This window comes from Rana temporaria, chromosome 6 (assembly GCF_905171775.1).
Source record: "Rana temporaria chromosome 6, aRanTem1.1, whole genome shotgun sequence".
NCBI classification, from domain to species: Eukaryota; Metazoa; Chordata; class Amphibia; order Anura; family Ranidae; genus Rana; species Rana temporaria.
Genome location: NC_053494.1, coordinates 151,962,044 through 152,106,222, shown reverse-complemented (window position 1 = coordinate 152,106,222; position 144,179 = coordinate 151,962,044). Strand labels below are relative to the sequence as shown.

The 144,179-nt window shown below is 41.8% G+C and overlaps 1 protein-coding gene and 1 pseudogene across 1 annotated transcript; both read left to right on the top strand.

Moving 5' to 3' along the window:
• The first annotated feature begins 39,003 nt into the window (after positions 1 to 39,003).
• On the top strand, positions 39,004 to 108,755 carry COL6A1 (collagen type VI alpha 1 chain). Its single transcript, XM_040357614.1, has 35 exons — positions 39,004 to 39,282; positions 48,913 to 49,042; positions 57,799 to 57,999; positions 58,138 to 58,297; positions 58,383 to 58,505; positions 60,303 to 60,323; positions 60,422 to 60,442; positions 60,529 to 60,573; positions 60,656 to 60,709; positions 62,390 to 62,434; positions 62,530 to 62,556; positions 62,760 to 62,786; positions 65,032 to 65,076; positions 65,588 to 65,641; positions 67,682 to 67,744; positions 68,461 to 68,523; positions 70,622 to 70,675; positions 70,763 to 70,798; positions 73,852 to 73,914; positions 74,247 to 74,309; positions 83,950 to 84,012; positions 85,801 to 85,863; positions 88,423 to 88,473; positions 88,814 to 88,849; positions 88,943 to 89,005; positions 92,795 to 92,860; positions 93,988 to 94,023; positions 94,387 to 94,423; positions 96,194 to 96,202; positions 97,743 to 97,876; positions 98,155 to 98,264; positions 100,802 to 100,985; positions 101,065 to 101,239; positions 101,373 to 101,402; positions 105,883 to 108,755. Exons 1-35 carry the CDS (start codon positions 39,108 to 39,110, stop codon positions 106,491 to 106,493), a joined length of 3,138 nt encoding a protein of 1,045 aa, XP_040213548.1. The 5' UTR covers positions 39,004 to 39,107; the 3' UTR covers positions 106,494 to 108,755.
• Positions 52,999 to 54,085, top strand: LOC120943935 (annotated as a pseudogene).
• Positions 108,756 to 144,179: the final 35,424 nt, after the last annotated feature.

Sequence of the window (144,179 nt, the reverse complement as noted above, 5' to 3'; positions counted from 1 at the left end):
AGATGCTCAATAGGGTTTATGTCTGGAGACATGCTTGGCCAGTCCATCACCTTTACACTCAGCTTCTTTAGCAAGGCAATGGTCGTCTTGGAGATGTGTTTCTGGTCGTTATCATGTTGGAATACTGCCCTGCGGCGCAGTCATTGAAGGGAGGGGATCATGCTCTGCTTCAGTATGCCACAGTATGTCGCAGCACTCATGCAGCCCCAAACCATGACATTCCCACCACCATGCTTGACTGTAGGCAAGACACAATTGTCTTTGTACTCCTTAACTGGTTGCCGCCACACACGCTGGACACCATTTGAAGCAAATAAGTTTATCTTGCTCTCATCCGACCACAGGATATGGATCCATGTCCTTAGTTTACTTGTCTTCAGCAAACTGTTTGCGGGCTTTCTCGTGCATCATCTTTAGAAGAGGCTTCCTTATGGGACAACAGCCATGTAGATGGGGGCAGTCCGCTACCCATTACATATACTTAAAAATGTTCAAAAAATGAATATAGTAAAAACACCTTTAAAGCCCAAATGAACTTTCAAATCATCTTTAGCCCTTTTACTGCCATGGACATAAGAGTCACATCAGAATGGAATGGCTTGTAGCAGGCCCACTCTGTAACCCTTACGTCCACTGCAGTTTTTAGAGGCTATATGTTTATAGCCACTTCAGTGACCAAAAATAGCCATCTGGTGCCCAGGGCTACCTACAACAATGAACAGATGTAATCAGTGCCTAACAAGGTACTGATCACATCCATTTATAAAATTTCACCGCTCCCTACGCTGATGCAGATGCTCACCATGAATGCAAAAGCAAACTTCAGCTGCCATGAGAAGCTACAACAGCATTGGGAAACATAGAAAACGCATCCATTCAGCTCTCTGTCTTCTTACAGTTAAGATCACTAGCTTTTTTGTTCAGGATGGAAAGCGGAGAGATTGTTAAACATTGCCCTAATTTTTAAAGGGGTTGTAAACATTTTTTCCCTAAATAGCTTCCTTTACCTTAGTACAGTCCTCCTTCACTTACCTCATCCTTCCATTTTGCTTTTAAATGTCCTTATTTCTTCTGAGAAATCCTGACTTCCTGTTCTTCTGTCTGTAACTACACACAGTAATGCAAGCCTTTCTCCCTGGTTTGGAGAAAGTCTCTTGAGGGGGCGAGCAGGAGTGTCAGGACGCCCACTAACACACAGCTCCTTTCTCTAACTGCAAAGTAGAGAGTGTCCTGACTTGCCTGCTCGCCCCCTCCCCCCTCAAGAGGCTTTCTCCACACCAGGGAGAAAGCCTTGCATTACTGTGTGGAGTTGATTACCCCCTGGTAATATGGATATATATTGTATTTATCAGCGCTGCCTCGGAGGGGACAGGGAGAGGGGGAACGAGTGCTGTCAAATTACATACAGGAGAATCTCCTGTTTACTCAGCAACATCTGTAATAGGAAGTCCCGTCTCCTGGGCTGCCATTGGACGACTCCTCTGTCTATCATAGGAGGCGGGAGAAATTGTATTAAAGAGACTGCTGTGTAAACAGGAGATTCTCCTGTATGTAATCTGTTGGTGCTCATCACGCCCCCCCCCCCCTCTTCCCTCCGAGGCTGCAGATGAACATCGATCAGGCTGCATTCATGGTAAGGGAGAGGCTGCATTCATGGCAATGGAGAGGCTGCATTCATGGCAATGGTGAGGCTGCAGATGGGCACTGATTAGGCTGCATTGTTGGGCAATGACCCTTGTTTTGCTTTACAGTTTTTTATTTAAATTTTTTTACCCTGAAACTTCCCTCCTAAAGTGAAGGTGTGCGTTATACGCCGATAAATACGGTATATCCAAATAACACGCCCACGCTCATCTCTTCACCACACACAGTCACAAAGGCAAGGGAATTTGTGTTGGGCAGTATATTAGTGCTTGAACTAACACACTTAGACCAAATTTTAATGGTTCAAAGAATGTCAGGCAAAATGGTCAGCCCTTATGCATGTTCACTTGATCAAATCTGGCCCTCTTTGAAAAAAGTTTGGACACCCCTGCTATATACTGTGCATCCAGAAAGTATTCACATTGCTTCACTTTTTCGACATTTTGTTACAGCCGTATTCCAAAATGGATTAAATAAAAAATGTTTCTCAAAACTCTATAAACAATACCCCATAATGACAATGTGAAAGGAATTTATTTGAAATCTTTGCAAATGTTTAAAAATAAAAAATGAAAAAAACACAAGTACTTAAGTATTCACAGCCTTTGCCATGATACTCAAAACTGAGCTCAGGTGGATCCTGTTTTCACTGATCATTCTTGAGATATTTCTACAACTTGATTGGAGTCCACCTGTAGTAAATTAAGTTGATTGGACATTATCTGGAAAGGCACACACCTGTCTATATAGGGTCCCACAGTTCATGTCAGAGCACAAACCAAACCATGAATTGTCTGCACTGGACAAGGATTGTATCAAGGCACAGATCTGGGAATGGGTACAGAAAAATATCTGCAGCATCGAAGGTCCCAATGAGCACAATGGTCTCCATCATCTGTAAATGGAAGAAGTTTGGAACGACCAGGACTCTTCCTGGCCAAACTGAGTGATCCGGGGAGAAGGGCCTTAGTTAGGGAGGTGACCAAGAACTGGGTGGTCACTCTGACAGAACTCCAGCGTTTCTCTGTGGAAAGAGCAGAACCTTTAAGAAGAAAAATCATCTCTGCAGGCCTGTATGGTATAGTGGACAGACAGAAGCCACTCCTCAGTAAAAGGCACATGGCAGCCTGCCCGGAGTTTGCCAAAAGGCACCTGAAGGACTCTCACACCATGAGAGACAAAATTCTTTGGTCTGACGAAACAAAGATTGAACTCATTGGCCTGAATGGCAAGCGTCATGTCTGTAGGAAACCATGCAACGCTCAACACCTGGACAATACCATCCCTACAGTTAAGCATGGTGGTGGCAGCATCATGATGTGGGGATGTTTTTTTAGCAGCAGGAACTGGAAGACTAGTCAGGATCGAGGGAAACATGAATGCAGCCATGTACAGAGACATCTTTGATGAAAACCTGCTTCAGAGTGCTCTGGACCTCAGACTGAGGCGAAGGTTCATTTTCCAACAGGACAATGACCCTAAGCACACAGCCAAGATAACAAAGGAGTAGCTATGGGACAGCTTTGTGAATGTCTTTGAGTGGCCCAGCTAGAGCCCAGAGTTGAACCCAATTGAACATCTCAGGGAAGATCAGAAAATGGGTGTGCACCAATGCTCCTCATTCAACCTGATGGAGCTTGAGAGGTCCTGCAAAGAAGAATGGGAGAAACTGCCTTAAAATAGGTGTGCCAAGCTTGAAGCATCATTCTCATTAAATACTTGAGGCTGTAATTGGTGCTAAAGGTGCTTCAACAAAGTATTGAGCAAAGGCTGTGAATACTTATGTACTTGTCATTTTTTATTTTTTTATTCTTAACATATTTGCAAAGATTTAAAAAAAACTTCCTGCCACATTGCCATTATGGGGATTGTTTGTAGAATTATGAGGAAAATATTTAATTTAATCCATTTTGGAATAAGGCTGTAACATAACAAAATGTGGAAAAAGTGAAGCGATGTGAATACTTTCCGGATGCACTGTATATACACTGTGACAGGAAGTCAGGTAAATCTGTGGGTGTTGTCACAAACGGGACATACATTTCTGCCTTGCTTAGACAATACACTAATCATTATTGGGCGTCGGCTACAAATGTGGCCAGGAAGGCTAAGGGCCGTTGGAAGACTCCAGCTGTTCAGAGTGAGGCAATTAAAGGCCTCTATAAGAAGTCCAGAGGATTACCACTAATTGGCTGCATCACTTCTAAGGCTGTGTGAGTAGGAGAGCAGTGCCAGAAGGTCTTCCGTGGAGGTGAGAAGACCATTGATTTTTCTGTGTGATAAAAATCAAAAGACTATTGTTTTGTGCTGTATGACCAGCACTGTCTACCCAGAAGTAGGCTGTGTTAGACTTCATAGATAGGTTCCTGTGTGGAAGGTAGACGCCCAAAGTGGCTAGGAGTTATTTTATGTTTGATTTTGTTTATTCTTTTTGGATGCTTGCAATTGTTTTCCAGCAAGATGGAAAAATAAACCAAAAACTTTGTTTTCAACCGTCTTCGACTGCCAGTCTGTAGAAATTCAGTGTGTGGTGAACCCATCCAAGGGGTCACACACCCCGCTACCAAGCTAACCCCTCACAAAACGTTATATTAGATCCAGTGGTGTCCTCAGTAGGTCCCTGTGCTTATCTATCGCACAATGTTAGATGCTCACAATAAGCAATGAATTTAGAGTAAGCAATTTCAGTACAGATAAGGAGCCTCTACAATGGTGCAAAACTGAAGGTAAGGCTGGAATTCAGATTTAAAATTAGCGATAAATGCCAATTGTCAAGGGATCTAAATATTAATAATGATCAGATGTTTGCAAAGAAGACAAACATTTTTACTCTCCCAGAATAATACACACTAGTTACTAGATTTTCCTCTTAACCTCCCTGGCGGTAAACCCGAGCGTGACTCGGGGTTGGTTTTCAATGCTAAAATCGGTATCCCCGAGTCACGCTCGGGGTGGACGTGCAGCGGCACGGCTTACCTTTCGCTGGATCCACAGGCAAATTACTCACCTTGTCCCTGGATCCAGCGATGCCACCCCGCTGTGTGAGCGAGCGGGACCTCCTCGCTCGATTCACAGTCCCCGTGTGCCGCCGATCTCCGTTCCCTGCGACGTTACGACGCACGGGGGCGGAGAACGGCGCCAAATTAAAAAAAGTAAACAAACACTTTACATACAGTATACTGTAATCTTATAGATTACAGTACTGTATGTAAAAAATACACACCCCCCTTGTCCCTAGTGGTCTGCCCAGTGCCCTACATGTACTTTTATAAAAATAAAAAATGTCATTTCTGCCTAAAAACTGTAGATTGTCCAAAAGTGTCCCTTTATGTCAAAAATGGTTTTAGATCAGCTAGAAAACAGCGATAATAAATTATAATCACTTGCAGAAATGTGCGATAGCGATTTGTGGGGAAATTCGTCATAAAAATAAATAAATAATGACAGCGACAATTCTGCAACTGAGCAAATTTCAGTGATTTTGAGTTGATTACATTATTGAATAATTTTTATTATAATTATATTATTATTTGTTATAATTATTTATAATTATTTATTATATTATAATTTATAATTTTGTTTTAAAAAAAAAATCATACCCGGGATGCCTACAAGACTCTTGCTTGGTCAGATTTAAGTGAGTTATTTCTAAAAATTACAGGCCTACAGTATAAAACGCCAAATTTCCTTGCAAAATAATTGTACCGCTTTTGGTACGTAATTCCAGACAGAATCATACCGCCAGGGAGGTTAAAACAGAAAGCAGAAAAATAAATTGAATTTCTTTTAAAAAGTTTGTACCAAAACATTGACTTTTGCAGAGATTCCAGATAAGAGTGAGCTTATTTAGCATGCCACATTTTAAAAACTCTAAAACAAAAACATAACCTGAAGGAAACGCAGTTTAAAACTGAAACAAATTTAATTATTGGGCAGTTTCTCTGGCACAAATGCCATGGCATAGAGCAGTCTGGGTAAAGGCTCTAGTTAATTAGGCATCTCTCTTGCACTGAAGACGGGTTCTGCTACTCAGCACTTTGCTCCATTCAGATCAGTCCCAGTGTCAGTGGTGTCACATCAGTTTCACAATCTTTCAAGTGTGCCTTTTTCTAAAGTTTGGCATTAAAATTCTAAAATTCCTGATAAGTGTCTATTGGCAAATTAAACAAAATAAATGTAATAAGAAGCAGACTTCTTTTCAAGGAAGACAACAATATAGTTATGCCCCAGTTCATATGTGTTTACTTACATGTTTCAAAAAACAAATTGTGTGACCTGTTCCAGATATTTATGAGAAGTTTTAACACAAGATTCCAAAATGTTGACTAAAACATAAACTGAAACCTTGGCCATCAGAAATAGCAATTTTAACTTGAATTTCATTTAATAGCAGGACAGATGATGAGGAACGTCTCTCCCCCTTTTCCCCACTTACCTTAATCAAAGGGTTGTCCTCAAAAACATTCTCATATGACCAGTGAGTCTAATGTTGTGTGGTATACCCTGGTGCTCTGTTGATAAATGCTGGGTCCTGCACCACCATCTTCTCTTCTGGTTCATTTAGAGGACTTTTTGATTCCTTTACTCCGTCCTGACTATTCCCTATATGATTATCAGTTACTTATTCTCATTGCGTTTAATGTGTGCTGGGCACACGGGTACTAAGAGGGAAAGGGCCTGTGACAGACACGGTGTGAGACCCCGGCCACCTTCACCAACAAATGGCTGGTTAAACTCAAACTGCATTGTCACTGATACGCATTAATGACATTCTCAGTCTCACCCTGTACAAAGATTTTCCAGCTCATGGGACCACAATGTAAGTGTCAGCAGACTAAGAGCAATTGTTGCTGGGTTTAGTTAACTACACAGACTTGAAGTGTCACCAGATAGCTTATCGGCTTATCATCCATTCACAATAACAATTAATCGATTTTAATGAATGTTTTGTAATACACACACAAGACTTGGGGGGCGCACCCTAACTGTGCATCACATTAAAGATGGCGCTGCCAAAAGACCATACAGACATAACAAAAGATTATAGCGCACACAAACAAAAATGCAATTTAAATCCTAGAAGGCTATATATAGGACCTGAAAAAAAGCAAATAAGAAAATATGGGGATTTGGTCGCACCATATGGCCATATGGTGCTTAAGCCCACTACTGCATCAAAGTACCCCATTTTCAGTGGGTCCTACAATATTCATAAAATGAAAGATCACACTTCTTAACCATGGGAGAAATACAATCCTCTTTATGGGAGAACTAAAAGGACTCCTCGTATAACTCAGGTGGACACTGATTAGAAGTACTGGTGGGGGATAATGGGGTGCGACCAAATCCCCATATTTGCTTATTATGTTCAGGTGCTTTACATAGCCTTGTAGGATCATGGCTGAGGACCAGGAAATAGCTTGAGTATAAGGTGAGTAAAAGTAAGGAGGCACTACTACTGCACTAAGGATCCTTGCATACGCTCAGTCCATAGGTGCCCCTCCTTCCTCACAGCTCACAGATCCACCCCCTAAGGGCTCAATGCTATTTACCGTATTTGCCAGGGTATAAGACGACTGGGCGTATAAGACGACCCCCTAATTTTCCAGCTAAAATGTTGGTTTTGGGATATACTCGCCGTATAAGACTACCCCCTTCCTACTAGTCTGTCTGGAAGCTGAGGGGTAGCCAGAACAACCGCTCACAGGAACAACCGCTAACAGAAACAGGCTTTTTTCAGCTTTTTTCAAATCTCACTTTGCCATTACATTACATGCCTTCACTGTGCCATTATATTACATTACATGCCTCACTGTGCCATTGCCTACCTCATTGTGCCATTATACATGCCTCACTGTGCCATTATACATGCCTCACTGTGCCATTATACATGCCTCACTGTGCCATTGCCGACCTCACTGTACCATTGCTGACCTCACTGTGCCATTGCCTGCCTCGACGATCTGCCTACCTTTTCCTGTTTGCTGAGTATGTCAGGCTGCGGGCGTCCATTATTCAAAAGCTGCGCCTCCTCCTCAGGCTGTTCCGATAGGCGGAACACTAATTTTCCAGCAGAGCCTCTGTTCAGTGTTCCGCCTATCACAGATGTCCTCTCGTCCGAGGCCAAGGATGGGAAGGCATCCATGATAGGCGGAACACTGAACAGAGGCTCTGCTGGGAAAATTAGTGTTCCGTCTATCATGGAACAGCCTGAGGAGGAGGTGCAGCTTTTGAATAATGGATGCCCGCCGTCTGACAGACAGGTACCGGTGTATAAGACGACCCCCGAGTTTTGAGGCATTTTTTTACATGCAAAAGGTCATCTTATACGCCAGAAAATACGGTAACAGTGTCCCAGCCACCATCTGGGCACACCTTCCCAGGGATTGGCTAGGCCTTGCTCAATATTCAGGCCAGTCATTTGAATTTTCCCTCTCTAAGTTCCAGAAACTTCTTCTAGAGCTCTGATTACAGAAGGAGCCAAAACTAAATTTTCATAGCAGCCTAAGGGGTGCTACATATAGATTGTAGCACGATATACAGCAATTTATAAGTACAGTCAGATTGTAACATGTGTGGTCAGCTTTAGGGAAAAGTAAGCTTGTCACATATTTCAACTAGAAGAGTTAACATTGCCTTTAATTGCCCACATATGTTTTAAAACGGTAACATAACTCAGTCTAGCAGACTAAGCTGTTTCGGATAGCAAGATCATGCCCATGGCTACCATTGTGTTTTTGCTTAATGCAAGATGCTCATTATACTACATTCTATTTTTAAACCAATCTCAACTGTCTTGTGCCGCTGCTAAGGAGTTTTTAAGGATGGAAAGTTTTGGAAACACAAAAAGTAACGGCAGAGAAGACTCCTGACTGCTAGTAATGCTAGGCCAAAATATACAATCCCACATTTACTTTCCGTTTACACCTCCCACCCAAACTGCAAGAATCATTAAAAATGGACTTCTGTGCTGAGTTATTTTTGCTTTGTGATCTAACAAGCCCAGCCTGTGACAGCGACACTGTTCTTAAATTGAGAAAACCTGGCCAACAGATGTGTAGAGGAAAGAAATGAAGTCATTTAATGTTTGGCAAAGAAAAAAAAAAAACGGCCATATTGTTAACATAAATTCTCTTGATGAGACTTTGATGTGTGACGTATTGGAGTATAGCACTTATCTATGGCTCGTATGGTTTTAATATATTATTATCACAGAGACAACAGTTAAAACTGTCTGCGTGAGCATCTTGTACTGATCATATGTATGTAAAAGTTTGTATACTTTGAAAACGGTGTACTTACATATGATGTTTGTAGACCCCCCTTAGGCAGTGATAGGCTTTTTCTTGTTAGGGAGAGCTTTAAAATCATACCCCTGCCCAAGAAAATTGCTTCTAGGAAGTTGCGAGAAGTCATTATTTATTTTAACAGCTGTGTGTTTTTTTAACCCATAGGCAGGCACCAGTAAAAACGATCATGTGTTTGATTCTCTTGGTAATAGTAAAGCAAAATCTGACATGGCAGATTACAGGTGGTAACACTCTTGTCCATGGTAGATGGTTATATATTTCAGAGATATTATAGTTTCAGTTGGTCACAGTAAGACCTTAAGCGGGACAGTGCATAAAGAAACAGCAATATACAAAGTGCACTGCTTATAACAGAGAATCAGAAATCATTGGGCCAGATTCACAAAGAGATACGACAGCGTATATCCTGATACGCCGTTGTATCTCTGAGATCCGACGGTCGGATCTATGCGACTGATTCATAAGAATCAGTTCCGCATAGATCTCCCTTAGATCCGACTGGTGTAAGTGACTTACACCGTCGGATCTTAGGCTGCAATCTCCCGCCGGCCGCTAGGTGTCGCCTAGTTTTTTTACGCGTCGGATATGCAAATGAGGAGAACCGCCGATTCAGTAACGAACGCCCGCCCGTCGCTTTTTTTTTCACGTCGTTTGCGTTCGGCTATTTCCGGCGGATAGATACCCCTGCTATAGCAAGGGTAACTGCGGCGTATCCTATGTTTAGTATGGCCGTCGTTCCCGCGCCGAGTTTTAAATTTTAACGTCGTTTGCGTACACCGATTCAGAATTCTTCCCGACGCAATTTACGCTCACGCCAAAACCACTGACGTCCTAGCGACGTCAGTGTGAGCAATGCACGCCAGGAAATTTAGCCGCCGGGGGAGTTACGATCCGCCGGTGCAAGTTTCGAGGTAAGTGCTTTGTGAATACAGCACTAGCCTAGCAAAAGTGCGCCGGCGGATCGTAAATCACATAGATTACGCGGATCTAAAGATCCGCTAATCTATGTGAATCTGGCCCATTGTTTGTCATCGGAAAAAATAATACTGTATTTATTGGCATATAACACGCACCTTCATTTTAAGAGGGAAGTTTCAGGGAAAAACTTGAATTTTAAATAAAGAACTTTGAAGAAAAATTAGGATTAGTGCCCATCAATGCAGCCTGATCAATTCCCATCTGCATCCTCACAATTGCCCAGCAATGCATCTTAAAGGGGTTGTAAAGGTTTGTTTTTTATTTTCTAAATAGGTTCCTTTAAGCTAGTGCATTGTTGGTTCACTTACCTTTTCCTTCGATTTCCCTTCTAAATGTTTTTTTTCTTTGTTTTCTTTGTCTAAATTTCTCACTTCCTGTTCCTCCTCAGTAAGCTGTTCTGGCTGACTAACAACCGCTCGGATGATGGTGGAAAGCTTACTGAGGAGAAACAGGAAGTGAGAAATTCAGACGAAGAAAAACAAAATTTAGAAGGGAAATCGAAGGAAAAGGTTAGTGAACCAACAATGCACTAGCTTAACCACTTGCTTACTGGGCACATATACCCCCTTCCTGACCAGAGGACTTTTTGCGATTCGGCACTGCGTCGCTTTAACTGACAATTGCGTGGTCGTGCGACGTGGCTACCAAACAAAATTGACGTCCTTTTTTCCCCACAAATATAGCTTTCTTTTGGTGGTATTTGATCACCTCTGCGTTTTTTATATTTTGCGCTATAAACAAAAATAGAGTGACAATATTGAAAAAAAAAATTTTTTACTTGTTGCTATAATAAATAGCTACATTTTTTTTAAATTTTTTTTTCTCAGTCTAGGCCGATACATATTCTACATATTTTTGGTAAAAAAAAAGAATCGCAATAAGCGACTGGTTTGCGCAAAAGTTTTAGCGCCTACGAAATAGGAGACAGAATTATTATTATTATTTTTTTTTTTTACTAGTAATGGCGGCGATCTGTAATTTTTATCGGTACTGCGACATTATGGCGGACACATCGGACACTTTTTACACATTTTTGGCACCATTCACATTTATACTGCGATCAGTGCTATAAATATGCACTAATTACTGTATAAATGTGACTAGCATTGAAGGGGTTAACACTAGGGGGTGAGGGAGGGGTTAAATGTGTACCTTAGTGAGTGTTACGAACTGTGGGGGAAGGGGACTGACTGGGGGAGGTGACCGATCTGTGTCCCTATGTACAAGAGACACAGATCGGTCTCCTCTCTCCCTGGAAGGGCGTGGATCTGTGTGTTTATACACACAGATCCACGTCCTTGTCTCTGTAACCGCCTATCGCGGGAGCCTGGCGGACATCGCGGACGCCAGGCACGCGCATCGGCATCCCAGTGATGCGGCAGGTACGCTTGTGCGCCGCCCGCGCGTTTGCAAGCCCCCTAGTGGCCGGGAGGAGCGGAGGCCGTAAAAACTGTGAGTGGAACTTGTGTAAATATAAAATGCCTAATAAAATGTGATTAAACAAAAAAAAAGTCCTTAGAATTGGCTATGTTTCCTTTAAATGATGGTTATGTTTCCTTTAAATGATGGTGATCTCAGTCATTTTGTGTGTGCATGACTGATTATTGTGCAATTATTCTGTGTAACTGCATAGAGATAAGGGGGAAAAGCATCCATGTATAACCTATTCAAGGGAATGGGTGCTTCACTAACTCAAAAACAAGCATACCAGAGAATTTTGGGGCACCTGTTCCAGGTTATACGCATAATGAAGGAAGGATAAGGACAACAGCATAAATCTTACACTCAAAAAAAAGTGTCTTCACCGGTAGGTTCTATATTTATGACCCTAATTCCTTTTAAAGGTTGAGTGTTCCTATATAGCAGCTGGGTCACATAAAGGCATCCCAGGTGTCACATACTATATGAACACTAGGTGGCACTGCATTTGTCAAAGTGTTATATTATGTTCCAGATGGGGCTTAAAGCGGTTAAAACTGTTTCTAAGCACCAGAACCTGAAAATGGAAAATTTATTATCAGTACTTACCGTAATTTTCCTTTCCTGATGGATTCCATGGCAGCCTACGTGTGGGTTAACCCGCCTCCTCTCCAATGCTTTAGGACCCCCTACCCTATAAGTTTGAGCTTACCGGCAGAGACTATGTTCCGTAACTAGCCTACTCTTGAACGATGGGGGGGAACTCCGACTGCCATGGAGTCCATAAGGAAAGGAAAATTACGGTAAGTACTGATAATAAATTTTCAGTTTTCCTGACAGACTCCATGGCAGCCTACGTGTGGCAAATAACTAGCCAAGCCACACATGTGGGTATGGCAAACAGAAATACATTTGATTTGACCTGTCAACCGACAAGATTTACAAACAAAAGATCATAGAAGATAGCGAAGCAGGCTCACTACAGAAAGTAACATAAGGTATTAATGGAGGCTCAAGAGGCTGTTTTACAGAAAACATCTGGAGCCATATGCTGGACTGCTGCCCATTAAACCGCTATACTCCTAGTGGAATGTGCCCTCGCCGACTCCGGAGGAGCCGGACCCTCAGCTTTATAAGCTTGTTGGACAGACTGGACAATCCAGGCTGCAATCATTCCGCTTGAGGCTCAACTGCCAGTGTGCAGGACAGACAATTAGACAGAGTGTCTGGGATGGAGGAAGTAGCTCACAAGCATACCCCCAAGATTTCATCTATGTCCAGAGGATGAATTCTAGTGGACTCATGGGTCCAAAAATGGAGGTAGGACGATTCCCTGGCTCTTATGGAACATTGAGGCAATCATAGATTTGAGCCGATCATAGGAAAAAGGGTTACCGGGTCCGGGAAGAAGGGCAGAAAAGGTTCTTCTTAACTTAGGGACTCGATTTCCGAGACCCTCTTAGCCGAGGAAAGTTATTTTAGCCAAAGGTCTCTAGTAAAAAGCGGGGAGGACCCCGTGATACCAAGTTCAGTGAGTTGAGAACAATGGGAAGATCCTAAATGGGGACTCCTGGCCTCCTTTGTGGGTTGACTTTTAACACCCCACGGAAGAACTGCTGAAAAAAGGGTGAATGGCCCGCAAAATTCCGGAGAAGGCTGACAAGGCTGAGACTTTGACTTTAAATGGGCTGATAGATAGAGATGTTTCTAGGCCGAAAAAAGGGAAGCAGAAGATATCCTGAACTTTGGAATTGTACATGATCTGCCCGCAGAGGATGAGAACTCGACATATATGGCCCATATTCCCCTATAGACTTATTTCGTGCTCATCTCTGTAAGGTTCATGAGAGCGGAAATACCCTTGAAGTGCAACTGAGCCGAGCAGGGGCGCAGGAGCTGGCTCAGAGAGGGAAATCAAGGCTTGGACGGCCAGTAAGGAGCTACTACAACAACTTTGACCGGCTCCGCATGAGGTCCCTCTAAGTGCCCCCAGACTCTTCATATAGGAGATCACAGTGGTGTCGACCACTCTTAATGATACTGACTCTCCCTTCCGGGGACTGGAGAAGGACTGAAGGACACACCAAGCTGCCTGAAGCTCCAAGATGTTCTAGCCTGGGTTGAGAAGACATATACCTAACTTGTCTAGGGCAAGATCCGATCTGCAGAGGGCTCCCCAACCAGAACCGCTGGCATGAGTTGTGATGACCCATGAGATGGGGGCAATTGAGCAGGTTTTGCGCTGAAGCCACCAGAAGAAGCTGCCCCTCATCTTTGATGATATGTGAATTTGGTTGACCGTTGCCCCTTGGCTTCTGTAGCTGCAGAAAACCTAATTGGAAAAAAGGGCGTAACATCTGCAGGGACCACTTGATCATAGGGGTCATGGAGATCATTGAGCTGAAAATCTATGGCACTGTGAGGCCCTCGGCTATAAAGAGATTAGAGATAACAAAATTCTCTTCTGGGAAACCAGGATCTTCCCCACTGGGAGTGGGATGGTGCTTTCCACCATAGAAAAAAACGAAGCTGGGCTCCAGAGTACACTAGGCGTTGGATTGGTCCTAGGTGGCCTTTTTCCCTGATCTATGAACCATTCAAAGCTGGCCAAGGTGGAGACTACCTTCTCCCTGTGAACCAGCAGCTACCCTTTGTCCTGTGTCAGCAACAGGAGGTCGAAGTAGTGACACAATGTACCCCTCTCGTTCTGATGAGGGCCACTATGGCCAGAGGAATTCTTGAGAAGACTTGGGTGATTGTCGGCCCAACAGGAAGGAAGACGAACTGTAGATGTTCTTGTCCAACTTGGAACTGGAGGTATTTGAGAAACTCCTTCACCACTGGAACATGGAGATAAGCATTTTAAGTCGATTGAGAATAGCCAGTGGTCTGGTTGTAAAGATGGTCGACAGAGTCTTCCTTTGACTCTTTCAAATTTTTTACTACACTTGTTTAGGTAAGTTAGGACTGTCACTGGTCGCCACTCGCCACAAACCTTTTTCTTCTGTGCCACGAGAGGGGGGGGGGAATATACCCCCTGGGAATCTCCGTCCCTTCAGACATGTACCACTGCTCCCTGCGACTTTAGTGCGACCATGGGGGGGAATGTTCCCAGAAACTTCACTTCTTCTGTCTTGAAGGGGTATACTCTGAAGATTTCGTTTGATGAAGAAGTTTTCCTGTCCACCATACTCCGCTCCGATGATATCCTTTAATTCCGTAAGGAGCAAAAAGAGAGAAAGAGAGAGTTCTTCCCCCGGACGCTTAAAGAACCTCTTTGCTTAGCCGGGGGGTGGAATGGTCTACCCACCCAAGGGCCTCCTTAACTGTCTTGACTAGTGGGGGAGCCAGAAATACATCAAAGCCTCTGAAACTTTCATCATCTTCCAACTCTCTGATGTAGGTCCATGAGGAGGACAAAAAAGGAACACAGTCTCTGCAGGTGAGCTCAAATTTATAGGGTAGGGGGTCCTATAGCATTGGAGAGGAGGCGGAGTTAACCCATGGAGCCATGGAGTCTGTCAGGAAAATGCTATTGTATTCTCTACTCTGTGCAGGTCAGTCAAGTTCCTCCACCCCAAACTCGTTCACCCATTTCTTTATGGACCTTGCTTTGTGCACTGGTGCACAGTCATGTTGGAACAGGAAGGGGCCATCCCCAAACGTTGGGAGCATGAAATTGTCCAAAATCTTCCTTAAGAGTTCCCTTGACTGGAACCAATGGGCCAACCCTAACCCCTGAACAACAACCCCACACCATAATCCCCCTCCACAATAAAAGGGGTGGGCCAATACTTTTTACAATATAGTGTGGATGAGCGGGTTTGGGGTGAAGGAACTTGACTAGCCTACACAGAGTCCTGACCTCAACCCGATAGAACACCTTTGGGATAAAGTCGAACGGAGACTACGAGACATGCCTTCTTGACCACATCAGTGCCTGACCTCACAAATGCGCTTCTGGAACAATGGTCAAACATTCCCGTAGACACACTCCTAAACCTTGTGGACAGCCTTCCCAAAAGAGTTGAAGCTGTTATAGATGCAAAGGGTGGGCCAACTCAATATTGAACCCTACGTACTAAGACTGGGAAGCCATTAAAGTTCATGTGCGCGTAAAGGCAGGCGATCCCAATTATTTTGCCAATATAGTGTATATGATATAATTTCGGCCTAGGCCAGAAACCAGGAAGCAACTGAGAAAAGTAAAAAAGGGGTCTAAAACAAATAAATATAATTTACCTTCCTATCTGTTTTGAGTACAGTTACACTTTTAAGACATCTTATGCCTGTTAGATATTGAATATACATTTTGGCTCAAGATCACATCTCCTGACTGCCTTCAGATGCAGAGCACAGAAAATGTTACAATACACCACAACAAACATTCTCTATTGAGAATGAGTCCTATGTCTTCTCTGCAACCTATGTGGAGTTGACCCCACTGTCTTACCCAGCGAATACCTTGATTACAAGCTAAAAAGTTTCTGACCTCTTCTATAGGTACTGTAAGTATCTCAGGATATGTGAACTGTTCCCTATAACTACTGGAGTAACTTCCTTTACCTCCTTTTCCTGAGAAATAAGATAAGTTTGGGATCAGTCCAAAGTTCTGCTTTGTTAATGGTAAGTGTCCCGGACATTGTTTAGAGCTTGTGATTAAAACGGAAAAACAGAAAAACCCACACATGCTTCCAGCAACATTTATGCAAGAAGAGGCTTAATGAGGCTTATCTATATAGGCAGTTTAATTTATGGTTTTATTCTAGGGGAATGCTCCAAAGATTATGTGCTTTCATGAAATTCAACCCATAAAGCAAGTATGCAGAATGGAAAATGTCAGTACATTATCGCAGATACATTCTGGAATACTTATGCTCAGTGCACAGAAAAATAGAGTGGAGTACCCTAGCACAATTAACTCAAGTTCATCTTTTACCAATTTGAAGTAATAAATACCTAAAGATTTAAAGTAAGAAGCTACAAATAGTGTAGCTACTGACTTTGTAAGATACACACCAGCCAATGGAGGTCACCACTAGCTTATTCACAGCTAATTCTTCTCACTGCTGCAGAATAAATCCACTGCACCGCCATCTTGGATTTGGGAGCTGGCTGTGACTTCTTGATAAATCACAACCAGCCCTCTACTGCATATGTGCAAGGTAAGGCAGCACAGTTAGATAGTCATACCTCCTATGACATTATCCTATGTGGCTTTGGGTGGGGGCTTGTGGGGGTGGCTGACGTGATGTCATCTTTGAGACAAGGAATGAGAAAGCTGAAGTGGAAACCAACAAATATATACCCCCCCCCCCCCCAAAAAAAGAGGGAAGATGAGGATGATAGAAACATTTCTTTTGGAGTGACAGCAAGGCATGATTACTGATTGGTTGCTGAAGTGTACTAGCCTTGTAACATTGCTTTTTTTTTAAACAGCCTTACTTTGAAGGACTAGAGATGCATAACTGAATGGTAGTGTTTCTAATAAGTATATGACAGATTTCAGATCACGTAGTGGTGTGTTCACGCACATCCACCCCATGTAAAGCCAGTGTTATAGAGCAAATTTGTGAAGAAAGAGGAAAAAATGTGCTAGAACCCAAATCAAGAATTTAATAAATTACAGAAAAGCAGCTAACACTCAAACAAACAAAGTCTATTGTGAATATTAAAAATATAGTGTAGCGCTACTAGTAAGAAATGTAAGAGATTGCTAAAAAGCACTCAAAGTAAACAATGATGAATAAACAACAAGTGAGTATATGCTAATAAATAAAACACAACATTTGCAATGGAAGTCCAATCAAGCTTGTAAGCTTAAATCTTCAAACATAGGTATATAAGGTACTCTTACCAGATGGGATGGACACACATGTCGTACAACAGTGAGTCATGCAAGCTTATGATCCTGGGTGGTCTGGACCAATACCGGATGAATCCTTGTGAACGTAGATGGTCTGGATTTGTGCTGTAAGGGAAGGATGGTCTGGTGGGTCGAGATGTAGGGTCTCCACTTCTCTACTATCGGACACCGCAAAGGCGGCTAGATCAGAGTGCTTGTACACTTGGGTGACTCCTCATAGACACTTCTGGTGTGCTTGTCACCTCATAGACTCTTCTGGTGTGCACAAGCACACCAGAAGAGTCTATAAGGAGTCACCCAAGTGTACAATCACTCCTACTGGGATGGCAGGAAGAAATATATATATTCATAATTAGGTCTTGTTAGGAAATCATATGCTATTGCCACTAGTAAAACCTAGTGGCAGCAGTGAAAAATTACAACCACACTAAGCTTAGGGAAAGACCCTGTGAAAAACTATACAATCAAACTAGGCTAACTACCACCCAGGCAAAAACGAAATTGAATTAGTAGCCCTTGTTTAGGACACGGTGGCTACACTGGGGTCACTGTTTTGTTTGTAGAGGGGCTGTCTACAATCTGTCATCCATTGGTGAGTAGAGCTAAGCTTTAAGTTCATACCATCCCTAACCCATATGTGGCCAGTTTGCCTGTGGGAATCTAAACTATTGTAAACAAACCAACCAAGAATACAGGGTGGTACCATTACCCAAATATGGCCATGACCATGTTTGGTCAGTTATGTCACCCAGCATCCCTGGGCTGGTTTGCTGGGGATTGAATGTGGGGATGAGACCCTTATCCCTTCAACATTGGGACAAGATGCTTGTAAGGGCAAGGAAGAATTTTGTGTACTTTTAATGTTGCCCTTTAAGCCAAATAAAAAGACCCACTCCCTCCTTTATAGATTTTTTTTTTATAATTCTATATTTACATAAAGGGTGGTAGAGAATACCAAATTACATCACATTTCAACTCTTACGAATCCATTCTTTTTTGTACTTCATTACATTTTATGTTGACTTAAAATTTCTCCGTCTTTACGTAGGAATTAACCATTTATACTTTACCTGAAATCCAAATACCTCATGGTTTATTCCCAGGTTCTCACTCCTTATCTAAATCTCTAATCCTCCCTTTAATTCTTTTTTACTAAATACCCCAGGCCCTACCTAACCCCCCAAAAAAAACTCCCTCCCTCTCCCTCCTTTCACCTATTCGCAGCAAGATGTAGGGGTTCCATGTATTCTCTATGCAGGTGTGCTTCCCTCCCCCGTTCTATCATCCATCTTTCTCTTCCCTTCCTCTGAATATACAAATTGGTCCCACACTGACCATGCTTGGACTTATTGTTCCTTAATAGAATTTAAAAGAAAAAGTTCTGCTGCATTTGTACATGCTCCCCATGGCATTACCCAGCTCGCCATTCTTTTTTTAAGAAGAATTCCGGGTATGGATTTTTTTATAGCTCTATTGCTTTAACTTGGACCACTGTAACTATGCAAATACCATTCCAGCAGACACCCTCAGACGCTGAAAATCACTGAATTACACACTGCTACTCCAGTGAGCTCCACTTGTTTCCAGGTCCCGTGCTGAACTTTTGCCCTGCTGCTTTCTGAACACAGCAGGTTGGTTGTATGTCATGGGCGCCATTCAGAGAATGTATTTTCTGAATAAATGCAAAGTGTTCTCTAATTGGACATGATGGGGAGGCAGGGAGGTGACATCACGTTTTCTACCTCGTTCAATCAGAGAACACTTCTGGCTGATCTCCTTTGTTCAGAATGCAGCAGGGCAACCACTGGGCGTGGGACAAGAAAGCAAGAGGAGATCATTGGAGTAGCAGTGTCTACTTCAGTGGTTTTCAGCTTCCAGGGGAATCAGCCAGGTATTGTATATGCATAGTTACATTGGTCCAAGCTGGACCATTGGTCCAATCCATAGTTACATTGGTCAAATCCATACCTGGATTTCCTCTTTAACCACTTCATTACTGAGCCTGTTTTTCAGATTCAGTGTTTACGAGACTAAAACTGTTTTTTTTTTGCTAGAATATTACTTAAAACCCCCAAACATTATATATATATATATATATATATATATATATTTTTTTCTAACACCCTAGAGAATAAAATGGCAGTCATTGCAATACTTTTTGTCACACCGTATTTGCGCAGCGGTCTTACAAGCGCACTTTTTTTGGAAAAAATTCACTTTTTTAAATTAAAAAATAACACAACAATAAATTTGGCCCAATTTTTTTATATATTGTGAAAGATAATGTTACGCCGAGTAAAATGATACCCAACATGTCACGCTTAAAAATTGCGCCCGCTCGTGGCATGGCGTCAAACTTTTACCCTTAAAAATCTTGATAGGCGACGTTTAAAAAATTCTACAGGTTGCATTTTTTGAGTTACAGAGTAGGCCTAAGGCTAAAATTATTGCTCTCGCTCTAACGATTGCGGCGATACCTCACTTGTGTGGTTTGAATACCGTTTTCATATGTCGGCGCTACTCACGTATACGTTCGCTTCTACGCGCGAGATCGTCGGGACGGGGCGCTTTAAAACATTTTTTTTTTGCTTTTCGCATTTATTTTTAGTTATTTTACAATTTTTAACACTGAAATAAAAAAAATAAAAAAATTATCACTTTTATTCCTATTACAAGGAATGTAAACATCCCTTGTAATAGAAAAAAGCATGACAGGTCCTCTTAAATATGAGATCTGGGGTCAAAAAGACCTCAGATCTCATATTTGGGCTTAAATGCAAAAAAAAAAAAAAAAATTGGGAAATGTCATTTTTTCAAATGACAAAAAAAAAAAAATGTCTCTTTAAGAGGCTGGGCGGGACTGACGTTTTGACGTCACTTCCGCCCAGCAAAGCTATGGGGGACGGGCGAAGGAGATTTTTCCTTCAGTCTCGTCCCCGCTCAGCTGCCGGATGGTCGCGATCCCCTCCGCCGCTACCGACGGCTCCGGTAAGCGGCGGAGGGCGCGGGACAGCGGCGGGAGGGGGGGGGCCCTCTCCTGCCACCGATAACGGCGATCTCGCAGTGAATCCGCCGCGGAGACCGCCGTTATCGTGTACAGGACCGTCGGCACTAAAGATGGATACCTCAGTTGTGGCAGCAGCTGCTGCCGTTACTGAGATATCCATCTTTAAAAACAGGACGTATTTTGACAATGGACTGGAAAGCAAGTGGTTAACAAGACAAAAGCTACAACAGCTTGGAAAATAGTCTTGAAAAAAGCCCAACGATTTGCCTACCATAGACTTCAATAGGATTCGCCGCAATGTTCTTGAATAGTGGACATCCTGCTTTGTTCACCGAACCTTAGGCAAACTAAAATTTGCTTGGTTCGCTCTTCCATACTTCTAGAACTTCTGATTGTGCTGCTTAATTGTTCTTCAAGGAGAATGCTGGAATTCAATTGATTAAAAACATAATCTAACATGCTCCTTCCTGAAAAGATGCATTAAGAATCTGTAATTCGGTACAGTCCTGTACAATGGATTTCCCATAACAACTTCCATTTCCAATTTCATCACTTTATACACCATGGTAACAATTGATTATGATTTTCACCATTTCCACAGGTGTGAAATCCTTTTGCATCATGAACATTCCAATAAATACTTTAATATTACAATATTATTTGATTTACATTTTCTAGCATCACTTTCCAATTCTAGCAACAATATCTGAGTGCACACATGTTATGCTAATCTATTTGGTTTTCAGGATAGTCATGTATTGCATTAGAGGAGACTTGAGTGAAGATGTGTCCTGGCTTATGACAAATATGGAAATCTGGCCCAGGTCAGCACAGAATGAAATTCCACTTTGCTTATGTCTTGCATAATGAAGAGCTGAAATGTGAAATGTTTGTTGAATTTGGTAAAAACTCAGAGACATCTGCAGCCATTTAAAAAAGGGGACATTTGCCCTGAGCGGTTAAAGACAATGGCTCCACCAGTAAATATTTAGAGATCTGATTTGGTTGTTAGTGGCAATCAACTAAAAATAATATCTGGTACAAATGTACAAAACATTGAATAGTATTAGTCTATTTCCTGTAGCTCAATGATTGGTTTCACTTGTTGCCTAGAACTGTCATTACACAATTCATTAGTCTATTTAAATTAATGACAATGACCGACAGACAGCCAAATATAAGTTCACACATTGAATAGGGAAACAATAGTATCCATTTACAATGCATCCCTGACACTTAAAGAGAAGAAAACTAAAGCTCTTTAGCCATACTTCTCTTCTGGGTCAGAGGAGTTCGCATATTTCTGCACTCCTCTGACCCAAATTCAGCTGCCCACAATGGGCTGAAGCCTGCTGTCTGCTGATGTCACAAAGCCATTCCAGGCTCCAGGGATGGACTGGCCATTGGGACCACAGGGAGTTTCCCGGTGGGCCGATGGCTCAGTGGGCCGGCTTCAGTGACAGCGGACTGCTGCCCCCCTCCACTCCTCTGTCTCTCCCTCCCCGCAGCACTCACCTGGGGGGAACAAAGAAGCAGGGGGGACGACAGAGGAGCATGGGGGAGGGGACAGACAGCTAACTCAACAGCTATGGCCTGGGAGTTTCTCACTTCTGCCTAATCTTGTCCCATAAGGGGGGCACCAAACTGATTCTTTGCCCCGGGTGAAATAATGTCTAGCTTCCCCACTGGTACTGCCTATAAGAGTACCAGTACCAGCCGTTTTACTCTAATAAAGTAGAACGGCTAGTGGCTAGTGAAGGGGACTTGGGTGGCCGGGGGGTGCGGGAGTTGTCCTAACGCCATGGCAGAGACCTGTCAAAGTGGGCCAGTCTGGATTAAGTCCAGGGCCAAATTTCTGTCCCAGTCCATCCCTGCCAGGCTCTGACGGGAGTCCAACTTTGACATCAGGATCCACCCAAATGCCTGTCCGGAAGCTGGCTCATCTTCTCAGCATGCCACTGAGAGCCTGAGCCAGCCACTTCCACCCCCTCCACAGTCTAGCGAGCACTGGAGGGGCAGAGTGGTGCTCTCTGCTCTGAGCAGACTGAGGACTGAGCAATCTGTGGCCATGTGATCTCTCAAATCTCAGTCTAAGAGTCAGTGAGGGACATTAGACCAAGGCTGCAGCCATATGGGTGAGTATGTATGCTGTTTGTTTTTTGTTTTTCCACACTTCTCCTTTAAATTGAGCTATATGGATCTTAAGACCTCATAATTACCATAAAAACGGAATGTCTTACCTATCATTGTAAAACATTCTCAGTAGCTACTCCTGATGACCCCTATGTCACAACATGAAACTGTAATGATGTCGATGATGACAGTAAGAACCAATCAGCGAAGAGAGGGACCAGAGTTCAACACTCCCAAAAATGTTGATTCCTGAAGAAACTTCACCTGGGGATTCCTCTTCAATGGAGCAGCATTTGATGGTACAGATGGCAGAAGAGGTAAGTACAGGCATACCCCACAGGTATTTGCACCCACTTCCGGCCACACAGTCTTGGGTAAACTGCGGGCATGACGTCACCTCCCGTCCACCCCGGTCCCCGTTGTGTTCTGGGAACACTCGCCTCCTAGAACACAGTGGGAGCCAATCGGCAGGCGTAGCGCGACTTGCGCATGCGCCGTAGGGACCGGGCAGTGAAGCCGGAGCGCTTCACTTCCTGGTGCCCTCACTGAGGATGGCGGGGGGAGCAGCAGAGTGACGAGCAATCGCTTGTCCTCTGCTGCGGACGACGCTGGACTCCAGGACAGGTAAGTGTCCTCATATTAAAAGTCAGCAGCTGCAGTATTTGTAGCTGCTGGCTTTTAAAAGTGGGGTATGCCTGTATATGCTTCATAGGCAATTTAATTCTCATGACAAGGTCACCTTAATGTTATTTTCAGCCTACAACTATTTTAGCCCTTAGGAAAGGGTTTTATTGGGCCTAAAGCTAACTTAATGGAGAAGAATTGCACATATGTTAAGATGAAACACCAACTCAATGACCAATATTACTTTTCACTGGACTCAAGAAGGGAAGCACAAGAGGAAAATCCGACCGTCTGTATGCTCCATCATACAATTGTTGTCGGTTTCAATGGACAAATGTTCGTTGTGAATGCTCTCAAACTTTCTGACAACAAATGTCCGATGAATCATCATCCGATCGTGTGTGCACAAGTCCATAAGGCCTCGTACACACGACCGAGTTTCTCGGCAAAAACCAGCAAGAAACTTGCTGTTTTTTTTTTTTGCCGAACGGTCGTGTGTACACTTTTCGACACGGAAACTGTTGAGGATCTCGTCGAGCCAAAAAGAGAACATGTTCTCTTTTTCCTCGACGGGAATGGAGAAATTTGGCTCGCCGAGATCTTCGACAGCCTCACAAGGAACTCGACGAGCAAAACGATGTGTTTCGCCCGTCGAGTTTCTCGGCCGTGTGTACGAGGCTTCAGACTAATGTCTAAAATACAAACACGCATGCTCCGAATCAATGCTAAAGATCAGACAACAATAGCAGAAGTTGTCCAAAGGGTGGTGGTAAAGAGGTGAAAAAACACGTGATTTGGTGAATGTTGGCTGAAAAAGTTCTGCCGTGTGTATGCATACCAAGTTCACGGCCAACACCCCTTAGGACAAAAATCCACAGAAAAGTCTGATGGAAGTTCTATCGTGTGAATGAGGCGTAAGATAATAAGATGGTACACCATATGGTGGAAGCGGAACTAAAACCTTAAAAGAGACCTGTCATGGTCACAAGATCAACCTATGAAAAGCAGAGGTAGATGACCTTAGTTTCAAACCTAAAAGCCAGTTGCCTTAATGATACATGATGCATGCTAAATCTGGCTCTAGTGACAGCTTGGAAATTCTGACATTGCGCCAATGCTAGTTAAATGAAAAAAAGAACACACTGATCATCTTTTGTCTGTGAGCTGACTAGAGGAGAATGTGTGTACCTAAGGTTCTGTCTTAGACACGCCAACACAATGCAGCTAAAGCCAAAATGAAAAAAGTTCATCCTGCCAGCTGGAATTAAATGCGATAACCAGATGTTGATATAATACAGATCATTATTCCAAAATCATTAACTGCGTATCTGGAATCATGTGCTTAGCGGTCTTTGGTAATGTCAGTGACTGAGTAGACTGTGATTAATTAATGTAAAAACATTGTACTTTCTGGAACAGCCAAAGAAAGTTTCCTAGTCCCTCGTCCTCGGGATATAATTATGTCGAATCAAACACAAACATAATGCATTGCATCTCCATTATAATTAAACGTAAGCGGACTTCATTGCTTAGCCATCTATGCTCATTCATGCTTTGTTTGCAGGCTAGCCAATCATTTTTGTTCCAGACCACCAGTGTCATAGATCTCATGTTTTTTTTTTTTTTTTTTTATCCAGACAGATGTGAAATGGTCCAGTCTGCTGGGAAACAGATGCTAAACCCCAACATCCCCTCCCGACCATGACTTCACAAGCAAATCCTTTGCCTGCGATTTCAGTACTTGCTCCCTTCCTCTTGTTCATCCTCCTCTCCCATCCTACTCCCCATATGTATTCATAAGCCCATATTTGCCCCCTTTTTTGTGAACGCTGGCCAAGTGTGTCCCAAGGCCTCAGTTATTAAAGAAATATTGTAAGCAGATGTGTACAGTTGCAGCAAGAATGGAACATACACCCTTTCAGCACCGCCATCAAACTACTGAGGGTTTGTGCGTATTAAGTACTGTCACTGTACAGTACGCACCCAGCAATAAAATCCCTAAAGATGAATGTTTAAATGTGAATTATGTATATGATATATCATAATCTAACATATGTGTGCCCTATATGTGTTTACAAATTTGGGGCCAGATCCACGTACCCTGGCGTAGCGTATCTCTGATACACTACGCCACCGTAACTTACTTTTTTTTTGTATCCTCAAAGAATGCACGCCGTAAGTTACGGCGGCGTAGTGTATCTTTGGCAGGGTAAGGGCGCGCAATTCAAATGGATGTGACGGTGGCGTGTTTTATGTAAATACGTCTCGACCCGACGTAAATGACGTTTTTTTTCAACTGCGCATGCGCCGTCCGTGGGGGTATCCCAGTGCGCATGTTCGAAATTAAACCGGAACAAGCCAATGTTTACGACGGTGACGTCATTCTATGCAAAGCCCTATTAGCGAACGACTTACGCAAACGACGTAACATTTTCAAAATTCGACGCGGGAACGACGGCCATACTTAACATAGGATACGCCTCATATAGCAGGGGTAACTATACGCCGGAAAAAGCCGAACGCAAACGACGTAAAAAAATGCACCGGACGTACGTTTCGTGGATCGCCGTATCTAGCTAATTTGCATACTCGACGCGGAATTTGACAGAAACGCCACCTAGCGGCCAGCGTAAATATGCACCTACGATCCGACGGCGTACTAAGACGTACGCCTGTCGGATCGATCCCTCATTCAGTCGTATCTTGTTTTGTGGATACAAAACAAAGATACGACGCGGGAACTTTGAAATTACGCGGCGTATCAATAGATACGCCGGCATAATTCGTTTGTGGATCTGGCCCTAGTAATTTACTGTTTTTAACAGATGCTTCACTTTAACGGTGAATGGGGGCAGCTGTAGGACTATACGTGGGGAATGGGTGTGTAGGGGATGCAGAGCCAAAACAGCAGAGAAGTGGGGGATGGGGACTTACAGCTAGGGAGGGAAGCACATTGTACAGTGTGGGGGGAGGAAGTAAATTCTGAGTTTATATATTTTCTTTTTTTTTTTTTCCTATAGAAATGTGTGCAATTCTTTGACTTCATCTTTCTGGCTGCAGTACTAAAAGAGTACTCCAGGTGGCAGTGTGGTTCTTCTATCCCAGTTGCCTGTTAGTTGAATGTGCTAAGATTTGGCACAGATGTGCTTGGCTGTTTAAAGCATGTGTCTCTGATCATTCCCAGATGTGGCAGAAAAGCCATATATGGAGAGGGATTGACTGCAGACACTACCAGTGTCAGATGCTCTTTCCTGGAGTTATTGCAGCAGTTGATTCTTCAAAGTAAAAATGTGAGGTGCAGAAGATTGCTGTTCATGTGTTCCATCTGTACCAAGGACAGGTCTCCCCTGGGACAATATGTCATGTGATGAATGTATGCTATATATCTGCATGTGTGTACAAACTCCTGATCAAAGGCACAAGCAAAAGAACAACACATCTTGGGTAGAGAGTGTGGCACTCTTAGTTTTATGACCATCTGCAGAAGGCGTAGAAGGGCATGGCCACGTATCATAAAGGTGTGAGCAATGGTTATGTCATTAGAATTCTGAGGCCAAATGTAGGAGTATTCCCTGCAATGAATATATACAGTTTGTACTTAGTTTAATGACTTTTACAAACCATGGCAGAGATTAAAAAAAAAAAAAAAAAATAGCAGTGATGTGCAGTAACTCAATGATTACCAGTTAGATGTCAGCCTAAACGCAGTTAGAACAATAAAAGATCAGTTCTGATTTGTTCTTATAGATTAGTTAACTTTTATGGTTGTCCCTAGCCAGATAAAAAATGCATTGTAATTCACATTTAGGAAATTTAAAGGTTAACTCCTCCACAGTTAGATTACATGTTAGATTACATGTTCTTCCATTTTCTTTTACTTCTTGGGCACACCAGTGGCAAGATTTGACTACGGTAGTTTATGTATTGTTCTGACAGATGCCCTGATAGTTGAATTGTGATGGTAGGTCCAATTTTTTGCCATTTTTAGAAACTTAAAATGGTTTTGTTGATTAGGCTAATGTTCAAGTGATCAACCTATGAATAGCCAGGGCTATAACTATGTGCTGTGGACAGGGCCGCTGAAAGGGGGGTTACCACCGGTGCTCCTGTAGGGGGCCCAGGCACTAGGGTGACCACATTTCCAGACTACAATTCAGGGACACCCTCCCTTCCCAAAAATCAGCTTGTGCTGTAACGAATCACAGCACAGTGATTGGACACAAGAGGCGGGATTTATGATTTCTCCAATCACAGGTAGGGTGCTCCTCCAAGCATTCCTGGCCAGGACAAGTACTATTAGTGAGTAAAGCGGTGATGTGGCGGCCTTTTTTGGGGGGCATCAGATTGGCCCAGGGGGTGGCTTTGTCAGTTTCATTCCGGGACACTGTATTGTCCTGGAATGAATGTGCCCGGGACAGATAGGCAAAATGCAGGGGGATCAGTGCAGTTGGACGAGAGGATGATTATAGAATGGTGCACTTTGTCTTTCCCTCCAGCAGCTGAAAGCCCATGGGAGGGAGAGGGGGAGACACTGGCTTTCAGCTGCTGGAGGGAGAGACACAGACACAGTGCATCATTTTGTAATTGTCCTCCCACCCCGCCACAGTGATCCCCATCCCGGTGCTACCCACATAAGATTACCACCTGTGAGCCAGGGCCCCCTCGTTCTGTCAAGTAGGCTGTACGAGGCCCTGTGATTTCTAATGGCAGCCCTGGCTATGGAGCCCATAGCAAAACATTGAAGCCCCCCAAAACCTTGATAGCTATATTCCTTGGATTGGTAATATTGGCTTTTTGCATAGGGCCTACCAGCACCTTAGTGAATTCTTACTCCATGGTTTATAGTTTGCAGAGATGCATGGATATTTTTCACTTTAACACCAGTGGCTTGGGCAATGCACAGGTAAATAAATCATATACTGTACAGTATGTATAGCTGTGAAGCTACAATACTAATATAATGAGAGAAAACATTTTAACACCACTGTACTTTCCAGGACAAATTGATCTGTTCTTCTACAAATAATCACTGGAAATGAGAGTGTAAGAACAACATTTCTGGGGATAAAAGGATAGATCATGATAGGCTTTCTAAACATACCAACATAAGCCATTCATTTATTACATTTATGGAAAGTGTTTCGCAGTAGAAGATGTAAAAACAGTATTAGATTAAAATGCTGAACTATGATCATACAATAGCAAAGAGTAGATAAAGGAAATAGAAGCTGAAGCCTCTTGCCGAGTAAACCGAGCGTGTGTACTAGGCTTTCAGGTTTCTCGAAAACTGCCCAGAATCTCGACGAGAAAAATAGAGAACATGTTCTCTATTTTTCTCGTTGTGAGATTCTCTGCAGTTTTCCTGCCGAGAAACCCGAGAGTGTGTATACTTACCTGTCGCCGTGGAAACCCGCGCATTCTCTAAATGACTTTGACGCATGCGCGGTAGCTTCCTAGGCATAGGTAGGGTGCAGCAAGATGGCGGCGACGGCATTGAATGTGACGAGCGAATGCTCGTCGTACGCGATGATGTCACTGCGTTCTTGCTTTTCAAGAGAACCTGCGGTTCTTTTGAAAGAAGAGTCTGTACACTCGGGCGGCAAGAGATTCTTGCCAAGAATCTCATCAAGGACAACTATTTTTTTTTCCTGACGAGATTCTGGCGCGTGTGTACAGGGCTTAAGTGTGATTGCCAAGGCAGGCAATGTGGTTGATTTACTAAAAGCAAAAAGTCTGTTCTCTTTGCAAGGGAATTTTCCCTTAGATTAATGAATGAGATGAAGCTCTGCTGACTTTCATCGTCAAATTATATGCAAGCAAAAATACCTTTTTTTCCTCTTCTTGCACCTAATTGGGTATTGTGTACAAAGTGAATTTTTGCCACATTCACCAAGCTAAGGGAACATTTTCTTTCAAAGTAAACTGCTTATTTGCCTTCAATAAATCAATTCTTTGCATGAAGAACACTTTTCTAGCCACTATGCTACCATCTGAGATGTTGTACCAGTTTTCAGCATCTTTGGGCATTTATGTGTTGTGTGTTATTGAATATTTACAGATAACGAATTAGAAAGCTCTACATCAAGTGACTCCCAGAATCCATAAATTTATTGTTACATTACATGCAATAAATATCTCAATGAAACATAATCTCCCATATAAAAGGCAGGGAACTGCTCAACCACACATATCAGCGCCCCTAGAAACCACACCATAAAAGTTACCTTGGAACATATATAACCAAAATAGAATAGGATAGATTCATTATTTATATACATACAAAGTTATATAGATGTATTGGGGGTTATTTACTAAAGGTAAATCCACTTTGCACTACAAGTGCAAACTACGGCCCGGATTCACAAAGCACTTACGCCAACGTATCTCGAGATACACCGCGTAAGTGTAACTATGCGCTGTCGCATCTGTGCGCCGTGCCCACAATCCGAGATATGCCTAAAAATAGGCTTCCTATGACCTACGTAACTTGCCTACGCCGTTGTATCTTAGGCGCATATTTACGCTGGGTGCATTTGCCGCTCCCATAGATTTTCTATGCACATTCACGAACGTACTTGCGCCCGGCGCATAATATACGCGGTTTGCGTAAGTCGTACGTCCGGCGTAAAGTTATTCCCCATATAGGAGGCGCAACTCATGCTAAGGTATGGACCAGGGAACACAGCTGTCGTATTTTACGTCGTTTAGGTAGTACGTGAATAGGGCTGGGCGTAGGTTACATTCACGTCGTAGGCAGTGATCCATCGTATCTTAGGGAGTATTTCCGACGTGATTCTGAGCATGCGCACTGGGATGCATCCACGGGACGGCGCATGCGCCGTACGTTATTCGTATCTTTATGACGCTCAGTCCATCGTTTACATGGGGTCACGCCTCATTAGCATGGCTCACGCCCACTTCCACCTACGCTGGCTTACACCGAGGAAACCCAGCGTAGGTTTGGGGGCGAGTGCTTTGTGAATCCAGTGCTTGCCTCTGTGCGCTGCGCCGGCGTAGCGTAAAAGATATACGCTACGCCGGCATAAATATGTGCCGATGTATGTGATTCCGGGCCTATAAGTGCAAAGTGCACTTTAAATTGCACTGAAAGTGTACTTGGAAGTGCAGTCGCCGTAGATCCGAGGGGGACATGCAAAGAAGATAAAAAACAGCATTTTAGCTTGCACATGATTGGATGATAACTCAGCAGAGCTTCCTCTCATTTTAGTTCTTCCCCTCAGATCTACAGCGACTGTACTTCCAAGTGCACTTATAGTGCAATTTCAAGTGCACTTTGCACTTGTAATTTGCACTTGTAGTGCAAAGTGGATTTGCCTTTTGTAATGACCCCCATTGTGATGGCCATCCAAATACATCCAAATACACGTGTCCAGTGCAGAAAGCAGTAGTTATGCAATATTATAAAAAAAAGGATGCGAATATACAGAATAGGTATGCATGCTTTAAAAAAATCTTTTATCATTATAGTCTTCCTTGAGCTTTAGTCACTTGGTTTCTGTAGCCCAGGATGATATCATTAGTCTTCGTTACCCCAGTGATTATATTGCAACATTGTAACTCTATAGCAAGTCCCAAGGAGGGGGCTGTAGTTAGGGCTGATCTGTGTCAGATGTTTGTGATCACAGTCAAGAACTGCATAAGCACCAGAATTAGTCTAGATTTAGGCCTCGTACACACGACCGAGGAACTCGACGGGCGAAACACATCGTTTTGCCCGTCGAGTTTCTTGTTAGGCTGTCGAGGAACTCGACCTTACAATTTTCTCCATTCCCGTCGAGGAAAAAGAGAACATGCTCTCTTTTTGGCTCGACGAGTTCCTCGACAGTTTCCTCGTCGAAAAATGTACACACGACCGGTTTCCTCGGCAAAAAAAAACAGCAAGTTTCTTGCTGGTTTTTGCCGAGAAACTTGGTTGTGTGTACGAGGCCTCACACTTGTGCAGATCCTGTGTGCCGCTTTTGTACAGGCACAGCAGTCAATTCATTTACAAATCGACTGCTGTACCCGTGGGAAACACAGGAAAAAGTCGCTGAACCCTTTTTTAAAAAAAGTGGCCACATGGAACCACATGGTGCTGTGACACCGTTCGTTTTTGCACACCTGAAAATGAGCCGCTTTCTCCGATGCATTCCAATAATTGTACATCTGCTAAACATTGTACATAGCACATTTTGCCTGTGAGTTTGAAGCATGCACAATTATGCACAGGTTCCTAACCCACACAGATGTGAACCTAACATAAAAGTGGAATTGAACTCAAAAATGTAAAAACCCCTGTGCTGTAGAAGTATTTTAATGCAGGAAGTAGATGCTGACCTAATAATACCTGAATAAATATAACAAAAATCTGTGTGCAGCGGCCCCCCAGCCCCCCCCCCCCATAATACTCACCTGAGCTCCTTCTCGATCCAGTAATGTGCACGAGAGCTGAGTTTCTCCTGAGTCTCTCATTCCTCAGTGGCTGATATGACAGCAGGAGCCATTGGGCTGCAGTTATTGTCAATCACAGCCAGTGAGCCAATAAGGAGACAGCAGGGGGTGGGGCTGAGCCGCAGCTCTGTATGTCTTATGGACGCATAGAGTGGGGCTCGGGAGTAAGCATGCACCAGTGCCCCCACAGCAAGCGGCCTGCTATTGGGGGCACTGGCTGAAGAGGAGAAGCCATTGCACAGAACAGGTAAGTATGACATGTTTGTTATATTTTTCGATTTACTTTAACATCAAAACACATATCTGATGCTACTGTAGATTCCCTTCAATTTTCATAGGATGGCAGAGCATGAAGTGTATTACCCTGGAAGAAAATAGTTGGGTTGTTAGTTGATACATTTTAATTGAGCCAGTATGAAGACGAGCATTGCTAAAATAATGTGTCAAACCCTATGGCCTCGTACACACGACCGTTTTCCTCGATAGAATCCATCAAGAAACTTGGTGGCAGAGCTTTTTTGCCGAGGAAACCAGTCGTGTGTATGTTTTTTATCGAGGAAACTGTCGAGAAACTCGACGAGGAAAAAAGAGAACAAGTTCTCTTTTTCCTCGACGGGAGTCTCAATTTCCTTGCCGTGTTCCTCGTCGGGCTGGTTTTCGACGAGAAACACGTTCGTGTGTATGCTAAGAAACCCGCGCATGGTCAGAATAAAGTATGAGACGGGAGCGCACCTTCGGTAAAAGTAGCGTTTGTAATGGAGATAACACATTTTTCACGCTGTAAGGCCTCGTACACACGACCGAGGAACTCGACGGGGGAAACACATCGTTTTGCTCGTCGAGTTCCTTGTTAGGGTGTCGAGGAACTCGACAAGCCAATTTTCTCCATTCCCGTTAAGGAAATAGAGAACATGCGCTGATTTTTGGGAAGGGTAGGTGTCCCTGAATGGTAATTTGGAAATGTGGTCACCCTAGTCTTATGATCTCTATCAGTGTCTGGTTAAAGCTTGTAGGAGGATTGTTCATTCTACTCTGACTGTCCTATGAGGCCTCAGGACCCCTGACCCTCTGTCTGAATAGTGCTGATTGGCTCTGTGCCGGTTACATGCACCCACCAAGGAAATCAAAAACCTCTCTAGCAATACACATCGAACTGAGCATGTGCAGAGTGACTCCAGATGCTCTGTCTTATCAGGAGATGGATTCTGGAACAGTGGAAGAAGAGGAGGATCAGAGAAGACAGGATCAAACAGCCTTTTTACACAATGCAGTTAGGATTAACCCCTTAGGTTCTACAGTGAGTATAACAAGCATTCTTTACTGCATATACAGACTGATTTGACTGTTGTGGAATTAGTAACACTTTAACAGAGTGCAGCACCTTTTTTGAACTTTATCGATGTCAGATCAGCAAACATGCATCCCTGTACAGGCAGCCCCATTCATGCCGATGTGATGCACTGGCTACATGGACACAGAGGCAGCTTTACAATCTGGCCCTGAATGCACATGGGTTGATCTACTAAAGGCAAATAGGCTGTGCACTTTGCACTCTGGGAGTGAAAATGCTCCAGAGCTTAGTAAATGAGGTAAAACTATGCAAAGAATACCCAATCACGTGAAAGGGGAAAAAAAACTGTATTTGTGCTTGCACGTGATTGGATAATGGAAGTCAGCAGAACTTCTGCTCATTTACTAAGCTCTGGAGCAATTGCTCTTGCAAAGTGCAACTGCCTCATGCAAAGTGCACAGTCTATTTGTCTTTAGTAAATCAAACCCATTGCCTGCTTTTAGGGTGGGGCACCCGCATGGGAGAAGCGTCTGTGTCCATGCAGCTGCTTTATCCCAACTGACATGAATGGGCATGCCTGCACGAGGATGCGTGAAATACCTGAACACGGGTATACGCTTTAACCACTTAAGGACCGCCTCCTGCACATATACGTCGGCAGAATGGCACGGCTGGGCACAAGCACCTACAGGTACGTCCTCTTTAAGTGCCCAGCCGTGGGTCGCAGGCGCACGTCCGCGACCCGGTCCGAAGCTCCGTGACCCGATCGCCGCTGGAGTCCTGCGATCGGTCCCCGGAGCTGAAGAACGGGGAGAGCTGTGTGTAAACACAGCTTCCCCGTTCTTCACTGTGGCGCAGTCATTGATCGTGTGTTCCCTTTTATAGAGAAACACAATCAATGACGTCACACCTACAGCCACACCCCCCTACAGTTAAAAACACAAATGAGGTCACACTTAACCCCTTCAGCACCCCCTTGTGGTTAACTCCCAAACTGCAATTGTCATTTTCACAGTAAACAATGCATTTTTAAAGCATTTTTTGCTGTGAAAATGACAATGGTCCCAAAAATGTGTCAAAATTGTCCGAAGTGTCCGCCATAACGTCGCAGTCACGAAAAAAATCGCTGATCACCGCCATTAGTAGTAAAACATTTTTTTTTTTATAAAAATGCAATAAAACTATCCCCTGTTTTGTAAACGCTATAAATTTTGCGCAAACCAACCGATAAATGCTTATTGTGATTTTTTTTACCAAAAATAGGTAGAAGAATACGTATCGGCCTAAACTGAGGAAAAAAATAATTTTATATATTTTTGGGGGACATTTATTATAGCAAAAAGTAAAAAATATTGAATTTTTTTCATATTTGTCGCTCTATTTTTGTTTATAGCGCAAAAAATAAAAACCGCAGAGGTGATCAAATACCACCAAAAGAAAGCTCTATTTGTGGGAAAAAAAGAACGCCAATTTTGTTTGGGAGCCATATCGCACGACCGCGCAATTGTCATTTAAAGCGACGCAATGCCGAATCGCAAAAACTGGCCAGGTCCTTTAGCTGCCTAAAGGTCCGGGTCTTAAGTGGTTAATACACTCCATGTGAACAAGGCCTTATCGTAAACATCTTTAAAGGGCAAAGGTAACAGCACTCAACCACCAGATGGGTGATTAAAGGAAAAATGGCTGCTGACATTCTTCTTCCTACAGTCACCATTCCATCACAAGCTCATTAGACATTGAAGGAGAAGCAGTATATTAAAGCTGACATTTAGGTATACATGTACTATACCTTGCTGGTCCCTGTGGCACAACTACTACAGGGAGCACCACTTGCTTCCCGGTCTTGTGCCAAGCAGCTACCCTGTTGCTTGGTGAGCACAGGAGGTCATTCACTTAGCACAGGAGGTCATTCATTTGGCACATGTGCAATTCACAGAACACTTTTTATTTTTCTCAATAAATGCAAAACATTTTCTCGTTGGAGAGGTGGAGAGGGGGGGCAATGAAATCACTATCTCTGTCTCATACAGTCATTGAGAAAATACAAAGTGTTCTCTTTATGGTGCTCAGGTCAAGCAAATGACCCCCTAAGGCTCACTAAGCCGCAGAGCAGCTGCTCGGCACAAGACCAGGAGGACATTGGTGATCACTGTAGACTGGTTTAATGCTGGACCAATGTGGCTGTGCAAAAAACAAATTACCTAAACTTTAGCCTTAATGAAGCCACCCATATGTTCTCTTCCACTGTAAGCGGTTCAATGTTAAAACGGAGTTCCATCCAAAAATAGAACTTACGCTTTAAGTGCAGGTGACCCCCAAACATGCCTTTGGCATGTCATTTTTTGGGGGGGGAAGGGTACCCTGTTTTTACAGGCACCAAGCTCCAACTTCTGCCCCTGGTGCCAGAAGGATGATCAGCTCTCTCCCTCCCTCCCTGCAATCTTCTGGGACACATCACAGGTCCCAGAAGATTGCCTGGCCATTCACAGCAACAGCGCGGCTTGAAACCACAGCCAGGCGCCACAGTTCGAATTCCGGCGCCGAGGAGGGGCAGAGAAGCGAGGCTTTGGGTGGCCACATCGCTGGACCGTGAGACAATATTTTGGATGGCCGCTAGATGGCGCTTCCATTGCGGTCGGCATAGAATATGTAAATGAGGGGATACGCCGATTCACAAACGTACGCCCAGCCGCTGCAGTCGATTTACGCCGTTTCCGTAAGGCATTAGCAGGCCTAAAGTTATTCCACCTATTAGGTGGAATAACAATGTTAAAGTATGGCCGCCGTTCCCGCCGCGAGATTCAAATTTTTTACGTCGTTTGCGTAAGTCGTCCGCGAATCGGGATTTATGTCGTTTACGTCCACGTCAAAATCAATAGGCCCGTGCGGCGTACGTAGCCGCAATGCACACTGGGAAATGTAGGCGCCCGGCGCATGCGCAGTTAATAAAAAACGTAAAAAACGTGAGGTCAAGCCTCATTACCATCAAACACGCCCCCCTCCAACACATTTGAATTTGGCGCCCTTACGCCCGCTCGTTTTAGGCTACGCCGCCGTATATTAGCAGGCAAGTATATTGAGAATCATTACTAGCCTAGCTAATTTACGGCGGCAGAGCCTCTTCTGAGGTCAAGGGGTTCCTTACCCATGAAATGGATACAGCGCCCAGAGGCGATTCAGTTTGTTGCGCTTTACAAGTCTCTCTCTCTCTCTCTCTAAACACGCTAAGCTACGCCCCCGTAACTTTAATCCAATGTACCTGAATCTAGCTAATAGTAAGTTATAAATACATTCAAACACTCTTTTTAAATTGTGCTTTTTAAACAAATATCCACCAAACTCCACAGCAGTTTAGCGCGTGGCAGCTGTCCGTTCTGACTGCAGCTAGGTAGGTGGTAGGGGGTGGCGTGATGTGCGTTTTAGTGCATCACACAGCTCTTTTTTTTTTTACTAACTTTATTTGACATAAGTGACACTTCATTTATGTCACTGTACAGCAACGTGGTGCGTTGAGCAGTTGTACGGTGATGTGCGATCTTGTCCAGTGTGCTGCGATAAAATGCAGAATGTCATTTCATCGCAGATCACTACAGCGCAGCTCTGGGGTGCATTGCAGTGTTAATAGGACAGATAAAAAAACAATTGTTTTCTGCGTGTGGCTGGCGTTCTTCCAGCGCAGGAATGGCCCTTAAGGCAAAAACCGCAGTCTAGTACTGACAATCGTTTGTATTATGAACGCACATTTGTTATAATAGGGTTTTCTCTCTTGAACTTTTTCATCTTGAACATTATATGTATTGTTGCTCTGCATAAGCACTTATGTTTCGCTCTGGGCAGTGGCGTAGCGTGGGTTGTCAGCGCCTGAGGCGAGGCAAGTAATTTGCGCCCCCCCGACCCTATTTTCAGCTAGCTCCAGTCTGGTCATATGATCCACTGTGTGAGACAGTGGTGGCTGTAGGGAAGAGGAGAGCGTGCTTGATAATGACTGGTAAAGCCTGGAGTGGTGACATCATGCAAATGTTACTATGTCCCATCTGTTGTTGGCACTCCCTCCTCTCCACACTCAGCGCCCCTCTAAATTTTGTGCCCGGGGCATTGGCCCCCCTTGCACCCCCCACGCTACGCCACTGGCTCTGGGTATAACAATCTATTTTTAATGTTGCTATAATAATTTTGGTAGGCTCAGCAGATAATCATTCAGAGGGAAATTGATCAAATTTGTGCAACCAGAGTCTGGACCACTTGTGCATGGCAACCAATCAGCTTCTAGCTTTCTTTTTCAAAACTTGAAAGGGTGTATCAAACCCAATTAACAAAGATGTATTATATTGCAGCCTGCCAATCCTTAAAGCGGAGTTCCACCCAAAAATGGAACTTCCGCTTATCCCACTCCTCACCCCCTTACATGCCACATTTGGCATGTAATTTTTTTGGGGGGGGGGAGTGGGGGCTTCAGGAGAAGGGGACTTTTGCCTTTTGGCAGCCCCTCCCTGTAGGCGATCGCCTAGGACACGTGACAGGTCCTAGGCGATCGCCTGTCCAATCAAACAGCGCCGGGCCGCGCGCGCATGCGCAGTGCCGCTCGCGCATGCGCAGTGCCGCTCGCGCATGCGCAGTGGGTGCCCGGCCGTGAAGCCGAAAGCTGTCACGGCCGGGTGCCCACAGTGACAATGAAGACGCCGGCCGGGGAGGGGGGGAGAGGAGCGGAGCCCCGGACGGCGCGTCGCTGGAACACCGGAGCAGGTAAGTGTCTGTTTATTAAAAGCCTTAAAAACTTTTAATAAACATAAATATTGGCTGGAACTCCCCTTTAAATGTGGTGGCTGCATTAGTTTCCTTTTTTAGGCTATTTTCCTTTATTTTCACCTGGTGATCCTGCCAGTAGCATCTATCCTGTTTTAGGGTGTCTCCACTCTGAATGGAGGAGCAATAAGACACCTATGGAGAGCAGCACTGTCAATGTGGTTCTGCTAGGTTCACTAGCAGATTTAAATGGACTTGACTAATAAATTAAAGCCAAACTCCAGTTAACACTTTTTAAAGCGGAGTTCAACCCAAAATTGGAACGTGACCCCCTGACATTCGGCATGTCATTTTTTTTTGGAGGGGGGGGGGGCGGAAACCCTCTTTTTGGAGGGTTCCAGCTCCCACTTCCTCCCAGGGCTCTGCGGCGCCGGAAGAACGTTCACGTATCCTCCCCTTCCTATCAGCAATCATAGGGGACACGTCACAGGTCCCAGAAGTTTGCCCGGCCAGTCACAGTGCGCAGCGCTCCTCGTGCATCTGCAGTGTGTGCCCGCACGCCCACAGTGACAATGCCAGCGCCGCGAAGAGGGGGGGAAAGGAGAGGGGTGCATCGCTGGACCCTGGGACATGTAAGTGTCCGATTATTAAAAGTCAACAGCTGCAGTATTTGTAGCTGCTGACTTTTTATTTTTTTGGTCCAGTCGGAACTTCGCTTTAAGTAGTTACGGCAATGGTTATTTTTCCTTTGGGGAAAAAGATTGTACATCAATGAATAAAAACTGACCATTGTATGCACACCTGTAAGGCCTTGTACACACGATCGAGTTTCTCGGCAAAAACCAGCCAGAAACTTGCTGGGATTTTTTTTTGCCGAGGAAACCGGTCATGTGTACATTTTTCGTCGAGGAAACTGTCGAGGATCCCTTTGAGCCAAAAAGAGAGCATGTCTTCTTTTTCCTCGACGGTAATGGAGAAACTTGCCTTGTCCAGTTCCTCGACAGCCTAACGAGTAACTCGACGGGGAAAACGATGTGTTTCGCCCGTCGAGTTCCTCGGTCATGTGTACAAGGCTTCAGGGTTGAAACCTTCTAACTGCCACTTTGTCTGGACAACTTGGTCTGTTAAAGAAAGTTGAAAAAAACAAACTTACTGGCCGGATCGCCAGCTGAAAATACAAAGGAAAAACAATAAATAGAAAACTAATGCGGCCACGAGCTGCAATATATTAAATGTTTGTTTTTTGGGGTTCTATGATAGAACAAGCTAAAGCGAGAAGCTGATTCCTATGCACAGCTGCTCCAGTTGTGATAAATTCCCTTTTTTTGCAAAATACATGATGTACGAGGAATGCATCGTCAGCGTCACTTCAAATATAGTTCTAGAGTTCTTTTTCCTTTCCTTTGTCAGATTCATAGGAACACAACTTCCCAGGAAAGTCCTCCTTTCCACTAATATCATCCCCTCCATTTGTGTCACTCCACCCTTTTCATCCCAGCACTCCCCTTCATCAGAATCAGCAGCACTCCCCCCTCCCTGGAAGTTGTCTGTGAGTTCTCTCTCCCTTCTAACTCAGCATTCGCTTCTTAGGCACTCACTGAAACCTTGCCTCCCCTCCTGCTTGGGATACAGGGGAGATCTATGAAGATGGCGCGGGGAGACCTCCCGCTCACCCTGCTGCACCTCTTTCTTCTTCTAGGGGGTGGCACAGCACAACAGCAGGGGCAAATTCCCATCAAAGTCCCCCCACAACCGGGCACTGGAACTGATACCGAAATCACCTTCCCCGATATTGAGAGGACTTCATCTTACCAAGGTAATAACTGGGAAAGTGCAATGCTGTCACTTTAACATAACTCATCTGAAAGTTACTTTTTCCATAGAACAGATTGTATCTCCAGCCTGTGATCACCTAATGATCCTGCATTACTTGCTTACTGCCAGTACAGGCGTGCAAGGAGTTTTTATTTCATCTTTGCCTTTCTACAGGTCCCAGGCTTCCGTGCATGCTGTGCCTTGTAGTTCTATAGCAGCTTTAGTATTTTAGCCATTAACCAATTATTTACCAGTACCCACTAGGCAAGGTTACATTTCTATTCTAATCTCACATTTGAATAATAAATAAAATAAATAACTTTAATATTTTCAGGTTTTGCTTTTATTGCTTTAAATAAAATAATAATAATAATAATAATAATAATAAAAAAAAACGTCATAGCGGAATTTGGCTGCAATAAAACCTTTGTTGAGAGCAATAATGTAACTTTATACCCAGAAATCACAAGCACAGAGCAGTCTGACATTTTATTGATAGGATATATCACCCAATACACCTACCTTCGTAATATGACGGATTGCGGTTCAGACTAGAAAGCTGGTAGTGGGAGGGGCAACAGGAAAATGGGCTTTGCCAGGACAGTGGGAGGGGCCATACGAAACAATGTTCAAATATTTTCCTGTATGATGAAGTAGGTGGAGCTATACATATAACTCATTATTTTATTTTTTTATATATAAATATCGCAATAAAGCACATTACTCACTCAAATAAAAGTGTATATATTATTACACTATATTATATTATTATATTATTGTTTTATATTATAATATATTATATTATAATATATATGTATATTTATATATCAATAAAAAGGTGATTTTTTTGTGGCAATTTTTATAAATATCACAATAAAGCACATTACTCACTCAAATAAAAGTTTATATATTATTATACTATATTATATTATTATATTATTGTTTTATATTATATTATATTATAATATATATGTAGATTTATATATCAATAAAAAAAGTGATTTTTTTTGTGGCAATTTTTATAATTAGATATTGGTATTTTGCAGCAGTCAAATCAAACATTCTGCTATTCCTGATATTTATATTAATTTGACAAAATGTACCATTGTTTCCCATTGTTACCATCAGCAATCCAGTGACTGGTTTATGTATTGACAATGAACTGTATAAACTGTAATCAATAATAATGTAGCATTTAACTGGATGTTCTTATTGTTGCAAAAGGATGCATTGGAAGACATCAGCCTGTTTTTTATTGTGCTTTATTTATTTATTATCTGTTTAATAGGTGTTTTGTCTTATCAGTTGGGTGCATGATGTATGGTACATTCACATTTAAATACCCGGCGGGACGTACGTTTCTGAATTGGCGTATCTAGCTCATTTGCATATTCATCGCGTATCAGAAGCGCCACCTAGCGGCCAGCGTGAATATGCAGCCTAAGATACGACGGTGTAAGACACTTACACCAGTCGGATCTTAGGGAAATCTATGCGTAAATGATTCTCTGAATCAGGCGCATAGATACGACGGCCCGCACTCAGAGATAGGTATCTCCTATCTGAATCTACCCTACAATATATATACATAATATATAATATGATTTGTAATCACCGGAAAATATTAAAATCGAATAAAAAAAAATTCATATAATCTCAGCCGCCAGTGGGCCTCCACTTTCTGAGAAGTCCTATCAGGCTGGGTATACTGAGACTTGCAGTTCCTTAGGATCTGCAGGGCTACATTTCTATTCCCATCAGGTTTATCAGTTAATATTAGTAGGCCTATCAGATTTAATATTACTAAAGACAGTTCATCGATAGATAGCTTACGTCTGCTTTGCTGGGGATTGCTGAAATTTGTATGTTACCCTCTATCCTACCGAAGAAGGCAATGAGTTTTGCACTGTTATATGCAATGCTCCAAATTCCAGTGTCTCGCAATGTCACAGTTTGGGTTTGCTTTCCATATTTTGTGTTTTCTTGGATCAACTTCTTGATTTGGATAAAAATAGAACGTTTTTATTGCGGTTCCAATTGGAAAGATTCCTCCTCTTGTCCAATTGCAGTGACACCCTGTCATACCCTGTCACACAGGGTGTCACTTGAGACAGGAAGTAAGAGACATTCGCCCAGTTGGCACACACACAGCAATAAAGGGGCACTATACCGGAAAATATGTATCGTATATCATTGTGTTTAGTTTCTTAATGTTTTTTCTAGACAAATAGCTTTTACCTTCACTCTTTATTTGATACAAAAGCCATTCATTTTAAGTCCAATATCCAAAAACAATCATTCATAAAAAATGACTATCTTGCAATGACTACAGTACACTGCTAAAACCTGAAATCTGGATGGTTTGTTATGATTAAATGCCCATGTCTGGGGGCGACATTGGGCCAGATTCACATAGAATTGCGGCGGCGTAACGTATCGCATTTACGTTACACCGCCGCAAGTTTTACGGGCAAGTGCTTGATTCACAAAGCACTTGCCTGTAAACTTGCGGCGGTGTAGCGTAAATCCATCCGGCGCAAGCCCGCCTAATTCAAATGGGGCGTGTATCATTTAAATTAGGCGCGTTCCCGCGCCGAACCTACTGCGCATGCTCTGTTTTGAAATTTCCCGCCGTGCTTTGCGCGAAATGACGTCGCACCGACGTAATCTTTTAAATGGCGACGTGCGTTACGTCCTTTCACGGATGACTTACGCAAAAAAAAAAAAAATTATTCGACGCGGGAACGACGGCCATACTTTAACATGGCTAGTCTAAATATAAGCCACGAAATAGCAGCCGTAACTTTACGCCGGGAAAAGCCGACTAGCGACACGACGTAAGAGAATGCGACGACCGCGCGTACCTTCGTGGATTGCCGTAAACAGCTAATTAGCATATCCGACGCGGAAAACGACGCTGGTCACCTGTCATCTCTATGACCGTCGGAGGCCCGGGCGCGACGTTATGACATCACGCCCGGTACCCGGAAGTAAACAAAGCCGCAATCGCGGCTGTCGGCATGTGATCGGTGATTTTTTTTCACCGATTTCATGCTTGTAAGCTTGGAGGAGAGATGTGGGGTCTTATTGACCCCACATTTCTTCTAAAAGAGGACCTGTCACACTGATTCCTATTACAAGGGATGTTTACATTCCTTGTAATAGGAATAAAAGTGATCATTTTTTTTTTTTTTTAAAGGGTAAAAATAGAAAAAATGAAGTAAAAAAAAAAAAAAAAAATGTTTAAAAAAAAAAAAAGCCCATCCCCGTTATCTCGCACGCAGAAGCGAACACGCATGCAAGTTCCGCCCACATATGTAAACGCCATTCAAACCCCACAAGTGAGGTATCATCGCATGTGTTAGAGCATGTGCAACAATTCTAGCACTAGACCTCCTCTGTAACTCGAAAATAGTAACCTGTAACAAATGTTAAAGCGTCGCCTATGGAGATTTTTAAGTACCGAAGTTTGGCGCCATTCCATGAGTGTGCGCAATTTTAAAGCGTGACATGTTAGGTATCAATTTACTCAACGTAACATCCTCTTTCACATTACACAAAAAAACTGGGATAACATTACTGTTTTGTTATTTTTTAATTCATGAAACCGTTTTTTTTCCAAAAAAAGGCATTTGAAAAATTATTGCGCAAATACTGTGCAAGAAATAAAGTTGTAATGACCGCCATTTTATTCCCTAGGGTGTCTGCTAAAAAAAATATATAATGTTTGGGGGTTCTGATAAATTTTCTAGCAAAAAAAATTTGATTTTTACATGAAGGAGAGAAGTGCCAAAATAGGCCCCATTGTCAAGTGGTTAATAGATGAAAAGATGAAAAATTACTGAAGTTCCGCTTTAATGCATTACAGCTTGGCCATGGACCTGCCCAAGCCTGTGATTGGATAGTAATGCAGAAGCATACTGATAATGACTCTTCTTTAGGTCTATGTTAGATTTACAGCATTAGGTAATGCAATAATACCTGATTGGCTTATATTACTGCTATTTCCTCTCCCTGTGTGAGTCTTACTGTACTAAGGGTCACCAGAGGGTAGTATGGAGATTGATTTCAGCACTTTTAAAAATATTTTTCCTAATAATTATATATCGACAGCATCTGTCTTAAGGGGCGGAATGTGTCCATACCTAAACAGGGAGGCTTCCAGGAAAGATGATTCCCTACTCATCTGGAATCTCTCCCTTCTGCTAATTACTGTACCTGGCAGATGGGAGACCTGTCCCTACACTTTTCACACGCGAAATGCATGCCAAGTCTGGGAGCAGGGGTTTAAATAGACTCTGCCCGACCCAAGATGGCCACCAGAGTCACATGGGCTGCCAGCATCAAATCAGATAGTTCCCCAGTGACCCAGAAAACCATTGAAGAACCATATTCCTCTTGACCTCCTCTCCCTCTGCAATGCTGCTACTTTCTGCAGTGGAGAAAGTAGACTTCACCTGCCAACACGCAGCCCTCTTCCCTCATCGACCTCTCACTTCACACGTGAGGCTGCCCTGAGCCCTGGGCTTCTTTTTCTTTTTCCTCTTTCTGCCACACCCCATCATCCATCATCCTTGGACTTGTTGTTGCATCCAATACTTCAGTGATGTGGGGCCTACAGTCCAGGCTCAGTGTAACTGCCTGAAGTGGCCATTATTGTCCGTTGTGGGGAGGCCTCCTCAGGCGGCATACTCCCCTAGCATGACCCTGGTCAATTAACAATATAGCCTCTTTGCAAATTGTAAATCTCAGTAGAGTTTCTATAATTCTACTTATGTAATTCAATGCAGATGTAAATATATATATATATATATATATATATATATATATATATATATATATATATATACAGGGAGTGCAGAATTATTAGGCAAATTAGTATTTTGACCACATCATCCTCTTTATGCATGTTGTCTTACTCCAAGCTGTATAGGCTCGAAAGCCTACTACCAATTAAGCATATTAGGTGATGTGCATCTCTGTAATGAGAAGGTGTGTGGTCTAATGACATCAACACCCTATATCAGGTGTGCATAATTATTAGTCAACTTCCTTTCCTTTGGCAAAATGGGTCAAAAGAAGGACTTGACAGGCTCAGAAAAGTCAAAAATAGTGAGATATCTTGCAGAGGGATGCAGCACTCTTAAAATTGCAAAGCTTCTGAAGCGTGATCATCAAACAATCAAGCGTTTCAATCAAAATAGTCAACAGGGTCGCAAGAAGCGTGTGGAAAAACCAAGGCGCAAAATAACTGCCCATAAACGGAGAAAAGTCAAGCGTGCAGCTGCCAAGATGCCACTTGCCACCAGTTTGGCCATATTTCAGAGCTGCAACATCACTGGAGTGCCCAAAAGCACAAGGTGTGCAATACTCAGAGACATGGCCAAGGTAAGAAAGGCTGAAAGACGACCACCACTGAACAAGACACACAAGCTGAAACGTCAAGACTGTGCCAAGAAATATCTCAAGACTGATTTTTCTAAGGTTTTATGGACTGATGAAATGAGAGTGAGTCTTGATGGGCCAGATGGAAGAGCCCGTGGCTGGATTGGTAAAGGGCAGAGAGCTCCAGTCCGACTCAGACGCCAGCAAGGTGGAGGTGGAGTACTGGTTTGGGCTGGTATCATCAAAGATGAGCTTGTGGGGCCTTTTCGGGTTGAGATGGAGTCAAGCTCAACTCCCAGTCCTACTGCCAGTTTCTGGAAGACACCTTCTTCAAGCAGTGGTACAGGAAGAAGTCTGCATCCTTCAAGAAAAACATGATTTTCATGCAGGACAATGCTCCATCACACGCGTCCAAGTACTCCACAGCGTGGCTGGCAAGAAAGGGTATAAAAGAAGAAAAACTAATGACATGGCCTCCTTGTTCACCTGATCTGAACCCCATTGAGAACCTGTGGTCCATCATCAAATGTGAGATTTACAAGGAGGGAAAACAGTACACCTCTCTGAACAGTGTCTGGGAGGCTGTGGTTGCTGCTGCACGCAATGTTGATGGTGAACAGATCAAAACACTGACAGAATCCATGGATGTCAGGCTTTTGAGTGTCCTTGCAAAGAAAGGTGGCTATATTGGTCACTGATTTGTTTTTGTTTTGTTTTTGAATGTCAGAAATGTATATTTGTGAATGTTGAGATGTTCTATTGGTTTCACTGGTAAAAATAAATAATTGAAATGGGTATATATTTGTTTTTTGTTAAGTTGCCTAATAATTATGCACAGTAATAGTCACCTGCACACACAGATATCCCCCTAAAATAGCTAAAACTAAAAACAAACTAAAAACTACTTCCAAAAATATTCAGCTTTGATATTAATGAGTTTTTTGGGTTCATTGAGAACATGGTTGTTGTTCAATAATAAAATTAATCCAATTAATACAACTTGCCTAATAATTCTGCACTCCCTGTATATATATATATATATATATATATATATATATATATATATATGTATATATATATATACAGAGCTTTTTTTCTCAGAAAATAGGTGCAGGAACTCAACTACGACCCAGTTCAGATTTCACAAACAGTAGAAGGGTCTTAAAGGGGCATTAAATACCAGGATTGCATTACATACAGAGTGCAGAGTTCAGGGGGGTTACACACAGAGTGCAGAGCTGTCACTTGTAAACACAGAAACCAGACTTCTGTGTTTACAAGTGATTGTGGTGAGCAGGCACCAAAGGGTCTGAGCCAGAGGTGGTGGAACTGAGTTCCCCCAAGTTCCCCCTGAAAAAAAGCCCTGTATATATATATATATATATATATATATATATATATATATATATATATATATATGTAACAATATATCTGCCAGTATTGGCAAGGAAATGGGCTAAATGTATTGTAAAGCCATGAAGAAAATGAAGCATCAGTATATCATATGATATTTGTCACTAAAATAAAAGATATTAAACAGGACCAGATTTCACTTGTGCCCCACCCCACCTCCTAAATACACATGACACATGTATACTGCCTTTCCTAATAGTTACATATGTTTTTAGGTACACAATTCCCATTACACCTCATATAAAGAAGTACAGCATTTGATGCTTGCTTTGTTACACAAGAAATGATACTGTGTGTTATGGTCACACAAGCCTATTATTATCTTCCTTAGTTTTTGCAATTTTAAATCAGGATCTATGCTACCATTCCATAAATTCAGGCCTAGTAGGTTAGGGTGACCAGACATCCCTGGTTTCAGGGGACAGTCCCTTGATTGAGGACACTGTCCCCGGACCAATTCTGTCCCTGGTTTTGTCCCCAGATTGGATTTAATAGGGGGCAGGGGAAATTTCAAAGACAGTCAGTGCAGAATTAAAATAAAAAAATTAGAATTACACACCCCGGCTCCGCTATGCCCTTTAGCATAGATGGGTTGTATTTTTCCCATTATCTGTGCCCCTTTCTGATGATCGTGTGCTGGTCGGAGTGGAGGGAATATTTCTTCAGTTTCGGGCGCATGCCCATTCAGCTCTGCTCGCATGTTATTCTGCCTTGGCTCAAATCCTGGCCAGCCGCCTGCCTATCTCCTTGCCTTCCCTGACAGAGTTATCTTCCTCCGCTCCCCATCCAGTAGTAGCCGGGGCCCGGAGAGTAAGACTTGAGAGGCTGTGAGGCGGGCGGCGAGGGGCAGAGAGTCGCTGATTGTTGCCATTACTAGTAAAGAAAAAATATGTCCCCGGATTTCATTTTAAAAATCTGGTCACCTTATAGTAGGTGCCTGTGCAAATACATGTTTAGCACAGAAAAGTCTTCTTTGAACTTTTCTGTGCTAAGCATGTCCAAAACATATTAGGAATATTCCTCACTTCTGGACTGTAAATCATACCTTTATGCCCCATAACCCATAATCCAGATGCACACGCAGAACTGCTGCTTATAGTGCAAATATAGTCTTATAATATAGAGCCATTTAATTCAAACTGCATACAGCTGTTTCAGGCTTTCTGGTTTCCATTGTAGAGCTTGGTACCCAACCAGACAGTACCTATCTTGTAATACTGTAATGTAAATACATTAAAGACCAACTACTAAAATGTCTATTAAGTTTTTATTGTCTGTAACCCACTGGAGAGATTTTACCTCACTTCCTGTTCCTGTAACAGCAGACAATTATAATCTGAGAGGTTCTAACTATACCCTGTTACAGTAAAACATATGTTGTTATAATCTGTGTCCCAATATAAGGGAATAACAGTATAATGCTGGAGGTACATGTGAATTATTAAAGGGTTGCAAAGATTCATTTTTTACTTTCTAAATAGGTTCCTTTTAAGCTAGTGGATTGTTGGTTCACTTACCTTTTCCTTCGATTCCCCTTCTAAATGTTTTTTTTCTTTGTCTGAATTTCCCACTTCCTGTTTCTCGTCAGTAAGCTTGCCCCATCATCTGGCTGGGGGTTAGTCAGCCAGAACAGCTTACTGAGGAGGAACAGGAAGTGAGAAATTCAGACAAAGAAAACAAAGAAAAAAAAAACATTTAGAAGGGAAATTGAAGGAAAAGGTAAGTGAACCAACAGTGCACTAGTTTAAAGGACCCTATTTAGAAAATAAAAAAATAACCTTTACAACCCCTTTAAGGTGAAGGGAGTCTGAAAAAAATATTTGGAGGAACACTGTTGGGGAAAGAATCAGTGGCCCGGATTCAGAAAGAAGATACGACGGTGTATCTCCTGATACGCCGTCGTATCTCTGAGTTCCGCCGGTCGTATCAATGCGACTGATTCAGAGAATCAGTTACGCATAGATATCCCTAAGATCCGCCAGGTGTAAGTGTCTTACACCGTCGGATCTTAGGCTGCAATTCCAGGCTGGCCGCTAGGTGGCGCTACCGTATTTTTACGCGAGGAATATGCAAATGAGGATTTACGCCCATTCAGAAACGAACGCTCGCCCGGCGCTTTTTTTTACGTCGTTTGCGTTCGGCTTTTTCCGGAGTATAGTTACCCCTGCTATATGAGGGGTAGCTAATGTTAAGTATGGCCGTCGTTCCCACGCCGAGTTTTGAAATTTTATGTCGTTTGCGTAAGCCGTTCGCGAATACGGCTGGACGTAATTTACGTTCACGTCGAAACCAATGACGTCCTTGCGACGTCATTTAGAGCAATGCACACAGGGATATTTTACAGACGTCGCATGCGCCGTTCAAATAAAACGTAAAAAACGCGGGGGTCAACACAAATTTAAATAAAACACGCCCCCTAAATCCCCATTTGAATTACACGGCCTTACGCCGCAACACATACGTTACGCCACCGAAACTAAGGGCCCAAAGTTAGAGCGGCGTAACGTATCGGAGATACGTTACGCCGGCCGGACAGATACGCCATTGTGTCTGAATCCGGCCCAGTGAGTCTTCCCAATACACAAACACCCCCACCTATATTTATTTTGATAAATTAAGCCAGAAATGTTCAGAGGTGGCCACGTGAGGAAAACAAAAAATATGGAAAAAGTTATTACAGTTAGTAAAGTGTGGGACTTTAGTCATGCTGCCCTAGGCATTGGCCTACGAGTGTCTAATGGTACATACAGCCATAGCTATTCTCTTTGAAGGCTTATGATTAGTTGCATTAATTGCCATAAGCATATAACATGAATACATTTTTCTTTTTTAGACTGTCCAGTGGATATCTTCTTTGTTTTGGATACATCTGAAAGTGTTGCTCTCCGTGTGAAACCATTCAAGGCTCTCGTGACTCAAGTCAAGGATTTTACCAACAGATTCATAGATAAACTCACAACAAGGTAAAGACTTCAAGTCTGATTTGGTATACATCTCTGTGACTACATATCCTGTACCGCTAAATGTTTTAAGTGAGTTTTTTTATTTACAAGGAAATCAAATAGAATCAGTCATGAAATAAAAGACACACAATATAATAATTCTAGGGTAGCTTCACTAGCCTGGGAGTAGCTGTTTCGACCACTTACTCAGTGTTTGCTCATGACAGGTCCTCTTCAACACAGCCTTTAAAAATCAAGTTTGGCTTTAAAGCAAAGCTAAAAAGAGGCAAGACATTGTCAATGTCATCATCATCCTCATGGCTACTGCTTCAATTTGAAAGATGCTCGGTTTTATCTTCAAAATGTAGGGGCTTTTACTTTTCCTTTACATTAAAGAAATGACCCTCCTTGATTTCACGTATTTTTGTATTACATCCCACCACCAGGGGTCAAGTCCTGGGGAAAAAAGTGTGGGAACTCCCACCCAAGATCCACTCCCCCCACCAAAAAATAAATAAATGATACGCTCATATGCATAATTACTAAACCACATGTTTTTTTTTCGATCCACTGTACCTTAGTAATCCTTTATGTTACTGGCCGCTTCCTGTAAATGGATTCATCGGGTAGTGTGTGGGTATTCCGTCACTTCTTCGATGCCGCAATGTCTCCTGGGAGCTTTTGTCATTGTTCCCAGGAGACATTGCGAAGGTCTGCCGCGAGTTAGAAGTTCTTTCTAAATCCAGCGATAACTCGCGGCAGACCTTCGCAATGTCTCCTGGGAACAATGACAAAAGCTCCCAGGAGATATTGCGCTATCGAGGAAGTGACGGAATACCCGGACACTACCCGATGAATCCATATACAGGAAGTGGCCAGTAACATAAAGGATTACTAAGGTTCGCCTGCCCCTGACAGTGACTCGATCTGGGCATCGCTGCTTAGTGAAGGATTGGCTCGGGCGGCTCGGCTGCTCTAGTCCTGCAAAGGGAACTGAGTTCCTGCTGTGAAAAAAGTGCAGGAACTCCATTCCCACGCGTTCCCGCAGGACTTGAGCCCTGCCCACCACCATACAGGTTTCCAACAGGAACACTGCAGAGAGATAAGCAGGCCATGCATGGTGCAAATTTCTTTTGAAATTAGCTTGATCCCCCATCAACACAAACAGTGTTGACAGGGGAATCCCTCTTTCCGAGTCATTGTATTATACTATACCAGCCGCTATTGATACTCGCATGTAAGACCTGGCGGGCTGGTTGTACCCAAGTCGATCAATTAATCAGCTCAGTAGATTCAGTCTGCCCATACATGGTTCAAACCTTGGTCGGTTCCTGCTGAACTGGATGAGATTCAAACCAGCTATGGCTAGCTTTAGACACGGACCTTGGCCTTCCTCCTCTCTTAGCAATAAATGGAATGTTCAGTCTTTTAAATATTTTTTTTAGCTGTACATGAAAAAAGATCAGCTTGATGTATATAATGTTATCAATGTACATGAGCATTTTGAAAGTGTTGTTTTTGTGTACAGTGTGTAATTGTATATCTTCCAGGGAAAAGCCATTTTTTGCATGTTAGGTATGCAGACTATGCTTCCTTCTTTACAGTGCTACACTATAAGGTTGATTTACTGCGCTGGTTCTAGGTGTATAAGTGGAGGAGCCAAGTCCCCAATCCTCAAACTCAAGTTATGATACAGCAGACACGCCATATAAAGAATTGCTTAGTCAGAAGAGGATTATTAAATATACTAAAGATTAAAATAGGTGTGTGGGTTTTGAAAAATAAACATACTGTACATACTCACCTAGGTGGATGCAGGGCCGCTGATAAGGCAATACAGCCAGCCCTCATGTACTGGGCCTGGGCACCATTAGTTCAAAATGGGGTCTCAGGCAGGAGGGCTGGCTGTACTGTCTTATTGCAGCCACTGATCCTCTTCTGAGTGAGTGAGTGAGTGAGTGAGTGAGTGAGTAACTTGTATAGCGCAACAAATGCGAACTTAATCGCCTCAAGGCACTTTGCATCCAGTGTTATCCTGGTCCTTCAAAAGAGATGGGTCTTTAGTTTTTTCCTAAAAGCCCGATGCTTTTCTTCCAAGCGGATGGTAGTGGGTCCAGAGCCGTGGTCCTTGGACTGCAAATCTACGTTCTCCCTTAGATTTGTAGTGGTATTTAGGGATTTGGAGAAGGTTTTGGTTGGTTGACCGGAGCACGCGCTTGGTGACGTAGGGTTTTATTTTCTCCCTTAAGTATTGAGGAGCGTTACGCTGTGTACATTTGTGCGTGAGGCAGAGTGTCTTGAATGTCACCCGATCCTGTACGGGCAGCCAGTGGAGGGACCTCAAGACCGGGGAGATTGATTCCCACGGCTTTTTACCTTTTACCAGTCTGGCTGCCGTGTTCTGGACGACTTGTAGACGTGAAATCTGGTATTTCGGGAGTTCTAAGTAGAGGGAGTTTGCGTAGTCGAGTCGTGAATTTATGATAGTTCCAACCACTACTGCTGTGTCCTCTTCCGGGATGAAGGGGATGAGTCTACGTAGCATGCGGAGCAGATGATGAGGATGCCTCCCCTTGCAGCGCTGCCAGCTTCTCTTCCTCTTTCTCCCTCTGGTTACACTGCAGGGGGAGTGGTCCTAGCACATGCGCCCCTTCCATCTGCTCTCTGGGCCCCCTGTTCACCCCTCCCCCCCCCCAGCACTTTCAGCTACTCTTCTATCATCTCCCACGGGTAGCTACTGCATGGAACAAAGAGAGATTATAGAGAGCGGAGGAAGGGGCCAGTAAGAATATAATTTACTGGCCCCTTCCTTTCCTGAAAGAACAGAGCGATCGGTTTCAGTCACTCCTGTGTCCATTCATCACTGAAGCATAGTAAGCTGTGTTTACTATTCTTCAGTTTGTGAATGAGCAGGAAGCTTCAGAGCGTTTCCTATTCATTAATCTGTGCTGCTGAGGCTGCTAAGAAAGGGACTAATAAATCTATGTCCTCAGTTACTTTTGGCCAGGAAGAGTGGGGCCCTGTCAGGTAGGCTGTATAGGGCCCTGTGATTTCTAACAGCAGCCTTGGGTGGATGCAGCATTGATCCAATGCTGTATCCATCCCCTTCCACCTCTACCCTAAGAACAGAGCAATCAAAGACTGCTGATGGCTCAGTTCTCAGTCTTCAGTGAGCAGAAATCTGGTGACTGCTCACTGGAGTGCTGGGCTGTGGAGGGGGTAGGAGTGCCTGACTCAGGCTCTTAGCGGTGTGCTGAGAAGCTGAGCCAGCTGTTGGTCAGGCAACTGGGTGGATCCCAAGTCAGGATCTCTCCAGAGTCTGGATTGGCTACTAAGCTAAATACGGGTCACAAGAATGCAAAATGAAGTGCATTCCTGTTATCTTCAGGAGAAGTAGGGCCAAACAGAGAGAGCTTCTAGCAGAAGATGTGTCTGTGTGTTAGGTGAAGGTTACAGAACACATTTCAACAGTGTGAACAAAATGGAGTCTCGTGTGCTTAAATGAACAACACAGTGAATGCTCATGTCATTTCTCTCCTTTTTTATTTTATCACCGGATGTCATCTCACAATTTGAATTCTATGATTCTCAGTTTAAAGGCTGCCAACGATTGATCACTGACCAGTGACCACCAATAGGGATTTGCAATGACCACCAATCAATGGGTGAGTCTAAATTGACCGCAAATGTGAGGGTGACTCTACATGGAAAATAAATTTAAGGGCAATTCCACACTGGCCACCAATGAAGGGGAGATTGTACATTGATCAAAAATGTAAGGGCAATTCTTCACAGACCACCAATGTAAGGGTGATTCTACACTGACCATAAATGTAAGGTGGATCCTACACTCACCACTAATGTAATAGATGACTCTACACAGACCACCAATTTTACAAAAACATTCACACTGATCATCAATGTAATGGGACCTTTAACTTGACCACCAATATAGCAATGGTATTTACACTGTCCATCAATATAATGGGGGATTCCGGACATATCTTGTGGTCAAGCGGCAGTTTTTTTCCAGCAGCCCTGCACCGACTGCCTCCTTCTTGCTCATTATACCGAACATGGCATTTATGTTCGCGGTCTTCTGCTGTATGCTGGCTCTGCTCCTCACTGCCACCCACATCTTCTTTGCCATTTGGCATATAATTGAATTTGATGAATTGAAAACAGACTACAAGAATCCTATAGACCAGTGTAACACCCTCAATCCGCTTGTGCTCCCAGAGTATCTCATCCATGTGCTTTTCTGTGTCAAGTGCCGCGGAATGGCTCACTCTCAGTTTAAACGTACCGCTGCTGGCGTACCATATCTGGAGGTATATGAGCAGACCAGTGATAAGCGGACCCAGCCTGTATGATCCACCACTAAAATGAATGCAGATATTCTGGCATATTGTCAGAAGAAAGGATAGCATATTACCTGCTCTCGTTTTTCTTCAACCTTTATTTATGTCTTGGTAAGCTGGACACTGAAGATGCTGACTCCAGCTATTTGCATGCAAATTATAAACATTATAGGCAATTGAGCTGACAACAATGACTACAATGGCCAACGAGTCCCTGGAAGACCTTGCGTGGGGAAAAACGCCACTTTCCGGGTACTAACAGATCTCGTTTTGTGAAGATGGGAAGGTTTTTTTTTATTATTTTATGAAGAAATTTATGTATATCTATCATTCTTTGAATAAAAGTCTCTTCCGGCAAATTTACTTGCTGCTTTTTCTTATGTACCGTCCTATACCTATATATCCTTTTTTTTTTGCATCATCTTGCAGCTTTGTTAGAGCAACAAGGCTAGACATGGGTCGGAGGAAAGGTTTTCATCTGACTGCCACACAATTCACAACCCTGTAATTTTGGAATAAACTCCTCGGTGTTAAAAAAAATATATATAATGGGGGATTTTTTACATAGACCCCAAATGTAACCGGAAGATTTACCCTGATCACCAATGTAACAGGGACAGTTACCCTGGCCACGAGCGCAATGAAGGGATTCAACACTTAATACCAGTATAACAAAGTAATTATTAACAATGACCACCAAGAAATGGGAAGATTTACATTGAGCACCAACATAACTGGAGGGTTTACACTAAACCTCCCATTTCTGCTTACCACTGTACCCCAACCTCCCTTTCCTTCTGCTAACCTCTTCATCCCAATCCCCTCTCCCCCTCTTCTCACTTTTGCACCCACCTCACCTCTGCACATCTGCACCTCCTTGTCTCTGCTTACCTCTACACCCCCTCTGCTCACCTTTGCACCCAACCCCTCTGCTTATCTGTGCACCCTCCTTCTGTCTCCTTTTCACCCTAAACCTACCTTACATTTGCCCCCCCCCACACCTTGCTCACCTTTGCACTTCAAACCTACCCTCTCTGCTCACCTCTGTTCTAGAGCTGCCACACCGATTAGGTGTGGTACTTGATGCAGACCACCAGTAACTGATAGCATAGCAGCATAACAAACCTTATTTTTCTTGGTTGGGATTTTTTAGGCCCATAACTTTTTTTTGTCGTAACAAATATAAACAATGTTTACTACATCCTTGTTGAAATCATCATGCCTATATTTTCATGACTATTTTGAGCCACTACAATTGCCAATATGTTATACCCTGTTTCCCCAAAAATAAGACCTACCCTGAAAATAAGACCTAGTGCTATTTTCCAAGAAGGCTGCAATATAAGCCCTACCCCGAAAATAAGCCCTAGTTAAAAATGCTTGTAAAATCCTATAATCCACTATATTACAGTAGTTTATAATGTACAATGTGTGTGTTTCTGTAATATAATTGTGGGGAAGAGAGCTGCGGCGGGTAACGGAAGTGCAGAGCGGCGCTATAACAAATGTATTTGGCACACATTGTACATTATATACTACTGTAATAGAGGGGATTATAGGATTTTACAAGCATTTTAACTCAGTTCACACTGGGGATTCCTGGCAGGCAGGGAGGGAGAGGGGGAGAGAAGACAGCACATTACATGGTAAGACCTACCCTGAAAATAAGCCCTACTGTGTCTTTTGTTGGCATAATTAATATAAGACCTGGGCTTATTTTCGGGGAAACACGGTAGCATGGTGATCTTCCTGTGAATGTCATCAACTAGTCAACAATATTATTTATATTTTTTACTACAAAAAAAGGTCTGACATTGTTGTAGTCTGTGCCTGAAAAACCCCAACCAAGAAAATTATGGGTTTGTTCGTATATGCATTGATGAGGCACTGCAATCAACCAGACTAAACTATTTATTTTATGGTCTTCTATTACTTGTTTCTCTGCTGGGTTCTGACAGATGACATGATCTAATACAAATCTAAGTGAGTAGTGAAAGACTTCCCCTGCTGGCCCTGCTAACAAGTTACAGCAGTGAATGTTGAGCTGCTGTGTTATGTGTAGGTTTGCACTGACCAAGGTCTTATGGGTGCTCTAGGCATGTTTGATTACATTGTGTTAGTGTTTTAGAACTCCCAACCCCCCCCCCCAGAACTACCACGATCTTGCAACAAGTACATGAAGGAAACAGGTGAAGAACTGGGAGGCTTAACTGACTATTTGTGACCTTCATCAGTAAAGTTTTTAGGAAACTAGAGTTGAGCAAAGGTTTCTTTTGTGGAAATCCAGTTTTTAAAGTTAACAATTGTGATGGAACCATCTAGCACCCAGCTTGGTGATCTCGTCAAGATATAGTTTCCTCCAGTTTGGACCCAGGAACCAGGTATTATAGCTGAGAATCCAAAACCAGCTGACAATAGATTAGAACACACAGAATTAATATACCACACAACTTCAGGTAGGGCCTGATCACATTACCCTAACAATACAAACTGTAACAGGAATATAACTAACTTAGCTAAAGAACAGCCAACATACACATAATCATTAAGCTAATTAAACAACTAGCCACCTAGGTGACTCCTTGCCCACCCAGGCCGTTCAGCACCAAGGCCACAACCCTGGATACAAAGTACAATATACATTATCATAAGCATAAACACATAACATCCCACAATAGTTTGATAACAAGGTAAAATGGTCACAATATTAATCACATCTCCAAGAGATGATCAGACAGACAGAGACAATAAGTGACTTAATTAACAATGGGGATGCACACCTAGGAGGCACACAATGGGAGAGACCTACTTAAAGGGGTTGTAAAGGAAAAACTTTTTTTACCTAAATAGCTTCCTTTACCTTAGTATAGTCCTCCTTCACTTACATCATCCTTCGATTTTGCGTTTAAATGTCCTTATTTCTTCTGAGAAATCCTCACTTCCTGTTCTTCTGTCTGTAACTCACCACCGTAATGCGAGGCTTTCTTCCTGGTGTGGAGAAAGCCTCTTGAGGGGGGAGGGGGCGAGCAGCAGTGTCAGGACGCCCACTAACACACAGCTCCTTTCTCTATCTGCAAAGTAGAGAGTGTCCTGACTTGCCTGCTCGCCCCCTCCCCCCTCAGGAGGCTTTCTCCACGGTGGTGAGTTACAGACAGAAGAACAGGAAGTACAGGAAGTGAGCATTTCTCAGAAGAAAAAAAGACATTTAAAAGCAAAATTGAAGGATGAGGTAAGTGAAGAAGGACTGCACTAAGGTAAAGCAAGCTATTTAGAGGAAAACAAATCCTTTACAACCCCTTTAACAGAAACACACTTAATAAACAGACTATAGCAGGAGACCCCAGTATCAAGTTGGTTTTTAGTTGATAATATTATCTGCTTTGAGTATCACAGTCTAAAGCAGTCATTGCTGATTTGGGCATAGAGGCCCCTAAATATGTACCTTGGTCCTCTAGTCTCCAAAGTCTGTGTGTTTTGGGGAGACATGGACTTGAATCCTAACCAAGACTACGTCAAGAATCCCAGAGGCACACACCTCCCAAAAAGTAGTGCTCCCTTAAAAGCCAGGGCCCATAGTCGGTAGGCAAGAGGTCACCCTGCAGTCCTGTTTGGGTCTGTTACAACAAAAAAATAGGCCTTAGGATTTGATGAAAGCATATTTATGTACTTTTATTGCTTATGTATAAAATTCTATGTTATCTGCCATACCTGTAATTATATTGGACAGTCACTAGGTGCGTTTAAGGTACCCTGCTCAAAAATACATATCATTATCCAAATCAGAAATCAAAAGAAAATATCGAATGAATGCAGATCAAACTGATTCTTTCAATATGTGTCTTATCAATAAATACTGGGTACAATATAACACAAAATGCATTTTTAGTGTATCAAAAATGACCCAAGAATTTGTGAGCATATGCTTTAGTCTATGTTCTAGGGCTGAGGAGCTTCTCATTTTTTCCATTATAGTTTCTTTTATATATGTAGAAAATTAGGGTCTTCAGCACCTTTTGTTTAAATCTCTGACACAAGTACAGAAAGCTACATGGAGTCAGAAACCCCTAACACTACTCTATATTGCTTTTTAAAATTATTTAAATTCCGCGACTTTGTTGTCACCAATGTAAAATTACTTATTCCCTTAAACTGACCATTATTCATCATAGACTGACTACATACTTTAAATTGCCTGTGTTTAATCAAAAGTTATAACTCTGTAAGTTACACCATTGTAAGTATACAGTATATACACACAAATCCAGTGTTAAGAAAGAAATGTATCATTTTAGCCATCTCATTGTCCTTGCTTCAGTATAGAGCATGAGCGAGCAATATACTACTTTACATTCATGAAGTTTATTTAGGGTGGTAGTTTGCAAGTTTTAAGATCTCATAACATTTCTGTTATTGTAGGTATTATCGATGTGACCGCCACCTTGTATGGAATGCTGGAGCCCTCCACTACAGTGATGAAATCGTTCTAATTAAGGGTCTAACCAGTCTGCCCAAGGACCGTGATGAACTGAAAAGTAGAGTGGATCAAGTTGAGTACCTTGGTAAAGGAACCCATACTGACTGCGCCATCAAAAGAGGCATTGAAGAGGTCTTAATTGGGTGGGTATATTTAGTTCTGTTAGACTTAATGCTCAGTGTCTTTTGTTTATCAGACTTGTTTTTTCTAAACCTAATATGAAAAGCATGGAGAGATTTGGCTTTCATATATGGACATGTAACATGCATTTCTTTTTACAGAGGATCCCACCAGAGAGAGAACAAGTATCTGATTGTGGTAACAGATGGTCATCCATTGGAAGGGTATAAAGAGCCATGTGGAGGTCTAGAAGATGCAGCAAATGAAGCAAAACACTTGGGCATCAAAGTCTTCTCTGTTGCCATTTCACCAAATCACCTGGTAGCATCTTATTGCTATTTTTAAAGATTGCACAATATTAGTCATCAAAATAAGTAAGTGTAACAATCTTTGTTCTATTTTTCAGGAATCACGTCTCAATGTTATTGCCACGGATCCAAATTACCGTAAAAATTTCACAGCCACCAGTGCCATTGGTTTGTCCAGTGAGGAGATCGATAACACAATTGATTCTATTATTGACACTATTGTAAGTAACTAGTTAATCACTTTTCACAGCCATTTCACAGCTGAAATTTGACATAGTTAGAGGCAGAATGGGACTCTTATAAAGGTAGCAGCTTTGCCCCCCTGCATCCCTTCCATTTGATAAGGACTAAAATAGCCACAGAGAAGTGACTTATTTGCATTAACTGTACTGGCATGTTCCTCTCAGATCCCACAAGCCTTCAAGTGCATCCTCCCTTATGAAGTTATAGGCAATTGCACAGCTCTGACCAGTTTGCTATCCACCTGGTTTACTGCAGAAAAATCTGGACTGCAGCGCCCCCCCACCCCCCCCCCACATTGTTCTAAGCTCCTAACTTAACTTAAGCTTGTGGATGACTCTGCAAAAAGATGCATGGAGCATGGTAAATAAATGCATGGGGAATAGTAAAACATACCTCTAGATACAGCAGTCCGGTAAAGTACTTTCTGTGTAGTACTGACGCATATGGCCATAATCATAACTATACAATCAATCAACTAAACTGACAGTATTATTATGTAAATAATAAAAAATAAAAAAAGTGAACATACAGCTAGTAATCAAAGAGTGATTGTAGCAGAGCCCACAGTTGCATCTTGTAGTGGTGTATCCTAGTTTATAGATAAAGGCCCGGATTCACAAGCACTTGCGCCAACGTATCTCAAAATACGCCGCGTAAGTGCAAATATGCGCCGTCCTATCTGTGCGCCGGGCCCACAAAGCTAAGATATGCCTAAAAACAGGCTTCATTCCACCGATGTAACTTGCCTACGCCGGCGTAGAGTGGGCGCATATTTACGCTGGACGCATGTGGCGCTCCCATTGATTTTCTATTCAAATATGTAAATGAGGGAGATACGCCGATTCACGATCGTACTTGCGCCCGACGCAGGCTACGACTGGTGCGCGTAAGTTGTACGTACAGCGTAAAGTTATGCCCCATAAAGGAGGTGTAAGCCCGCATTCACACTGTAACGCCGCGTACGTGGCATATTTTACCGCGATTTGTTTAATTTTTTTTAACAAGACATTGCATTGATGTCTATGGCCGAACGCCAATGCCGCCTGAAAAAAAGGGTCCGGAACTTGTTTTCAGGCGGCAGGCGTATGGCGTTTCGGCGTTCGGCGTGAGATGTGAACCATCTCATAGACATCAATGCAAATTCGCCCCTCCGGCATATCGAGCGCCGGGCGTCGGGCGTTTTGTCGCCTAGGTGTGAATGGAGCCTAACTCAGCAGCATCCATGCAAAGGGCTGCACCAGGGAACCCAAGCCGGCCTATTTTACGTAGTTTATGTTGGACGTGAATATGGCTAGGCGTAGGTTACGTTCACGCCGTAGGCAGTGATCTGGCGTTTCTTAGGCAGCTGTTCCGACGTGATTCTGAGCATGCGCAGAACGATGCGCCCACGTCCCCGCGCATGCGCAGTTGGTGATACGTATCTGTCTGGCGCTCGGCCCATCATTTGCATGGGGTCACGCCTCATTAGCATGGCTCACGCCCACTTCCACTTACGCCGGCTGACGCCTAGGAAACCCAGCGCAGTTTTGGGAGGAATTGCTTTGTGAATTCCATGCTTGCCTCTCTGCTCTGCGTCGGCATAGCGTAAAGGAGATACACTACGGTGGCACAAATGTGCGCCAGTGTCTGTGAATCCGGGCCAAAGTCTATAATGAGGTTTAACATTTTTGCTTTTATATTGTATATATTAATGTCGAATGACATTACAATAGAACTGTGTTATATCAAATCGTTCATATTAATTACATTTTTTTTTCTTTTTTTTTTTTCTTTAGAAAGCTAATGGTGAACATGGGGTAAGTTACTGCTAAGATTTCAAGTTATTTAAATACACCGAACACTGGATTCTACAATTACTGATTATTATTTTTTCTCTTATCTTTGCACACTGCAGTGCTGCTCTTATGAGTGTCAGGTAAGCAAATTATTTAACTTTATGAAATGTATGTCCCTTATAGAAATTTAATTCTTAGTGATTAATATTTTGATGACTTCCTACAGCCTCGCCGTGGAGAACATGGGCCACCTGGTCCACCAGGCTATGAGGTAAGTGATCCTCATGATATATGGTTTGTAGTTTTGGAGAAAAATACAGACCGGCAATGCTAATGTTCTATTATCCTTGTAGGGAGAGACTGGAAAAACAGGACTTCCTGGTGATCGTGGACCCCCTGGTGACCCTGTAAGTAGAATATTGCTTTGAAACCTAAGCACACTAGTTAGGTATTTATTTTTACACATATTAAGACCTCAGTTTGCATAAAGCTGGTGCCACCTGGGTACAACCTTGCTGCAACAGTTTTGCGTTTTTTTGTTTTTGTATTATTTTATTACTTAACCACTACAGACCCGCGCTATAGCCGAATGACGGCTTCAGCGCGGATCTGAATATCCAACAGGCCGTCAATTGACGGCCGCCCCTTTGGGCGTTCCCCGCGCACGCTCCAGAGCGCGCTGCGGGGAAACTCTGTGTTGGCCGTGTCACTTGGACACAGCCAATCACAGATCGCCGCGAACGGCCAATCAGAGTGGCCGTTTGCGATGCGATCTGTGCGGCCAATGAGAGATGATCTCATATGTAAACATATGAGATCATCTCTCATTGCCGGCTCACACAGAGACAGCGTCCTGTCTCTGGAGAGGAGACCGATCTGTGTCCCTTGTACATAGGGACACAGATCGGTCACCTCCCCCAGTCACTCCCCCTCCACCTACAGTTAGAACACTAAGCAGTATACACATTTAACCCCTTCCTCACCCCCTAGTGTTAACCCCTTCAATGCCAGTCACATTTATACAGTAATTAGTGCATATTTATAGCACTGATCGCAGTATAAATGTGAATGGCGCCAAAAATGTTTCAAAAGTGTCCGATGTGTCCGCCATAATGTTGCAGTCCCAATAAAAATCGCAGATCGCCGCCATTTCTAGTAAAAAAAAAATAATAAAAAAATAATAATTCTGTCCCCTATATTGTAGGCGCTATAACTTTTGCGCAAACCAGTCGCTTATTGCGATTTTTTTTTTTTTTACCAAAAATATGTAGAAGAATACGTATCGCCCTAAACTGAGAAAAAAAATGTGTTTTTTAAAAAAAATTGGGATATTTATTATAGCAACAAGTAAAAAATATTGTATTTTTTTTCAAAATTGTCGCTCTTTTTTGTTTATAGCGCAAAAAATAAAAACCGCACAGGCGATCAAATACCACCAAAAGAAAGCTCTACTTGTGGGAAAAAAAGGACGTCAATTTTGTTTGGGAGCCACGTCGCACGACCGTGCAATTGTTAGTTAAAGCGACGCAGTGCCGGAAGCTGAAATTTCACCTGGGCAGGAGGGGGGTATATGTGCCCAGTAAGCAAGTGGTTAAACCAAATTATATTATGGAACCTCAAACATAACACTTGTTTCAGAATATTCACTGCAGAATAAAAAAAAAAAGCTGCATATGTTCAATTGATACCATCAATGATACCACCAGACAGCCAAACACATACTCTGGAATCTGATTGGCTGGAAGCCTATTGACATAGCAGAACTTTTAGAACAATAGTAGAGTGGCAAGTTAAGTTCTTATATTTCTGTACAAGCTTTAAAAAAACATAAATACTTTCTGTGGTTAGTTGTAGTAGCGATGAAACTCAGTAACCTGACAAGACATTGCTAGAAACTCAACTGTGTCTCTTCTTTTGTGAACCTTTTCTGTCACCAAAAGTCAAAAGAAATAAATACATGAAACATACAAAATATGCAAAACATATATTATTATTATTATTAGGCAACAGTTTTTACATACCTAATTTAAAATTGTTGTTTAAATATTTCTGTGATTTTCTAATTATATATAATTGTCGTTCTATAGGGTCGTGCTGGAGACATTGGTCCTGTAGGTTATCAGGGAATGAAGGTAAGTGTGCCATTCTAGTTGTCTATTTGTCTATAATATTTTACCCATTTTTTTACATTGATCACAACTTTAAACTTTATTTTCTTTTCCTATAGGGTGACCTAGGTGTCAGAGGAGAAAAGGTAATGTGGATACCTCCATTTGAACATAAAAAAATAAAAATAAATAAAGAGCCAGAAGTAGTATCGCTAATATGTACACAGTATATGTACGCTTTCACAAAACGCTCTCATAAACTTACCATGCAATAGAATAGTCCAACAAAGTTATGTATTGATATATTTATATTTAAGCTTTTTTTTTTCTTTTTGATCTGTCTCATTAGGGTGCAAGAGGAGCAAAAGGATCAAAGGTAAGCATTTTCATCAACACACTATTTAAACATGACAACTGCTATTATGCCTTAAATTTCTCCCCCCACCCCCACTCCACATAGACAAAGGAAGGAAGGAATGTGCAGAGCTGTGCTGTGATAAGACAAGCTCTCTGCTAATATATTTATAGCAACCTCCCATGACACAAATTTCCGGCTGGTTTTATCTTGATTGTACAGCAGAAGGACTCAGCACATAGTGCTTTGGAGAGAGATAAGAAAACACTACAGATATATGTGCTTAGGTTAAAATTTAATGAATCAGGTTTACATCCACTTTAAGGATAGCAGTAGATATTCAAGGAGCACAATATTAGCTGGAGAGAGCACAATAATCTGGCAAACAGGAAGTGCAGAGACATGACTAAAATCAGGAAGTTCATAGGAGAAGCAAACAGTTCACAGTTCACCAGAAACAAGATACTGTATAAGGAAGAAGAGCTACAGCCAGACACCGCAGAGGTCCCAGGTTCAGATACAGATCCTGACACAAGCACTGACTGTTCAGTTACTAAAGTAAAAGATCAGCCAACGGTGCAGGACTGTGTGCGATATCTATCAACAAAGTGGATATTTACTGTCACCTGGCAGATTTAGAACACAGCCCTGCACCAATGATTGATACTTTTTCTTTATAATGAGTAGTCTGTGTTTGCTATACAGTATCTGCCTACTGCTAGTAAGCATACATAGTACAGACTATAGTTCACACAGCCAAAACAGCGCTCACTGTTCATTCACAATAGTAATCCATCAGTCTGCACTGTGGGGCTGTGTGATAGCTCTACTAGCTGATGGTAAACATACACTGCACCAGCAGTTGCATTTACAGCTCCACAGAGCTTATTGTAAGGAAAGAGGGTGGTCATGATTGTGTGATGTATCTGTTGGTGCTGTGTATGTTTACTAGCAACCAGCACTTCTATCAAACAGCCTCACTGTACTGATTGTTAATTCATAATAGTAAAGATCAGTTCGTCTACAGAGGGGCTATGCCATAGATCCCCAATAGCCTGAGGCAGAGCTACAACACATCACAAATATAAAAAAAGTAATTGTATTTTAAAAGTCCCACATTGGTCTTAACAGGATTAAGTGCTACAGACATATGGTCCCCTGTGGGTTCCACAAGGATGTTTACCTTCTGATGATAATTCTTCTTTAATACTATATTCTATATATGTTTTAACTAACTATGTGCCTGTATTTATTTATATTCAGTTAACATTTTTGTTTATCTTATAATATCAATGTTATCTTATACGAACAATCATGGCAATCCATTAAAATGGCCACCTAACAAGACCCATGATATACTTAAATTCCAAAAAGCAACCTTTCACTGCAAGCTGAAACATTACAACTCACTACTATGAGTATACATTTTGAGGCTGAAGTCTAATAGTATTTATAATATTCACGACTTCTCTGGGAAATCCTAATCACCTTAAAGCTGAACACCAGGCAAATAGCTAAATATATATTAGAAAAACATATATGCGAGTCCCTGAAACACATATGTAAATACCAACTTTCTAAAAGCTAAAGGATAGTTAAGTTTGTATTCCACAAGGCAATATTGTTACTTGGCAAGCTATTGACATGCCATGTAAGAGGTGGAGCATGTCTTTGTAGAAATACAGAAAGGCAGTATTTGCACTGGCACTTTGGAGCCATATGTAAAATATAACATATGTCCTGACATCTCTTCACGCTTTCCTTTGTCTTGAAATGTAAGCTTTATTGTCAACACAGGTTTACTATAGCTAGTAAGAGAATGAACTTGACTCATATTTGAGCACCCGTTCAGAACAGCCTGTTATGACAGTTATGTTCTCAAGTTCCAAATGTCAGTTGATTTGGTCTGTTAACAACCCAATAATATGGACGATCATGGTTTTGGTGTAGGCCTTAGTTATGATATTTCTAAAACACCCTAAAATTGAAATTACTGAAAGAAAACAGTCTACCTTTTCTATCTTCTCCTTCAAAGCAGTATGCCTGTTACACAATGTGAGTGCTCTTTGCATGCTGAATTTTAGTCTGACATTTTACCATTATTGTACCTAAATGTTCTTTTTAATTATTTAATTTGACTTTTATTTGCTTGTTAATTCTCAAAACAGTTGAATGTCTGCACCTCTTTGTCCTTTTCACTCTCAGTTTGTGGATTTCCACCTGTAAACTTGTATTATTCTAACATTGGTTTCTTCTAATCTTACAGGGTGATAAAGGCAAAAGAGGAATTGATGGCATTGATGGACATAAGGTCAGTATCAATCATATGTTTAGACCATTAGTTTTTTTTTTAACATTTGAAGGATGGTTGCATAACTGAAAAGTGATATATATATATGCTATCCATACAGTCACATGTATGGAAAACAGTATCTTTGGTAAAAAACACATTTTTCCTTAGCATTATTAGTAGTTAGTTATTGCAAATGTTACTTATATATTCACAGGTTCTCATAGCTAAATTTGCTAGCACTGATAATAGATTGTTCTGACTTTTTCCATTTAGGAGCAAAATAAATTTGATGATTCTTTAGCACTTTGAAACTGCAATATGTTTTAATAACTTCTCCAAAAATTAAATCTGCTGCAGCTGCATAAAGAAAAAATAGTAATTTGGCAGCTTTCTGTCTACAAATGTAGTAACAATTAATACTTGCGATATTGAGATGTAAATGGGCTAAATAGCTAAATGCATATCAGCATAGACTGAGAACTTACTTTTGGTAAATTGACTTATTTTCCATTTGATGTGTTTTTTATAGGGAGAAGATGGAGAATCTGGTTTTCCTGGGTGCAAAGGATCACCGGGTTTTGAGGTAAATGTTAAAATAAAGCCGTGATTTTTCTATTTGATATGCATTTGAAGCAAGTGTATTTTCATAATTTCTGAAGCTGAGAGGTCTCCAGCTGTAAATTCAATTTAGCTATGGCAACTGATTAAACTATATTGCAGGTACTTGAAGATACCAACTATGCAAATGGTGAGGTTTTTGTTTCACCTTCTGAAGTTGGTACTTGGGTTGTGGGTTATGTGTGATTGTAAGTGTAGGTGCAAGATTATACAGTCTTAGAAGCCAGTGCATGCCTTTGTATTTTTTCTTGGCAGAAACTTTTGAACAAATATTGCATTTAAACTAAGAGCCGGTTCACACTGGGGCGACCTGGGATCCAACTTCAAGTCGCCCCAAGTTGCCCCAAGTCGTGCGGTCGAGAAAATGAATGGAAGTGAATGGGAGCCATCCTAATGTACACTACTGAAGTCGCTCCGACTTCAGAAAAGGTTCCTATATTACTTAAATCCGACTTGTAGGCAACTTGTACCCATTGATTTCAATGGAAGTTGCCTCAGAAGTCGGATCACTGTCTTAACTGAAGCAACAATACAGGAAGATAACATAGATTTCTTAGGCAAACCCCTCCCTCCCTCCCCCTCCCTCCCACAGAGCTGATTGTTGTTTGATTGGCCTCTGGAAAGCCTCCTGTCCTGGAGGCGACTTGAAGTTGCCTTGTACTGTCCTGGAGGCAACTTGAAGTTGCCTTGTAAGTTGCCTGATGATTCATACTCAAGTCGTGTTCAAGTTGCCTCCCAAAGTCGTGCTAGAAGTCGTGTTGCCCCTGTGTGAATGTGCTCTAAACCTGTAGTGTAGAATACTGTAGATTGCCAATGCTTTCCTACCCTTTGGAAATACTGGTTCCTTGAGTTTCATGCTGATCCAACTTAACCTAAAGCAAGTATGCAGTTTGGGAGGTCTACCTTCACTTTGACCTTTCTTGTTTGCAAGCCTATTTTGGGTAGGTGTCTCAGAAAGTACAGAAGCCAGAGAAAACCAGGCAACTAGCATTTTCAGAAGTAGGACAACAATGAAAGCCTCTGCATTTGTCTCAGAGCAAGTTTCCTTTAGGCCCCTTTCACACTTGTGTGACTTCCTAGTCGCGTGATTTTACCGCAATTTCGTGATCGCGATTTTGCTGTGTTTTGCGGCCTCGATTTCAGGGAATGCTTGTGTAATTGGCATCAAAATTGGACCAAAGTAGTGCAGGGACTACTTTGAAGTCGGAACGATTTGAAGTCGTACTAATATGAATGGTTGTCATTGGAAATCATGGGGAACGACTGCTTCTTTGCAGTCCCAAATCATGGGACTAGTTGTACAAGTGTGAAAGGGGCCTAAGCATTCCTACTGCTTTAGGCACACATTATTAATAGATACGTTTAAACAGTTTTCTATTGGTTGTTCACCAATCATGTTATTTGTCCTTTAATGTAAAAATCTAAATCTTAAGATGCTATTTGTAATCAGAGGCTATATATACAGCCAGCAACAAAGGCAGGGGTGGCTGTAATCTTTAGAGTGTAGTGCTTCCCAATCCCCCCCCCCCCTCATTCATTCTTCTTTTGGTAGTTTCCATAATTGTCCAAAAGTTACAGACAAAAACAAAATTTTATTTTAGTACTTCAATATGGCCGTGCCTGCATGAAATCACACCACAATGTGTGTTGGTAGAAAGAATATGTTTGCTTTCTTTCTCTTCCAAAACACAAAAAAACAAACACCTAAGCACTTGGAAAAGACACAAGGCTGCACAGAAGTCAAAAAGCAGGGCAAAGCCTTGGTGCTCTTAGAATTGCCAAGTTTTACCTTGCACCAGGTAACCATATTATGAAGTAAGTTTCCCAGATCCCAGGATTACTTTTGGTGTATTTGTAACATTTGAATCAGTTGCCATAACAACATATTTGTGGAACAAGAAAAGTTTGAAGGTGTAACTAAGCTTTGATAAACAATTCATAATCATATTTCAGATCCATTGTGAAATAATGCTACTATCAGTAATTATGTATCTTTCTTTTTCAGGGGGAGTCTGGACCCGCTGGTCCAAAAGGAGATGCCGGATCATACGGAGCAAAAGGAGGAAAAGTAAGTGTTAATCAATAAGAGGGATAGAGGAAAAAAACAATAACTGTACAAGGAGAAGCCAGGACATAATACATATATAAACACTGATTATTGTCTGTAGGAATTGACTAGGAATTAAATTTGATTTTTTTATCACATCCTTACAAAAATTTGATGCAAAATCTGACTGTATGTCAAAATCTAGTGCTTTAAAAGAACCTGTCAAGATAGAAAAATGGGAACTGTCACTGCTGACTTGGTCTGGAAGGTGCAAACGCCAGGTCTCTAATCCTTGTCCTTCCTTCTCTACTTGTTGAGTGATTAATGTGGTACAATTATAAGTACCGTATATTATGTGTCCCAATAGTTGTGCCAGGTCAGTGACTCGCTAGGCATTAAAACATTACCAAGGATGACAGCCCCCAAGCATGCTCCTTCAAGCATATCAGCAATCTCAATATATATATATATATATATATATATATATATATATATATATATATATATATATATATATATATTTATTTATATATATATATATATATTTATATATAAATGAATCTAGCTAAATACTGAGCAACTGATATGCAGAGTCAGTCAACAATATATAAAAAAAAAGATTGTAGTTGTATGAAGTACATACATTAAGTATGGTAATACTTGGATGCACGGAGAAGCAATAGGTCACATGGAACAAATACACATACATTGTTGGCTAATATATATATTCTTTGCAGGGAGAACCTGGATTATCTGGTGGTGCAGGAAAACCTGGTAGCACGGGAAATATAGGTGAAAAGGTAAGACTTTATCATATGATTTTTAGGTGCTTGTGCATGTGTCATGGCATCCCTAAAGATTTTAAGTCAAAGATTAGACAAAGTGATGCATAGTTTTGAAAGTGTGCTAACAGAGGAACTGGCTACTTAAGGTGTGTTTTTCATTTAACATGTACCTTGAAAACCAGATACTCTGCCCATCTAAATAAAGCTGTAATCATTTGTGAAAAAACATTTAAGTGGTACTAAACACACATAGTTTAATATACATTGTCCCTTCTATTTTTGTTTGTGGATGATGTACTGTAAGTATTTAATAAAAAAATAAGTACCTTTTCCCTAAATGATATACAGCTGTCACATGCAATGCTATATCTTGGCCTAGGCCAACAAGGCCCAGGCAGCACTTTTCAGGGGGCAGCATGAAAAGAGTCCCTGCCGGCTTGCTCTACACTTTTAGTGCAGCGCTAGTCTTATGAGGTGGACTGGGCCGCAAAGACAAATCGGTCTGGTGCCCCCATAATCGGCCGCACTACTGCCAGTATGATAGGAATGGTGCAGACACAAGGGACACTGACAGGGTCACCTATACCTGGCAGGTAGGTAGTAGGACTCTCCTGCAATCCTTTGCTTGTGTCAATTGTACATATTGGGGAATCTTAATTTTATTTCTGTTGATTGCCGATGAGAAAAATAAACAGATGGATTTATTTGTTCCTGCCTCCAATCCTTCCTTTGCTCACTGCCTGGACCACATACCTCCATCACTGTGCCACATGTTTTCTGCTGCACCCCTGGCATGGTTATATCCTCTTAGTCCTCCATACATTTTGCAGAAATTTGTGCTTAAAGTAGAACTATAGGCAACACTTTGTTTTATTCCATTTTGGATAGAGTAAGGGATGGTTATAGCCCCTGTTAATTATTTTTTCTTTTTGCCATCCATTAATTTCTCTTTATTTTCTGCCCCATAGCCAAACAGGAAGTGAAAGGAAATCTCTGCAGATTAAGGGAATCCCCCCCCCCCACAAAGCCCTCAGAAGTAGTGTCCCCACTGGAAAATTTCAGGGCAGGTCTTAAACATGAAGGGGTGTGACCTTGACAGGAAGGGGTGGGTAATATTTAAATTAGGGGTTGCACGAGTTTAGTCAGGCCTAGGGCAGCACAAAACCTAAATACACCACTGGTAACATAACCCAGCAGGGGGAGTTTGTAGTCCTCTGCTGCTGCTCACATGTAAAAAAAAAACAGACTTTGGACTACAGAGTAAAAATAAACAAATAATATCAATAAACTGTTTTAAATGGTTCTAAAAATATACATTTGAAATCCAGACTTTTTCATTTTAAAGAAATAACATGGTATGGGTAGATTTCTGACAGTAACAGGTTGTGTCATGCCCCTCCAGCCCGTGTCTTAGAGTAAGAGGGAGGCGATGCCACCATTAATCTACATGTAATAACCCACCGCATTGTGTTTGCTGGTTAGTGACCATGGAGGAGGAGGGAGGGAGTGGGCTGTCATATACCACTGTGTATACACTCACATGTGCTGCTCAAATATGTTAGGGAGGAAAGACTCAGCATAGAAACTCACTGAAAAATGAGCATGTGCAGAGTTGCCACCACAGCTGCAAAATCCTTAGCTGAATTGGAGACATGGACACAAGGTGGAGATGGAGAGCAGCAGTATTAACCAGTTTTTTTGCAGAATACAGAAAACGAATCTCATAGTGACTGAGTGAGTATAATCAGAATGTAATAAGGCATTGATTGATAGTTTTTTTTATGATGTGGGTTTAGTGACTTTAACTTTCAGTGGCAAACTCACTTCTACCATTAAAATTGTATTAATATGATAAATGAGTAATCGGCAAAAGAAAACAAAGATCTACCAATGGAAATGCCATGAAAATCAAGATGATAAATGTTTTATAGTTATAAAAATTCAGATATAATTAAATCATAACAAAAGTCAGGTCCTGCTGGAAATTCAAAATAATTTGAAACAATTCTTCAATAATATTAGGTCATAATGTAATGGCTGAAAAAGTCCTAGACACAAAATGTCACCTTTAAGTTTCAATTGTGTACATTAATCTTTTTTTTTATTATTACAGGGAGATCCTGGACCAAACGGCCCACCGGGAGAAAAAGGAGAATCTGGTGATGATGTGAGTGACTAAAACTAAATAATACTGGGTGCAAACAGAATTACCAGTATCTCCAAAACCAATAAACATGTATTTGGTCTTTTTAAGGGTGATGCTGGACAAGATGGACCTGCAGGCGAAAGGGTAAGGTGCATCAAATATACTGTTTGTTTTCTGATTAAGAAATTTCACATTCACATCAAGAGTAGTACGTTAGCAAGCGACCATTCTAGGTTTACATGTGTGGTTATCTGGTAACTATACTAAAAAATCCAGCCTTTATATGATTGTTGAGCCAGCTCTGACCTCCAAAGGTCTTGTTTTGCAAAACTTGACATATGGTAAAGTGTTTCTGCCCATAATCTCTGGTACTACCGGTAGTTCTAGCAACAGATCAATTGTTTACTATTTTGTGTCGATGCCTTGTTTAAATAGGGAAGGTGAACTGATTTTCCTGGGGCTCCACCAGAGGGGCAAAGGGTACCTTCTAGACATCGGGGTTACCTTTAGATTAGTGTCTTGAGTTCATTTAATTTGAAGATCACATTTAAAATTATAATTTTTAATATGCGCATTGTACAACTATTGCGCAAGTTGGATAAGCATATCTTTGCCATAGTTCAAGCTAAATACAATACATACAGTACATCTGAATATAAAATATAGTGTACTACATCGCTGCTAAATAGTTAATTATATGACACCAAAAAAATAACCAAATAATAATCGCAGCATATAATAAAGGTAAACCAACCAAAAAAATATATTTGAGTAAAATAGTATGCGCTGAAAATTAACTCATGTGGTGTAAAACTTAATGCAACAGTACAAATGGTAGTGCAATTGTGTTTAAACAGACATATAACAAAACCATAACAATAGTCCCAATCAGTGGCTGGGTGTGTACTCATTCACAACACCCTCTGTGTAGGAAGAAAGACACAATACTGATGTAATGACTTGAACAGTGTTGGGTGGGATCACCCCTCATATAAGCCAGCAATTCACTGTGAATTATCTTGGCAGAAATTGTGATTTATCTTTGTCTGCTGACAAAATATTAATCAAGTTGCTGGTGATCCTACCAGTACTGTATTACTAAGGGGATTTAGGGTCTCTATAGAGCTTGCTCAGCCTAATGGAATGTGCAATGAAATTCAAAAATTGGATGCATGCTGCTCACTGCTTGGCTAAAGGTTTATAGCTGCACAATGCAAACGGATATCGAAATGAAAAGGCTTCACACATTTCACACTCAAAGTGCTTAATCATAGGATCCACTACAATTACGCAGTTTATGTGAAAAATGCATCAAGGCTTTTCATCTTGATATCTGTTTACATTGTGTTTCTGTTTGTACTATAAACCTTCTGTAAAGCAGTGAGCAGGATTTATTTGCATGCATTTGAACAAAGCAAGGTTTGGGATCTCCTTTAAAACAGGGGGCCAGCTTCCTTGCAAAAGGTTCTTTGTCTCACATATACACTATATTACCAAAAGTATTTGGAACACCTGCCTTTACACACACATGAACTTTAATGGCATCCCAGTTTTAGTCAGTAGGGTTCAATATTGAGTTGGCCCACCATTTGCAGGTATAACCGCTTCAAATTTTCTGGGAAGGCTGTCTAAAAGGTTTAGGAGTGTGTCTATGGGAATGTTTGAGCATTCTTCCAGAAGTGAATTTGTGAGGTCAGGCACTGATGTTGGCTTGCAGTCTATGCTCTAATTGATAATAACAGAGGAATAAACCCAAAAAGGGCATAAGTACCCCCCCCCCGGTACAATGGGATTTTAAGGGCAAACCATTTTGGTTTGCCCTTAAAATCCCATTGTACTGGGGGGTAATTATGCCCTTTCGAGTTTTTCCTACTCATTTGGGATGGTGGCAACATTTGAAGGAAAACATTTTGGTTTGTCTTTTCTTCTCTGTGGTTCATTACTTATAATTCCTCCTAAAGGTCTTCTATCGGGTTGAGGTCAGGGCTCTGTACAGGCCAGTTAGGCTCCTCTACCCCAAACTCGCTCATCCATGTCTTTATGGATCTTGTTTGTGCACTGGTCCAAATCATCCTCACAGTCCAAATTATCCGAACAGTCTTAAAGCTCACACCTGAGAACCATGAGGCAGGTTTCCTTGGCACCTGGTTACCCTGCACAACTGCACAGCTGTAGGTAACTAGCTCAACTTCAGGAACACTGCGCAGTTCAGGAAACCACTCTTCACAAAGCTCACAGTCCATAATCCTGTAAAAGCCAGGGAAATGGCCAGTATTTGAGACCCTAAGTGAGCTGTCTCAGGCAGATCAACGTCTAGTGCTCATATTCTAAAAGCACACAGTCAGCAGGAATGAGATCAGGGTCATTATTTGCTAATCCCCGGGACAGTTGCTCTCTTCCAGTCTTATTCAGAAACTTCCCAGTGAGTGAGAATATATCTTTCTCAAGACTAGATCCCTTTGGTGAAGTCCTGCAGCCAGTTCCAGGTCCCCTTCTGGTCTCCAGCCCTGAGACATCAGAGAACAGCAACACAATTTAAGACTTGCCTCAGAGGGGTAATAGCACCCCCTAAGGCTAGGAACTCTCCTTCATGGGGAAATATAATCTCTCCAGGGCTTCAGACTATTTAACAGCTTCCTCAGCCACTGTCTGGGTACACCTCACCAGGGATTGGCTAGGCCCTGATAAATATTCAGGTTGGTTATCTGAATTCTCCCTCCCTACGCTCTAGAAACTTCTTCTAGAGGCAAAGGGAAGCAATCAAACTCAAAGCCTGTTAAACCCTGAACAGACCAGTCCAAATAATCGCTGTTCCCTTAATTATAGAAAGAGACAAAAAATAAATTTACCTAGCAGCCTAACTAGTAGGGTGCTACATAATGTTTTTTTTTTCTAAAAAATATATGTACACAAATGTTTTGCCTTTTTTTTCTATTTTAAACTGAATGGGTTGTTTCACAAGGTAAGGGTTCACATATACTTTAAATCAATCGTTAAAACAATCATCATTGAAGGCCAATGTTGACAAACATAATAACATAATAATTCCAAGGACTTTACCTGAACACACTTTCCCTATAGTATCAGATACATTTCTTGTTGAAATTGTAAAGTATGACAACTACCTGTATATCCCCTCTGTACAAGTGTCAATGTATCTGATTTGTTACTTAAATCTAATATCTAACTTTCAACAGGGAGGTGCAGGAGAGCGAGGTCCACCAGGGGTGTCTGGAGTCCGAGGACTTAGAGGAGACAAGGTATTTAACATGTGAATTATTAAAACTTGTAATAACCTAACAGTACTAAGCAACACAAGCATTTTCAGAGTGGTTAGTAATGTTAGCCCACATATATCTCTCATGATAAATGGTAATGGTCAGTGGTTGGGGACACAGCTCGAGGCCCTTCTAAGCAGATGTATGGAGTCTACATGGCACATTAATAATTTATGCCATTTATTCTATCATCATTCATAAAATAAAATAAAGAAACTCTTTACGCTCATGAATATTTTCTAGCATGAATAGTACACGTATTTATTGGTTTATAAAAATATTTCTCACTATTTTTCTATTTTTTTCTTCCAAAGGGTGATCCTGGACAGGCAGGAGATCAAGGACGAGATGGGCCTGCTGGGCCTATTGGAGATCCAGTAAGAGGCAAATCTTTGTGACAATACTTGGGCTTTGTTTTGTTTTATTGTAAACCTAGATAACAATCAGTACTGTGCTAAATGCTGTGTAATGTTCCTCAGCTCAGTCTTCTAGGTGGGCCCAGGCATAATATTAGTTGATGCTTCCATTTCTGTATCACCATCACTTCCTCATTTAATACAAAACATCAGAAGCACCCTACAGCTTATGGATTGGGGAAGAAGTTCTGGGAATTATGTTTTAAGCAAAAATGACCTGGGGACTGGATCATGTGGTGATGGCACACATGCTTATAACTATCTCTCCTATCCTAGATCAATTCATATTGGGTTGACAGAAGGATAACTCTTAAAGTGAATGTAAACCCTCCATACACCCAGTGAAATTAACAGCCTCAGATGATACACAGCGATGAACCAAATCTCCCTACATAGGTTTTACATCCATATCTGCTGTCTTCACATTTATATACTGTTTAGAAAGTTCAGGTCAATTTCTCTTCCTGTTTAACACAGAGTGTGATGTCTTGGCATACAGCAAAGATAGCTAAAATTTCTGATTGGAGGAAAGGCACACACCCCCTCTCCACAGAGTCTCTCAGAGGTGTTTTGTAACAGGACCAGCACCCTCTTAATCTATTTATAGCAACCTCCCCTGACAGAAAAGTCAGACTGCTTTTATCTGATGTGTCTGAGAATTTGTCAGGAGTTATCAGGCTGATAACAGAGGAATGGTTCAGGAGAGAGCTACAGGACTTAGCTCTTTGAAGAGAGATAACAAAACACTGCAGATATATGTTCCCAGCTCAAATTTATTGAATCGGGTTTACATCCACTTTAAGAACCTTAGAACTCTAACCATATAGTGAAAAAAAGTATAGCATTGCCTTCCTAAAACAGAAGGTATTAACATCTTCCACCATAACCCAGAAAACAAAGTATTTATTCCTCATTTATGGACAATGGTCATATCATTCATTACTTAACCATAATCACTACCGCTAGATCCAAAACCACTAGTACTAGTCATCTATAACAAATTATATACACTGATTTGTTCAATGTAAGGCCTCGTACACACCAGCGGACAGTCCGATGAAAACGGTCCGCCGGACCGTTTTCATCGGACATGTCCGCTGGGAGATTTCGGTCTGATGGTTGTACACACCATCAAACCGAAATCCGCACGGACAGACAGCGCGGTGACGTGTCCGTGCCATCGCCGCGACGATGACGCGGCGACGTGCGCGACGCTGGAAGGTCAAAGCTTCCACGCATGCGTCGAAGTGATTCGACGCATGCGAGGGATGGCGGCCGGTCGGACATGTACGGTGAGTCTTTACAGAAGACCGAACATGTCCGACGGACAGGATTCCAGCGGACATGTTTCTTAGCATGCTAAGAAACATTTGTCCGCTGCAAAACGGTCGGCTGGACAAATGTCCGCTGGAAACCTGTCCGCTCGGCCGTACACACGACCGAACATGTCTGCTGAAACTGGTCTGCGGACCAGTTTCAGCAGACATGTTCGGTCGTGTGTACAAGGCCTAAGGGAACCACAAATCCATCCTTTAGAATACTTCCATCCTAAAACAAAATGTATAAGTCATCATTTTGTCACAAATTCAAACAACAGCAAGCACAGATTATAGAGATTAAGTCTACCGATAATCACAGAATTAAAGTGGATGTAAACCCACATTTTTTTTGTTATTATTTTGATATCACAATTTACAGTATAAGATTTCCTATCATTTGTGCCCAGTCTTGCCACACAGAGTTAATCCAGCTCTGAGCAATCCTCTTACATTGTTCAGGGAAATAAAACAGACTTACAGAGAAAAACCTTGGTCTGTTCCGCCCCCTTGCTGTGAGTGACAGGTTATTTACATATCTAATGCACTAGCTTCAGACAGGCATTATTTTTTTAATTCCCACCCCCACTCCTTTTCTGAAGTCATGTGGTTACTTTTCTGGATTTTGATTGGATGTTAGTGATCATAGCAGAATTCAATGTAAGAAATGCAAAGGAAAAAATGCATGTTGTCAAGGGGAGTATAGAGGTGGGCGTAGAGTCTACTGACATCACGACTCCACCCACCGAGCTCCAGACAACAGACCCACCCACAGAATCTGCAGTTTTTCAGGTCTTATAACAGACAGAGGGGAGCCATTTGACAGGTAAGAATACATGCAGGAGGCATCTATATCCTTATAGATCAGCACTAAGGCAGTTGTTAAAAAGGATGAGAGTGGGTTTACATCCACTTTAAGTAAAACAGCAGCTCTAAAGGACATTTAAAAGGTCACCTATTAGTTGAAATAAAGGCCCAAAATTCTAAATGGTAACAAATGAAAGGCAGGTCTTATTAAGTTAATAAACAAAAACAAGGGGGCCTATTAAACTCTTGGGTTTACCAACACTCAAATTTCCTGTCCTGGCTCCTATTTTTTAAGTTTCCGCTCACTTTCTGTTTTTTTTTTTGTTTTTTTTCAGTTGGTGTTATACAGAACACCCTCACCCTATTGAAAACTATTTGGATTTTTAAAATAAGTTGTATATATATTATATTCCATCCCTGTGTTGTCCGCCACAGCTTCTAAAGTATGATCTGTCCATAAAGAAACATAATATAAATGGCTGCAATAGGAAAATGCCACAAGAGAGGCAGTCATGTGAGTTTGTCCCATGTACAGGTAGTCCCTGGGTTACAAACAAGTTTCTGTAGGTTTGTTCTTAAAGAGAAAAGTAAACCCAATTTTTTTTATAAAAACCCCTGCAAGACAAAGGCATAATGAGCTAGTATGCATAGCTTACTAGCTCATTATGAATTACTCGCAGCGGTCCTCGTCTCCCCTCTGACAGCTGTAATCTCGCCTGGGGCTTTCTTCCAGGTATTGCTGTGATTGGCCGGAGCCGCGATGACGTCACTCCCACGCATGCGCGTGGGAGCCACCAGTAACGGCACATCTAGCTGAAGCAACGACACAACGTGCCATTACTTCAGTGCGCATGTGCCGATCTATTCGGCACATGCAGACACAGGGAGATATTTCCTAAACTAGAAGGAGTACAACTGGAGGGATCCGTAGTGAAGAAGGATCTGGGGTTTTTGGTAGATCATAAGCTCAATAATGGCATGCAATGCCAAGCTGTGGTTTCCAAAGCGAGCAAAGTCCTTTCTTGTATTAAGAGAGGTATGGACTCCAGAGACAGAGATATCATTTTGCCCCTGTACAAATCATTAGTAAGACCTCATCTGGAATATGCAGTTCAGTTTTGGGCACCAGTTCTCAAAAAGGATATCAGGGAACTGGAGAAAGTGCAGAGAAGAGCAACCAAACTGATAAGAGGCATGGAGGAGCTCAGCTATGAGGAAAGATTACAGGAACTGAGTTTATTCACTCTTGAGAAGAGGAGATTAAGGGGGGATATGATCAACATGTACAAATATATAAGGGGTCCATATAGTGAACTTGGTGTTGAGTTATTCACTTTACAGTGATCACTGAGGACACGGGGGCACTCTTTACGTCTAGAGGAAAAGAGATTTCACCTCCAAATACGGAAAGGTTTCTTTACAGTAAGAGCTGGGAAAATGTGGAATAGACTCCATGCAGAGGGGGTTCTGGCCAGCTCAGTAGATTGCTTAAAGAAAGGCCTGGATTCTTTCCTAGATGTACATAATATAACTGGGTAGTAACATTTAGAGGTAAAGTTGATCCAGAGAATATCTGATTGCCTTTTAGGGGATCAGGAAGGACATTTTTCCCCTGCTGTAGCAAATTGGATCATGCTCTGCTGGGGTTTTTTGCCTTTCTCTGGATCAACTGTGGGTATAGAATTGGCTATATGGGATTGTATGATTTTATTATTATTAGTTTATTTTTTCAACCTGACTAACTATGTAACTATATATACAAATGTTTGAAATTAAACTAGAGTGTAGATGTTGGGCCTTGATTTTACAAATATGCGAAGTTATCAGAAACAATCATAAGTGATTTATTAGTCAGTGTGTTCCTGGAACCCTCCTGATAAAATAGTACATAATCCTTTTTTAGGTTTTATCTCATTGTAATTCCTATTAGTCTACTTCAGAAATTCTTTCACTTTGACCTTATTTCCTCCTGATGAATACTTTTCAATCTGAACATTATTTTATATAAACACTGGCAGCTGTCTTCTCAGAACCTAAAATAAGAAGATGCAGTAGCAAAGATGTAAGAGAAATGAACCAGAAAATAAGTCAGACGTGGCTGCAGGACAGAAATTGGCGTTTCTCCATTATAATAACAATGGGAATCTGTGTATATCATTGCAATAACAGAAAATCTCAGAGTCTGTCCAACTGGAAATATACTGTTTAGACATGGCTCTGAAGCTGCAGATAATAAATGAATACCATGTCAGGAGGCATACAGGCCAGGTTGGCGTGTTTTAGATTTTTTTTTTTTAGTGTTGGGTTGCTTTTATATAGCAAAGATAAAGTTATTTTAAGGAATTGAGTCTTTGAAAGATTCCTTTTTTTTGTGTCTATTTTTTTCTATTATCATATTCTATTGTGTTCTATTCTACTCTGTTATTTTCTATTCTATTCCACTCTTTTCAATTTTTTTTATTTTCTATTCTATTCTGTTTTATGCTATTCAATTGTTAAAGCAGCCTAAGTAGGAATCGTCGTCTTATTTCACTTTTTTTTTAACTTACTCCATCTATTGCAATATGTTTCCATTTCAAATTCAAATTAATTTTCAAATTCAAATTTGTTTTTCAAATTCAAATTCGTTTTCAAATTCAAATTCATTTTTGAATTTGAATTCATTTTTGAATTTGGGTAATTATTTTTGTTATAATTTATTTTGGATTTGTTGAAATTCAGTACTATTGTGATTCAGAAATTTGAATACATCTGAATTTTCTAACAACGACAATTTTGTCCCAATTCCGATTCATAACAAAACGATGTCCAGATGTCTACTGGGAATATTCACCTTCTCTATTTGCACTGGTGCTCAATGTCCACATTACAGAAAAGGATGGAAAATCCAACATTTTTAAGCTGTCACAGGAACAGAAGTTGAGGTGAAAAATTAAAGAAGGAACACTTATTCTGGTGGCACCTGTCTAAGAGGGCAATTTCCTCCACCTTGGAGACAGGATGTGAAGGGAAATCTACCCAATAGGACACAGACAACAAAAAATAAACATGGGTTTTATCTCTTCCCTACTCTATGAAAGGGATGTATATTGTCACCCTACTTATATGCAGAGTACATCATGTGAAATACCAGGATTGAGGAATCACAAGCTGGAAAAAGGATCGCAGGGAGAAACATCAACAACCTGAGATATGCAGATGATACCACACTAATGGCAGAAAGTGAAAAAAAAACAAAGAGTCTGTTAATTAGGCCCCTTTCACACTACTGCAACTTCAAAGTCGTGCAATTTTACCGTGATTTTGCGGTGATAAAAGGGAATGCCTATGTAACTGGCATCAAAGTTGGACCAAAGTAGTGCAGGGACTACTTTGAAGTCGGAACGACGGAACGCCATACTAATAGGAATGGCTGTCATTGGAAATCATGGGGAACGACTTGTCATGCTACTTTGCAGTCCCAAATCGTGGGACGAGTCGTACAAGTTTGAAAGGAGCTTTAAGAGTAGAGTGCAAAAGCTGGCCTGAAATTGAACATTAAGAAAACTAAGATCATGGCAACCGGTCCCATCACTCCTTGGCAAATAGAAGGAGAAGAAATGGAAAAAGTGACAGATTTTATCTTCATAGGCTCCAAGATCACAGCGGACTGTGACTGTAGCCATGAAATTAAGAGACGCTTGCTTCTTGGGAGGAAAGCAATGGCAAACCTAGACAACATTACAAAAAGCAGAGACATCACCCTACCAACAAAATGCTGTATAGTCAAAGCTATGGTATTCCCAGTAGAAACCTATAGGTGTGAAATTTGGACCATAAGGAAGGGTGAACGCCGAAGAATTAATGCTTTTGAACTATGGTGTTGGAGAAGACTCTTAAAAGTCCCTTGGACATCAAGAAGATCAAAGCAGTGAATCCTGAAGGAAATCAACCCTGAATATTCACTGGAAGGACAGCTTCTGAAGCTGAAACTTGAATACGTTGGCCACCTAATGCGAAGAGAGGACTCATTGGAAAAAACCCTGATGCTGGGAAACATGGAAGGAAAATGGAGAAGAGGATGACAAGATAGATAGCCCCCGGGAGGCAGTGGAGGACAGAATAGCCTGGCGCTCTATGGTCCATGAGGTCACGAAGAGTCGGAAATGACTAAACGATCAAACAATAACAACAACTCTATCAAAAACTTCTTTAAAACATTGTGGCTATGCATACATTTTAACAGGAACAACTTATGAGACTGGTTTCTGAACATGCCTGTATGAAAAAGGATGGTAAAGAAATTCTGTATCAACCAATCAAATTTTAGCTTTCATTCTATAGCATATATTGGAAATACAACATGAAATCTGGTTGCCACTTTAAACAGCCAAACTTTTCTTCAATCTAGTTTTCATCAACCTATCTATTTCTTTAAAGAATTGTTTGGTTAAAACTTTTTGGCACAGACATTTCTCTGATGGGATAATAGAGTAAAGCGATGAGGGGGACATCTTCTGAATGCAAAGCAGGCACATCAAGAAAGTATCAATCCAGGTGTATTAAAGTAACGCAAAGTGTTTCTGAGTGCAGTGGTGCTACATGGATTTCCCCATCATTTGTGCCTAGTGGGCTCAATAGGATATGCTGGGCAACATTGATACTTGATATTTTCCCTGCTAATCTTACATCACTCTGTCACTACGCCCTTGCAATTAAACACAGAATGACAATCTGTATTACGTGTACTTACAGCAGCCACCGACCTATGCAACCTCTGGTCCCCACGTCAATGTGTTTTTCATGGACATACAAATAAACTCCCAAAAATGGCACCGAACCACTGCTTAGTAAACAATGATAGCGAGTTTTATCTTTAGTATAGGTGACCTTTTTTATATATAGGTGTGGGTGGGGGGCACATATCTCATCATCCAACACTCAGTGTTGATTTTCTAGCAGATTTGTGTTGCTGATATCTTTGCATTGAAGTCTCAAATTGCTGTAGTCAACTAGGTTTCTGTAGACACAAGTATCACAGATTTTGTACCTGTGTTTATTTTTCAAGGTAGACGGTGGTAGAAAGAAGCTCAACAACAGGCAAACAACTGAATACAGAGTTAAAATACTTATATAGGTGCAGTTTTATCTGAAAAAAATATTTGTAATTCTGTACAGCCAATCCTGTGATCCAGACCCCCATACCAGGCAGCATAGCCAAATCCAAAACACCATCTGCCAAGTGGCTTGACGAAGAACAGACCCCATCCTGCTGATTGGACCATGAAGGAGCAGCAGCACAATCAGTGATAAGTCACTATCACTCTGTTCTCTCACATTGGTGCTACATCAGAGCCTCTGGCTTCCATTTTTTTCCTCCCTAGGTTCTCCTTTTCAGGGAATTAGAGAAAGATGATATCAAGGATTAGCACTTAAATATGCCTGCTCTCAGGAGGTTCATTGATTGTTCCATATTTGCAGTGCTCTCATCAAATCCTGGTACTGACTCACCTAAATCTACTGCCTGGATTGCAAACTTTTTTTTTTTTTTTAAACGCACCTTATATTAGAAATGTATTCCTTTTATTCAAAGTGTAACTAAAGGCAAACTTGTTTTTAGTTTTGGATAGAGTGGATATATTTGTATTGCTGCCTGTGCCCTTCTCTATTTTTCCTGTTTACCATTAGCATTAAAAGTTAAAGTAAATGAAAATCACAAATTTTGAAAAGTAAACAAAAGAATGCTGATGATAGAAAAGTCATAAAAAAACAGCATGGGGTCCCCCTCAATCTATACTAGGCCCTCTGGGTCTGGTATAGATTTTAAGGAGAACCCCATGCCAAAATTAAACAAACAAATGGTGTGGGGTCCCCCCCAAAATCCATACCATAGCTTTATCGGAGAATGCAGCCCAGCAGGTCAGGTAGGAGGTGGGCGAGCGGGCACCCCCTGAACTATACCAGGCCACATGCCCTCAACATGGGGAGGTGCTTTGGGGTGAGGGGGGCTCTGGCCCCCCACCCCAAAGCGCCTTGTCCCCATGTTGATGGAGACAAGGCTCTCTTTGCCATAACCCTGGGCTGTGGTTGTGGGGGTCTGCCGGTGAGGGGCTGAATGAGTATGGGGTACTATGTACCAGTTGTACTATGTGCCAGCTGCCAGGCCCATATCCCCGTATTCTAATTCTGTATATCTACCATACTTTTGGATGACTATAAAATAAATTAAAGACAAAAAGGATTCCAGCACTTTAAGGGCCAGTTCACACCAGACGCAGTTTCGTACAGTTCCGTTCGCATTTTTTCTGCACTAAGGGCCAGTTCACACCAGACGCAGTTCCCGTTCAGTTCCATGCGCATTTTTTCTGCGCTAAAAATGCAAGCACAGTGTTTTTCATGTATTCCAATGGCTCTAGTTGGCTCTAGTTCACACCATGCAATCAGTTTCCGGTGCATAAACTGACCAGAAACTGACTGCATGGTGTGAACTAGCGCCAACTAGAGCCATTGGAATACATAGAAAAAACACTGTGCATGCATTTTGTGCAGAAAAAATGTGCACAGAACAGAACTGCGTCTGGTGTGAACAGGCCCTAAAAATGCATGCACAGTGTTTTCCATGTATTCCAATGGCTCTAGTTCACACCATAAAGTCAGTTTCCGGTTCAGAAACTGACTGAATGGTGTGAACTAGAGCCATTGGAATACAAGGAAAACACTGTGCATGCATTTTGTGCAGAAAAAAAGCGCACAGAACTGAACGGAACTGCGTCTGGTGTGAACTTAATCCACTTGTTTATGGATTTTAACAATTTCCTACATTATCCAAAACATAACTTATATTTTAAGGTAGTTTCAGATATACTTTCAGAAACGTAAACTATATATTTAAGGTAATTTCAGTTAGGTTTATTACCATACAAATTGTAAGTAAACGCATTAAAACTCCAAGTGAGCATTGGCGGGGCCTGATTTCTGATTGCTATGCGTTACTGCACTTAGAACAGTCATCACACTATGCATTGTTTCATTAAAGAAAGAATGTGTATTTGTATTAGAACTGGGCCAAAAAAGTCTGTGTGCAATTAAGAATGCATTCTTTCCCAACACCATTTTCTTGTTCACAATGCCTAAAGGACCAAAAGAAAAAAAAAGTACTGTTTTGTTATGTAGGCATTTCTATTTGGTATGTTTTTTTCCTCTCACACCTCTCTTCAAATCCCTACTGTCAATTTCTTGTGGACATTTTCCTCTGAATCCTCTCCCCTCTTACTCACTACACTCTTCTTATCCAGCACTAAGTTCTAGTTCTGTTGAACTGCAGATAACCTAAGTGAATCAGTAGAATGTTTTCTTTTTTAACCTTATCAGTAAAACTTGTGGTTTTCCTGGGATGACCCAGTTCTCAGGATCTTTTTAAACTCTCTTAGTTTTATGTTCCTTATGTTGCTTGATATTGCCTTGGACGCAACCTAATGCCTTTTTACTCTTTTTTTTAGGGCGAATCAGGGCCAGAAGGAGCCAAAGGCTACAGAGGAGATGAAGGACCCAGTGGTCCTGAGGTAGGTAATTAGAAGAGCTGCATTAATAAAAATGCACCAGACTCAATTATTTTAATATATAACACACACATAGAAGAGGTACATTGGCATGTCAATGCTGAATTGCTCAACTTTCCATACCACCCAAGTTTCAGAGTTGAGAAAGAGAGACATCTTTTACCACAAATTACGTAAGCTGCCATACCCTTTCCCTTCTATACCCCCAATTACAATGACCACAAAGAGTTAATGCCAAATATTTCTCCATTAAACCAAGAGTTCTTTAACATTTTATTCCAAGGGCTCAAATAATAAAAAAAAAAAGTTACCATACTGGGACTCCAGAAGAGACTTTTATTTAATCAAAATGTCATTGCCATACAATTAAAAACCAAATAAACACACAAAAAGTAATTAATGCAGCTCTGAATTTATCGTAAATCATGGGGTATCAACATCATGGGGTATGGGCAAGGGATGCATATGAGAGCCTTTGCAGAACATTAGCTAAGCTAAGGTGGTATGTTGCTAGCAAGCTACCTACAGCCTACCTACAGTCTTACTAGCTGATTCTGTTTCACACCGGCTTTCCATATGTCAGTTTTTCCTCCTTCCATTGGAGCCTATGGGCTAGTGGACGTTAGCGGATGATCATCTTCTGACATCTGCCTTCGTTACGTTCTGTTTTTTTCTTCCGTTTAAAAAATGGAATAGATGAAAAATGGAAGTTAGCGAACTTTCCTCCAGAGCTTAGTAAATGGCAGGAAGTTCTGCTGACTTTCATCATCCAATCATGTGCAAGCAAAAATGCTGTTTTTTTTTTTTCCTTGCATGTGATAGGGTATTCTTGCAAAGTGATTCTCACTTATTTACTAAGCTCTGGAGCAAATTCCCTTGAAGCATGCAACTCTACTTGCAAAGTGCACAGTCGATTTGCCTTTAGTTAATCAATCCCTATGACATGTACAGAGTAAATGCACATTAACACAATTACATGGGACAGAGTAAATGCAAGATACTGTGAACAATGCAGGACGTTATAATATGGAACAGAATGAATGCTGACTGACACTATGATATGTACAGATTGGAGGTATGGAGTGAGGTATGACACAGGAGAAAATGCAGTTTAAGCTAAAGAAGGACAGCTCTCCTAATGTGAGAGACTGCCCCTTTTATGAGCCTATAAGAGGGTAGGGAGGTGGTTAGACGTGATTGTGGGTTTGTCAGATCTCAGCATGATATGACTATGGTCACGTGCAGGAGTTGTGCAGGAGTTGTTTTAAACAGATTTCGGTTTCAAGTGTTGAAAGATGAACATTGCTGATAGTTAAATTTTTTCTCACTGTAACCATTCCACTGGACCTCTAAATTCCGAATGTCCCTGTTTTCTCTGCATAGCTATAAAAAGGTGATAGTTGACAATGTTTCATCCTCAACAAAGTTTACATGTGACGTACAAAGAGAATGTTATACGCTATGTGCTTCATGTACTATACTTTAGAAAATTACCACCAGATTTTGAAGCAAGAATTTAATTCTCCATGCCATCTTTCATGATGGGTTCCATGCTGTGTCACATGTTGTGCCTAAGTACAGTGTACTCTGATCGATGCCATATTTCAAGGGACAAATGTCCAAAGTGAAACTTGATGAGCTGCTTTTGATTCCCGCTGGACTCCAGCATGTGTATTAAACTAGAATCATCTGCAGCTGTTTCCTGTGTCTCCTCTGTTTCCCATTAGCAATAAATCCTTTTTTTTTTCTTTCATGTCTTCTTATTTTTGGCCTTATTATTTTATTGCTTAGGGAACAAAAGGACTAAGAGGAGCTAAAGGACTACCCGGAGAGCAAGGACTAGCAGGCGAGAGGGTAAGTGCGTTAAATAGAGAAGGATGATAAATGTTGAAAATCTTGGAATGCAGCTGTGTTTAATGCTTGTTATCATGGTTACAATGTACATATATAGCATGGAATCCTGTGAACAATTAGATAGGGACAGTTCAGTGTGCTCTTATATACTGCTGCAATTGCGCACATAAATAGATAAAGTAGATGTGAGTGCAGGTTTGGTGGGAAAGACCCAACTTTTTAAAATCCAGAAAAAGTTGGCACCGTTTGGCCCAAATATGGATTTGCATGTAGTGCGTGCCCCACATTTATGTACCTATTTTCAACAGCTACCAGTACTTGAATCTCTTGCCCACACCAACCTTTGTCATGTGGAGGCACATTAGAATTCAAAAGTGTCTTAGACACTCTATGAATTCCCTTAATTGTCTTTTGAAGACATTACATATGAACTAGCTGTTTGTTTCTTAAGACCAATTGAGCCCGGTATTTGTGCTGCAAGCATAGCAGCACCAGTCATACTGGAAAAAGAAAAGCATTCCCACTAATTTCACAAACTTTCATTAGGACCATTTTTCAAAATAATTTGTCTCAGAATGTTGACTGCATGACACCTTCCAAGATGTCATCAAAAACTACCAGCTGACGCATACGTTCTTTAGCTAGCCAGCTAGTAGTTAGCACTTCAGCCTTGCAGATCTTAGGTTCAAATCTCGACCAGGGACCAGGACACTGTCTACAAGAAGTACAGGCATGTTTATGCATATTCTTCCTGTGCTTGTGTGGATTTCTTCCCACACTCCAAAGACATGATGGCATGTTACTTGGCTAAAGTCATTGTGCCTAAGAAGACTGCCTAACCTGCTAAGTGCCCTAGGAGAAAAGGACTATAGAAATACAAACTAAATGTTAAAATTGTGCATCTGGTGCAATAATAAATATACTCCAATAACTCTTAATAGGGAAAGGCACGTATTCTTTATGTTAGCCCCTGGTATAAAGTAACCTATCCTCCCCCTCACCATAGGCCTCTCTATAGGCATACTCACTTGTACCCTGCAACCTTGGATTGTCTTCTTTCTGAACTACAGGGCTACACATGTGATTCCTGTAGACAATCTTTTATAGGGGCTTCTCCTGGCTCATTAAAATAATGTGTCTTTGTGTGAAACATACCAAACCAGCTGCATGCATGGGGGGGGGGGGGGGGGGGTCCGTTATGTCATTTAAAGATTCTTTTATCAGAATGGCATGATATGAAAATGACCAGCAACGTGCAAAATAGTCTTTTATCAGTGGAATAAGACTACCACTGACCAGCATCATAAGGGCTATTAGGGTAGGGTAGAAGGACACCACTGACCACCAATTTAAATGTATTAGAAGTGTAGCATAGCCTGTTGGTCACCAAAGCAGAGTGCTGGGTATTAAAGTAAATGTCACTGTGAGGAATCAAGCCTCGTACACCCGCTCGGTTTACTTGGCAAAAACCAGCAAGAAAACTGCTGGCAGTGCTTGCTTGCTGAGTATACCATGCAAGTGTACGAGGCTTTCAGGTTTCTCGTCAAGAAAACTGCCTAAAATCTCGACGAGAAAAATAGAGAACCTGTTTTTCTGCCGAGAAACCCAAGAGTGTGTATACTTACCTGTCGCTGTGGAAACCCGCGTATGCTCAACATGACTTTGACGCATGCGTGGTAGCTTCCTAGGCATAGGTAGGGTGCAGCAAGATGGCGGCGGCATCGAATGTGACGAGCGCATACTCGTCGTACACAATGATGTCACCGCGTTCTTGCCTTCCAAAAGAACCGCGGTTCTTTTGAAAGGAGTGTCTGCACATTCGGGTGGCAAGAGATTCTTGCCAAGAATCTCGTCAGGAAAAACTAGGTTTTTTTTCTGACGAGATTCTGGCTTGTGTGTAAAATATTGTATGGAATCCTATCATTTATAGCTATTCCCTTGTAGAGGGACGAGATTTAACTTTGTAACAGGTGCTGCCCTACCACAATGATTAGCAAATATATTGTTTGTTTTTATAAGAAGGCTTAACTTAATTTGGTTTTGAAACCTGGCTTGCTGCTCTCTGCTTATTTGTTAGGTATCTTTTTCATTTGCACTAGATTCCTGGCTTGCTGCTCCATTTTATCCATAACCCACTTTGTAAAGTCCAATGGAAAGTTCTTTATAGTTGTTGGAGATGATGGTCACACCTGACTCATCTACATCATGCTTGATATCTATTATCCCATGGATAATTGGTATGCAGACTGAACCAATGGCCTGAACTGGTCTAGTTTATTTTTTTTCTTACCTCCCAGACCTATCCAGCATTATTTCCAAAAAAAAAGAAAACCATTTAACACTACAAAACCCTTTTTTTGCCCAGTTTTTGGGGTATATATTCAATGAATGTGCCAAGTTTAGGCTTTTTTATCTCTAGGTGTTATCAGTTTATGATTTTTGAGCAGAAGTTCTTTTTCTAAGTTTCAGGAATTTTGAAGTGATCATTATGATATATAAAGTGTTGAAAATGTTATTGTTAATGTACATCATTGTCTAACATCACAATTCTATTATTAGGGAGATGATGGCCCCCAAGGAAATGGTACCGATGGATTCCAAGGGTTCCAAGTAAGTTTTTAGAACCCGACAAGGTAAACATTACCAGAGACAATAGTCAAGTATTTACATCAAAGGAAGGGTCTTACAACAAAATCTTTATTATATCTACTACTTTATAGTTGATGGATTATAATTGACATTACCCATAACTCTGAGTTCACAAAACATATTAAGTGAGTGAGAGAGATGAGATACAGGCCCATAAAATGACATAGCAGGTATGCACTTTGGAGTTTGACTTACTGACTAACAGACCAGGTTGTAGTAAAAACAGGGCTGTGGGTTGGGCAAGAAAAAACTTTAAGATGTATTCAGTATGATATATATTTGACACTTTTGTCCACTTCAGGGTTACCCCGGAGGTAGAGGCGATCAAGGAACTAATGTAAGTCAATAATCTTATGCAAGGAAACAAACTATTCACAAAACATGTAATACTGAACCAGCCGTAAAATGCTATTTATTTCTTATTCTGTAGGGAACAAAGGGATATCCTGGACCAAAAGGAGATGAAGGAGATCCTGGAGATCCTGGTGATGATGTGAGTGTGATGGTTTATTATACAGAGTTGTCTTCAAATCTCAAATTCTACCATTTCTGTCAATAATCCTATATTTTTATTATGAATAGGCTTTGTCATGCCAGAGATAAAAGTCTGAACAAAAAAGCTGACCACACCCTATACAAATTGATTGTACAATCTCTTGTTTTGCAAGGGCCTGCCTTGTTTGATACTATTTGAATTAATTATTTAGGTTTGTCCTCATATTACATTTTTGGTCTATAAAGGTGATTGTACAGAGTGTGTACAATACAATTGTATACTGTATGGCCAGCCTAAGGCAAGACTGATAAACTGATTTTGCATCTATTGACCATTTATCATCTATAAGATAGCTTATTTTTCAGGGATCTGATGTGCTAGAACTCCTCTAGTTCGGCCATCAACATAGAATTCAATTTTGGTGCTTTGTAACTACTTGGTGTAAGTAACAGGTGGTATGAAAGACCTTTGTACCGACAGCTCAATAATGGAAAACCAAGTATCTCAGATACATGAGATATTTGGAAATAAATGACTGCTGCACGCTGTTTGAAGTTTAAGTTTACCTTCATACTCTAGCACAGTGTTTCTCAATTCCAGTCCTCAAGGCGCCCCAACAGGTCATGTTTTTAGGATTTCCCTCAGATGAAACGGCTGTGGTAATTACAAAGGCAATGCAATTGATCAAATCACCTGTGCAAAATAATGGAAAGACTGAAAACATGACCTGTTGGGGCGCCTTGAGGACTGGAGTTGAGAAACACTGCTCTAGCAGTTCAGTAACTGAGGCCTCGTACACACGACCATTTTCCTCGACAGAATCCATCAAGAAACTTGGTGGCAGAGCTTTTTTGCCGAGGAAAACGGTTGTGTGTATGTTTTTCATCGAGAAAACTGTAGAGGAACTTGACGAGAAAAAAAGAGAACAAGTTCTCTTTTTCCTCGACGGGAGTCTCAATTTCCTCGTCGTGTTTCTCGTCGGGCTGGTTTTCGACAAGAAACACATTTGTGTGTATGCTAAGAAACCCGCGCATGCTCAGAATAAAGTATGAGACGGGAGCGCACCTTTGGTAAAAGTAGCGTTTGTAATGGAGATAACACATTTGTCAAGCTGTAACAGTCTGAAAAGTGCAAATTGTCTCTTACCAAACTTTTACTTAACACGCAGTAACATGAGATTAGCAAAAGCAGCCCCAAGGGTTGTGCCAGTGGAATCGAACTTCCCCTGCCGTTGTATGTGTTGTACGTCACCGCGTTTGAGAACGAGGAGTGTTGGTCTTGACAGTGTGTACGCAAAGCAAGCTTGTCAAGTTTCTCCACAAGCCTGACAAGGAACTCGTCGAGGAAAACGATGTGTCTTTTCCGACGAGTTCCCCCGGTCGTGTGTACGAGGCCTCAGGCTCAAAACTGCTTTATTATTATTATTATACAGGATTTATATAGCGCCAACAGTTTGCGCATCGCTTTATATCCGGGAAGACAGTACAGTCACAATCCAAATCAATACAGGAGGGATCAGAGGGCCCTGCTCGTTAGAGCTTGCAATCTAGAAGGGCTTCATCAATGATACCAAAAAATAGTTAGTGTGTTTCTTTTAACCTCCCTGGCGGTATGATTCTTTCAGAAAAAAGATGCTGAAAGCGGTACCATTATTTGCAAGGAAATTTGGCTTTTTATATTGTAGGTCTGTAATTTTTAGGAATAACTCACTTAACCACTTAAGCCCCGGACCATATTGCTGCCCAAAGACCCAAGGTGTTTTTACAGTTTGGGACTGCGTCGCTTTAACAGACAATTGCGCGGTCGTGCGACGTGGCTCCCAAACAAAATTGGCGTCCTTTTTTTCCCACAAATAGAGCTTTCTTTTGGTGGTATTTGATCACCTCGGCGGTTTTTATTTTTTGCGCTATAAACAAAAATAGAGCGACAATTTTGAAAAAAATGCAATATTTTTTACTTTTTGCTATAATAAATATCCCCCAAAAACATATAGAAAATTTTTTTTTTTCCTCAGTTTAGGCCGATACGTATTCTTGTACCTATTTTTGGTAAAAAAAATCGCAATAAGCGTTTATCGATTGGTTTGCGCAAAATTTATAGCGTTTACAAAATAGGGGATAGTTTTATTGCATTTTTATTATTTTTTTTTTTTTACTACTAATGGCGGCGATCAGCGATTTTTTTCGTGACTGCGACATTATGGCGGACACTTCGGACAATTTTTACACATTTTGGGGATTTTTGTCATTTTCACAGCAAAAAATGCATTTAAATTGCATTCTTTATTGTGAAAATGACAGTTGCAGTTTGGGAGTTAACCACAGGTGGCGCTGTAGGATTTGGTGTACACTGTGTGTGTGTTTACAACAGTAGGGGGGTGTGGCTGTAGTAATGACGTCATTGATCGTGTCTTCCCTATAAAGGGAATGACGCGATCGATGCGCCGACACAGTGAAGCACGGGGAAGCCGTGTTTACACACGGCTCTCCCCGTTCTTCAGCTCCGGGGAGCGATCGCGACGGAGCGGCTATAAACAAATAGCCGCGCCGTCGTCCCGGATCGCTCCCCGAGGGGACCCGACCGCCGCAAGTCGCGGGGGGGGTCCCGATCGGACCCCCCACCCACGTCTAGGCAGGGACGTACAGGTACGCCAATGTGCCTGTACGTGCCATTCTGCCGACGTATATGTACAGGCGGCGGTCGGGAAGGGGTTAAATCTGACCAAACAAGATTCTAATAGGCATCCCGGGTATGACATTTTTTTAAAAACAAAATTATAAATTATAATATAATAAATAATTATAAATAATTATAACAAATAATAATATAATTATAATAAAAATTATTCAATAATGTAATCAAATCAAAATCACTGAAATTTGCTCAGTTGCAGAATTGTTGCTGTCATTATTTTTTTTTTTTTATGACGAATTTCCCCACAAATCGCTATCGCACAATTCTGCAAGTGATTATAATTTATTATCGCTGTTTTTTAGCTGATCTAAAACCATTTTTGACATAAAGGGACACTTTTGGTTGCTATGGACAATCTACAGTTTGCAGGGAGAAAGAAACATTTTTATTATATAAAATGACATGCATGACACAGGACAGACCACTAGGGACAAGGGGGGTGTGTTTTTTTTTACATACAGTACTGTAATCTATAAGATTACAGTATACTGTATGTAAAGTGTTTGTTTACTTTTTTGAATTTGGCGCCGTTCTCCGTCCCCGTGCGTCGTAACGTCGCAGGGAATGGAGATCGGCGTCACACAGAGGCACTGTGTGAATCGAGCGAGGTCCCGCTCGCTCACACAGCGCGGTGGCATCGCTGGATCCAGGGACAAGGTAAGTAAACCATGCCTGTGGATCTAGCGAGGCGAGCCCGAGTCTGACTCGGGGTTACCGCTCGCAGCAGGAAAATCTAACCCCGAGTCAGACTCGGGAATACCGCCAGGCAGGTTAAAGCCTTACTCTAGACATGCCCCGCACCCCCCCTTTTTTAATGAGATATCTTGATGCTTTGTTGGAGTTCAGTTCTTCTACAACTATAAAGCTTTATATTCTCTCTATATTGCCCACTACACTGCACATTGTTCTTGGAGAATATCGAACAGGTAAAAAGCTGCACAAAAATAAGCACAATGAATAAGAGCCAAGGGAGCTACGCAAAGCATACAGCATATTAGTCATCATGTTTATTATATATTCCTCAAAGATGTTTGAAGGTCAATAAATATTACATTTGAATACATATTTTTTGTTCTGTGTGTCATATTTTAGAGTCCAGATAAAGGTCCTGATGGGCCCAATGGACAAAAGGGTTACAGAGGACCAGAAGGACCATCGGTGAGTATAATGACACAAATAGCAGGTATAAAAGTAAAAAAAAAAATGCATGCTCTCATTATTATAATATTCAATTTAGGAGCAAAATACCATTTTGCTTCCAATAACACTGTTGAAATGAGTACACATACAGTTTGAATCTCTGTAAGGGTCTGGGTTGGTGGCTTTTTGTTTGGATCAGAACAGCTTCTCTCCCCATAGAAGTCAACTGGAATGCAAAGGCACCTTGATGCAGGTTGATGCAGCTAAGAAGGAGGTCAATTGCAGGTCAAGTGCACCTGTCATCGTACTCTGAATGATCTCAGAAGCATCTCAAACTAATTTTAAATGCAAGCTAGATGCACCTGAAAGCTGCATTTGCCTGCTGATATTTAGTCATTGATGTAAGGCATCATATGTTTTACATTTTATTGTATGTATCCATGCTTTTGTGAATATGTAGAATTAGTGTTTTCGAGTGATATCATTTTTAAAGTACATCACGCAGCCTGTCATATAGTAATCTTAAACAATCAATAGTAGACTTTAAATTAAAAAAAAACTGTATCCTGTGTATTTATTTATTAAGTATACACAGTATTCTCAGGCCTCGTACACACGACCAGTTTCCTCGGCAGAATTCAGCTTCCGACCGAGTTTCTGGCTGAATTCTGCCGAGGAAACTGGTAGTGTGTACACTTTCGGCCGAGGAAGCCGACGAGGAGCTCGGCGAGGAAATAGAGAACATGTTCTCTATTTCCTCGTTGTTCAATGGGAGCTCTCGCCCCGCCGAGCTCCTCGGCGGCTTCAGGGCTGAACTGGCCGAGGAACTCGATGTGTTTGGCACGTCGAGTTCCTCGGCCGTGTGTACGAGGCTTTATACAAAGTTTGGATTTGGGCTGCCTGATGTCAGGCTCAGATGCTGCTTGCAACCTTCTAATAAGCATCTGCAGCATTTCTAAACATGGTAATGTTCAGCATACAGATGCCAGAAAGCAGTGCTGATATCCTTAACTGTTCTCCTATGAGAGATTACTGGCAGTTTTACTGCCTCTTACGATGTAATATCATTTAGCACTCTGTGGCTGGAATAGTTTGTGCTCTAATTTTGTTGACTACATTTTCTCTTTGAACATCTTCCCTTCTAGGGACCTCCAGGACCTCCAGGCCCACCAGGCCCAGATGTGAGTCATGTTTTGTTCTTGTTGGCATTTTGCCTGGTAATAATATTCTGCCCCCTTTATTGCAGTGATGTAGCCATTAATGTGGGGTTGTGATAACACGTTGTTGGAGACTGCCAGAACCTAAACTACTAGGCATAGCATCCCAACTTTTGGTTAAATATTGATGTCCTGTCTGCCAGTCACTGGCATTACGAGATTCCATGCAGAAATACAAGGCAATATGAAACATTTATTCCAAGTGACTCATTCTTTGTCTAAAAGAGGAGCTTGGATGGTGTCCATTACTAGAGAGTTTTACCGTTTAAGGTCTGGTTTACACATTTACTTAGAAAGGCAACCAATCTTTTTCATGTGTATTCACAGGAGTGTGAAATTCTGGACATTATCATGAAGATGTGCTGTAAGTACTAACCCAATTATCTTTAATAGTTCATTCTAGGGAGGTTCCAAGAAAATTAAATCATCTACATTAGTGCAGTATGTTTCTAAAGCATATGATCCTATCCAAGCAATAAAACTAGGATCCAGCACATGTACCAGCAATGTGTCAGTCATTCCACTCCATGAGTATATTGGGAATTACGCAAATGCTAGACTATATGCCAGATAGTAAAAGACAGAGAGGAACAGCCAGTGTACTGTTTAGAATTATTTCATTATTGTGAGGTGTGGCCACATCTCTTCCGGGATTGACTTCCGGGTATCGCGGCTCTGGCACTGTGATTGGCCGGAGCCGCGATGCGCAGGAGCCGCCAGTCACGGCACGGCCTCCATTAGGAACAGCACGCTAGTCGTTGCTAAAGCGTGCCTGTGCCATTGTCTATGGCGCATTCGCCGTAGACATCGGCGCCCATGATTTTTGTAAATATCTCCTAAACCGTGGAGGTTTAGGAGATATTTCAAGCACCTACAGGTAAGACTTAATTTAGGCTTACCTGTAGGTAAAAGTGGTTGTAACAGGGTTAAAACCAATTTAAAATGTACCTGTGCTATGCCCATGCAGGAAAAATCATGTTTGCTTTAATGTGGCCATGCATAGCTCGGAGTACCGCTCTAGACATGCATCCATGTACTCCATGATTACGCCCTGTGGGTGGTTTACATCTAGGGTACTGGAAAAAACACTTTTACTTACTCAATCTTCGACCCCTGCAAGCTCCCTCATGCTACAAGATCAGAATCCGTAGCCTCTACTCCCCATGTTTCTGCGGTTGTAGGTCCTCTGCACTAAACATGAGAACACTGAGGAACAGTCCACTGCTGGAGCATAGGGGAGCGCCATCTGCCACAGTAGCAGCGGATCGAATAAGCAAAACCATTTTTTCATGTCCCCCAGACCTAAACAAACTTTTAATCCTTGAAGTTAGGGGGGCAGTCTCGGCATGCCCATGCCATGTGATAGCATTGGGCCAATCATCAAGTACCAGTACTGCAACATTGCAGGGAAAGGAATGGGACAAATGCTTCTTCATACAAAAAGATATATAGGTGCTGCTGGGCAGGGATATATAATAGCAAACCTGTTGAATGCCCTTTGTGGGCGAAGCACAAGCTAGGTGTCTGTATAAGCTAAGAACTCATAAGATCTGAAAAACAGAGAAAAAAAAGCTCACTGTGCTTTATAAATGACTCCCAATGATAGCAGTAAGTAAAATAATGCAGAGTAACCACGTTGTATAACTAGTTTTAAATACACTGCTTTGTGTCTTGGATGATAAGTCCAGATTCCCAGCTGTTAAACAATATATTGTTCATAAAGGTATAAAGCATTTGATATGAAGGGTAATTGACATGATATCAGCGCCTGTAGTTATATGTGTAAATGTCATTTTTGAAGAACGTTAAAAAGGTTAGTCTGGCAAAAATTAGAGGTTAGTAATACATTTAACAATATTTGGTTGAGGAGTCTTTTCTGAGCTTATTTGATTGAAAGGTCTGATATTGGATTATTTGTAATTGGATGACCTTCTTCTCATGTCTGCTCTGACTCGTGATGTTTTATATGCTCTGTAAGAACTGTCCTTCAGCACTTCAGAGAGTTCTTTTGTAATGTTTGCACTCTGTATGTCTGATGTCAGGCCTGTTCATTCTCAGCCGTATCTTTGATGTTGGCTTTGTTTATGACATGATGTTTTTGATTGGCTTTTAACTGTCTGTTTTCGTTTTTCAGCTTGCTGTGGTAAGTATGTGCTGTTTTCTTCTAATCCTACACTTATGTTTTCCTCTTTGGCTTGCACTGATGCATGTTTCCACTTCTCTTGTTATCCCTCCCGTACCAGTGGGCCCAAAAATTGTCCTGATTCTTGAGGCATGACAACTGCCCATGTTGTGTATCATACAATTTGCCTTTTCCTATATATACTCTCATATGATAGGTGTCCTGACTGTATCCAGAATCATGACTACCTATCTTCTTTGCTTTTTCTTTGATGTTATTCTTTCCCGTAACAGGGTAGTTGTTAATGTTTTTAGCCCTTAGCTTCTTCACTCATGTGGTGTAGCTGTCATCTATATATGACATTTGAGCCCTTATCTGAAATAAACTAAAGATCAAAGGGGACCCTTTCTGTACTGACCAGTCAACTCAGCATGTTAGATTTTAGACTACAAAGCAATTGGCTCTCCCATGAAAGTTTCTTCTACATTTATCCTGAATAAATAATGTTGTATTGGATTTTATTCTTCAGAATACCACAGTTTACTGAATAAAGCTTATCCGTGTGCTGTCTGATCTTGCAACAGATGCATGAAACACTATGGGGAAGACCTTCTAAGGCTGGGTTCACACTACTACACTACTTTCATCCTACTTTGCTCTGTGTTCAATGTTTCCCTATGAGAGCGTCTTGTAGCGTCCTACACAAGTCGGTCCGACTTTGAAAATGCTCCCTGTACTACTTTTGGTCCTACATTGATCCTACTTCAGGCCCATTGAATATCATTGAAGTCGGACCAAAGTAGTATCCTGTTCATGAAAGTAGGATGGATGTAGGACCAATGTAGGATAAATGTAGGACCAATGTAGCAGAGCAAAGTAGGATGAAAGTAGTGTAGTAGTGTGAACCCAGCCTCAAGCTGGTGCACACAGAATCTGGTGCAGCTGTGCATAGTAACCAATTAGCTTATACTATTACTGCTGGTTCACACAGCGCGACTTTGCAAGGCGACTTCAGCACGGCTTCAGCGCGACTTAGAGCAACTTACAACGCAACTCCAGGATAGGCAACTTTGGCTGTGGCCAATCACAGAATAATCAGCTCTGTGGGAGGGAGGGGTTTGCCTGAGTAAACTATTTTCTTTTCCTGTAAAGTAGCTTCAGTTAAGATGGAGATCCGACTTTGGAGGCAACTTCCATTGAAATCTATGGGTACAAGTTGCCTAGAAGTCGCCTTGAAGTAGTACAGCAACCTTTTCTGAAGTCGGAGCGATTTCAGTAGTGTACAATAAGACGGCTCTCATTGACTAACATGGTATTTCTGATGTCAAGCAACTTGGGGCGACTTGAGGTCTGACAAGTCAGATCCCAAGTCGCTGTAGTGTGAACCGGCACTGATCTTGTTTAATTAAGCTTTGACAAGAAAACCTAGAAGCTGATACTAAACACAGCTGCATCAGATTCTGTGTGCACCAGTTTTAGTAAATCTCCCCCTATAGGTCTTTACAGACTTTCAACTGCAACAGAACACTATTCATGGTGCCATTTTTCATTTTCTTTATAGACTGCGTATGTGGTCCTATTGATGTACTTTTCGTACTTGACAGTTCTGAAAGTATTGGTAACACCAATTTCCAGCTAGCAAAAGAATTTATAATAAAGGTTATTGATCGTTTGAGCAGGGACGAACATGTCAAGGTGAGAATAATTACAAATATTACATCAGATGATATTTTATAAGTCATCAATTTACACGTATCTTTTCTTTTTTTTTTTTTTTTACCATCAATATACACTTATAATATTTGCATGCTGCAAGTTTTACCAAATAAATATCACTATTACTAAACTGCATTTTATTACAATTCTCTTTACTAAATATGACAAAGTACAGAAATGTATAGCTAACAGCTTTTAGTTTAGTACAGTTACATTCACAGTTTAGTAGAGAGTTATCATATTGTTTGACTTTGCAGTTTGACTCTGGAGAATCCCGAGTTGGAGTGGTGCAGTACAGCCATGGAGACACCCAGGAATCTGTAGCCATGGGAGATGCCAATATCCAGACTATTGGGCAGCTGAAAGAGTAAGTGACATTTTTTTACATTCAATCAACTTGGAACAAATATACATATGTACAATATATTCAAAAGAGTATTTAAAGCGTAAAGAGTATTTAAAGTAAACCAATCCCTAAAACAGTTTCATTTACCGCACGTGCTGGAAATGTAACACTCCCATTGGTTGTGCTCTCAACCAAACTGTCAAGCCATCCAATGGCTGGTGTCATAACTGATCACATGTGCAGCATTGTGGCAGTTGTAGATTAAACAGAGGCAAAGATGGCAGCTTCCTTGGCTGAAAACAGTAGGGTTTTCTTACACTTTAAGGAAAAAATTTCCACATCCAAATAAAAAGCAAATTTAAAGCTTTAAACATTACAAGTCCATCTGCTAGCTGTGGAGCTAGATACAACTCCACATTCAAAGTTGTATTAGTCACTATAATGAAAAAAATGTATATAATGAATATAATCATAATTGTATTACCTAAAATGAACATGTGCTTTCCTCATTCAGAATAAAGCAACAAGATGACTTTAATACCATCTCTACCAGCTGCACATACTTACTTACCTTGACCCCTCACCATTCCATTAAAGCAGAGTTCCACCCTATTTTGCAACTTCTTCTTAAAGGAATGACCACCTCTCCACTAGTTTTTGGATATTTTTTGTTTCTTTTTACTTACCTTATGTAAAGTACTGAGTGTACTTCCTTCCTACCTCGGCCGCCCACAGAATCATTTCCTACTTCCCCCGCTGCCTTCTGGGACCTGTGTGTGTCCCAGAAGCCGACGGGCCATCAGAAAGCGCTGCATAACTCACGCATGCACAGTAGGAAACCAGTGGTAACGCCTGCAGGCTCCACTGCCAGTTTCTCTTAGTTACAATGGCGGCACCTGAACCCGAGCCAATGGGGCAGACATTGCGGGCTCCCTGGACAGGTAAGTGTCCTTAATAAAAGTCAGCAGCTACAGTGTTTGTAGCTGCTGACTTATAAAAAAATAAAAAATCTTGTGGCTGAAACGCCACTTTAAGTCAGTGAGAGTGAAAAAAAAAATTGAAATAGCAAAATTGCATTTTGAGCTGATACTACCTATGTTTGCATGAGTTTTTATTTTAGGTTTTTAATCAATGAACCTTCATAGATTAGGTCTATACTTGAAGACTGATATCAGATGTTCAGTCTTGCCCAGGGTCCTCACCTGAGAACATAAAAGAGTCAGGTGATTAGGGGCACAGGGCTGACCTTTAGTGAAATCTCTAAGTTATGTGTAGGCAATGCAGACATAGATTGCATAAAAAAAAATGGGCACACTCAATGGACTACTTAGCCTTTTTTCTGCTGTCACTTTTCTATGTTTCTAAAAGTGGTGGTCTGTCCACTAGGGGCCGCCTGATCTACATACAGGGATGCCGGACCATGGATTCTAATGGGGGGAGGGGGTTTTGAAGCACATGATTAGAGCCAGACGCTCTAATAGGCTTCAAAAAAGGGTGGTCTCGGGGCGCAGAGCTCTGCGCTCTGAGCCCATCCAGTTGTGTGACAATAGCGAATTAATATTTGCTATTGTAATACTGAATCTCCTCCCGGCCAATCAGGAAATGGGTCATGAGACCCATTACCTGATTGACTAAAATGAAAGCCGATCGGATTGGCCGACAGGAGACGCACGGTGCATGGGGGAGAGGGGGGAAAAGATACACGTTGGGGAATCGAGCAGCAAGCAAGCAGCCCGCAGAGAAGCCTCCACCGCCGCTGCCATGCTGCCCTCAAGATGGGGTAAGTGACTCACCGACTGGGGGGATGGGCCCGTGACCCGGCCATCTGTGACCCTACCGACCGGGTGGCGGCGGGTGGATTGTTTGCTCCCCCCCCCAGCACATTAGCAGGGCTACAAACTGGACAATAACAGGCATATCCTTGTGAACATTTCTGCTTAAATATATGTAAACCCTTACCTTGTAAAACAACCCATTCAGTTCAAAATAGAAATGAAAGACAAAACATTTGTGTTTATATTTAAAAATAATTCTAAGTACCTTTTTCTTGTATATAAGTTATCATATAACCTCTGTATGCAACTGCATAAGGAAAGGTGAGGGTGAAGGCTGCATGGGGGTGTGTCAACAAGAGGCAGAGAAAACAGCATACTAATTTTTCCAGTGAAAGAATGTACGGGGTGGGGGTATCAGCGCCCAATGGAGTGCAGGCAGGACTGCAGGAGTGCAGCACAGCCAGAAAACTGACCACACTGGAATGGATGTGCTTCCATGCCTAGCGTTGTCAGTTTAAATAGTAAACCAGGGGTACTGGTAGGATCACCATGTATTTCACATAAAGGAAGGAATGCAAAGGGAACAAGATACTTTTTAACATAAATGTATGGTACTTCAGACACATATAATTAATATGAAATGTTGGGGTAACAAACACTTTAATGCAAAAAAAATAAAAAATTCCAGTTCGAATTTAAGCCAAATATTTTATTTTTCTGCTATCATAGGAAGCAGGAATGATATTTCATATTGCAAAAACTTTGCATCATTTCTATTTGCAGGGCGATTAAGAAATTGGGCTGGATAGCCGGTGGTACCTGGACTGGAGAGGCACTTGCTTTCACTAAAGATAACCTACTAAAGAAGTTTGCATCAGACAAGAGAGTAGCACTTGTTTTGACAGATGGCCACTCTGATATCCTGAGGGACAAGACACCACTGAACACATTGTGCGAGGTTGCTCCGGTGAGTAGATATATGTGGTCATTACAATTCTGACCATGCATTAATACATTAAAGCTCACATTTCTTGTATCTTGCATAGGTTGTGTCTTTGGGAGTTGGGGACATCTTCCAGTCTGCTGCAAACCCTGATCAGCTGGGTGAGATTGCATGTGGAGGAGCATCAAAAACCCCAGGACTGTCTCTACAGAAGGCCAGCTATACGGAACTGCTTGATGATGGCTTCCTGCACAATTTGACTGCTCATATTTGTAAAGGTAACACTCTTTTTCTAAGAAATGTATTTTAGTAAGATTTGTGTTGCTAAGGATACTTTTAGTTTATACATATATTTTTTTGCCCTTTAAATTTACTTCTTATGATGTAAGTTATTTATTTTTTCCCTTGCAGATAAGAAGTGTCCTGATTACACTTGTGCCAGTAAGTATAGTGCTTGTTCCATCTATTATGCATGATGTTTTAGCTTGTAGATACATAGGCCCGGATTCAGAAAGGAGTTACGACGGCGTATCTCCAGATACGCCGTCGTAACTCTGAGTGTGAGGCGTCGCATCTCTGCGCCTGATTCATAGAATCAGATACGCCTCACTGTTGCCTAGATACGAGCGGCGTAATTCTCCTACGCCGTCGTATTTACGCTGGCCGCTAGGTGGCGCTTTTGTTGATTTCCACGTAGAATATGTAAATGAGCTAGATAAGCCGATTCAGAAACGTATGTGCGCCCGGCGCATTGATTTACGTCGTTTACGTAAGGCTTTTTTTGGCGTAAAGTTACCCCTGCTATATGAGGCGCAGCCAATGTTAAGTATGGACGTCGGGACAGCGGCGAATTTTGCGTTGTTTACGTTGTTTGCGTAAGTCGTACGCGAATAGGGCTGTGCGTAAGTTACGTTCACGTCTAAAGCATTTAGGCGTGATTTGGAGCATGCGCACTGGGATACTTTCACGGACGGCGCATGCGCCGTTCGTAAGGAGCGTCAATTACGTGGGGTCACGATTAATTACCATACAAAACGCCCCCTACCAGCCTATTTTGAATTAGGCGGGTTTACGCCGGCCCATATACGCTACGCCGCCGTAACTTCGGGCGCAAGTTCTTTCTGAATACGGGACTTGCCTCTCAAAGTTACGGCGGCGTAGCGTATATGAGATACGCTACGCCCGCCTAAAGATAGGCATTTCTCTCTGAATCTGGCCCATACTGTTCATTTACAGATAATTGCAAATAATTAAGCCGCTTTTTGTTTCATCTTCTTTTATGGACCTCTTTATTATACCTATGATGAATCATTGTATCACTTCCTGTCTCAGAGACAGGACATCAGATAGCTTTTGGAAACTAATTTTTTTGCAGCATAAAAATAAGAGACATACATGTAAACAGAAAACAAATCAGCGCAATAAATACATAAATGACAAGCAGCTGAACACTAGGAGTCAATTCAAAAAATTCCTGTGATAAATGTACAAAAGATAGTGCAGCGCTAATAGCAAGTCCATATAAAAGTCATCCACCATCATGGACCAAGAAATCGGATTCCCAAATGATACCAATGGAAGGTAAGTTCAATCATGTAAAAGAAGGACAAACCATAGTGCTCTCCGCAATACCGAACGTTGCGTCTCTTGGGGCGGGACTTTTTCAGCGGATGTCTGGTGGGACGCAACGTTCGGTGGGGAAGGATGTGACGTCACCCGCAGCCGTTCTACTGTGTTTCACATCTTGTTGACTCGCCTGGCACTGGCTCTAGTGCCTTTGTTTGTGAGGTTTTTATATTTTATATTAAAATCTTATACTGGTATTGCGGAGAGCACTATGGTTTGTCCTTCTTTTACATGATTGAACTTACCTTCCATTGGTATCATTTGGGAATCCGATTGCTTGGTCCATGTTGGAGCTTATGCCTGGATTTTACCCTCATGGGAAAGCGTGTTTGACCCTATCTAACAGAGGGTCTATCCTGTGAGGTGAGCGGCCATTTCTGTCACTGGTGAAGGTGTCTTACTACAATCCACGCTCATCACCCGCATGTTTTTTTACCTACAGTTACATTTTAAAGATCACGTGGATGATTTTTATATGGACTTGCTATTAGCGCTGCACTATCTTTTGTACAAGAGACATACATGTCCTAGAAAGGGCTTTTCACAAAAAAAAAAAAGAGAAACATAACGACTAAATTTGCATTATATATTATTATGAAGAATTCTGTTATAATGTTCTGATCTTTGTTAAAGGGTAAGCTCATCCAAATTACAGTATATAGGCGGATGTCTTTTAAATCCCATTTCCCAACCCTCCCAGGCGGTATGATTATGTCAGATTTTTTAATCTCAAAGCGGTACACTGTTTTGCATAGAAATTTGGCGTTTTATAGTGTAGGCCTGTAATTTTTAGTATTAACACACTTAAATCTGTCCAAACAAGAGTCTGGTAGACATCCCGGGTATGATAAAGTTTGAAACAAGAAATTATAAAATTATAATTCAAAAATTTATTATTAATATTTATGAAAAATAATAAAATAATAATAATGTGAATTTCCCAACGATTCACTATCACTCAATTCTGCAAGTGTTCTAATTTACTATCACTGTTTTCTAGCTGGTCTAAAACTGCTTTTGACATAAAGGGACACTTTTTGGTTCCCATGGACAATCTTAAGTTTCCAGGCAGAAAGAACAGTGTACAGTACACTGTAATCTGTAAGATTACAGTGTACTGTATGTGTTTTGAATTTCGTACTTTTGAATTTGCCACCGGGCTCAGCCCTCATTCGTCACGACGTTCGCAGGGAACGGAGTGCAGTGTTCTTTCAATTTCTCCAACCACGTCACCATGGTATAGGAAGATTGAGCTGTTTTGACAGCACAGTGGCTAATGAGGACAAAGTTGTCGCCGCCTCAGAGGCGGCCATTTTGTTGGCTAGTAACGGTGCAGAGTAAGAATCTCTGCTCATATTATCCTGCACCGGACTCTATTCAGTTGCCAGTACTGTGTCCAACCATCAATTCATCAAAAACTCCAACTACTGCTGTTTTAAATAAGCCAGAATTTAAGTGGTTGGAGTTTCTGACGGGTTGGAGAAATTGACAGAACACTGGCACACAGGGCATCGGGCAGAGGACACAGTCCACAGACACAGAGGGGGGACATCGCAGGATCCTGGGGACAAGGTAATTAACCTGGACCAGGATCCTGAGATGCAATCCCGAGTGTGGCTTGGGGTTGCCGCTAATGGTACTGAAATTTAACCCTGAGCCATACTCAGGATTGCCGCCAGGGAAGTTAATTATCAGCATTTTCCCATCTACACTACATTGTAGCTTTCAAGTTGCAAAGCAGAGATATTTTACTCCTCCTGCTGCAGACTTCATATTTTAAAAATAGATGAAAAATCTAGAAGCAGGAAAATGCCCACAAATGAGTATAGCTGGTAGCCATAGGTGTGCGCACAGGGTGTCCTGGGCACACCCTAATCACCCTGTGTGATTCAGATTTCCCTTGCCGAATATCACCTACCCCGCCCCCCCCCCCCCCCCGTGATAGAGAAAAGCACTGGAGAATCTGTCCTCAGTCCCTTTCTCTGCTATTTCATCAAAGCCCCTCAATGGGGCTTCTAACAAATTATAAAAAATAATAATAATTATAAAAAAAATGTTTTAAATGACATCAAAATAAAATAATGATAAAAAAAAACTACTGACACCAATCTCGTCCCTACTGACACCGTCCACTGCTCTACTGACACCGTCCACTGCTTTACTGCGCATGTGTGTGTTTGAGCTTTGAGGTGCACACCCTAATGCAATAGGCTGCGCACACCTATGTCTCCACCCTTATTGTCCATAAAAACTTGGCATATCTATTACAAGTGAGCAAAACCATTAAAGGGTCACTAAAGGAATTTTTTTTTTTAGCTAAATAGCTTCCTTTACCTTACTGCAGTCCTGGTTTCATGTCCTCATTGTTCGTTTTTGCTTTGATGTTGCTGTAATTCCTCTCTGTTCTGGACACTTCCTGGTTGTCTGTTTCCTGATCACCACAGTACTGGGAGATTTCTCACTGTGGTGACTAATCAAGGAGGTGTGATTACTGTGTGTCTAAAATCCCTCAGCACCAATCCAGTTTCGTTTTGCAAAACCTTCACTGCCCTCTATTGGCTCTCTGGCTCTGTACATCAGAGAACCAGGAAACAACAGCAAAAACAAAACTAAACTGCAGGTACATTATATGATTGGTTTTTATCTATTTTTAATCATTTTTTAAAAGCAATCAGTTAACTGTTGTGTCTCTATACCCTGTAAACAGTCATTTCAGCAACAAAAAAAAAAATGTTTCCTTTAGTGACCCTTTAAGGACATATGGAATCTTAGGTAAGGAAATTGATCAGTGGAGTGCTACATTACCCTAAGTGGAACAAATATCCCAAAATGGGCTAATTTTAGAAGTTATTCAGTAGGCAGCTCTTCCATGTGTGTAGACCATGTTTTGGCTTCTGTAGGAAACACATTCAGAGGCACGCCAGACTAATAAATGGTCCAGAAATAGACTATTGATTTTAGTATTCATTTAAAGCCAGCACATTTACTGCTATTTGTAGGACCTCTATTATCAGAGTGTGTACAATGTTGAAACTAGGGAAATATGAACAAATAAAACATTTACATTTCTGAGGCTTTTAGTTAAGAGTAATTGATGGCAGTTAGGCAAAACATCTGCTTCAGCTGAGCAAAGAAACAGGAAAACTGGTCCTTCAAAAACTGGTAAAGGTTACCAGCGAACATGTTTTATTGTCAGCTACCAAAAAAAAAATAGACTTTTCTCATTTTTGTAAATTTACTTATAGATGAAATTATACACATGAATGACAAGCTGTCATTTTTTTTTTCTCTTCAGTATCATTTGATGTTCCTGCCGACATCACTCTACTTGTGGACAGCTCTGCAAGTGTTGGCAGCCGAAACTTTGAAATAAGCAAAAGCTTTGTGAAGCGACTGGCACAACGTTTCCTAGAGGCTAAAAGTCCTGCATTTGACTCTGTGAGACTATCTGTGTTACAGTACAGTGGGCGTACTGATCAGAAGGTTGAGCTGCAATTTGTTTCCAACTATACAGAAGCAGTGATTGGAATAGACAGTATGAAGTTTATAAATGGAGGCACAGATGTGGGAGCAGCATTGCGTTCAGTCACAGAACTATATCGTGAAGTTGGTGAACCAGGGTCATCTAAGAAGGTGTTGCTCTTCTCCGATGGAAACACACAATCAGAGGGAACACTTCTACAGGCTGTAAGAGATGCCCGGGCAGCTGGCCTTGAGGTTTCGATTCTGGCAATAGGAAACCGACCTCACGAGGACAATCTAAGAATACTGCTAACGGGTGCTCCTGCTGATTCCAAGATTGCCATAAATGAGAGGAGCCTATTCCGTGTTCCTGATTATGCTTCTCTACTCAAAGGTGTTTTGTACAAGACCGTGAGCCGTCGAGTGTCTCTCAAACCCCAGTAAACTAACAGCACCCCTACAATTAACAAAACAGGCAAGAGTTGTACCTCAGCCACATGCACTGTGGTCTCAGAATATAATGAAGGGGTATGACTTACCCTGCAGATTGTTATTTTGCCTAGTCCATCAAAGCCCCTCTCATACCTTTTACTGGATTTTAAAATGACCTAACTTGTACATTCAACTCAGCCTTGCATAAGAAATGTCTATATTTTTAATAGCTTTTATCCTTCTGGTCTTGAATATCTCAGGGTCCCTAGATGTTTGAAGAACAGTGTCATTTTAATATTGGTTCCCGCAGGTTTATTCTGCCCATTGGCAAACTCTGCTTTTAAAGGGTATGAGAGGTGTCAATAAATTGTGTGTATATATGATGTTACATGTATGTATACTGTAAATTCAGATATACACACAGCATCAAGTTTATTGAAATGTTTACCAGCACTTGAGTTTTGCCCTAGTAAATTTCCCCACAAATTTTATTCTATACAGAATCATCCAGGGATAGCCTACACATTCTATATGCCTATATGCTTTAGACCAAAATGATGGAAACATACTCTTAAAAATGCACTCTGGGGTCACTGTCTATCAAATAAAATATAAGAAAGCTGAAACATTTGCTCTCATTAGAGCCTGCAGAAAACATTTACGACCAGTCCCCAAGAATACCTTAGGACATTTAGAACATTACTAGTTTATATACTACTTACATAGAGAGAACCACTGCAACCTTATATTTTATGATCTGCAACTGTATGTACAGTTGTGTATGACTAAAGTGCACTTATCACATGCATCAATTTTACAATAAATTAGTCAACATCTAGGTATTGCACATTATGGGGTCAATTTACCAAAAGCAAATAGACTGTGCACTTTTCACGTGCAGATGCTTCAGAGCTCAGTAAATTAGATAAAGCTCCACTCTGCAAAGAATACCCAATCACGGAAATGCAAGGAAAAAAACCTGCTTTTTTGCATGTACATTATAGGATGATGGACGTCAGCAGAGCTTCCCCTCATTTACTAAGCTCTGGAGGAACAGCACTTTAAAAAGTGCAGTCTATTTGCCTTTAGTAAATTAATACCTGTGATTTTCTTTTGTCAGTCACATCACAGCTTTCTCAGATTTGGGTTCAATCCACAAAATGGCAACCTGCACTGTAGGTTAACGAGGTAGGTGAGGGGATTCTTAGCAAATTCAATAGAGTGCTAAGAAGGTACACATAAGAAGAAAATAGTTGGCTGATTAGGAAGCACTTTATATACAAAATATTATGATATAGTGGTCAACATCAATCAGAAAATGGAACTTCAAGAAAGGAAATACCATGTAAATGTTCTCTTTATATCCAGATTTGGAATAGTTCCAATGACAGAAGAGTTTGTGCAGGTTGAATGTTCCTTAAGTTTCAAGCATTACAGAAATAAAATCTTTCTACAAATCTCCTTACAATGAAATGTCTTCAGCATTTTATCTAGAGCTTTTTGGTAAACCACTTGCCAAATATAGGTTGCCCAAATATAGAAGTTGTTTAGCTATTTCATGAAGACCTAAAGTTAATACTCGATAATTATGAGAAACTAAACTCTAAATAAAAGTGAATCTGCAGGAATAAAAGTACGGTAATGCTAATGCAGATATAAGCCACAAGTTTAATCTTCTACAAGTGGATTTACTAAAACTGGTGCACACAGAATCTGGTGCAGAAGAGCATGGTCTCTAATCAGCTTCTAGGTTTTATTGTCAATGCTTAATTGAACAAGTTGAAAGTGGAAGCTGATTGGTTACTATGCATAGCTGTACCAACTTCTGTTGATCCCCAGTTTTAGTAAATCGCCCCCTTAGTTTCCATCAGACTCCAGGGAAACAAGAAGAGCCCGCTGACAGGGACCATTGTGTTTTTTTTACTTTTTACTTTGAGAGAATTGTGTAATTTACAATTTAGATGATGAAGTCTCAAAAAACACTTTTCTGCACTTCCATTGAAAATGTGTGCACAAAGACTACCAAGCCTGATACAACATGCTGGAAGTGCAAGGGTTAATTAGTGTTTTCTTATTGGTGCTATATTCAGGGAAATGAAGCACGTGTGGAGTCTTATGACCTAGTTTGTCTCTGTGTACAGGAAATCCTGTAATGCTGTCAGAGCTGGTACAGGTGTGACAGCAATACCTCCTGTACAATACGGTTGTAAGGCCCCTCTTTTTTTCAATCTATGCTCACTCTGGTCTCTGAATAAAGGGTTTTACCACCTACGAGTCTGTGTTCTTTATGTGTGTTTTTCAGATATGCATGGATTTCATTAAAATTGCAGCTTGAACACCATCTTGATTTTATTACTCCCGTCCCTCTTATTCCCTTTTATCTTTATTTTGATTCTCTAGACACTCATATGTTAGTAATAAAGAGTACTGCATGGGAATACTGTAGATCATGCTAAAAATATAGTCATTAAACAAATTAATTCACTGGCTATATAAACTTTAAGGCAAAATACATAAAAGCTTTTACTCAGATCATGAAGAGCGGTGGGTCCTATAACGAACATTTGTGAGGCTTGAGTATTTTATTCTTCAAGTTTTGTGAAACTAGCAAAGCTTACTTCATATTCTGGTCATTAGATTTATTTATGATTCACTCGATAATTCTGTAGTTTTGCAGACAAATGGTATTCTGCAAAGCAATGGGTAAGAGCAGACAATCTATATGGAGGTATTAGGGAGATTTTGAAAAGATAACTTTAACCCCTCTTTCCTTCCCCTTTTATTACCCCAACTTATATTGTTAAAGCAGTACTAAGGCCTTCCCTTTTTTAGTCACACATCCTAACAGTACAATACAGAATTCCTACAAAAATAAATAAATGAGTCTTAAGCCTCGTACACACGACTGGTTTTCTCGGCAAAAACCAGCAAGAAAACTGCTTCTTGCCGAGAAAACCGTTCGTGTGTACGAGGCTTTCAGGTTTCTCGTCAGGAAATCTGGACAGAATAGAACCTGCTCTCTTTTTTCTCATCAAGATTCTTGTCGGCCTGTTTCCCGACGAGAAACCCGATAGTGTGTATACTTGCTTGTCGCCGTGGAAACCCGCTCATGCTCGAAATGACTTTGACGCATGCGCGGTAGCTTTCACGGCCAAGGTTGGTGGCGATGGCATCGAATGTGACGAGCACATGCTCGTCGTATGCAATGACGTTACTGCGTTATTTCCTTTCAAAAGAACTGTGGTTCTTTTGAAACGATAGTCTGTACACTCGGGCGGCAAGAGATTCTTGCAAAGAATATCGTCAGGGAAAACAACGTTTTTTTCCTGACAAGATTCTTGCCCGTGTGTACAGGGCTTAACAGTCTCATCCATCAGTTGCCTGTATGCTGCTCCCCCACATTGTGGTTGAAAAGGGCACACTGTAAATCAAAGTCACGTGATATTTGTACTTGGGACCACATGTGCCATCAATGCCCCTGCTCATATGTGCCCCATTAGCCGATGTAAGGATGCTGCCAGGCATGCACAGGCAGTACAAAAAGACAGCCTCAGGAGCCACTGTAAAAGACTTCTTTTGAAGAATGAAGAGAAGTGTGTCTGCCGTTTATGGAATAGGGTGAATGTACTTTTTGTTTGCTGTCTTCTCTAGCTGTCTGTGCGTGTTTGCACAAGCAGCACCTTCATATAGGGCTTTAGGCCTATTCTTGGGGGCACACATGAAAGTGTAACTCCAGTGGGTCATTGTAGGACCCTGCATGCCAAGAAGCCTCCTTACAAAGGCAATCAGGGGCCCAAAGTCAAGGGAGCACATGAAAAGAGAGGATAGAAAGCTATACATTTCTGAAATAGCAGAAGACAATAAAAGTGAAGCCCTCAGTATCTTGAAAAGCAAAAAAAAATATGGATTTAATATCCTTTTAAGTTTTGCCCACTATTACTACTATAAGTTGAACTTGAATTGTGGAATATGTTGGTATAATTGTGCTAAATGTTACCCTCTCATGCCTCATTCAGTAGGCTAACGTCCTGGCATTGTCATTGTCATGAGCCATTGACTGGTAGAAGGGAAATTGTATCTTTAATTGGCAACTTTACTATGGAAGAATCACTACATTAAAAATAATTGAGACAATAGGGAGGGAAAGCATAGTTCATTTAGGGGCGGTATTGCCTCATTTTGCCTCCACAGTAAGCCTAATATATCCATTTTTCCAAAATCCATTAAAATACACAAATTACTTTTTTCAACATTGCTGATACATTTTGAAGTAAGTCATGTAGAGTAAAGGAAGGGTGTTCTTAACTTTAGTGGATTCCAATGTTCTCCCTAGGATCCCCGACAAGCTACACACTTACCTGTCCCTAATCCACTAAGATGTTCGCTGTGCAGACTTACTTGACACACAAAAAAATCACTATTGAGTCTTGCTACTCATGTGCTTGTGTGTGTCACAATTTCTATTAAATATCTCCTCTCCACCCTGTCCCACCCGGCCCTCCATTACTTTTATTTCTGTGTCTCTCCATTCCAGGCCCCCTTTTTAATTCTGTTCTGGTAGAAAAATTACTTTTCATTTATGGTAACATAAATGCTGAACTTCAGTCTTTTACAGTTATATAGGCTCTTCTCCTGTACTGCTAAGGCCCTTTTCACATGGACATTCCATCTGTCCGCTTTTCATCCATCCGTTGACAAATGAAAAACGGCCAGCAAGGCATTCCTTTGGACAAACAGATGTGAACAGATAATCATCCACGTCTGTTCAGGTTGTTTTTGTTGAACAAGTCTCTTCTTTTGCTCCATTAAAAAAACAGATGCAGACCCGGTTTATTCCATTTTTATTTCTTATTTCAAAAGAAAAAAGAATGCAAAAACTAAGCATCATAGAATAACTCTTGGGTTGTATCATATTTAAACAATACTTGTATATTTTGTACTAGTTGCATCTCCAGAAATATAAATTATAGAGTTATGAAAGAAAGAAAAGGAAAAGAAGGAAAGAGAGGAAAGAAGATAAAGAAAAAAACAGACCTAAATGGATGTAAACAGACAAGGCATCCAGTTTTGCATCAGCTGTTAAGAGCCAGCACCTGCCGGCATCCTAACAACCAAGACCCATGCTACCCAACTTTCTCTCTTCTGAAATCCCCACAGTCATTCTCGATTACTTCAACATCCATATGCATAGTAACACGCCTGCCACTTCATAATTTCTCGATCTAACCTCCTCCTTTGATCTGAAGCAATGGATACATGCTTCAACTCACTCTGAGGCCCCGTACACACGACCAGTTTCCTCGGCAGAATTCAGCTTCCGACCGAGTTTCTGGCTGAATTCTGCCGAGAAACCCGGCCGTGTGTACACTTTCGGCCGAGGAAGCCGACGAGGACCTCGGCGAGGAAATAGAGAACATGTTCTCTATTTCCTCGTTGTTCTATGGGAGCTCTCGGCCCGCCGAGCTCCTCGGCGGCTTCAGGGCTGAACTGGCCGAGGAACTCGATGTGTTTGGCACGTCGAGTTCCTCGGCCGTGTGTACGGGGCCTGAAGGCCATACACTTGACCTCGTTTTCTCCCACCTATGCACTCTCCAACTATCCATTTTCTCTCTCTGATCACTACCTTATTAGTTTCACTCTCTTCCTCTCCTACCCCTCCTCTCCCTCCAACCGCCTAACAGTTACCCGTAGCTACCTACTTCATCTCAACCCTTCTCTTCTCTACTCTGCTAACGACCACCTCTATGACAAAATCTCACCCCTATCCTGCACAGACCTAGCCAATTCTGTCTACAATGCTTCACTTCTAGCCTCACTGGACACACTGGCCCTGGCCACACAGAATCAGGCCCGACCCATTCAACCTTGACAAACAGATGACACTAGACGTCTGAAAAAAAATAGCTGTGCTCATGAGCTCCTGTGGAGTAAGATCAAGTTCTCAAATAGATTTCAACCAATATAAATCTGCCCTCCAAAAATACAATTCCAGCCACCTCACTGCCAAGCAGACCTATTTTTTATCACCCTCATTAACAACTTATAATCCCATCCCCATCAACTCTTCTCTACCTTAAACTCTCTACTTCATTCTCCACTGCCCTCACCCACTAACTCATTCACTGCCTAGGAGATCGCCAATCACTTAAAACAGAAGATTGATACAATTTGCAAGGAGATCCCTGCTGTTCAGATACGCTCCATGCTTTACACTTCATGCCCACAGGTACTATCATTAATTCCCTATTTGAACCCTCCTACTATGGACAAGGTTGCTAAACTACTTGCTAACATCCAGCTATGTTCACCCTCTGACTCTATTCTACACTCTCTAACCCATATCTTTAATCTCTCCTTCTCTTCTGGCATCTTCCCCAACTCTCCAAAACATGCACTAGTCAGCCCCATACTTAAAAATCCCTCACTGGACCCGTCCAATTTTAACAACCTATGCCCCATCTCCTTGCTTCCCTTTTTATCCAAACTCCTTGAACATCCGGCATACAACCGACCAAGCAACCACTCTGCTGAGAATAGCCTTCTTGATCCCCTTCAGTCTGGATTTTGTCTTCAACACTCCACAGAAACTGTTCTCCTAAAACTGGCCAAAACCTACGGACACTATTCTGTACTTCTACTCCTGGACCTTTCTGCTGCCTTTGATATGGTTGACCACCCCTCCTCCTCAAAAAAACTACACGCTTTTGGTCTTCATGACTGTACTCTTACTACTTATCCAACTGCACCTTTAGAGTTGCTTACAATTCTACTTTCTACTCTCCTCTTCCTTTCTCTATTCCCAAGGTTATTTTCTTGTACCTCTCCTATTTTCAATGTACACCTCCTCCCTGGGTCAGCCTTCCATGGCTTCCAATATCATCTCTATGCTGAAGACACCCAAATCTATTTCTCTACCCCTCAACTCACTCCCTCCATCCCCTCACGTATCACTAATTTACTAACAGATATATCAGTCTGGATGTCACACCATTTCCTCAAACTCAATCTATCCAAAACCAAACTTATAATTATTCCTCCCCCATGTGCCCCTTCCCCTGATCTTTCTGTCAAACTTGTTGGCACAACTATAAGCCCATCCCCGCTTGCCAAGGTCCTAGGTGTAGTCCTGGACTCTGAACTCCCCTTTAAGTCCCACGTCCAATCACTGTCCAAATCTTGCCGCCTCAACCTCTGTAACATCTCCAAAATACGCCCCTTTCTAACCAATGACACATCAAAGCTCTTAATATACTCCCTGTTCATCTCTCGCCTCGACTACTGCAACTCTCTTCTCATTGGCTTACCTCTACATAGTCTATCCTCTCTTCAATCCATCATGAATGCTGCTGCCAGACTTATCCACCATACCAACCACTCAGTATCTGCTACTCCTCTCTGTCAATCCCTCCACTAGCTTCCGGTCACCCAACGATTTATTTTTCTATAATCACATTTTTTTTCTTTATTTATTATTATTAACAACATTCCATACAACATTATACTTTATGTTACATCATTTACATAATAAACAACCATACATTGCAGGAAAAAAACTAGACAAAATTGTCTTATCAAAAGCATTATCGATTATCCCCCCCCCCCCCAAAAAAAAAAAAACCCAATGATTTGAATTCAAAATACTAACAATTACTTACAAACACCAAGGATAAATGGTGAGACAACACACTGTGAATATTAAAGTCCCAAATATAAATGTGAACTCCCAATAACATGCAAGTGAGGTATCGAACACAGTCCACACAAACGGGAGAAAGCAAATGAAACTTCTTCCTGTTGGAGTGACACCAAATGATAAAAAATGAGGAAGAGTTGCCTGAGTTGCCTCTTACCGGTTGTGGTGGACACACATGTCTTTCAACAGTGTGTCATATAGGCTTAAGATCCTGGATGTTCTGGATCCTCTATGGAGCAGGAAGGACGGTCTGGATGAAGTTGGATGTAAAATCCCCAGATCCCAACTGCCGAATCCACAGATATAATGATATAATGAACATCCTTTCGGGGTCAAATCACACTGGATGTGCGCCGGGATAGTCCCCAATAGACGGTCCATGGTGGTGGTAGGTGCTCGGCGTCCACAGAGAGGACGCTGAGCACCTACCGCCACCATGGCCCGTCTATGAGGAACTATCCCGGCGCACATCCAGTGTGATTTGACCCAAAAGGACGTTCATTCGGCAGTTAGGATCTGGGGATTTTACATCCCACTTCATCCGCACCGTCCTCCCTGCTCCATAGAGGATCCAGAACATCCAGGATCTTAAGCCCATATGACCCACTGTTGAAAGACATGCGTGTCCACCAGAGCCGGTAAGAGTACCTCACTAATTTATCCTAGGCAACTCTTCCTCATTTTTTATCATTTGGTGTCACTCCAACAGGAAGAAGTTTCATTTGCTTTCTACAGTTTGTGTGGACTGTGTTCTATACCTCACTTGCACGTTATTGGGAGTTCACATTTATATTTGGGACTTTAATATCCACAGTGTGTTTTTTACATATGTTGTCTCACCATTCATCCTTGGTGTTTATTCACTAAGGTTTTTCATTGTATACTTGAGTTTGCCCTTTTTATTTAGGAGTAATCCTCATTCATTCGTAGCACTAGAGCAGGGGTGGGCAATTATTTTTTCGATGGGGCCACATGAGAAACTAAAAATATTTTGGGCCAAAAGGCTAAACTCAATACTGCATAAAATCAATTGTATTTCTTTATAAAAAGCAGTAAATATCATTGTTGGACAACTGGTACGAGTACTTGTTATAGTTAAACAATGAAAAAGTGAGGTTGCCTTACAAGAATTTTTTTTTAATTTATTAAACAAAATTTCCCAAAACAATGAACATTTTTCACTATTTGTGACTCATATTAGTGAAAATTTCCAGAGAGGATCAGAGACTGCGGACATGATACCAGAGAGGATCAGAGACCTGGCACATGATACCAGAGAGGATCAGAGACTGCAGACATTGTCCCCATAAAGTCCTGCCAAACGACAATGTATGCCGTGTCATAAATTATGGTTTATGTATGTCTTATTGTCTTAGTGATTGATTCACATCACAACTTCATTGATAGCTTTTTTTTTGTATGATTTTTAGTTTTGCTCATTACTGCCACACACCTGCAATGCATGGCTGCATGTGTGTGGCAGTGATGAGCAAAAGCAAAAATCATACAAAAAATAAGGGTATCAATTTCAAATCAATGAAGTTGTGATGTTAATCAATCACTAAGACATACATAAACCAGTGTGCCATCAATTGCTGCCAGTGTGCCATCAATTGCTGCCAGTGTGCCATCAATTGCTGCCAGTGTGCCATCAATTGCTGCCAGTGTGCCACCAGTGTGCCATCAATTGCTGCCAGTGTGCCATCAATTGCTGTCAGTGTGCCACCAGTGTGCCATCAATTGCTGCCAGTGTGCCATCAATTGCTGCCAGTGTGCCATCAATTGCTGTCAGTGTGCCACCAATTGCTGCCAGTGTGCCATCAATTGCTGTCAGTGTGCCACCAGTGTGCCATCAATTGCTGCCAGTGTGCCACCAGTGTGCCATCAATTGCTGCTAGTGTGCCATCAATTGGTGCCAGTGTGCCATCAATTGCTGCCAGTGTGCCATCAATTGCTGCCAGTGTGCCATCAATTGCTGTCAGTGTGCCACCAGTGTGCCATCAATTGCTGCCAGTGTGCCATCAATTGCTGCCAGCATCCCCACAAGCAAGTACCTGATGATGATGATGAAATCTCTGTCCTGTCAGTGTTTTGCTGCCTGCAGTCCTCGGCCGTCTCGGGTCTCCTACAGCAGCCTGTGCAGTGTGCACAGTGTGAGGTGAGGAGTCGGGACCGGGTCATTACTTGGCGGGAATTGGGAAACTTTTTTGAATTCGGGGACACTCACTCCACGTGGTGACGGGCGGCTGGGAATGCCGTCAGCGGGGGGTGGGAAAGGAAGTGTGGCCAGCTCCAATGGCTTCTTCGGCTGAATCAGTGGGGGGCGGGAAAGGAGGCGCGGCTAACACCCACGGGTTTCTTCGGCTGCACCAGCGGGGGGGTGGGAAAGAGGTGCGGCTAACACCCGCAATTCTTTCGGCTGCAAATTCAGACTTCAAATTCAAATTTCTAGCGATCCGCCCGGGGGCCGGATTAAAAGGTCCGCCGGGCCGTATACGGCCCGCGGGCCGTAGTTTGCCCACCTCTGCACTAGAGCTACATTTTTTTTTCACCATTCCGTTTGAATTTGTTTGTTTGAGTGTCAGCTGCTTGTCTTTTGATTTATAAATTTGGGTTTAGCGCAGTTCTTTCCCCCCATTCAATTACTCACAAAGCCACCCACAGTTTAGCGCCAGCTACATCACTAGCCTAGTCTTAAAATATTAACCTAATTGTTCTCTTCGTTCCTCTCAAGACCTCCTGCTCTCTAGCTCCCTCGTCATCTCCTCCCATGATCGCCTTCAGGACTTTTCCAGAGCCTCTCCAATCCTATGGAACTCCTTACCCCAATCTATCTGATTATCTCCTACTCTATTAGCTTTTAGATGATCCCTGAAAACCCTCCTCTTCAGAGAAGCCTATCCTACCCACACCTAACAACTGTATTTTTATTTTCTCCATCAGCTCATCCCCTGCAGTTATTACCTTTTGTTTCGTTTAACCCTCCCTTCTAGATTGTAAGCGCTTACAAGCAGGGCCCACTGATTCCTCCTGTCTTGAATTGTGTTGTAACTGTACTGTCTGCCCTCATGTTGTAAACGCTGTGCAAACTGTTGACGCTATATAGATCCTGTATAATAATTCCTGCTGCCAGCGAAGGATTCCTCACTGACAACAGAATGTAAACAAAAGAGCTGGCATTAAAAAATGTAAAGTGTTTGTAAACTTCTGACATGAAATATAAACAAAATTTGAGGCCTGCCCAAAATCTAAACCATACGTAAATAGACTCTGCATCCCAATGCAGACAGTCCGATTCATTTCAATTGGGGCCCAGCAGCTGCACAGACACAACTGCATCTCCTAGTTTGATAGGTGTTTGAGTGTGGGTACATAGAACCTCTGTGTATCCCTTTGTGGGCAACCACATCCCTCACAAGGGTGTATGCTATAGTATACCTGTGTGAATGCAGCCTTAAAATCTAGAAATCAACATCGCATTGCATAATTTATAAGCATTTTTTGTAGGTCGTATATTCAAAGGTAGAGACCAGGCAGGTTTATTCATACAAGGTACAGCATATTGTGGTCCATACTGGACACCTAGTAGCTCTTGGGGGTCTTTTTTCGCTTAAAATAGTGAATTATATGGTTTAGGTACATTTTATTATTTGCCAATGCAGAGCCTGCTTGGCCCCCAAGAGCTGTGTATGCATAACCTCTGCCCAGGGCCAGACTGGCCTACCAGGATACTGGGACATTTCCTGGTAGGCTGCCCCGCCCTGGGGCCGATTTGAGCAAAGCCGTGGCTGTAGGCGGCTGCAGTGCTCCTCTCCCTCCGCCTCTCACACACAGACAGCAGGCACGGAGTTCAGTGTGAAAAGTTTGGCCGCACTGCCTGTGACAAAGGTCCCGACCCCCCTCCTAGACCAGCTTGTGTGATAGACGCAGTGTTCTTTCTATCACACAAGCCGGTCTAGGAGGAGGGTGGGACCTTTGTCACAGGCATCGCGGCCAACATTTTCTTACGGATGTTGCTCTCCCATCTTTTTCTGATTCCCATCGTGAGATCTTAGAGGAGGACATTACTATAACTGAAATACTGACTGCTATAAAACAAACCAATACTTCCAAGACTCCGGGACCTGATGGCTTCTCGGCCTCTTATTATAAGAAATTTGCTCATCTTATAGTACCCCATCTCCAGAATTTTTTTAATGCACTTCACAACGGAATATCACTTACCGAAAACTCTAATAGAGCACACATAAGCATGATACCTAAACCTAATAAAGATCATAGTGACGTGGCGAATTATCACCCAATATCACTCATCAATAACGACTTAAAGTTACTTACAAAAATATATACAAACTGATTTAATACCTTTTTGGCACAATATATTAATATAGACCAAGTGGGATCTGTTAAAGGACGACAAGCCGCTGACCAAATTCGACGTGCCGTTGACTTGATCTCTATCTTACATTCTAATTGGGATAAAATGGATAGTAGACAAGGAATGCTTTTGTCTTTAGACCTTCATAAGGCATTTGATTCCGTTTCCTGGTCCTATCCTCCATATATTAAAAAGATGGAATTGCGGTCCCAAATTTTTATGTCTTATTAATACTTTATATTCAAATCCCTCAGCACACATTCTTCTATATGGACACAAATCTGATATTTTACAGATAGAGAGAGGTACGCGACAAGGATGCCCTCTTTCGCCTATACTCTTTACTCTAGCTATAGAATCGTTGCCGGAGGCCATCCGTACTAATCCCAACATTCAAGGTATCTCTAGTGGCAATAGAACACATAAATGTGCTCTCTTTGCCGATGATTTATTATTATTTATAACTAATCCTATTATGACCCTTCCAAACTTATTTGCAACTCTGTCCAAGTTTTAAACTGTCTCTGGACTACACGTTAATTAATCTAAATCTGAAGCATTGAACATAAATCTTCGTACATCAGTACAAAATACCATACAACAATCCCTTCAATTCAAGTGGTGTACACACGCAATCCCTTATCTTGGAATTAAACTCACACGAGACATTTCCACATTATTTCAAATTAATTATACTCCCCTTTATAATTCCATAACACAAAACCTAAAGAACTGGCAAACACATGGGGGTAGATCCACAAAGAAAGTACGCCGGCGTATCTATTGATGCGCCGGTGTAATTTCAAAATTCCCGCGTTGTATCTTTGTTTTGAATCCTCAAAACAAGATACGACGGCATCTGGGTTAGATCCGACAGGCGTACGTCTTCATACGCCTTCGGATCTTAGATGCAATTTTTCGACGTCCGCTAGGTGGCGTTCCCGTCGTAATCCGCATCGAGTATGCAAATTAGCTATTTCCGACGATCCACGAACGTACGAGCGGCCGTCACATTCTTTTACTTCGTTTCCGTTCGGCTTTTTCCGGCGTATAGTTAAAGCTGCTATCTGGTGGCATACTCAATGTTAAGTATGGCCGTCGTTCCCGCGTATAATTTTGAAAATTTTACGTTGTTTGCGTAAGTTGTCCGTGAATGGGGCTTCACGTCGAAAACAATGACGACCTTGCAACGTCATTTGGAGCAATGCATCCTGGGAGTTTTGATGGACGGGGCATGCGCAGTTTGTTCGGCGCGGGGACGCGCTTCATTTAAATGAAACACGCCCCCTACTCGCCGCATTTGAATTCCGCGCCCTTATGCCGCAAGAGATACCCTGCGCCACCGTAACTTATGGCGCAAATTCTTTCAGGATTCAAAGAATAGCAAAGTAAATTACAGCGGCGTAGCGTATCTCACATACGCTGCGCCCACGCAGATGTATGTGGATCTGCCCCATGGTCTTTCCTGGATGGGTAGAATATCAGCTATTAAAATGACAATACTCCCTCGTTTTCTATACTACTTCCGCACATTGCCAATTCCAATACCTTCCACTTTCATTAAAAACCTTCAATCACTAGTTTACAAATTCATTTGGGGTAGTAGTGGATGCAGGGTGGCACACTCCACTCTTTACATTTCCAAATAGAAGGGTGGACTGGGAGTTCCCCATTTTTTAAAATACTATAGAGCTGCTCAAATAGCACAACTATACCAAATTTTTTCTACAAAATACCATCCTGATTGGGTACTGGTGGAAACACAAGCCAGTCCTTCACTAACAATAGACCTCCTAATGTCGCTTCCGGCGAAGGAACGTCGAGCCATTCTAAGTCCTACTTTGTCCCATTCCCTTCACTTATGGGACATAGCGTGTAAATTATACCCACTAAAATCTCCACATTCCCCTGTCACCCCTATACTTAATAATCCTCACTTTCCTCCTGGACAAATTCCTCAACAATTTTCATGGTGGGTTAACAAAGGCCTTTACAGAATAGCACACTTTATTGATCATAAAGGGATCAGACCACTATCTTACTTCCAGAAGACATTAAAGATGCCGCAGATGGAATTATTTAATCTAAATCAAATTACTCACTTCATAAAATCCTTAGATAAAGATCCAATAGACATTACTGCTAAAACCTTATTTGAAAATAAATGCTTGTCCAAACACGAAACCACGAGGGGGAATCTCAGAGATCTATGCCATCTTCAATGAAAAACAAACCAAACCTTCTTACCAAATAGCTTGGGAATTAGACCTAGGCGAGACTATTGAGGAAAAGATCTGGGAAAATGGTCGAGCATGGTGCACAAGGGAATACTTAATATTTCACTTATAGAAACAAATTTTAAGGTATTGTCCAGGTGGTATTTGGTCCCAACAAAAATAGCAAAAATATATCCGGACGCTTCACCACTTTGTTTCAGAGGATGTGGACAAGAGGGGTCAATGTACCATATTTGGTGGTCCTGTCCCAAAGTCCAACGGTTTTGGACCAAAAATGTTACGTTAGTCTACTCTGTGACTGAACTGAATATACCTAAGGATCCTAGAACGTCACTATTCACAGACCTGCCAGACAAGACCCCAAAAAATCTCAGAACTCTTATCTTTTTTATTTTTTCTGCAGCTAAAATTATGATAGCACGTTCGTGGAAGACTCCAGTGATTGATCTTGCTATGGTAAAAAATAAAATTTCTTGGATCATGGTCAATGAAAAATTGACCAGCATCCTTAAAGATAAACAAACAATATTCGATAAAATATGCTCCCCTTGGATTAAATATCTCCATACACCATGTCTCTAAATATAATTAATGATGACACTTGAATCACAATACATAACTCCTACTCCGATATAACAACCTCATTACCTCTCTTCTATACCTCCCCTCCCTTCTCCTCCCCTACTTACTTCATTGATTGTTTTTATTGCAATTTACTCCATCTTCGGGAAATGTAAACATTTTGATATTGTGATAATGTTTATGTCCCATATAATATTATTTCAAATAAAAATCGATTGAAAGAGAGAAAAAAAAATGTGCTTTAAAGTGCATGGTTTTCCCTTTTATGAACAAGAAAATAATGGTGTTATACTGTTGGGCTGGTATAATAATGCTATGGGGCTGGTATGAAATTTTTTCCAGGGCTGGTTTTTATTCCCAGTCCAGCCCTGCCTCTGCCTCATGCATAGTACATACATGGGGGCAGATCCACGTAGCGCGGCGCATTCCCCCTTTCCGGCGTAGCGTATCTCTGATACGCTACGCCGTCGTAACTTACAGGTCTTTTTTTGTATCCTGAAAGAATTTCCGCCGTAAGTTCCGGCGACGTAGCGTAACTTAGGCGGCGTAAAGGGCGCGCAATTCAAATGGATGTGATGGGGGCGTGTTTTATGTAAATACGTCTTGACCCGACGTAAATGACGGTTTTTTTCAACTGCGCATGCGCCGTCCGTGGGGGTATCCCAGTGCGCATGCTCGAAATTAAACCGGAACAAGCCAATGCTTACAACGGTGACGTCATTCTACGCAAAGCCCTATTTGCGAACGACTTACACAAACGACGTAACATTTTCAAAATTCGACGCGGGAACGACGGCCATACTTAACATAGGATACGCCTCATATAGCAGGGGTAACTATACGCCAAAAAAAGCCTTACGGAAACGACGTAAAAAATGCGCCGGCCGGACGTATCTAGCTAATTTGCATACTCGACGCGGAAACGCCACCTATCGGCCAGCGTAAATATGCACCTACGATCCAACGGCGTACTAAGACGTACGCCTGTCGGATCAAGCCCAGATTCAGTCGTATCTTGTTTTGTGGATACAAAACACAGATACGACGGGCAATTTTAAAAATTACGCGGCGTATCCATAGATACGCCGGCGTAATTTGTTTGTGGATCTGGCCCACAGTGTTTAATCACTATTACTAGTCCCCATTTTAAACAAGGTCTGACACAGCCATATTAAAATCTAAAAATTAACGTTGATTAACAACAAAAAGCCCTCAAAATATTGTGCGCAAAATAAGTTAGTTGCACTAGGCCCCAGTATAAACAGGTCCCTCAACAACCATTTGTAAATATAGAAATTAACACCGGAGTGTCATTTATTTGCAGAAGAAAACACCTCAAAATAGTTTTTAATGCCTAAGTGTGCCGTATTAAGATATTTGCACTGGACCCTAATTTGAACAGAAACCCCAACACCTATTTTAACATTTCAAAATTTTGATTAAAGAAAAAAAAAAAAGTCACCAAACTATTGTAGTCAGTACAGTACATACACAGTCTTTAAACACATTTACTAGGTCCCTTTGCAAACAGAAACCACAACAGTCAGCTTTTAATTGAAAATTGTATTGCGTACTTGTGCAGTCTATAAAAACAATAACTAAGTCACTTTGTTAACATTACCCATGATAACCAACTTTTAATAAAAAGTTTTACTGGGAAAAGCAGTCAGAGTATTCCTGTGAGCATGTGCACAGTCTTTAAATACCTTTGCTAACCAAACCACAACTCCCATTACCACCCCTCCCCATGACAATAGGACATTCTGGTAACCTCAAACTGAGTGGAGAGAAGGAAGAAGTTGAGTTGCACTTGGTGCCATCCCCTTTTTTTTAAACTTCACCAGGCTTCCATAAATCATTTAGGCCGGGTTCACATATGTGCAAATTGGATGCGGTTTTCACCACATTCAATTCGCTCTACATGCGAATGTGACCGGTTCTCAATATAGTCGGTTCACACATGTCCGGGCGGCCACGGGGCAAATTCTAAAAGGGTCCTGTGCATTTTTGGGTCCGGTTCAGGTGCGAATTCAGGCAAAAATTCAGACCTGAATCACACCTGAACCAGTGAACGGGAATAGACCCCAGGTTGGAAACCGCGGCTGCACATATGTGAACCCGGCCTTAGATGTAAATCTGTTGTTTGTACCCCAGTCAGGGATAGAATTTTTTTAAAAGAAATATGATTATCCCCTCGACAGAACACAGCTCTAGACATAAAGTAGATTACAGAATGGCGTGCAAAGCCTGTAAAGAACATCATTAAATTAAATAAACAACCAATCTACAGTTTACCAGCAGGACCATAAATCCTGTTTAGTCAGAATTTACACAACTCTCAATGAGCATATCTTAAATAACTAATCACTAGCAGGATATTTGGAAGGCAGAGCACTAATAAGCAGAGACTTTCAATTATGTATGTTGTAAACACACTAAGTCCTAATGGGGCTTTCAAATACATTGTAGTTTAGCATGCTTTAGGTGAATACAAATTTTAATCTGGTGTTTGTGTCACAGGCAGAACTAAAATTTAGACATAATTCATAAAGCCTGATATGAATTCACCTGAATTTTACCTGAATTTATAAGAAAAGTACCACCTTTTACACATTCCATCTCATAAGGAAAATTGTCATCAAATCCCCAAAAAATTTAGTCTCTATCAAATGGAAATTTTGTTGTGTGCAATAATTGGTTACCAGACTGTAACATTTATTCATATGAAAATATGGGTGCATTTAGGGGAAGTGCCTGCTGAAAATATTAATGCTTCAGTGCTCCTATCTCACACCCTAAGCTCCTTGGTTGGGTGGAACTGACTCAGTGATGCCCTCTCTACAAAAAGATGCTGCAATCGACTGCTGGGACTCCCAATTTTCCATTGAAACTATGCACAAATGCTGAGTCCTCTCAAAGGGCCAGGGACTCTGCCATAACCAGCCTTTTGCTACCTTGCACTAGACTCTGTTGGAACCACACCCCAGGCAAAACCTTGTTAAAGCGGTGGTTCCCCCTAAAACAAATTTCTAACAATAGATTCGTAAGACCCGTTACACTGCGGGTAGGCTGGCTTTTTTTTTTTTTTTTTCGTACATACCGAGATCTCCCTGTCTCGTCCCTTGGCGGTGGGCGTTCCTAGTTGATTGACGTTCCTCGGACGGGCGCATACGTGACGTCACGACTTTCCGACAGAAGCCGAACGTCATTGCGCAGGCGCCGTATAGAGTCGGCTCTATACGGCGCATGCGCAGCGACGTTCGGCTTCTTTCGGAAAGTCGTGACGTCACGTATGCGCCCGTCCGAGGAACGTCAATCAACTAGGAACGCCCACCGACAAGGGACGAGACGGGGAGATCGAGGTATGTACTAAAAAAAAAAAAAAAAAAGCCAGCCTACCCGCAGTGTAACGGGTCTTACGAATCTATTGTTAGCAATGTGTTTTAGGGGGAACCACCCCTTTAAATACCTTTTATATTTTGTTCAATTCAATTACTGTGGCTATTGTCTATTTTTGGCATATCTTTTTTTTTCTGTGAAAATTTGTCTTGAACTTTTGGCTTCATTAAACAATAAAAATCATTAAACTTTATCTCTAAACCAGAACTTAAAAAGTTTCACCTCTTTAAAGAACGCCACTAAATTTAATTGTGTATCATAGATATTTCCCAAGGTCAGAAATGGTACAGCAGATACCGTTAACTGTTGATAAAATGCGCAGGCATCCATTTTTGTGTCTGTAAACTGCTAAGTGAGTTCAAGTAAGTTATGCTGGCCATACACTATACGAAAAATCGTCCGAAATTCGATCGTTTAGACAGCTTGTTCGTTTTTCAAACAGTTAATGGTCACAAAATCGATAAACGTTGGGATGTTTTTGAGCCGAAAAAAGGACAAATTTGGAAATTTTCTGCCGAACGAACGATAAATTGAAAGGTTAATGTGTCTTCCATCCGAACTGTCTGCACTAGGTATATGTAAAAAAAACGAAACTAGCTTGGCGCTCGTGGATGTATTTTACCGCAGTTTGGCTGCATATGTGAGTTTTTTAATATTATTTTACCAATAAATGTGCCCTGTGTTACGGGATTATGCGATGTGGTTTCCCTCTTTTCTCCTATTGCTCTGCCATTCTCTCAGTAATGCATTGCTGCAAGTGTGAGACAAAGGAAAGACAAGAAAGGACACACAGGAGTTTGTTACGAGCTCGGCGTTCGTGTAGATAAGGCCTATATTTTATTGATTTGAGTGAGTGCATTAGTGTATTACCTATTTCCATCACCCTATTGAGTTACAGAGTTACACTATCACTCCTCTGTTGTCTCTCCATATGTGATTACCCGGGATCGGGTCTCCTAGCCGTACTCCAGGCTTACCATAACTACTGTTGTGTACTTATGTGAGGATTACCAGGCTGTCAGTCTAACAGCTATGAGGTGAGCGGCTAGGAATCACAGGAGGTGTTTGCACACTGTAGTTACCCATTCCACAACACCTGGCTTTGGGACAACTATCTATTTTCTAGGACTATCTTTTTCTAGGACTTCACCTACACCCAGTGCCGATCCTGACCTCCCTGGGGCCCTAAGCAAAATTACATGTCACATTAAAGTTGAGAAGGGGGGGGGGGGCTGCCAAAAATGATATCTCACATTAAAGTTGATGAGAAGCGGGAGGGGGAGGGGTGCTGCCGACAGTGAAGAGGGGGAGGAGGTGTTCTGCTGTCAGAAATGACATCTTACATTTAAGTGAGAAGCGGGAGTGCTGACTTCTTACCTCTTCTCCCAATGCTGCCAGCGAGTTGAGAAGCGGGGCGAGGGGCCGAAAGTTATTTCTTACCAGGCGGGGCCTCTAGTAATTTGGGGGGCCCTCTGCAGCTTTGCGGGGCCCTAAGCAGCTTGCATAGTGAGCCTATTGGGCAGATCGGCCTTGCCTTTACCTCATTTATATTACTTTTTGCACGCGTGGGCTCTCTATGCCAATTCTGTTTGGCTCATACATATTTATTTATCCATTTGTAACATTTTACACATATTGTCACTGTGTTTTATCTCATTTTTGATTTGATGTCTTTTGTTTCACGTATTTTTTTCAAGATTCGATGCATCTAGAGCACTTATTGTTGACAATATCAGGCTCACTTTATTATAGACTTTTTTGATTTTTATGTACCTAGTGTGTTTAACAGTTACACTGCCCCCCCCCCCTTCTATTCTATTTTTTTTCACACAGTGAAAACACCATTACTTTACATTTGACACTTTTTTCTACCTGGGATAGATCACCAGGTGTCTGCAGCAGTGCCCCCCCCCCCTACTTTCGTTTACTGACAGCGCGGGAGTTCTCCTTTACCAATAGTCTCAGGATGCTTTACTGTTGGCATGACACCAGACTGATGGTAGCGCTCACCTTTTCTTCTCTGGACAGGTTTTTTTTCCCGGATGCCCCAAACAATGGGAAAGAGGATTCATCGGAGAAAATTACTTTACCCCAGTCCTCAGCAGTCTAATCCCTGTACCTTTTGCAGAATATCAGTCTGTCCCTGATGTTTTGAGGAAGGAAGAAAAGGCTGCACACCCCCAAACAATCCAACATATTTTATTGTTCCAACAGAAAATCAATGACAGCCACCAAGACAAGGATGAGGACACAGGATACTGAATGCACCATGTTGTTAAGTCAATGTCTATCAGAATGCTTGTTTATGTTTACTACTTCAGTGTTGCTTTATCATGTAATGCTCATGATTAAACCACTTGATGTGTTAGGTCCCCCATTTCTGTGCCTATGACTGCAAATAGCATCACATATTATGACAAACCTGGCTAGCTGGGGAATATTTAATGCAGATGTATAGGCAGTATCCCAACTGTAAAAGAGATATGAAGATGTCAGGCGAGAAAACATGTCAAGGAAGTGACATCAAACAGACCAGAACCGGAAGTACATCTTTGTTTTTCTGCTTTTTGGCATATTGCTTTTTTAAGCATATTTGCCAATTAGGATGGCAAATAATAAAGATAAACATGGATGGCCAATCTTGGTTTAGTGGCTACTTGAATCTGTGACAAGGAGTGCATATGGTAGTGTATTGTATTATCCACAATACTGTACAGATGTTTTAGGCAGCTGTGGAGAAATGCTGTAAATTAAGAATGCTTTCAAGAATATATATTTTAATTGTACATTTTTACCAATTTACAAAATGCAAAATTAGCGAACAGAAGAAAAATCTAAATCAAATTAATATTTGGTGTGACCACCCTTTGCCTTCAAACCAGAATTTATTAATCTACAGTGCTTGTATGCACAGTTTTTGAAGGAACTTGGCAGGTAGGCTGTTCCAAGCATCTAAGAGAACTAGAGAGTCTCTTCATATAATTCCAAACAGACTCAATGATCTGTGGGGGCCAAACCATTACTTCCAGGGCTCCTTGTTCTTTTTAAGCTGAAGATAGTTCTTAATGACATTGGGCCATATTCTTGTACATATCCGGCGGCGTAACGTATGTCCTTTACGTTACTCCGCCGCAAGTTTAACGGGCAAGTGCCTGATTCCCAAACCACTTACCTGTAAACTTGCGGCGGCGTCGCGTAAAATCCACCCGCGCAAGCACTCCTAATTCAAATGATCCTGGTAGGGGGCGTGGATCATTTAAATTAGGCGCGCTCCCGCGCCGATCGTAATGCGCATGCTCCGTCGGGTAAATTACCCGACGTGCATTGCGCTAAATGACGTCTCACGGACGTCATTTGTTTTGACGGTAACGTAAATGGCGTCCAGCGCCATTCACGGACGACTTACGCAAACGACGTTAAATTTTCAAATTTCGATGCGGGAACGATGGCCATACTTAACATTGAGTACGCCACCTAGGGGGCATGTTTATCTTTACGCCGCGTATCGCTTACGGAAACTACGTAAAATCACCACGACGGGCAAGCGGCGTGACTAGTCATTTGCATATTCTACGCTGACCGCAAAGGAAACGCCACCTAGCGGTCAGCGTAGATATTGCACCCTAAGATACAACGGCGCTGGCTGTCGTATCTTAGGCATGTTTAAGTGTATCTCAGTTTGAGAATACACTTAAACATAGGACGGCCTTAAATTCGGACTTACGTCGGAGTATCTGCTGATACGCCGGCGTAATTCTACGAGAATATGGCCCATTGACTATATGTCTGGTGTCTAAGAATACATACATTTGGGGCCAATCACACGCTTTCCCAATAGTATGGCATGACAGATAAGTATCTGCCTCTCTGCCTGTATTTCTCAGCATTGAGGAAAAGTCAAACATTTTCAGCTGTCACCAGAATAGGAAGTAGTAGTAGGTTCATTTTTAATGCAGACACCTGTTCTGGTAACAACTATCCAAGACAGAAGTTCTTTTTATTTCCTGTTGCATCTCCAGTACAGGATCTATAATGGGACAAAACAGCAAAAAATAAACTGTCAGGGGTTTTAATTGTTTCCTACGCTATCCAAAACGAAGTTGTTCAAACTTTACTTTTTGAAAATTCCTAGTTTTTAAAACCCACTTGTGTATAACTTTATCCATTGCAAACTCTTAGGTTACCAAATTATGGTCACTGTTGCCCAGATATGTTTCTGAACATTTATATTTGATATAGTGTCTGGACTGTAAATAATAAATGCATTTATCTATCAAATTTGTATCATTTTTAACCAAAACTGTTATATCCATAACTTTAAAAACCTGGCTATTTATTTAATTTCTTTAATACTGTAAAATGTACACATGTTATCTCTCCTCAGCTGCACACATTTACTGACATCCTCACTTCCTCGTTTTAAAGGGCAATGGTCTGTTTAATTGGCATGTGTTGTCTATATCCTGGAGCAAACATACATGTGTAATACAGACATCATGTGGAGATTCAGATCTTGTTCACTAGAAAACATCTTGATGATCAAAAGCCTGAGCCTGAGTGCTACACAGAGCTCATCTTATGAGAAGTGGGTAGAATTTCTACCCCCTTTTTTTTTTTTATTAGAGAAATACTAATACAGCCTTTTTCACAAAAGCAACAGTGAAAATACTTTGATGACTCGTACACACGACCGGTTTTCCTGGCATGAAATCTGCCATGAGAGCTTTTGGCCAGGAATCCCGGCCGTGTGTATGCTCCATCGCAGTTTTCCCGACATGAAAAACCTCCGGTAATCCCGGCGGGAAAAAAGAGAACATGTTCACTTCTTTCCCGTCGGGATTCCCGGCGTTTTTTAAGCCGGCAGTTTCCCTATGGGGAAAACCTGCGGTGGAGCATTCACACAGCCGGGTTTCCCAACCAAAGCTCTTATGGCAGTTTTCCTGTCGAGAAACCCGGCCGTGTATAGGGGGGAAAAGCTACCGAGCAGGTTCTCGATTTTACACTCGGTTTTCTCAGCTGACTTTTTACCGCCGGGAAAACCGACCGTGTGTTCAAGGCATGACTGTGCGCTAAAAAAGCCAAATCATTGGCTAACTGCTTGGAAAACATAACATGAAATCGATTTGGTTACAATGGGTTACTATTTGTTGAATATAGTGACTGTATTTTGTAGTATGGTATGGCAATTATAGGACTCTGCGGTACATTCAATTGTTTTTTTGTTGCCCAGTCTGCAGCACTGGCAGACATTTTTTTTGTGTCTGGCAGCAGAGAAGACATTTACACATAGCTACAGAAAAAGGGGACTCTTATTGTAGAGCTGTGTACAGCCAATGCTGATCCCACCCTCTTCCCAATAGGAAGGCTGGACTGTGGAGATCAAACAGGATGTGGACTGCGGGGATTGTGAGAGGTGAGGTTCTGGCTGATTGAGCTGTTTGGGTAGGTGAAATTAGGAAACTGCAGATCCCACGTGTCACTGGGAAAAGAGGAGAGATGGTTCCCTGCTGTTTTTTTGCGGATTGGATGGAGCCACTGTTTGTTAATAATTTTCCAGCAGGCTCCTTTAGCAAAAGTTGATCAAAGGATTGAATTTTATCAAATGGAGCTTAGACGTTAGGGCCACCCCTGAGCGAATGGTCAACGAAGATTGAGATGTTCCTTGGCTTTCCTCTATGCTGAGCCAGCAGGTCACTGTTTACTATTCATGAAAAGCTATTTTTCCATAGACTGTAGGGACCCATCCACATTGTCCGCACACTAAACCAGAGAAGCTGTCAGTTTCGCCTGCAGCAAGTCGTGGTGTGATGCGCATTTCAGTACATCACACCTTTCATTTTTTTTTCAACTTTCTTTGAAGTGCACAATGTGACACTTTATTCATGTCATCAGACAGTAGCATGGTGAGTTGCGCTGCTATGTGGTGATATTTGGTGCCTTTCTGTGCACTGTGAAAAAAATGCAGCATTTCTGCATTCTATTGCAGAGCACTGCATCGCACAATTGTTTTCTATGTACTGTGATAGTGTGAGGCCATGCCACTGTAAAAATGTCAGAGAAAATGACACAAGATTCACATTAGGGCTTAATGCGGGGTTCCTGGCTATCATTTCTGAGCAGACCGAGTTTCTGGATTCGGGCCTGAAACTTGAAGGTCCCAAAGTGTCTTGGGTGGGATAGAACCTTCAATCCTGTGTCTGGATTCTCCTGAGTGGCTGCCGCTTGTGTGAGTAGGGTGTGCAGGGTCATTATATACTCAATCCTGAGGATAGCTTAGTGCTCCTAGTTTGGAAACAGCTGCCTTTTTGGAGACAAGAGGTCTTACTCAGGGGTCAGAGTTGCCCAAGCCAAGAGTAAAGAGACAGAAGGTCTCATCCAGGGGTCAGAGGTACCCAAGCCAGGAGTCAAGAGACAGGAGGTCTCAACCGGGAGTCAGGGTTGCCCAAGGCAGGATTTAAGAGACAGGAGGTCTCAACCAGGGGTTAGTGGTGCCCCAACAACTATCCAGAAACACAGGAGGTCTTGTCCCAGGAGTCAGGTGGGCTCCTATCGGGAGGCCAGGAGTGCTGCATACCTCCCAACTGTCCCTGATTTTGAAGGACTGTCCCTAATTTGGAGCAATGTCCCTCTGTCCCTCATTCTCCTCATTTGTCCCTCATTTTGGTCTGATCTATATAGATGTATATAAAATGCACTTTTTATCTATCAAAAAGTTTTTCCCAGTGCTAAACCTTTCATCTGATTTCTAAATTGCTGCATTTGTAAATTCCAAAAGCCAATATAAAGGAATAGTAGTGGTAAAAAAAAAGCACTTGTGGGTTTAACCAATCTTATTTTTTTGTACAATTCTCCTTTAAGGGGGCGTGGCAAGGGGTGTGTCCTATGCCTGCATACTTTTGCTGATAGGTGTCCCTCATTCCCATCTCAGAAAGTTGGGAGGTATGGTGCTGTGGCAGGGAAACTAAAGGCTAAGTGAGCCAAGTGGAGCCAGGAGAACTGGGCAACACAGTCAGAGGGACTGCTAAAGAGAGCAGCAGTTCTGCTGTCAAGGAAGCCAGGTGGCTTGATACTTTCAGTTTACTTTCATGTTGATGGTGGAAACCCCTGCTAGGGCAGCTGATTTCTATATAAACTCTTCCATTCTGTTTAATAAATGTGGGCTGCCATGCCCTAAAATGCAGGTTGGACTGGCATAACTCATTGGAAAATGCATCTGCCACATGTGCATAATCACCCCAACACTAGAGTGCCCTAATAGTGACCTGGTGTTCTTCCAGTGCTGAAAAACATGTGTGAATGGGCTCTAAAAGAGAAAGTTTCTACTTGCACGGTAAAGAACTCTATCAAATACATTTCTCCTCCCCACTCCTCATGTTCTTTACACTTTTTCCTATTTACAGTTTTGTCGTTGATGTTGAATATTATTGCATATCCCAAACTGCACTTATAGTAGCAAGTTGTACTAATAACATTAAAACAGTAAAAAAATAAAAAAACACATTTCAGATTCTTCACTGTATTACAGTTGTGCAAGATGTCCCCAAAGGCTGTTAAACATCCTGCTGGTATAGTGCCTGGATAATGTCTGCAGAAGAAGTGTGATTTAACGAGTGCAAGCCAAATGGGACTCGGAGAGTTCTGCAGAATGATGACAAAATGGTATAAAGAAAAACAATGTATCTCAATAATAGGATCAGGAATGAATACAGGTCTATGCAGGTTTTCTGAAAAAGGTTTAGAACCAAGCATACCTAATACACAAACAATACTTTGGGTGTAGCAATTAGGCACCATGTTGTCCGTTGGAGTTTAAAGAAGTGAAAGAGGATTGGTGATAAAACAGGATATTTGTTTATTCCTAAATACTTTCTTGTGTAGCTTATAATACAGTTTTGCAGTCAGAAAGCATGAATACAATATGGCAACAAATTGCACAAACTGGCAAACTCACCACTAAGGCCGTCTCCACCCAGTACAAAACACTTCTGCTCAGGGCTTGTTTTTCTCTATAAAATAGGTGTTGGTGCTCCTCGCTCTCCCGAGATATTTTAATTACAGTACCTTAAATAATAACTAAAGGCAAAACTTTCTTTTTTGTTTTGGATGCAATGGAGAGGGATTTGAAGATCTGTCCTTTTTGTATTATCGTCTGTGCCTCGTTGGGGAGAATAACCATATTTATTAATTTTGTATCTGAAAGTGAAAGAAAAATCTAAATTTTGAGTGGTCCCCAGAACTGTTATAGTGGGGATATCTAAAAATAAACAAAAAAAGTGATCTTGCACTGTATTGTGTAATCACTATAAACACTGAAATACCCCCAAAAAGGCGTACAAATGTCCAAAAATATGCACAAATCTAACTAAATAAAATATATGAAGAGATAAACTAATGTCCCACAACATCAATGGATGTTGGAAATATTCTTCCGATAGATATCAAAGTGAATGGAGGAATCAAAATCCTATGAAAGGTGCTTGGTGTCCAAAGACTAGTCTCTCAGAACTCTCACTTCATTAGATGTAATAACTTGCATTGATTAGATAATTCGACATCAAGCAAAGTGGTCCCCCAGCATCCTCTTCAGATCTCTCCAGCTCTAATATGGCTACGGCTGCTGGCCTTCACTAATTTTGCAAGCAGCAGTTTCTTCCACGAATGTATCCTAATGTGCTCCAATGTGCTGGATAGAGAACTGTTATAGTGGGGATAACGTCTAATGGGGATACTAGCTCCGTGACCCGGTGACAACCAGGGATTCCCTCACTTTAGAGGGATTTTCTCTCACTTCCTGTTTTCGGCTACGGGAAATGATAGGGAATTCTCCCCAATGGGACAAAAATGACAAAGTAAACCTTACAGGGATTATAGGGGTTTAATAGAATGATCCTGACCCATTCAGACTTTTACCAGCACAGACCCACCATTGAAAGCAGTGATAGCTTACTCTGCTGGTCTCCAGGATGAGGACAGTTACTTGCCCCTTTAGTTAGGCTGTATCTGGCTTTTTGGACCTCCTGTCAGTGTAGACCTGCAGTGACAGACAACTGATCACTGCTGTCAACTGTAAAAAAAGAAGCCAGGGCAGAGGAACACTTACACTATTTATATGATGAAGTCACAAGTCGTGACATGACGCGCAGGGAATTTATCGATCTGAATGTAAGAGTTATTATTTTTTTAAATAAATATATAGATCTTAACTACTACACTATGGGGGGTCACTTTGTTTTACCCCAACATATGGATTATGCGTGATGGATGGAGCCTTAATAACCACTATCAAGGAGTATCTAAATACATCTGAGAGGCCCCGTACACACGACCGAATTTCTCGGCAGAATTCAGCCAGAAACTCGATCGGAGCCGAATTCTGCCGAGAAACCCATTCGTCTGTACACTTTCGGCCGAGGAAACCGAAGAGGATCTCGTCGGGCCAAATAGAGAACAATGAGTCAATGAGGAAACTTGGCTTGCCGAGATCCTCGGCGGCTTCACAAGGAACTGGACGAGCAAAACGATGTGTTTTGCCCGTCGAGTTTCTCGGACGTGTGTACGGGGCCATAGACCTGGAACCAGGCTAGCATTGGTGGAACATCGTCCTGAGCAAAAAGCCTATTTGATTACTAAGTTGAGAGTTCTTGGAACACAGAAGTGTCACAAGGAGGTGAAAATACACCATGTTGTTTATATATGCTCACAAAAAAGCACTAAAGCACTTTATTTGGAATTAAGTGATTATAAGTGTCACATCACCGCTAGAGAATGAACTGTTATACACGTTAATATGCACTTTTGAAATGCACTGCACTATAGTTATGCACTTTATATGTAATGATATATATCAGAAGCAATGCCGGCTGGTGTTTTTTTTGGGGGGGGGGCATACAACCCCCCCTAGTGACTGGTGGCACCCCCCTACTCCTCGTTGTTTGCCGGACGGTCCAACACTTACCCCATCTAGGCGAGTAGCAGGTGGCGGGCAGCGTCCAGCAGCTCTGTGCCCTCTCCTCAATTGGTGGCTTCCAGCGTGCGGGTCCTCCCCTCCCCTCCTCCTAAGCATCCAAAAGGATCGCTTTCCCTTTCAGCCAATCGGGTGATGTGTGTCAAAACCCACTTCCTGACTGGCCAGGAGGAGAATCAGTGTTACAACAGCGAATATTCATTCGCTGTTGTAACAAACATGGGTGAGCTGTGAGTGCATTATCTCTGCGCCCTGAACCCACTCTATTTTAAAGCCTATTTCAGCCTCTGTGTCTAATCAGTGCTTCAAAAAAACATCCGCATTGGAATCCATGCGCCCGGCATCCTGAAAGAGGCTGAACGCATGGATAGGGGGAGTGGCAATGGACAGGAGGGGGCGGCGCCCGTGCGCCCTTAATATACGGCCCGCCCCTGATCACAAGTTATGAAATAATAATGATTTTCGGATGCCTATTATATGTTGGAGCTTGTGCAACACTAATCTTTGCATACAAATTGTCTACACTTGTGGGAACACAATGCGTGGTTGCAGCAACTCGTTTTAAAACAATTATATATTATTTTTAGTTTAGTTCTAATTTGTGCACACCACACTTGCATTATTACTTTGCCCCGAGGTAGTGTAGAGGTACACACTTGTCTTTTGTCACTACTTACACTACTTACCTCTTTTGCCAGGCTTTTTATTAGATGATGTCATCAGTCAGAGGCTGGCATAGGAAGTGAGTAGTGTTACTTCATCGATATGGTTCTTTATTTACATTAGTGACCGCAGAGATTGGCTGCTTTGTCTGTGATAGTGAATCCCCAAAAACCAGGGCTCAAAAATGGGAACAGATTAACTTCGCCAATGTCTATGAGTGATGTGGCACCTCCCACCCTTAGCCAGGACCTGTGCCTGCTGAAAAAAAGCCCTGTTTGTGCTCCTCCTTAACCCAACACCGGCTAGAAATCTGAACTGAAATAAAGTGTATCTAAACTTAATGTTATATATTGCAGGTTATCATTCATCAGAAGTGGTGGCTGCACTAGTTTTCCGCTCTTTAGTTTTACCTGATGATTCTGCCAGTAACACACTTCATGTCTTACACAGCAACAATGCTTGCTCACTGCACTGTATCTATGGAAGAGCAGTCTTGCCACCCTAGATTGCTCATGCCTGATTTTGCTTGCAGAATACTTCCCCTATTCCTCATTGCCATGAGATTGAATGGAGGTGTCTTGTAGCTCACAGAGGAACATAACCCTACATGAGATATTAGTGCATCAGAGGCAAAGTGCACAGCTTTGCCTTCCCCCTTAATCTCCTACAGTGGAGCTGTGCTCTGGAATTATGTTATAATCCTAAATTGGTAGAACCTTAATTTCTGTAGCCTAAGCTAAAATGAAATCCCAAGCAGGATTGTCAGCCCTGCGCAGTTCCCTCCTGCTGGACTACTGAACATTTCCCTTTTATTTTATAGAAATGAACAGACGTGGGAATCTTCTGTAGTCCCAACAGAGGAAAACTGGGCAGGGCTGACAACACTACCTGGGATTTCAGAACAACAGAAGCACTTTTTTTTCAGCTTATTACAGGAAGTCAGGAGCTGAACTGAACTGAATTTTTGACAAATCAAACAGTATTTTTCTGGTTTTAAAGTGACAAAACATGGGGAAATATGCATGTTTTGCACAGATGTATTGATATGTCATTCTTTAGCCCCAACACATATTTATAAAGCAGTGAATGTGACTTCCACCAAACAATCACCCGTGGTTAATTTATCACTATCATTTTAAACACATGCACCTGGAAGATTGACACAGTAAATAATTGGTGAATTTCAGATTTAATGCTTTATAAAAAAAATGGCACTTTAAGGCTTGGTTCACACTGGATGCCAATGCGGCTCCCAGCAGGGGTTCTGTGTGTGTCCTGGTTCACCATTTTAGGTTCGATTTTAGACCAAATTTTGGGCTGAATTCAGACCTGAAATGGACCAAAAGACGCACAGGGCTCTTGTGCAAATTCTCGTCAGAAAAAAAAATTTAACAAAAAAAAAAATGGTATCATGTGTAGCCAGCTATAGGATAGGTTCACGGTAACGGTAAGAGAGAAAAACTTAGGCTTCTCTTAGGCTTTTGATAACTTCACCCATTGATGACGAATCAGGTCAAGCTTCAGCCCAGAGAGAGGAATGCACACCAGGAAGTACATAGCGTCCATCTCTCTATAGAGGGCCGTTTTTCAAATGTATAGTGGCATTTTTTATCGTTTTATACATTGTAGCTGCTGTAATTTATTTATGAAAAAACCCAAAGGATTTTATACTATGAGAGACTGTCTCTCCATTTACTTTTTAGCTGCATGTTTTGGAAGAGCAGATAGGAGTCTTTACCTGTGGGAGTCACCAGAGGACATCATGGAGAGTGGGACAGGTCACTCTAAATAAGACCTACAAGCTAAGGGGACGTTTCTTGCTATATAACAAGTAAGTCACCAACATCTGGTGAGTGCGGTGTGAATACACCATTACACGTGGTGGAAACACAGGGGATACCCTGGGAACAAGGCACAAAGCACTTTAAAATACTTATTTATGGAGAATGTATTGGAATATTGTTTGACATCACTATTATAGTGATATACGTATGTAGCGCCCTGCTCCCATTGAGTGGGCGCTATGTGTTAAATTATAGTTGCCTGAGCAGTAGTTTTGGCTCAGAATGATTATTCTAAATTGTTGGTTCTGTTCAATTTGGCTGGGTTGCAAAAGTTTCCCCCTGACGGTGGGTGTTGCTGTCACCGCAGGCCACGGTTGGAAAGGCAACAGGCTGGATGTATTGAGTATTTCTCTCTCAGAAGAGGCTCAAGGGGCGTGGTCAACCCGCTGTGCATTCTGGGGAGGGGTACTTAAGGGACAGGTGCCGTTTGGCAAGGTTCGTCTTCCAATCCCGACCTGAGGGCCCTCCTGGCCTCAGGGATGCCGAGCTGTTTTGTAGCTTCGGGGCCGGCTGGCCAGAGGCCTAGCAACTGATAGTAGGCCCAGGAGTTTCCTACTGATCCAGGGATTGTCCTTTGTTACCTTATCTATGGAAGGAAGCTGAACCAATGGGATTCAATTGATGGACGTACCCTGGCGGATTTACCTCACTGTGCTGCCGGTCCGGCTGAAAGATTCTTGGCACTGTGAGTCGTGTAACTTTTGTTGGAACTATATCGGGTGTGCAGTCGGTTACATGATCTTGTGGCAGAAGATCAGGGGACGGCCTGACGACACTTATCAAGTCTGTGGCAGAGACTTTGTCTAGCTTTGCATCAGCTGCTAGGCCGTTGAGAGTAGGCCTATCTGGTGGTTGCTAAAATCCAGTGTGGAGCTGAGTATATCCTCTGGATCTAATTGGAACCCGTGATCCGCAAAGCAAAAGTACCTGAGTCTTTCCCTGTCCCTCTACCCCTCTGTTGGAGAACTTTGTTAATAAAACCCTTGAAAGAGACTTCGTGTTGGTGCTTACATTCTTATGGACAACTCTTCAAGGACAACCCCCTGAAGCGAGCGTATGGAACAGTAAGGTAACGGCAGGCCCAAATCTAAACCAGCAACTCCTTCAGGGGTAGTGCTACACATAGTATTTACTATAGCATTTTTCTGTATAAATAATAGGTTTATGCACAAGCAAGCGCTGTCTGATTTTTATACACAAAAACTTTGTTTTCTGTGTGCCTTTGTGGAACGCTGCATTTTTCTGATGCAGAAAAATGCAGACCTCTTCACTATGTTAAAATAGTTTTGAACATTATTGTTATTATTATTACTATTATTTTACAGGATTTATATAGCGCCAACAGTTTGCGCAGCTCTTTACAAAATGGAGGCAGACATTACAGTTATAATACAATATGGTACAAGAGTAATCAGGGGACAGGGGACAATCTAAGAGATACACTTCTTAATACAGTTATAACTATGCAAATACCATAACTGCTTTTGCTTATTTTAGTTTAGTTAGTTGACAAGGCAACTCTTCTTCCTAATGGGGGGGGGGGGGGCTGTACAGCAGGCAGACTGTGATTGGGAGGGGTTATATGCCAGAGTCAGACTGGGATTGGGAGGGGTTATATGCCAGAGTCAGGCTGTGATTGGGAGGGGTTGTGGTGTGTGCACAGTGTCCTGTACCTCTGAATGGCCAGCCAAAGAATAAAAACTGACCACCTAACACATATGAGCTTCTGAGTAAGGAAGAGAGGTGACTGTCAGTCTATTTTTCAGTTTGTCAATATATATCTCATCTATTTTGCATTTGTGACTATTTAGGGGCCAGTGCTGGAGCACAGTTTCAATCAGTTTATTTTGTGACTCATGCACTTCAGCCTCTGACCATTCCTTTGTTTAGGCTGGGTTCTTATGTCTTGTATATTGTGGTCTGAGTTATATTGGCTTCAGATTCTGATCTTGTTCATCTGTATTGGCTTTGGCTTCCAATTATGTTTGTCTGTCTGCACTGGCGTTGGTTTCTTTTCTTTTCTTGTCTGGTTATTTGTTTCTTAACTCTCCTGGATATAACTACAATAAATATGGTTCCTGCCTGTGTACTTACAATTGTCCAGCCAGGCAATTCCATGGGTTGTATATTAGTATATGTTCTGCAATGCAAGTCCATCGGTACCTGCAAAGTCTCAGGTGAGGAACATATGCTGTAGTCCCGAAACCCTGAGAGCCATTTTCCATCAACTGACAGCATAGGATATCCCGTCAGTCTCCCTTCACCCAGTACCTGCTCTCATGTATAGCCATACTTTGATCAGATTTCTGTTAATGATCTGCTCGGCACATCCACTACAACTCTGTCACATCTCAATTATGATTGTTTTCCTCTTTCCTGTCCAGAAGATGGCTGTAAGACAAAACAGGAAGTGTGGGTAAATTCTGCCCAATGTGGGAACAGACAGCAACTTCTGACCACTCTCTACTCTATCCAAAACTAAAACAATATTGGAACAGAAGTTGGGTTTTAAGTGACTGAGCAAATAAGGCTTTATTTAACATGACAAGGTGAGTACTACCATATCTCTGCCACGTGAGTGGTATGTATCATTGAAAAACAACAATGGAAAGTAAAATTGAAGTGTATGTAGAGCCAAAACATTTGTTTTGTTTCAGAGTAGGGAATGAATAAAACCTTTGCTGATCATTTTTTTTGTAGAATTTGTCCAGTTGGGGAGTTGGGATCCTAAGAGGATGGATGTCTTTTCTCTATTGAAAGAATGGACATCTCTACTGAAAAAAAAAAGTGTTTTTTCTAAACATTTTCTCTTTTTTCTGGACTTTTTTTTATAGCTATCTGGATCTGCATATCCTCAGTAAATGTTTGGGAGGCTATCTCGGACCAGTTTGACTAAAGATCATGGAGCCTGCCTAGAACATAACCTTTGGGCAGTGGCGTAGTGCGGGGGATAATGGAGGAGCCGTGGCCCCGGAAGCAACATTTAGGGGAGAGAAATTCCACACCAGTGTATGTCACTACTGGCTGCCTCCTCTTAATTTCAATTTCCTGTGTCCCTCGTGCTCTGGCCGACATGTTCAGTGTCCAGTGCCCTGTAAATAGGCGTATGGGGTGATGTGGGGTGGCGTGGCTGGACTATCCATGATCGCGGTTGCTCCTGGAGCCCAAGCCCAATCACACAGGGCGCTGGACACTAAACATTGCGTCTAGAGCACGGGGGACACTTGAAATAAAAATTGTGAGCCGCCGCTGTCATATTCTTCTCCTCCTTCTTCGGACCGATGCAGGGCAAAAAAAGGTGAGAGTAGACTCCCTCATGGGAGTAAAGTCATTTTGCTGGCCCCCAGGGGGATGGACACAGTCTGGGGAGAGGGAGCAGCCAGGGAGAGAGTAGAAGAGCAGTGCTGTGTAGTGTCAGTAAAGGAATACTCTAGGTAGGACAGTGTAGTGGATAGTGTAGTGTAGTTTAGTGAACAGTATAGTGATCAGTGTAATGTAGTGGACAGTGTAGTGTAATGGACAGCAAAGGGGTCAGTGTAGTGTAGTGGACAGTATAGTGGTCAGTGTAGTGTAGTTGACAGTATAGTGGGCAGTCTAGTGGATAGTATAGTGGTCAGTTTAGTATAGTGGACAGTGTAGTGTAATGGTCAGTGTAGTGGACAGTATAGTAGACAGTGTAGTGTAGTGGACAGTATAGTGGTCAGTGTAGTGTAGTGGTCAGTATAATGTAGTGGTCAGTGTAGTGGACAGTATAGTGGACAGTGTTGAGTAGTGGACAGTGTAGTGTTATGGACAGCATAGTGGTCAGTTTAGTGTAGTGAACAGTGTGATGTTGTGGACAGTGTAGTGCAGTGGACAGTGTAGTGTAGTGGACAGCATAGTGGTCAGTGTAGTGTAGTGGACAGTGTAGTGTAGTGGACAGCATAGTGGTCAGTGTAGTGTAATGGACAGTGTAGTGTAGTGGACAGCATAGTGGTCAGTGTAGTGTAGTGGACAGTGTAGTGCAGTGGACAGCATAGTGGTCAGTGTAGTGTAGTGGACAGTGTAGTGGTCAGTGTAGTGTAGTGGACAGTGTAGTGTAGTGGTCAGTGTAGTGGACAATGTAGTGTAGTGAACAGTATAGTGGTTAGTGTCGTGGACAGTATAGTCTCTTTGACGCTGTGCGCATGTGGGCGTTCGGCAGCGGTATTTAAAGCATTTGGTCCATATCATGGCTGCATTGCTGGTCACCTCACAGATTAACCCAGATTAACACAAATCTGCCTCTCATATCAGGTACTGGTTTGTTGATTTGTTATCCTGCTTAGTTTTGTCACTGGCTGTTTAGGCTTCTCTTTAAAACAGGACATTATGATTTCTGCCCCTTGACTACTCCTTACTTACTATTTACTGACTCTTATTTAACTAAATATTTGCTATTAGTTATCTTTTTATTTGGTTTTGTTACTTAGTTCATGGGCACATAAACATTGACTACCAATTCATTTGGATGGATTCATTTAGTCTAGTCCTTATGGATATAGGGTAGGCCCTCTCCACTAAGCAATATTTGTTCTTGTGAGTGCTTTACACGACAATTTACCCTCCAATATATCGTTTTTATTGCCCTTGTAACTATACTTATATTTTTTTCTATATACATGTACCTCGTTTCTCTCTTTTGTAGAACCGGTACTACTTATTCTTCTATTTGCTCTATTTTGGTCAACTTTGAGTCCGGTGCCTATCAGATAGCTGGTTCTAAGGGTGCAGTACTTGGCGGTTGCATCATCAAGTAGGGTTGTGCGCCACAACCTACACGTGAGTTTTAACATCTGATCAATGCAGATCCGCATTTTTCATCTTTGAGTTGGACACGGCAGCAAAACCAGGTTATTGTGATGTTATCCATTGTTTTTTGTTTTAGTTTTTTGTTTTCCACATTGTCAATACTGATTTTGGACTGTGTGTTTCTGCATTGTCGCCATTTTTTCTTTATATCTTCAACTATGCTCATTTGGTCCTGTTTATTTGTTACCAATTTTCATGTTTGTGTATTTTTGTTATAGATATTCTGTGCTCTCCAATAAGGAATGCCCCAGAGGAAGGGATCAATCCCGAAGCGTGTTGGACCTCACCTTGACAGCATTCATATCAAATCACACTTTGTAACTGTGCTTTGTTACCTGGACATTGTTTGTACTTGCCAGTCAATTACATGCTTACACCTGATTGACTACTTAAATTGTTTATAAATAAATTAATGCTTTCTACTTATTCCTTTGTATTTTCTATTAGTTGCCTGAAAAGTCCCACAGACAAACCCACAGGCGACTTGGTAGAGCATGGAATATTTAATATACCGTTCAAGGAGTCATCTTCTGACATCTGTGAAGGTCTTGCGACGCCTCTGTAATTCTGCAGTATGTTCCAATTTTATCTAAGTCCAGTGTTTCCTAAAGGTGTTGTAAACCCTCAAGCCTCTTGAGGGACCCCAGAAGACGATGATCGGGGCCACTCTGTGCAAAACATCACCTCTTTCTAATTAGCAGGGGATCTTCTTGTCTTTGCAGTATTACAGAGGTTTTAAAATCAGAAGAGTAGCTGAAAAAATTTATCTTTTGTCAGGTACAATACTATTTTTTAGGAGAAGAAATCCAAATTTGTATACATTTGTAGGAAATGGGATAGTTTGCTGCAGCTATTTACTATATGTAAATGTAGCGCTCACCCCCGAAGGAGCCGCTGGTTATACTGTAGATTGGGTCTGGCATGTTACCTCTGTGATTGTCTAGGGTAGACGATGAGAGCCTTAGCAAATGGAATGTCCACACAGCAGATGTCTTTTCTTGTGCTTTTATTTTACTTCCTTGATCACTCTCATTGAATACAGCACCTTACCTGTATTGTCTTCATTTTTTGTATTAGGAACCAGCGCTGCTACCAGCAGGAGATTGGTAACTCATTTACATTTCCTTTTCTGCACAAACTTGGACACTTGGACCCCCACCTCCTTCACCTGTATATGCTTGTTCAAGCACTTGGGTAATTATATAATCTGATTTATAAGTTTATTCAATCACATGGTTATGGCCATGGGATGCACTTGGTCCTTACCACATAATCACAATTATTATTTTTTCTACACGGATTTCTCGGTTGCACTTTATTTCACTCTCTTGTTCTCAGCCCATGCACATTTAAGTTTGCATGAGCCATATTCCTCACACTTTTTTCCTTCCTTTTCTTTTTTTCCTCCCCTGCTCCCCCCCCCTCCCTCTTTTCATTTTCCTCTCCCTTCCACTTTTCCCCCCTCCCTTTTTATTCCCTTCCCTGTTCCTTTTTTCCCCCCTTCCTTTCCTTCCTCCCTCAATCCTCCCCCCATCCTTCTCCCTTTCCCCCTCCCCTCCCCCTTTGCCCCTTTCCTCCCTGTCTTACCCCTTTGCTCTCTTTTTTCCCCTGTCCCCTCTGTGTTCGTGTTTCTCTTCCTCCCCCCCCTTTTTTTCCCCTCTTTCCCACCCCCCCCCCCTTTGTTCCATCCCTTTTCCCTTCTCCTCCTTCCGAGCTCCTCCCTCCTCTTTCCATTTTTCTTCCTCTTCCCTTCCCAATTCCGGTTATCCGCACTTTCCTTTTCTTTTGTTTTTGCTTTCTTCCATTCACCTTCCCCCTCTCCCTCTCTGTCCCATCATGACATATAATACTTACATCAGCATTACCTATCCCTACCATCAGGTTGCCCCAAGAAATTTTCTTGGTTTTCTGGGAGCATATTACCCACTGTCTGTCTCGGATCCTGTAGGGACCATAGGACGATGTGCCGCTAGGTATGAGACAATTTTGAAAAATTTCCCCTATCATAAATGTAATTTGGTATTCAGGTGGTGTTTTTTATACACCACCTGTTAGCAACTGTTTGTTTTATGTTGTTTTAATGTTATTTTTATCTTGCATTACATTTT

What these genes read in the sequence shown, in the direction of transcription:
- COL6A1 (XM_040357614.1), top strand. Translation starts at nt 39,108, where the DNA reads ATGAAGATGGCGCGGGGAGACCTCCCGCTCACCCTGCTGCACCTCTTT. An exon ending in GAGGACTTCATCTTACCAAG is followed by an intron (nt 39,283 to 48,912) that starts GTAATAACTGGG and finishes TTTCTTTTTTAG; the next exon opens with ACTGTCCAGTGGATATCTTC. An exon ending in AAGGACCCAGTGGTCCTGAG is followed by an intron (nt 84,013 to 85,800) that starts GTAGGTAATTAG and finishes TTTATTGCTTAG; the next exon opens with GGAACAAAAGGACTAAGAGG.